Source organism: Hevea brasiliensis, chromosome 17, assembly GCF_030052815.1.
Source record: "Hevea brasiliensis isolate MT/VB/25A 57/8 chromosome 17, ASM3005281v1, whole genome shotgun sequence".
Taxonomy (NCBI): domain Eukaryota; kingdom Viridiplantae; phylum Streptophyta; class Magnoliopsida; order Malpighiales; family Euphorbiaceae; genus Hevea; species Hevea brasiliensis.
This window is the reverse complement of record NC_079509.1, coordinates 961,691-1,103,349: the sequence shown is the minus strand read 5'-3', so window position 1 is coordinate 1,103,349 and position 141,659 is coordinate 961,691. Positions and strand designations below refer to the sequence as shown.

The window sequence follows — 141,659 nt, the reverse complement described above, 5'->3', positions numbered from 1 at the left end:
TAATTAAATAAACAGCTGTTAAAATATAATAATTCCATTCAGTTTCCCATAAGGCCATTTTTTTGATATTCAATAATCATTTAAATACAAATTTAAAGTGATTACTCATTTATTTTAGTCATTTTATTGTTTCCCAGTACATTTGATTATTAATATATAGAAGAAAAATATAATAGTAAGAAAATTAAGATTATTAATTTGTTTTTAATAAATTTATAAAAATATAGAACACAATTTTCATTTAAATTATAAATTTATATTAATAGAGAAAATATTTTATCATTAATAAAAAAAAATTGAAAATTGTTTGGTATTTTCTCTCATGGATAGGACATTTCACGTGCAGTGCAACACGTACGGATTTTTATTTTTATTTTAAAGGAAACTTATAAAGGAAAGAGTAAAAGAAAAGGAGAAGTTAAAGTAATACTGCCTGACAAGTGATAAGATATGATTTATGCTTACTTTCCAAAAGAGAAGTTTGCTTTTTGTCGTGTCCCGATCTTATATCTTTTAGCTTCATATGTTTCTCCAAAATAACTATATATCAAAATTATTTTTATAATTTTTTTTATTATTTAATTATAATACTATATTAATTATATATGTGAGTATTTTTATATTTTAATGTAATTATTAAAATTTAAAAATTGAGTTTCACTTTTAAAAAATAAAATTATTTTTCTAAAAAAATATTTATTTTTTTATTTGAAGTAAAAATATTTTTATTAATTCATTTATTGAATGTCTGAAATTTTAAAAAATATAGAAAATATATTTTTTCAAAATAAATCTTATTTATAATTTATTTTATTATTAAATTAAATTTTGTTAATTTAATTAATTAATATAAACTCCCAATCACGCGAATTATTTGATTAGATGGTGAAAGTGACCAAAAAAAAAAAAGGATTTAAAAAAAAAAATAATAATGCCACTTAATTTTATAATCAGCAAATAAAGCATGTAGTAATCTAAATGAATTAACAATTTAAAACGTCTCTTCATTTTCACCACCGACCTTTAATAAAGTTTATTATGCCGGCTTCTTTAATGTTGGCTCCTTTTAAATTTTCTGACTCATGGGATAGGAATGGGAGGAAACAAGTATTTTAAAAAATAATTTGATAATTTAATTTATTCATGCCTACAAAAGCACTTCTCCAAACTTCATATAAAAATAATTATTTTATTTTTATATTCACAACTTGCAAAATCTTAACAAGAAGGATTTTATTGAATAGTTTTCATTTATTTTGTAAAAAATAATTTATTTATGAAAATTATGACAATATTAAATTGATTGTATATATTTATATTATGTATATATTTTTATATTTTAATAAAATTATTAAAATTTATAAAATAATATAATTTTTCTTTTGATCAGTAAAATATTTTTTATTAATTATTTTTTAATATCCTAAACACAGTGGAAAATATTTTTAAATCTTTTTTTATGAGGAAAAAAAAGTCACAATTATATTCTCCCTTTGTCCTCTCATCTCAAGTTTCCTTTCAATGATTACATATTTTTTTAGTTCATTTTATTTTTTACTGTGAGTTTCATAAATAGCAGAAAAAGGGTAAATATTGGAAACAATATAATCAAGCAAAATTTTTGTTATTTCGCATATCAAAAGTAATTTTAATATTATTAAATTAAAGTTTATTAATATGAATTAAAAATTATTTATAATTAAAGGAAAATAATTTTAAAATATATGAAATAAATATATACAGTAAAATGAAAATTTAGTGAAATTATTTTTTTCCCCTCACGTATCCATGATTTATATTAAAAAATAAAAAATAAAAGCTTGTATAATCTAAAATAGTAGTAAAAAAATCACACATATCTAAAAGATTGAAAAATCAAGTTGCCGCACAAAGGATAAAAGTTGTCTCAACTTGCCTTCATCAGATTCCCTTCAACCGATTTAGCCCAAAAGGAACAAACACGAGTATCGTTTCTCACATATTTCCCCAGACCCTGAGACGCCGAGTGCAATGCAGATGCAGAGGAGAATTTGAGTTTGATTGGGTAGTGAGATATACGAGCATCAGGAGAGCGTGAAAACTGAGAATTCGGGTTTAGAAAAGGCACCCAGAAAAAACGAAGACGAGGGCGTTTAAAAAAGGAATGGAATCAGTGTCACGGAACTGTACTGCAAATCAGCAATGAAAACTACGACTACTCATCCGGTATTTGCGCCGTATTTTTCTTGTATCCCTCTGCTCTGCAATCGGCAAAAATTAAAAGAATAATAAAATAACTGATAACTAAAGATAATCAAATTAATAATTAAAATTTATTATTATTATTATTAATAAAAAAATTGAATAAATCAAATATATTCATATTAAAATAATTAAAATTTAATGGCACGATTTTATTATTTGAGTATAATCAAATAATGCACATTAATTAAATATAATTAATGAAACTTATTTTTAACTTATCAAATTTATCTACAAGATTAAAAAATTTGAAATCTAAATTAGTCATTATTATTGAAAAAATTTTATTTTAAATATCACTTCTAATTATAGCATAGGAAAACAGGTATTTAAAATCAAAAAATAAAAACTATTTAAAAAGAAAAAAAAATTATAATATTGTATAATCAAGACAAGAAATTATACTACATGTTCTTTATCACAATATATAAAATTTATTTTTCGTAATTTAAAAATTATATTTTTATGAGAAGCACTATCTATAAATACTTTTCTAAGTAGTAATTTATAAATTTTCTAATCAAGACAAATGTACAGAGTAGAAAAATGGGAAAGCATGCCCTCTTTCCTCATCTAATTCGTCCTCTCTTTAACTTTTGGATTACATTACATCGTCACAAATGTTATTTTTAAATAAATATAGCCATTTAATAATAATTAATTTTCTATACATGAGATTAAAACATTCTAATATTTTATAAAAAAGATAAGATTTTTCTAAAAATTGATTTAGATAATACATTATCATTAAATGTCAATAAAATTAAATAATTCTAAAACATTGCAAAATTGATTATCCGTCAAAATAAAATAAAATAAAATAAAAAAAGAGAAAGAATTCACACAGAAGCATCTTCTTCCAGCCTCAAAACTAACTTTTAAAAATCTGTATGCATTCTACCAAAAGAAAGCATAAATAGAAAAAAAAATAAAATAATAAGAAAATATTTATTCACTTCTATTGTACCTGTCAAGTACTCTACCTGTACCTCTCTCTCTCTCTCTCCTCTACCATCACCTTTCCATGTGTACCTCTTGCTCTTTCCTCCTTTATATATTCCCCCCTCCTTTCCGCACCCTCTCTCCGTATTCTATCCCACGCACTCTCTTTTCCACTCTCTGTGAAAACCCACTTATTTTTGCGCTTTTTTTCTTGGAGAGGCCTTCATACGCCAAATTCACGCTTTCTCTTTCTATCCCAAGTTGGGTCCTTACTATAACCTCCTCTCTTTCTAGCAATCCATGAAGCAGTTGATCCGCCGCCTCTCACGAGTCGCCGACTCCTCTCAGTACAGCCTTCTGCGTTCTGACTCGCAATCCCGCAGATGTTCAGCGGCCTCGAGATCGACGCACCGAGCGGAGTCTTTTCGTTGCTTAGTTAAGCCAGCCAGGAGAGCTGGTGGAGGCAAGTCATCGGTGCCTGAAGGTCATGTGCCTGTGTACGTCGGAGACGAGATGGAGCGGTTTGTGGTGAGCGCGGAGCTACTTAACCACCCGATCTTCATCGGACTTCTTAACAAGTCTGCTCAGGAATATGGCTACGACCAAAAAGGAGTGTTGAGAATTCCCTGTCACGTACTGGTTTTTGAAAGAATCATGGAAGCGCTTCGTCTCGGCCTTGAATCACGTGACCTGGAAGATCTTCAGGGTTCATTGTTCACTGATGACTACTTCTAGATTAGACCTTTTTTTCCGAAAGATCCTTGAGATATATTGAGGGAGAAAAATCTAGAGATCTTTTAGTTTTGTTTTTTCGGGTGTAAATATGCTTTTTGTCACCTGAAGCTTAAAGGAGTTTTTCTTATTTTTCAGGGCTTTTGTTTTTCTTCTGTAAAAATCAGGGCCTGAAGTTTCCATGAAAATATACATACTAATGCCTGTGTTTTTTGCCCTAATTTCCATTTTCCTGCCTTGTTCTTGATAATTTTTTTTTTCTGAAAATGGACAAGGATGTATTTTCTAGAATATAAGAGCTTTTTGGGTACTTGAAATCCTTCTTTTTGACCCTAATTCTCCAGGAGAGGAGGAGAGGAGGAGATTCGTCGATCTGCCGTCTGCGGTGGGATGGTGATGAGGGTATTTTGGGGAGGCATGAAAGGTGGGGTAGAAGCGTAATATGGAACATTGTGAAGGGTAGTTCCATCATTTCAATAGTATGGGGAATATTCGTGGGATATGCTTGTTTTTCCTCAGGGCAGCTTCTCCTAACCAACCCAACTATTACCAATATGATATCAGCGTTATAATATTTTCTTTATTTGTTTGTTTTTGTATCATTAAGTCGTCACCAACTCTGTTTCATACTCTCTAAAGATGGAATTGAGCTTCAAATATGGTAAAAATAATTTAGGAATTAGTCCATTTAAAAAATAATAAAATAATTACACCATTTGAAAAAAAAAATTAATAATGAGATTTGTTTGAATAATAATTAAAATTAAATATTTTTTAATAATTTTTAAAGTAAAGAAAATGTATAAATGGGGTTTAAATTAATTATATAAATATTAATTAAATAATGAAATTTAAGTAAATTTAACATCTTGGAGACAAAGAAGAGGAAAATAAGCGCATATTCCGGCAGTTAATGTGGCAAAATTAATGATTAAAGAAACAGAGAAAATGGCTTAATTCAATTTTTTTTTTTTTAAATAAAAAAAATTTCTACAACGGACCATACATATGCATGTTGTATGCAAATATAATCACACTTAATTAGTATATAATTATATTTAGGATTATATAATCATTTGCTTAATCTTTAGCAGTTGAAAGAAGTTGTCAAAGATTTAATGTATAATGATTTATTAAACTTGCAAAGATGGCAATTGGTTGTTGTATGGTTTTGATTAGCTAAAACAGAATGTACAATCATTAATGTTAATTAGTAATGTATATCTGCTGCTTAAATTCTTATAAATAACGTTAGAATATTTCACATATTAAAATTAAATATTATTTTCAAATTGATAATACATTAAATGTAATTAATCTTAAAACGATTATTAACGAAATCAAATCATACATAATAATTAAAGAAAAAGATAGCTATTTTTTTTCAATTGCACTGAGCTTGTTGGATAATTAGCAGATTGCAGCGGCAGGAGGTAGGTGAAAGGGTCACAAAACTCACGAACAAAAAAATTCTGGACAGTACATGGTGGGAGAATCGTCGTTTTCCATTGCGTTGCATGTTGATCAATAAGCAAAACGACAATTAATTAACTAATTATCAAATTAAATTGCAATTAACTCATAATTAATTACATGACTCGATCGAGAAAACTATGGATTGGACTCACGTTCACGATACGCTGCCTGAACCCGACAAACAGAATTAATGAGAAGTTATAGTTTGAATCGAGCCTGAAGATCAGCCACCGAATTTCTGACTCCAAAAAAGAAGAAATTAATTAATTAAATTTTAAAGCAGCAAAGTAAGCATATTTATCCTCTAATTACCTGCGTAATTGAATATTAATTGATCATGAGAATTATTTTATCAAAAGAATTCAACACCCACCGAAATGTGTGACTAAGTGCTCTCATTTATTTGACTTATCAACTTTAAGAATATATATTATACAGTACTTGTTTTCTTGGAATTAAAGACAATACTTAAAATTAGGCAGCCTGAAGCACAACTATCATAAGATTCTTGATTAATATAAGAATTATACACATGAGAAAATATATTATTTTGATTGGTCGTTAATGTGTTACGTGTATGAATAGGAAAAGGCAACAGCCATTTTCAATGTTTGTGCATGTAAATATGTATGAAGATCTGATATTTGTATAAAGAGTCGTCATGGTCTTTGGTCAAGCCTGTTTGCTTCGATAAGTGTTTTTTCATAAATGTAATATGTTGAATATACGCAAAGACTTAGGCTAAAAATAGAGTAAAATTTTCATTAAAAACTTTGATTTAGTTTTGATAGCTTGTTTAAACAGAGGATTAAGTTGTAGATCTTGTACTTTAATTAATCGTAATTTATCAAGGTCTTCAAGAATTGAGTAGTTTTGGGAATGCACATGGCCAACTATTATAATAATAATAATATTATTATTATTATTATTAAGATTTATAAGTCATTGAATCAATAATTTAGTAATTAAATACCTATCTTATAGTACAAGAGATTAAAATGTCCAATCCTGAGGGTTTTCTTCTTATTCTTGTACAAGTGATGGAATTTATGCATAAGCTGTACACAGTTTGTGACAGATTCGCCAAATAATCAAGTAATTGAAAGTATATTATTAATATATAACACTCAAAGTACCTAATTATTATATACATACATACACCGTATAATTTGCCTAAGCATAAAATACGCACACAAATAGACCTATACCTATGGCTATGCCGATAGAATATTAATTCATAATCACAAGTGAGGAGGCTCATGCAATGCACGCGCTGCTACACTAGCATGAAAACGTACGCCCTTAATTTGCGGATAAAGCCACATGGGTTAACATGTTGTTTTTAATTTTTCATAATTATACAGTAGAGACTATTTTCGAGAAACCAAGGAATTTTTGCACTGGTTTTCTTTAAATGCCAGTTTTAATGAAGGAAATTAATAAATATTATCCAAGATCCAAGAAAGAGGGTTAGAAATTAAGTCTAATTCACAGGCATCATGTGGAAGTGTGATATTTGGGTCACATGGGATAAGGTTTTAATGATTGTGAGATCTCGATAGGCCTTCATGCAAAGGCTCATACTCAGTTTGGAAGATTTTCTACAGCAAAATATGACTATGGTTTTTGTCAGTTAATATTATTCTAATAATATGGTTGTTAATTTTTTATGCTACTAACTGTATCTGGGCCGCATTCCCTTCGTTTCAAACACATGCTACCAACTATGGACTTTTGCAGATTGGAGTACCCCAACGTCAAAATTCAAAATTCATTTTTTAAGTGATTTGGGTTCACATGTACTAATTTTCTCTTTCTTGTTACATAGGAAGCAATACAGTGAAGCAAACTTCGTCCATCATTTGAATGAACAGTTTCCCAATATCACAGGCCTAATTTCGTATCCAAAGACTTTCAGTTATACTCATGGGGGCCTTAATTTAAGGCTCTGGACAAGGCACGGTTAACGCTAACTAACTGGCAAAACCTATTAAAATTTAGGAAATATTTAAAAATGAAAAAAAAAAACTAGTATTTTATGAAAAATAATAATGTTTAAGCTAAAATTGGGTTTAAGCTCGCATTAAGAACAAACTAATCAAACATCAGATTCATGATGCCCACTGCACAGCTTGACTATGGCCTCACCAATTAAACAAGAATGTTGCAGAAAACAACTGTACAATTTGAAAAAAAATTCCAATACCTAAAATATTGAATGCTCATTTCCTGTCGTTCTTGGTATTAAGCCTTCCTGTTTTTCTTCTTTTGCTTCTTGTATTCGTCATATAATTGTAGGGCTAACGTAGTACGCTCTAATTCGCTCCTTAGTCTCCCATTCTCTTTGAAATCACGGAGGAGCACAAAATGATCAGAAAGTTTCTTTTTCAACTCGTCTTCATCAGCTGAACTTGTATCTAGAGAACTACCAAAGCCACCAGTCATTTTAGAAGACCCTTTTTTCCTCTTGCTATTTGATTTTCTAATGTCGTATTTTGGGTTGAGCAACTCCCTTTCGAGGGACAAGTCTGTAAAAGCTTGCTGAGGAGATATTGAGGAAAGATAAACTTGGTTATGAGAAGTGCTCATGCTTGAAATGCTTGAAGCCATCGTTGAAACAGCTGGATGGTAATGCTTGCAGAGAAGATTGAGTTCCCAGAGGACTGAGGCAAGTGCCCCACTTAAATTAGGATCTGAGGCATACGGCTGATATTTCTGCACAGTGAATCAAAAACACAGAGAATGTCGAGTTTACTATTTGCAATCAAACAAGGAACATTAATTGATGGAAGATACTTCAGGGAAGGAGGAATATCACAAAATCAGAAGTTTTTCAATAAAAGAATATGTGCTAGCATCACTGCATATCATAAATGAAGTCCACAAAAAATGCATTTTCTAAATCTATTTACAATAAGAATGCTTAGCTTACCGCAACAAAACCAGAAACTGAGCCACCCCCTGCATCATTTTCCAATAGATTCCGGCATTTGACATTCTTCTGGAGGAGATACTTCAAAGTTACCAAAGCTGCAAAACATTCCAAGCAATAAAGGTAAACAAACAGAGAACAAAGGATTTTAGAAAAAAGTTAGATGGCAAAGGGAAATATGGCACACCAGCCATGGATTCAGCTGATCCAAAGCACAGTGAGAATGTGGCCAAACGTTTTACAAATGCAGCAGCCTTTTGCATATCATGCTGTCTGTCTTCACATAACATAATCTTCAAAGCTTCTGCTAATACTTCACCCTGATCTCTGCCAAAACATTTTACAACTCAAATGGGGAAATTCAAAAATCAAGTAACATTTGCAGTTCCATAGGTGGCATGAGTAGCACAAACCTTCCAGGCCTGTACTCAAGAATAAGATTATACAGCAGCACAAAGAAGCCCTGTAAATCAACATTTAGGGCATCTAGATTGCTCTTCATCACTTTAAAGGCAACAATGCAGCATTGAAGGCGTTCAGAAACAGTCAAGTACTTCGAACTTCTTTCTGAGGAACTGTTAGAGTTGGTATCACCACCAGCAAGCTTTTTCAGATAATTCATAAGATCTCCAATGTAATCCAGATCTATTAGATGAGAAAACTTTCCCAATCCATTCAGACAAGGAGCAAGCAGAGGGTGGGCCCCAGTTGCATTGGCAACTAAATTATCATTCGCTTCAGGACTGGAACAATAAAAAAAATTTGCAAGAAAAATTGACGAGTAAATAAACAAATAATTTGTAAATGAATTTCTAACCAAGAGAATGGCAAATAAAGCACTTCTCAATTAGATACGTATTCTATTGCTAGATTTCTTCTGGACTATCCACTCTTGAAGTTTCTGTTATACATTAAACAGCCATGCTAAATTAAATTCAAGAAATTGTAGTTTCTCTAAACAAGTTGCATGTATTGATGCCATAAAATGAGATCAGCAATAGAAGGCTGCATAAAGTAGCAAGATCCCCTTTCTTTTTTATCACAAAAAACCAAGCTACGCATCTAACCTCACTCTTAACAGCCAATATATAATCTAAGAACAAACCTGTCTGTGGTTGACAGCATGGTATGCTTCAAGATGCGAAAATATGTCTCAAAGACAGCAGAAAGTGTCTCTGATTGCATCCTTTTCTGTTCCTTAACATCTGTGGTAAAAGCAGCAGCCTTATAATCAGCAGCAACCTGTTTAAAGCCAATATCATGACCATTATAACCGGAAAACAAACAACATCAAGATATCAAATTATAAATAACAGCACATACCTCCTCCCTCATTTTTGTCAACAGTTCTTTCCTACTTTTTTTTCTATCATTTTCTTGTAATTGACTTGGCTCCTCATTATTCTTTCTCTTCTTGCTTTTCTTGTTTCTAAATTTATTTTCCTTGTCCTCTTCTTCAGCCTTTCCAAGATCTTCATCAAAGGACAATGACAACAATACCTGATAGTGTATTAACCAATGCAATAAGCGGGTAAACAAAATACCAAAAAGAAAACAAGAAGGAAAAAGAGTACAAATGTTCTAACTATTTTTAGTAGAGCTGGAAAAATTTCAACCTAAATACTGAATTATCTAGTGCAACAAATACATACACACACTTTTATCCTCTCTAGTGAATGAAGAGGTGGTTAATACGCCATCATCTTTTCAACCACATTAATAGTAGTGTAGTACAATTTGTGGAATGGTGCCTGGTAAATGGCATTCTTGCCATGTAAGTTCAGCACGATGAACACATCAAATTTGTGTCCACCATATTCATCCATGCAAAGAATATGATATGAACTTAGGAGAACGACACCCCAAAAGCTAGCTATTGAGGTGGGGGAGCCCAAGTCCATATATACCCCACACAGAAATCCCATACTTTTGATGTGGGACATAAGTTTTTCTTGCAATGGATTATAACAATACCCCACGCTTGGAGAACCAATATCTTCATTAGTCACGGTCACGTTGATCACGGCTAGAACTATACACATTGCACCACCGACCCTTACAAATTGGGTATAGGCCACCACTACATGAGCCACCACTCTATGGGCCACCACTCTGAGTGTTAGGTCTCGCAAGATGGAGCCAGCTCTAATACCATTGATACGAACTTAGGAGAACGACACCCCAAAAGCTAGCTATTGAGGCGGGAGAGCCTAAATCCATATATACCCCACATTAAAATCCCATATTTTCGATGTGGGACACAAAATTTTCTTGCAGGGGATCGTAACATAATGGAATGAAATATTCCATAAGATGCATAAACCTGCATAAATGGTGTGTGACAATTTGTCAAAGACATTATACATGTGTCAAGCGATAATGATAAATCCATTGAACTTGAGTCAAATAAGTACCTAAGCCTAGGATAGCAAATTCTCTGGGAAGCTGCGATGCATAGTTGATGCATTTCCACTAATACTTTTATCTTCAGCAGAGGGCATGAAATATTTAAGCAATACACTAAAACGTTTTGAAAATTGGACTTCTATTAAAAAGCAGAGTCAAGAGAGCCTAAGCTAAACACATCAATTGTATTACTTCTCCAAGATTAGGTTAAAGTAAATAATTTCAGGTTCTCACGGGAATTACATAACATTTTAAAACAGCTAGGAAAAATTTATTGTACCTCAACAGAATCCGGATGCAATTGACAATCATGAGCTTTAACATGATCAGCTATTAACCGAACAGCCTCTACAGTAGCTTGACCACCGTGCTTTCCCTCGCTGGTAAAAAGTGACTTAATAGTAGCACAACAAAGTTTCCTGTTAAAAAATAGTGTGAACATAATTGAACCAAAGCCATAGACAAAGCCAAAAGTATTAAGAAGAAGCATTAATGACCTAGGTGGTTGAAGAAGCATAATTACAGTACAATTATCACATGGGAAATGAACATACCAATGAAAGATTGACCTTTTATAAAGGCAAGTAAACGTAACTTCAATATTAGCTGCACAATTACTTTTTGGACTAATACAAGATAAGGGTAGATAATGTGTGGATTTTTGTAACAACAGCCTAACCTTACTAGAATATAGTAATTTGCTAAAGGAATTGACAGACACAATCAGTTAAAATAACTATAATAACAGTAATTATGGTTTTCCTTTAATATTTCAACAGAAATCTTCATATTGCTTCTTTAGGGGCCTCCACCTTGAAACCCCCTCCACCAAATATTTTAGAACAGCAAGTTCTGAAAATGCACAGGAAAAGGAAGATAACTATAGCAAAACCTTATAACGTCATCTGAAGAACCTATGTTTTCAACCACAGCACCTAACAAATTTTCACAGAAGTTGAAGTGGGGAGCTGCTTCAAGCAAAGTACAAATGCAGCGAACAGCCACATGCTGGTACTTGGACCGTTTCTCTAATACCATCAGCTTCTGCAAGTAAACCTGTCAATATGATTTCAAAGGAAAAAAAAAGTAAATCAAAATCCTTACAGAGTAAATATTGCAGGGGGGAAGGCAAAGGTAAACATTAGGGTATTTGAAACTAAATGCAGAGACATGGAGATAATCCAACTTATCAATAGAAGAGCTCCATTATTTTGGATACTTGTAAAGGATGCAAATTAAAGGAATAGAGAGCCCAGGTGCATTAAGAGAAATCAATAAATGAAATTAACAGTTCTTCATAGAAAAAGAGCACAAAGTTAAACCTTGTATGCAGACAGAAGTGTTGATTCATGGTACCGCAACTTCTTAACATCCTTGGAAACTTTCATTTCTAGCTCCTTCTCAGTAGGAAGCCTAATCCGGTAGCTGTCATGTGCATTTGAAAGAAATATGAGATATTACATTCGCACGCGCACGTGAGAGAGAGAGAGAGAGAGAGAGAGAGAGAGAGAGTTAAGAAGCATAATTAAAAAAATGCAGGCATCTTACCCTGGAATAATGTCTTTAAAAACAGCTAACAACGATAACAATGCAAGTTTGACAATAGCATGATCATCATCTTTACAGAATTGCAACATCTCTTTCAGAGTTTTTATATTCGACTCTGGATCTGCCAGCAATGCGATGCCCAGCTCTGCTAATTTAAGCTTCTTGTTTTCAAACACTTCTTCAGCAGTGAGATCTTCTTTCACCTTGGCCTAAATAAAAGAGTGCATTGTGTTTTATGAGATGCACAAAATAAATGGATAAGAGATTTCTGTTGCCCGCTCAAAAAAAAAAAAAACAAGAACAACACTGATGGAACAAAATAGATAAGATAAATGGAATGCTATAAGTAACAAAAAAATCAACAGACACCTATTTATAAATCCCATGTCCTTTTGGCACGTGCAAGAAAAAAGGAGGAGAAAATCATGCACAATGTTGCATAGGTTTCTGCATGAGAAAGAAATGCACAGGTTTTGCTGAAGCAATAACTCCATTGCTTTAAGGTTTAGGGATAACTGTATAGAATAATAAGTTAAGGAAACATTACAATATAATAGAGCTCTAAGTGTTTAAGTGTAAGTAACGTGAGAACACGTAAACACAGATGTTGTGCTTGTTATGACTATATAAAATCCTAGAAAAGGATCAAGTGAACTTGCAAGTGAAGCAAGATTACTCATCCTTCTATATAAGACCAGTAAATTATAAAGGCCTCTCACATTTAGAGCCTTTTGATTTTATTTACAAAAAAATAATTTTCTATCAGGATTCAGAACACTGAAATTATTTTCATATTAAGGTTAAAAAACAAGACCGCAATCACTGCATAGCAACTCCAATCAGACAATACCAGCACAGCGGCTTGTGGGGTTTCTTGCACTTCTTCTGTCTTCCCCAACTCCTTCCCTTGTTTCTTTGCCTCTTTCTTGCTTTTTTTCAGCTTTGCCCTCCTTTCTGCTTTCGTCAGTCTCACTATACCCTTATCAGCGCCGGAATCACCCTTCTCATCATCTGCGTCCCGACCATTTTCAGATTTTTCTGATGTATTGGACACTGGTTCACATAACAACATTATCCCCTTATAATCAAACGCAACAATTAAGCGACGAAAAGAAATTAAAGAATAGTAACTAAAAACAGATGAGAGAAAAAAAAAATTACAAGTCCGATAGTAAAGTTTTCCATCTAAAGTCTTTACAGGAAGAGCATCAACAGGATCAACTTGAAGCCGCACTTCCTCCTCCTGTTTCTGCTGTGACTTCCTCCCCAGCCGCTTCTCATACGCTGCTTCTAAATCATCTCCTTCTAAATCAGCAACGCGAGAAACATGCCTTGGGACACAAAACAATGTCAAATCGAAGAGAGAGAGAGAGAGAGAGAGGGAGAGAGGGCAGTGAAGAGGAGGTAGTACCTGGTGATGGTATCGGTGTCCAAGCGAGAAACAAAGCCAGCATAATCTCTGTTCTCATTGACGAATTGCAAGTCCTCATCAGAGACCTCAATTTCATCCTCAGATATCTCCGGCGGCAACGCCGGTGGCAACACTATCTTTTGCTTCTGCTTCTTCTTCACCATTTTCTCTTTTACCAACCAAAGAAAAGGAGACGTCCAATGCAGATACCAGGAGAAGCAACACAATGACCAGAGCTGGGGCTTAGGGTTTTAGACTGCCACATAAGTTAGTTTTAAGAGATAATGCGCTTCGGTTTTCCAATATGGGCCTATTGGGCCTCACTCGGCAAGAGCCCAATTCCTTTATTTAGTAGCTTTCATGGAGGCCCAGTTTTACAAATTCTTGCAAAAAAAAAGTGCATGTTTCTATATGAAGTTGAAATTGGTCGCTCCTTTTTTTTTTCAATTGCATAGTTGCATTTTATGGCCCATAGAGCAAAACATTACATCTTGTACACAAAGAGTCATCTCTAAGGCCCAGGAACTCAGCCCAAACAGAAAACATTCCAACCCAAGGAAACCCTACCCTATATCTCATTAACCATGGGAAAACACAAGAGCAACATCAAAAAGCATGACTACTGCTCCTCCTAGAAGCTGGAGTTGGATTCGGTGGATGGAAAAGCACCAACCAAAGGATTCAGTAGCTGGAGCCTGCCTCTTTCTTTGTAGTCCCAATTGGAGCTTCATCTCCGCCATACACTGGACCTCGAAAACTAGAAAGCATAGCCATCGCCGACGACCGTTCACAGGGGATGAGGCAGAGCTCTTGGCGTCTCAATCGCGTGTAGCCAGATGGGGGTCGGCAGCTACTAGATCCGGTTGGCACAAGGACCTAAAGTTACTTCCATCAAACATGCAAGAGACCCTCTATATTCAGTGGCACCCAAACAGACAGCAAAACACATATCCATTTTAGCAGGTCTTCACTGGAAACTCTCCCATTTTCATCCACACCTGCAAGAACACGAACTAACTAAGGACTATACACTTCTAGCCCAGTTGAGAGGGGGATAGACCTCAGTTAGACTAGAACAAGCATCTTCCCTTGCCTTAAAGGACAAGGGAGCCTTTGAAAACTGAAAAACTCAACGGTCTTGAGAGACGAATAGCAAGATGAACTTTGAGAGAAATATTCGCTCTCAAAAGCCTACAGGGAAATAATAATAGCTCTGGCTACCAATCCTTGCATGCTCCTTTAGAAAGCCTTAATTGGTCGCTCTTAAATTAAATATCTATTCATGTATCATCAATTAACTGTGTATATGACAAAGATAATGAATTTACTAATTCTAAATCTTGCTGAGAGTTAGTTCGAAACCAGAACTGATCAAATTTAGATTGACCGAAAATAGCATTGAATCAAACAGAAATCAATTACTTTGATTTTGAGAAAACTTTAATTTTTTTTTTTAAAAATAACTATTGAATTTAATTAAAATAAAAATCAGATGACACCCTAGAGTGCCAATTTGATTCTCCAAAATCTTGAATCCTATTGATCAATGCAGACCTTAAAATTTATTATTGATGACCATTAATTGGTTGTATATGAAATTTGTAATAAATATTAAATTTAAAAATTCATTTAATAACTGTATCCGCAAAAAGTAAACTTGAATTCATGATGCACACAATAATGCTGAACAGATTAGAAAAAGAATATAGTAATGATGGGGCTCAATTTACAGGTGGGACCGTTTGGTTCAGATGGTAATGAGAATAAAATGTAACAGAAAAATTGCAAATCCTAAAGCTTGATGCAGACGTGGTTGTTCCATAAATTCAACTGTGTATTGGTGCAGTGCAATTAGTAAAATGCAATTTGGACCAATTTCACCACTAGCTTTTTCTAGCTTCTTGAATTTCAAGTGAATCATAAATGTTTGGTACTTTGGTTCAACTAACCTTAATTAATAATCAAGATGCTTACTCACCTTGCATATGAATTTGCACCAGCTATCTTATTCAATGTAGTCTAATCAAAAAAATTGAAAGTCAAAATTGATGAGTTTTCAATTTTATCAATAGATTTACTAACAAACCCATCATACTAAATTTAATCAATTAATGAGAAAAAAAAAATTATAAATTTATCAACCTTATAAATTAGGTTTTAATACTAACATGATATGCACATATGACACCAGTGACTGCTCCATCTTATATTTATATTTATCACATTTGAATTTTACACAATTATCAATAAAATAATTATATAATCTCATTTTAATAAAAACATATTAATAATTGATTAAATTATCTTTTGTCTCACTTAATTATTTTAGCTTATTAATTTTAAAAAATTATATAAATATTTATTGTATTTAATAAAATAAAAAATAAAATTGAAAAGAAAATAATTTAATTCAACTCAACTCAATTAAGCCTTTATCCCAAAAATTTAGGGTCAACTATATGGATTCGCTTTCTCCACTCTAAACGATTTTGGGTTAAATCCTTAGAAATTTGTAATGCTTATAGTTCATGTTGTACTACTCTCCTTCAAATCAATTTAGGTCTACCCATTTTTTTCTTTCTATCCTCTAACCTAATGTGCTCTACTTATCTAACTGGAGTCTCCATAGGTCTACGCTTCACATGACCAAACTACCTCAATCTCCATTCTCTCAACTTATCCTCAATTGGCACCACTCCTACCTTTTCTCTAATACTCTTATTACGGAATTTATCCAGTCTAGTATGGTCATTTATCCACCTTAACATTCTCATCTCTATAACTTTTATCTTAGACGCATACGACTCTTTCAATGCCCAACACTCACTATCATATAACATAGTCGGTCGTATGGCTGTACGGTAAAATTTCCCTTTCAACTTATTGGGAATCTTGTGATCACATAAAACTCTCGTGGCACGTCTCCACTTCAACCATCCAGCTTTAATCCTATGACTAACATCCTCCTCACATCCCCCATCTAATTGAAGGACTGAGCCGAGATATTTAAAGTGATTACTTTGGGACAGTACCACTCCATCCAAACTAACTCATTCCCTATCACCAGTTTGGCTTTTACTGAACTTGCAATGCATGTATTATGTCTTCGTTCTACTTAACTTAAAGCCCTTTGACTTAAGAGTATTTCTCCAAAACTTTAGCTTTGTACTAACTCCTTCTCGCGTCTAATCTATTAGAACAATATCATCCACAACCATCATGCACTAAGGAATACTCTCTTATATATGTTTCGTCAATTCATCTAAAACTAATGTAAAAAGGTAAGGGTTTATAGCTGATCCTTGGTGTAATCCAATTGAGATAGGAAAATTTCTTGTGTCCCCTCCCACTGTGCGCACAATAGTAGTTGCTCCTTCATACATATCTTTCAATACTTGTATGTACCTAATAGATACCCTCTTTTGTTCTAACACACTCCATAGGACATCTCTTAGAACACTATCATTAGCCTTTTCTAAATCAATAAAAACCCTGTGTAGATCTTTCTTCACATCTCTATATTTCTCCATCAAGCTTTTAATGAGAAAGATCGCTTCCATAGTTGAACAACCGGGCATGAAGCCAAATTGATTGAGAGAGATAGAAGTATCACGACGTAGTCGATGCTCTACAACTTCAAAGTATGGCTCATGAGTTTAATTCCCCTATAGTTCGAGCAACTCTGTATGTCTTCTTTATTTTTAAAAATAGGTACTAAAATACTCCTCCTCCATTTATCAGGCATTTTCTTTGAGTTTAGAATCTTATTAAATAATTTAGTTAACCATATCACTCCTATATCTCCCAAACACTTTCACACTTCAATTGATATTCTATCGGGTCTATAGGCTTTACCCACTTTCATTCTCTTAAGTGCTTTATTTACTTATAAATATCTAATCCTTCTAGTATAATTCACATTCTTTTTTATCGTTCTATAGTCTATATCCACGCTATTACCAATTTGACTATTATTAAATAGATCATTAAAATAATTTCTCCATCTTTCTTTAATGTCCTCATCTTTCACCAACACTTTTCCTTCTTTGTCTTTAATGCACCTAACTTGATTGTGATCTTGACATTTCCTTTCTCTCCTCCTTGCTAATCTATAAATATATTTCTCCCCTTCTTTAGTTCCAAATTTCTCATATAACTTTTCAAAGGCCTGTGCTCTTGCTTGACTAGCTGCCTTTTTTGCCTCTTTCTTTGCTATATTGTACTGTTCATATGCCTCATTATTATCACATTTAGGTAATTTCTTATACCATTCTTTTTTTCTCTTCAATGCCTTTTGTACTTCCTCATTCCACCACCATCTCTCTTTTAAGGGTGGTCCATGTCCTTTAGACTCTCCAAGTACTTTTTTAGCTACTTCTTTAATTTTTGATGCCATCTGTATCCACATATCATTGGCCTCCATATTCAGCTTCCATGCTTCGGACTCGAGAAGCTCATTTTTGAACTTCACTTGCTTTACTCCTTTGAACTCCCACCACTTTGTTGGAGCTACACTATTTCTTCTGACCTTACTTGAATTGTTCCTAAACTTGACATCCAAGACCACTAACCGATATTGACTTGTTAAAGCCTCTCCTGGAATGACCTTGCAATCCTTGCATAGAGCTCTATTTGTCTTCCTGGTTAAGAGGAAATCGATTTGGCTTCTATGTTGCCCACTTTTGAAAGTCACTAAATGTAACTCTCTTTTTATAAAGTAGATATTTGCTAGTATTAGGTCGTATGCCATAGCAAAATCCATGATGCTTTTTCCCTTCTCATTTCGACTGCCAAAATCAAAACCTCCATGAACATTCTCATAGCCTTGCCTATCACTTCCTACATGTTCGTTCAAATCTCCACCAATAAAAATATTCTCTTCATTTGGTATGCTTTGCATTAAATCATCCATATCTTCCCAAAACCTTTATTTACTCTTACTATTTAGTCTTATTTGTGGGGCATAAGTACTAACTACGTTTATTGTTTATTCTTCTAGTACTAGCTTTACTAGTATAATTCTATCTCCTACTATTTTCACTTAACTATTCCTAACCAAATCATAAAGCTCATAACCAATTTTAAGAAAATAAATGGGTAGAATCTGATTATAAATTAGACTATCCAATAGGGAGATCTCAATTCACCCGACCTGTAATCACAAATTATTTCAATTTGGGGAGCTCAGCTCACCCTCACAATCCTCAAGCAGACAAAATAATTAAATGGGAGCTTATCTCCCTCATCCAGAGTATATATATATATATCCATTTCACACATCTCACATGTCCATATAATAAGTTTACAACTTCAAAGGAAATGAATTATTACAGTCCAAACAAGATTAAAACATTTATAGCACAGCGGAGATTCTAGATTAAAAACAAGAAAAAGGAAAACAAAATTAAAAGGCTACTAGTAAACCTGCGAGAAAGGAAGTAAGTTAATCCCAAATAACCCTTCTGTCACCTGAGAAAAAATAGTTAAATGGAAGTGAGCGTTCAACTTATAGAGTGAGATATTAATTTTAAATATAATTTCTATAATTATTTAAGGCTAATGTATCTCTAAGTATAAAACACAATGTAATATCCCTAATTTTCAAATAATTATTTTATATGTAAATATTTTAGTCTAACACTGTTATTGTGGACTTCACGTAGGTACTTTCGTTTCGTGGAAATACGATCGTCGCCCAGATTTACAATTTTGGGTCGAGCAGATAAGCTGCTAGAACTATTTTGAAATCGGATCAAAGTTATAGGCTACCCCACCATTTGCAGATACCTCAGACGCATTTCAAGCGTTACAATTGGTATAGGTAAACCTGAACCCAAAGTTTATTCAGTTATTTAGTGTCGGGTTTAGAATAAAAATTCATAACATATTTAGGGGTTATTAGAAAATTATAATTCTTTTTACAATTGCTTTATAATATTGTTGAGTACTGCGGGGCAAAATTTTAGAATTTTTAGAATTCATTTGAGTGATTTTTGCAGAATATCTGTTTTAGGAGCTAAAACGTACTTTTTCAAATTTGTGACTATTGCATAGTTTGGAGGGCCTAGGAGGGGTCATATGATATTGATGAGATATATGTTGAGATGTATGATTTTATAAGTATTATTTAAACTATTGTGTAGGTTGGGTAGGTCCTAGGTATAGGAAAAACTCTATTGGATTTTTTGCACGACTTAGGGTTTCTTTGCTTATTTTTAAGCATGTATTGAGTCAATTATATTAAATAATTGTAATGAAATTGTCAGGTGAGCCGGGACAGCCTTCCTCCTCTGCCTAGCCGACACAGTGATCTCGATCCACGTCTGTGAATAAAATAGATTTTAATTATAATTTCAACATTATTATATGTTCAGGCATATCCATGCATCACTTATAAATATATATCTATGTAGTTAAACACTAGGCATATTTTATATCATATTCTTAATTGATGAAGTGCCATGGATGTTGTTTTATGATAATTTAGAGCAGTGTGGGTGTTGGCATGCGTGTGGTGTGTGGTGTTGGATATGGACAGGATGGGTAGACGGGGCTGTAGCTTGACTCACTAGGACCCGATCCTTTTATAAATAAGTCAGGGTAGGCACGGCTCGAGATGATCTCGCTGGCCCCTGCATTTGGTCTATTAAGCAAAAGTCCGACTTAAGATATACTCGCTGGCAGAAGTTGAATTAAGAGAGCTGTATAGGAAATCAGCTCCCATATATGTACTGTTTGAATATTACCTGGGTGCATGAGTGCTCAAAATTACTTTTTTGCTATTATGATGTGATTTGTATGAAAATTATGAAGGTGTTATATTCCACTATTTATGATGCATTAACTTTAGATAGCTATAGAAATTGTGCTTAAAATCGATATTTTACTCTCTGAGTCGAATGCTCACTCCTATTTACCTTATTTTTTCAGGATACAGGAGAGTTGTCGTTGAGTTTTAACCTACCTCTCTCCTTCACAGGTCATTTAGTAATGCCTATTATGTTTTGTATAATTTTACTAAATTATAGAACTCCGCATGTGTTAAAAGTATTTTATTTGATTTGGGTCTATATCATAATACTATGTTGGATTTGTAAATCTATTAAATGCGTGTATGATTGGATTGGATGAGGGAGCTGAGCTCCCATTTGATTTTATGATATTATGAGTATGTGGAGGGCGAGCTGAGCTCCTCAAATTATTATATATATTATGCTTAAAAGTCAGGTGAGTCGAAAACTCCCCGTTGTATGGTCCATGTTATGGCTGGACTTTATCCGGTTGAATTATCGAAATTAGGCTTAAAATGGGCCTTAAGATTGTGTTAAAAAATAGCTAGGCTTACTACGGGCCTCGAGGCTTTAGGCTGGCCCAGGTCATAGTGCCGGTCCGACCCATGGGATTGGGTCATGACAAACAACATATACAAACATATTCAACCTAATTCAAACAATACTCACATAAAAGATAATTTTGAGCACTCACATACTCGTGTGTCACATTACTATGTATAAATATGGGAGCTGATCCCTTTTACAACTCTCTTAATCCAATACCTGTCAGTGAGATCAACTTAAGACGGATTTTCTTTTAATAATCTAAATGCAGGGGTCAGCGAGATCAACTCAAAACCATACTCACCCTAACTTATCCACAAAAAGAATCAAGTCATAATGAGACAAGCTCCAGCCACTCCGATTATTGAAAATACATAAAATTCCAATTCAATTTTCATAATATTTAATATAATAAATTATTATAATTTACATATAAAAGAATTATTTAAAAAATTGGGGTGTTACAAATATTATCAATTTTATTTTAATTAGTGATTCTAATAATAATAATAATAATTTATATTAGTTTTAAAATTAATTTTTTATTTTAATATTATTAAGTCATTAATTAATATAATCAGATTACTTTATATAAAATTAGGATTAAAAAAAAAGGTTATAATAAAAAATGTAGCCATTGGTTTACGAAAAAAGATTGTGAGAAACGGAAACAAGATGCTCAAGATATTAATTCAACACTTTGTATTCATTGAATTAATTCAATATTTTTGTTTTTAAATGATGTTTATGCAGTAAATATGAATAGAAGAAGAGTTTTGTAATATATTAATTCAAAACTAATACCCATTGAATTTAATAAAATTATTGCATTAGAAATAATTTCTATAATTAAATATTGCTTTATAATGAAAATAAAATTTGAATTTCAAATTTCAGCTCCAAAATATTGTCTCTTTCCAAACTAAATGTATTCATTTCATTATCAATCGCATTTGTTTAATCAACTCTTAATTAATATAATTAAAACATTAAAGGTACATTTTTGTCCCTCTTATTCGCATCAAGTTGATTCGCAAACAATTATTGTATAAATAATACAATTGTTGACTATTTGTTTTTTTAATCAAAAACAAAATTTAAATTAAAATTTTTTTAGTAATGAAATTAGAAAACTATAATCTTGAACATAGGTCCAACAGTAGAGAAATGTGCCATTAAAATCAAATTTGAAATCAAATGAAACTCATAATTTAATATTGATCCCTTGACTTTATATATTAAAGTTGATAAATTTGAGATATTATTAACTGCATTATGCACCATTTATATGAATATAAGGATTTCATCTTTCTAAAATTAAGGAAAAATTAATTTTTTATTTCTAAAAAAGTGATACGTTTTAATGTTCCTGATTCATACAATAATTATCCTTTAAATTCAATCCGAAAGTAAATCAAATTGGACGTTGGCCAAATCTAGATGAATGTATATGGTAACCTAATGGCCTCATCATTTAATTTTTTGGTCAAGTGTTCTATTTAATTTTTGACCATTCGTTTGATATAGATCACAATATTTAACATTATCATAAATGCTATAGGTTTGCACGGTTGACCTAATAATTTTAATTGGTGATTGTGACAAATCCATCGTGTGATTAGTGCCAATTGATGAATTAATTTTCAATTTTAATTAAAATTTTGTTGAAATGGAATTTTTTTTAAAATTAATTCAAAATTAAAATATTTAAATAAAATCATAAATTGACGCAAATGTTTAGATTTCTTTTATCAAAATAACCCTTAATTTAAATATATTAATTAAAGTATCATTAATTAATAGCAAAAACTCCACATTAAAAACAGGATTATATTTTATTATGGAGATATTTAATCCGGAATTAATTAATACAGTCCATATTAAATATGCAGGAGATATGTGAACAGCATCTTATGTTTATTTATATAGGAGTATTAATTTAACATCTTCCAAAATGTATGGCTATAAATTTGGAGTTAATTCAATCCATTAGATTTTTACTTATCTTGGGAAAATGAAATTATAGATAGGTTAGGCGAGAGTAGTAATTAATTAACCTTAATCCTCCTTTTAATTAATTTTGCGTGTAGTATAGAGATGGTGTCGCTTTCAAATAAATATAGGGTGGTTGAACAAGACTGTTTATCTTAATTTCATTACTTATCAATCTTGTTAAATCAAAGTTTAAATGAAAGCGTAAGGGTGGGAATTTAGTTAGAACGTTAATGAATCCATTTAATTTTGAAGATTATGCTATTGATGCTGGTTGTAATGTCACACCAATGGCTTCCTTCATCTGGGAATACATACATATATATTAGCAGAAAATAATAAAATTAAGAAAAAGAAAAGAGAATGCAATTAAGTTTCAATTTCACGTTAAATATTGAAGGTAGGTAAACAACTTTAAAGACAATATAATTCGCATTTAATATAGGTTAGGTGCACAAATGAATAGCTCTTTAATTGCACTTTATAGCTGCACTAAATAAAATCATGAATATGCATGTTTCACAAATTTTAGGTAAATGCTGTTTTCATTTCATTTAAGACGGCAGTTTTATTATCCTTTTTAATAGTATAGTATCCCTTCACACCCCCAATTAAAATCGCCTTTGTTAAATTTTAATTATAAAATTAAGTATCTATCGGAGTGAATAAATTTAAATGTAAATATTTCATATTAAAAAATAATGATCATAGTATTTTTTTTAATTTATTTAATTATGATTAAAGTTTGAGAACTCGTCATTTTAAAAATAAATTTTTAAAATAATTATTATGTTGTACTTGTTAAAATTTATTAAATATGATTTTTATTAATAATTTTGTATCGAAAATTATTCAACATTATACATAAGCTAGGGAATTGTTTGTTTAATTTTAATTTATAAAAACAATGTAATGTTTTAAATTTTTTATTAATTATTTTAAATTATTATTTTTATTTCTCAAATTTTTTAATAAAGATTTTATAATAGAAATAATTAATATATGTTAATATATTATAAGTTACCTTACAATTGATAGGGTGTTTATTAAATAATTTATAATAATTTACATTTAATAGAAATTACTAAGTGACAATACTATAAAAGATGATGATACGCATCAAACTATTGGGATATTTTCCTTTATCTATATCCTCTCTCCATCCACAAATAATAATCATATTTAATTTTTTATTTTATTCAAAATTATCTACCACATTTATAAGACCAAAGAGAATTAACTTTTTTTTTTTTTTAACTTTACCCTTTATCTCTATAGAATGTAATAACTATTTATATAATTTTATAGAACTAATATTATCACATTTTTCTTAATTAAATCAGCTGTTTGTCATATTGATGTTTATTTTTTTATATTTCTAAGAAATAATAATTAAGTAAATTATTAGTATTTTTTTTATGAAAATGATATTATTCAATTATTTTCTTAATTACCGTAAAAATTCTAAATATGTCTATTATTTATGAATGGATGGAGTATAATATATATATATATATATATATATATATATATATATATATATATATATATATATATATGCAATTAATATATATTAATATATTGTAAGTCACATTATATAAAAATAGGTAATGTTACATTGAAATAGATGTAATATCACGCAGAAAATGTCAATTCTTATATTATCGGTGCAAAATTAATAATATGTAATTATATTTAATAAATTTTAACAACTAAAATGAATTGCTACACTCATTAGAAAAATTAATTTAAAAATAATTATAATATTATTAAATTAAAATTCATTGATAGCATCATAAATAATTAGCTTAATGAATCTACAATATTATGCAAAACATTAAGAATTGAATTAGATTAACAATTAAATGATGTAAAGGCACAAATTTTGTTTCCCACATGAAGAAGATGTAGAGGAATGTCATGTAATCAATTGTGTTTGTGTATGCCAACTTAGGGTTGAAAATCTTGAAGAGAATAGATTTCAATGCAAGAAGTTGATTGGGATATTTGGAGAAATAGTGTACATAATTTGGTTGAGGAAATAAGCATTAAACAAATAAGGTTAAGTAGGTGGGCAACTTTAAGATCATGAAATAATTAATTCTTATTTATTGTAGTTAGATATTATTAATGAATTGGCACAGTACATGGCCTTTAATTAGCTCTCATGGAGCAAGCACAAAGCTCATCATCAGAGGAACTGATGGTGACCGCATTTATAAAACATTTATAGGGGACAACCATATTTTTTCACATCACCATCCTTTTTATGACGTACAAGATAGTCAGTGGAGAGATGAGATGCACGCTAAACTTGTACATGCCTGCCCATGTAGAGATTGCTAAAATTTTCAGCACTTTAAAGTTCATGGATACAAGTCACAATCTATTATTAATGCCTTTCTTTTCAAAGCCTTCACTCATATTCAAACTCTTTCTTCATTTTTTTTTTTTTAAATTCTTCAGCTCTTCTTAAAAGGGCTCAGATTCTGCCAATCATGAAGGGCGCTAACACTTAATTAATACTCTTAACACTAGTAAAAATCCTCTTTATATTAACAGAGTACATAAAATACGGAGACATGGCAGCAAATTGAGGTCTAAGATGCATAAATTTCCTAACTGTTATGGGATAAAAAGCCATAAAAAAAAAAAAATTGATATATCTCTTTTTTGCCTACAATTCTATTCTCTGAAACCCTTAATTCCATATATCATGTACAAAATCACAAAAACATCAAATCTCTCTGATTTATCATATTGGAATGTTGAGATCTATCCTAGGCTTCTTTACTATTGGAACTGGAACAACCGAATTGCACCTGGGACATTTTGGATTATTTTTCAATATCAAAACATAAGATAAGCAGCCTGGGCAACCTGCTGCCACTGGTGCAGATACTGGGTTCTGTTCGTTTTCTTCTTCTGGAATATCCCTAATGGAAGACGATGATGAAGAATATGAAGGTGACAATGGTGATTTCCACAGCGATGATCGCTTTCTAATAGGTTCTTTCTCCGCTCTTTCAAGTGCAGACTTCACTTTATCTAGAGTGCACACACTTTGATATTTGGCTGATGATGATGATGAAGTAGTAGTTGTTCCTGACGGTGACGAGACTAACTTCAGGTCTAAGTTTGTTTCATCAAAAAGATTTAGTGTAATCTTGGAAGGTGATGGAGGCAAGTTTAAATCTTGAAGCTTTGCCACTGTTTGATTGGTTTGTTGCCTGAGATCTGATGATGTTGAAGGAGAAGGTGAAGCTGAACTTGAGGAATTGCATCGTTGTAAATAAACCTTCCCTGACTACAACAATTACATTACAAATAAAATAAATTTAGGTATTATTTAAGTTATCAGGAACAGCAGGGATGAAGGAATTTAGAAACAATTATTAGTGAAAGTAAGTAATGAAAAAGCAGGTGGCATTTCTAGCTTCAGTGCATTGAAGAACACTATTAAATGGAAGGGGGAAATACCAAATTACCAATCCTCCTGCCATTAATTGCTATTAATTCAGTATATGTATATATTTTAAACAATTTTCTTTTTTTCTCAAATAACAAACTCCAGATAAACTAGAAACTGTTTGGCTGCTGGAAAAGCAAGGCAATTAATTACGAATTGAAAAGAAATGTGAAGAAATTCTTTTCAGTTCAAGCTCCGTATATCTGGGTTTGGCTTTCTTTCCCTGAAAACCAAAAGGTGTCACTAACCCCAATAGGATGACAATCAATTGATTTGACTCTTTCATTTACTTTCTTCCAGTTTCTCAGCAACCAAACGATGGATTAAACGAAGCAAAGAATGAAATTCTTGACAAAATTAAATAAACACAATTAAAAGAAAGAAGTCACTAAAGAAAAAGGCAAGAAATTTCACCGTCTTTAAATATCAGGAAAAACAAAAGATTTCAAAATTCAAAAATAATACACATGCATAAACAAAACATCTAGGGGGTAAAACCTCATTTCTTCTTATTTTCTGGGGAAACAAGCATCTACCCGTGAAAGAAAAAGAAAATACCTTCAAGTCTAGGCGCTTTTCCCAGCCAGTGGGCACTTGCGAGTCGAGGTCCAATTCTTGAGACTCGTCCTCAGCATCACCACCACCACCACCAAGCAAATCCCTGGTCATAAGAGCCGTTGATTTTCCAGCAACAGGCTCGTTAGCAACCGTCCGTTGATCCTTGTATCCAGTCAAAACCCTAAATAGAGAGCTCACATCAGCTGCCATATGGTATACAGCAGAGGAGAGAGCCTAGACAAAAAGAGAGAGATGAAGTTTTATATTAAAAGGAGACGCGTGTGCGTGTATATATATACATACAATAGGAGGGAGATGGTACGTTATGGAATTATAATTAGTGGTTAAGATGAAATTTGAAATTGCTTGTGGGTATTGACTATTGATTTCCTTTCATTAAATGTTGGGATTAATTAAAAATATTTATGGTATGTGGACGAAGTTGGGGAAGAGAATTCAAGGAAGGAGTGCACCCAAGTAAATGTAGCATTTAATGCTTTCATATCCCAGTCGACATTGCTCTCTTTTTTTATTTATTTATTTTTTTTAAAATTTTTACTTCGTTTTCCTTTTCCAAATTAAATATGTGCTCTTTTTTATTCAATTTTAATGTTTTTTAATTTTATCTTTCCCTTTATTAAACATAATAATTATTTATATAATTTTAAAAAATTAATCTTAATATCTCTCACTTTATCCCTTAATTAAGTTATAAAAAGAATAATTTAATTAAATTAAAGAATATCTTATTTTAATTTTCATAATTTAATTATTTTATTAATTACCATACAAAATATTAAATAGCATATAAAATTAGATAAATAAATTATTAAATATTTATATTTATATTCGTGTATTTATTATATACTCTCTTATTAATTCTTTGCAAACTTTGATATTCCCTTTGTTCCATTTCAAATACCTTTTAAGGTATTTCACGATGATTGAATAATTTCATTGTTATAAAATAAGATTAACAATTAATTAAAATACCTTTATAATACCTTTTAAATATATAAAGATAATAATAAGAGATAAATGTGGATAAATATATTACAAATAATAATAATAAATGAAGGTAAAATTTGCAAAAAAAATAATTAATTTTTTCTTAATTTTTTTAAAATGATAAATAAAGTGGGAAGAAAAAATTTAAAACAACATTTGAAATGGAACAATTTAAACATTAAATCTAATAATTAATAAAATATATTCTTGTAAAAATTAAATTTACATTAAATGCAGTCGATTAATTACTGTTAGACATTTGAATGATTGTTAATGTATTAATTTTTTTTTAAATAAAAATAAGTGAGTGTAATTAATATAGGCATGATCTTATATAATAACAAGTTTAACCGTTTTGAAATTAAATTATATTAAAATTTATATATAACTAATTGAAATTAAAATAATAAATATAAAAACTGACTTAATTTAAAAATTATTAAACTCATTTACTATAAATCTTTAAAGAGAATTAATGCCATATATAGAGAGATTCACTCATGGATTAATTGGAATTCGTCAAATATATATTTGACTTAAACCATGAATGAGCCGAAAGATAATGAAATAAAAATCATTTGGTTTAATTTCAGGTCAAACTAATATATTTTTTAAAAGAAAAAAATTTGGAGCATTGAATTTTGGAGAGAGGTTCTTGACCGGTTCAGGTTTACCTTTTTTTATGACCCATGAATTAGCGGTTATTGATCGATTTGAACCGAAACTGGTCATATGACCAGGTCTATGAAGGCCATTGACTTATAAGTTCAATCATTTAATATATGTATAAAACTCACGCAAAAAATTAATATAGATATATTAATTTGTATCACTTGTGATTTACACTAGCATTTTTGAAAATCTATCTATTTATATATATACTTTTTATTTTTCTTCTAAGTATTATTATTATTATTATTATATAATTTTAATTTTTTTATGATTTAAATGATTATTTTTTTTAATAATTGATTATCTAAATTTAAAATTTTTATAATTAAATTTGTTATTTACAACTTATTATATTATTTTTTAAATAAAAGATAAAAATATTTCTGATACTGCCATATGAAACTATGGAACTGTTAACTGACAATTTATTTATAAAATATAATTTTCATGATAAAGAAAATAAAGCAGTTGGGCTTATAGAGAACAGAAAAAAAGAATTGCATTATGAGGAGAAGGATTCATTGTTATTATTAATGCCATTTGTTTAATATTCAAGATTTCAACCATCGAAAAATGCAAATTAATTGAGAAAGAAAAATACTCACATATATTAATACTAATTATAATGTTTTTTTTACGTAAAGGAAGGTGTAGGCATTTAAGAGACGCCACAATGTTCTTATTTCAACGTTAATGGTGAAACCATTCAGATTAAAATTAATGCTCTCAATAAAAAAAAAAAAAAAGAAAAGTGATGGGTTTATGACGAACCCATGAGCTTATCAGTTTTATTTTTTTTAATATATTTATACTTTAATCCTAAAAGCAAAGAGGAAATTTCATTTCAAATATATTTACAATATTTTATTCACTTTAATGTTTTCCTTAATTATTATTACACGGTATAAGGTTCATTGTTATAAACTTGAATTTTTATAACAACAAATTTAATAATTTTTAAAATTAAATAATTATATTAAAATTTATATATTTATTAATTTAATTATATAATATATTTTAATTAATTATATACAAATCTGATTAATATTAAACCTTTATTTGTTATGAAAAAAAAAATACATTCTCACATTTGAGGTTTATGAAAAATAGGTTAATGAAAAATGTTTTTTTAATTAAAAAAATATATATTTTTAAGAAGAGTTATTTTAACGAATTGATAATTTTATTAAAATATAAAAATATTTATATATATATAATATAAATATATATCATTAATTTAACACTATAATTAAGTAATAGTATTTTTTATAGATAAATTATTTTTTATATAATAAGTAAATAAATAATATATATATATATATATATATATATATATATATATATATAATTAAATTTGGTAGATATATAACAAAAACTTGCCATGCGATATCTTGGGCGGAGGGAGGTGTTAAGTATTTATTAATGACTAAAGTATTAGACGCAACATTTAATGTCATTTAAAATCCTAAGCGACAAAGTCAATGGGTCTAAAACATCATCCTCATCAATCCTTTTAATGCATCAATTTATTGAAAATAAAAATAGTAGAATACTTACGTAACAAAAACAAAATTATTATTATTATTATTTTTTTAATTTTATATCCAATTTTTTCATACTGTTATCGAACCAAACAAATGCCCATGCCAAAGTCCCCACAATTCCACTGCGAGGCTCCTATTGGAAAATGGGTTTGTCCAAGGTCCATACTGTTTGTTGCTTTACAAAATGCTCAGAAGATTTTTCCTGGGCCTATCTTTTTCAGTAACAAGACCCATTGGACTTGATTTCTTTCCCATTTGCCAAAATGGGCCTGCCAAGTAATTTAAAATAAAAAGGTCTTTTTCCATGGGATTTTTTTTTATATATATATATAATTTGATTTACCTACAATAATAATATTTTACCTTTAAATCAAATTTAAAACAATTTAATTAATATATTAAAAAATTATCAGTAATAATGTTAAAAATGCCTGCCACTCTTAAGAATAATTAATGTACTTTAAAAAATCTCTCTCTTCACAACAAATTCTGCTATTAGATTTTTTAGTTATGAGTGGCTGAGCAGAGCTGTTGCAGCTCTTTCTACCCATTTGTATTTTGTCTTTCTGCGTTTTCGAACAAAAAGGATATTTGTGTGTCCAAGAAAGATGCAGATTTTTGTCAAGACTCTCGCTGGAAAGACCATCACTCTCGAGGTCGAGAGCAGTGACACCATCGACAACTTAAAGCTGAGATTCAGGTACTTTTATTTTCCTTTTTTCTTGTATATATGGCCTTTTGGGTGTGTTTGTTTTTGATGGAGAACTGTCTTTTCAAGATTGTTTCTGGGGATACCTTTTATTAGCTTTTGTGGGTTTGTGTATATAATTTTTTTTTTAAAGGAGTTTGTGTATATAATTTTTGTTGCCAGAAGAAAAATATAGGGTACGGGGGTGGTTTGATCATCGATTAATTGTGTTGTTATTGCAATTATCATAGTAGAAATTGCGTGTGGCGGAGAACTTGTCAACCTAACAAAATTGAATGTTAGCACTCACTAGCGTCAAAATTCCATACTCTATTCTCTCGAACTTTGGCTGCCTAGTTGAAATTTTGGCCGATTTAAGCAGGCTGGGAGCAGTTTAATGATAGTTTCTTTTCGGATGTTGTTTTGAGAATTGATTTACCTTTTCTTTTTTGGGGAGGGTGGCCTGTGTATTGTGCTTTTAAGTATTGAGTATGGTTGTGTCCTTTCAGGATAAGGAAGGCGGACCAGCAGAGATTTATTTTTGCTAGTAAGCAATTGGAAGATGGCCGAACCCTTGCTGATTATAACATCCAAAGGAGTTAACCCCTCACCTGGTTTGGAGGGTTAGGGGAGGAACCATGATCAAGGTGAAGACTCTTACTGGAAAAGAGATTGAAATTGATATTGAACCCACTGATACCATCGATCAGATCAATGAATGAGTTGAGGAGAAAGAAGGTATTTGATCTTATTATATTTCTATTGTGAACAACAATAATTGCTTCTTAAATAGATAATTACATTGCAAAACTAATAAAACTTTGTTTGTTCTTCTAATAAGGATTAAGGAAGCGAAATTGTAAAGATATAGCCTCAATAAATTCAACTTTTGTATCGCCTCGTACTTGCATAATGAGTAAGGCAAAGCTTTGTTAAACTTGTCACAGTAGATAGTTTCAATCTATTCACAATGCTGCATTTTTATTTTTTTGTTTAGATAATAAGTGATGTTCTATTAATGAAATCATTCTTGCCACTGAGATTTATTACTGGTTGCAGTCTTATTTGTGCTGGGAAGCAGCTTGGTGATGACAAGACAGCTCCGGACTACAACATTGAAGGTGGCTTGTGCAAATTTATCGATGCCTGGATGGTGTTTGTATTTTTCGGAAAAGCTAGAGTTACCAAGTAATTGTCTTCGACGTGTTGGTGAAGGTTGGGGATAATTAAGAAAAATCTTTAAAAGAAATACTTGTATTGTAAAGCAAATTATTTACTTTCACGCATATGTTTTATGAATAAGGTGAATGACATTATTTACTTACTTAGTTCATGTATTTTGATAATTACATTAGTATATTTCTGAAGTTCTATTTCATCAACAAAATGATTTTATCATCCATTTTTGAATTATTTAACCGTTAGTCATTCCCGTAAAAGGTGATTTAATTTAATAAGTGATTTTTTTTTCTATTACACCCTTGTTTATTTTTATTTTTTTTTTTAAAGATATATAATTTCATTTCCATAAAAGGTTTAAGCTATTATATAAGAAGGATCAAGTAAATGGCTAATTATTAGATATACTAGGAATATTAAAAATAAACTCTTCTTCTAAAATAAAGAGTAAATTTCATATAATTACGAGATATAATATATGTATATCGATTTTATCTAATAATTTATCCAATTAAAGATCCAAGAAATACAAACAAGAGTCCAACCCAAAGACCTGCTAGCTAAAACCAATAAACCATATTATAAGCTTAACTAGCGCAACCAAGTCTGCATAAAAAGAAGGGCCCTAGTAGATTGCCCCAGATTCCGCCATACAATCGGCCGGATGCCGAAATCAATATCCTGGGTTTCGAACAGCTTGACCCAAACGATGAGATACCAAATCTTCAACACAAATGAGCCAACCAGAAAAGCAAGGAAACTAACGAAACCGCACAGAGACTTGATCAAAAGGCCAAACACCTGCACACTGCTAAAACCCCGAAACAATGTCCTTGGTTGAAGGCAAAGCTAGCAGAGCCCATAAAAATAACAAAGGCAAGATCATAAGCAGTACTTGGAAAGGAAAATAATCAACAGAGGAGAGGAGAAAATGATTGGCCATTGCATGGTTTGAAATCGGAATTGGACCGATCCAATCTGGATTCAAAAAATTGATCAAATCACTTTTACCAAAATAGGTCTTGGACTGGAAAAGTTGAGAGTAGTATGGTTTGATCTTGCACCATTGCAAAGAGGAAGAATTTGTTTGTTAATTGAGTTAATGTTTATATATGAGAAGAGAGATTATAGAGGCGTGGGTGGGTCGTGGTAGAAGGGGGGACAAGGGCTTGGCTAGTGGGCATGATTCTGGCTCACCACAGCATGCATATTGATGTGGTGTATCAAACTAATAAGACATATTAGCCCTAACTTATTAATTTTATTATTCAAAAATTTAATGGATAACTCTAAATGGTTACGTTGATGTGTCTTGATTTCACAAGTGTGGAGTGCCATATTATGTATATGACGTTATACATCGACGGGTAAAGTTTCCGAGTTTATGAGGGAGAGCGATATACAGAAGGATATGCGTGAGCTTATTGGCAATGAGCGTATGTTAGTGTATTTTTTTTTTTAAAAAGATTAATAGCTAAATGTGAAAAATGGATAAATGGACTTGTTAGAAGAAATAATATAAGTAATGAAGGAAATGATTGTGTATTTATTTGTGTCTTATTTATAGAGATATTACATCTATTTATACATGAGAATATAAGCTAATTTAGACAATAATAATAATTATTGTAATTATGCGAGACAAATCTCCTATAATCATGCTAATTGCTGTAATTATGCTATACAAATCTGCTATAATCATGCTAATTGCAATAATTATGCTAACACCCTCCCCCCTCAAACTCAATGTGGTAGCACAGGTGCCAACTTGAGTTTGCTTAAGAGATCCTGAAAGCGAGTGGGAGGATGCGTTTGGGTGAATATATCAGCGGTTTGGCTGACAGAGGAGACATGAATCAAACATATGGTGCCACGAGCAACATGATGACATACAAAATGACAATCAATTTCGATGTGTTTAGTACGCTCATGAAATACATAATTATGAGAAATCTGTATGGCACTTCTATTATCGCAATGAAGCATTGTGGCAGAAGAATGAGTGACACCCAAACCAGTTAATAACCACCGTAACCAAAGTAATTCAAATGTAGTATCAGCAAGAGCACGATATTCAGATTCTGTGCTACAACGTGCAACAACAGTTTGCTTTTTGCTATGCCAAGAGATACGAGAATTACCCAAGAAGAAATAATAACTAGTTGTAGAGCAACGATCTGTCAGATCACCAGCCCAATCAGCATCAGAGTAGCCAGATAATACTAGGGAGGAGGTAGCGGAAAAGTACAAACCATGAAAAAGAGTGCCTTTGATATAATGAAGGATTTGAAGTACTACAGAGAAATGAGTTAAGTGAGGAGCAGACATAAACTGGCTGACCAATTGAACAGCATATGAAATATCAGGTAGAGTAACTGTGAGATAAACAAGACTCCCGACAAGTTATCGATATAAAGTAGGATCATCAAGAGGAGTGCCAGTTTGCAATCAAGCTCTAATGTGGTTGATACTGTTTTGCTATCAGTGATGACTGCTCAAGAAAGTAAGTCGGATGCATACTTGGCTTGAGATAAATAATAACCATCAGAATTTTGAGAAACTTCAAGACCCAAAAAATAGCTGAGATAACTCAGGTCTTTCATTTCAAAATGCTGATTGAGATGATGTTATAACTCTGAAATACTAGATGAATCATCTCCTGTTATTATCATATCATCAACATAAAGCAACAGAAGAACAATACCACTGTCAGTTCGGCGAGTGAATAATGCATAATCATGTGGACTAGAGAGAAAACCAAGTTGAGTAAAAATGGAACTAAATTTGGCAAATCAAGCCCTGGGAGCTTATTTTAATCTATATATGGCTCGCCGAAGTTTGCAAACCTTATGAGGAGAATGATAACCAGGAGGAGGATGCATATAAACCTCTTCTGTTAAATCACCATGAAGAAAAACATTTTTGACATTCATCTGGAAAAGTTTCCATTTACGAACTGCAGCATTAGCTAAGAGATTGCGAATAGATTTTAATCGGGCCACTGGAGCAAAAGTTTCTTCATAGTCGATACCATACTCTTGAGTATACCCTTTGGCTACTAAGTGAGCTTTGTAGCATTCAATAATTCTATCAGAATGGGTCTTGATTTTGTAAATCCATTGGCAACCAATAGGGGTCTTGTTTTGTGAAAGATCAACTAAATCCCAAGTATGAGTTTTCTCTAAAGCCTAAAGTTCGTCAGTCATAGCTTGCTACCAAAGAGGTTTAGTACTTGCCATACGATAAGAACGAGGCTCATGAAGGGTTGCAATAGTAGAGTAACAGTGAAAATCAGAAAGATAATGAGGAGTTTCTCTTACACGGGTAGAACAATGAAGAGTAGTGCTAGGAGGAGATGCAAATGCAGGTACTAGATGAACAACTGGTGCAGATTCAACAGGTGCAGGTGTAGTTGGGCTAATATTGAGCACATCACAATCACCTGGATCAGGACTTGAAAACAGCTCTTTGGAGGAGTCAGTGAAAAATAGAGAGTCAGTATTGACAGAGTGATAAAATTTGGAAAGAGAAGAGAACATAGTATTGTCCCAAAAGGTAACATGACGAGAGATGCGTAACTTATTAGAAACAGGATCCCAACAATGATACCCTTTGTGTTTAATGCCATAACCAAGAAAAAAACATAGACGAGCACAGGGTTCTAATTTAATATGTTCATGAGGTTGTAAAAGAACAAGAGAAACACATCCAAAAGGTTTAAGGTTGAAATAGTCAGGGGGTTGTCCAAACAACTTTTCAAAAGGAGATAAATTATGAAGAACCAAGGTAGGAAGATGGTTAATAATATAAAAAGCATGAAGAACTGCTTCTCCCCAAAATTTTTCTGGACATGAGGCAGAAAGAAGAAGAGTACGTACAGAATAAAGAATATGGCGATGCTTGCGTTTGGCTCACCCATTCTGTTGAGAGGTGTGAGGACAAAAACATTGAACAACGGTGCCTTATTGACTAAGAAACTGAAGTAAAGAAGAATCCCGATATTCCATGGCATTGTCTGTTCGGAGAATTTTAATGTCACAAGAGAACTGAGTTTTAATCATTTTTGCAAATGTGATGTAAATTTGTGATAACTCAGATCGATGTTCCAAAAAATATATCTATATAAACCGAGAATAATCATCAATAAATATCAGAAAATAATGAAAACCATTTATTGAAGAAATAGGAGAAGGACCCCAAATGTCAGAATGAATTACACCAAAAGGAGTGTCTGAAGTAGTATTATTATGAGAAAAAGATAATGCAGGTTGTTTTGCAAGCTGACAATTTAAACAATTAAATGACTCAAACTTAGTAGATTCTAATAATCCACGACAAATTAAAGTTGAATTTTACTGGCAGAAGCATGACCAAGACGAAGATGCCATTGGTGAATGGAGGAATTAGGGGTTGTAGCTGCAGACACAAATCTCTAAGGAAGATGTAAAGATGCAAGCTCAAATAATCAACCCACTCTGCGACCCTCCCCAAGAATCTGTCCCGTTTGTGGATCCTGTACCTAGACACTATAGGGAGAAAAAATAATATTTAGTCCTTTTTCACATAATTGACCAACAGAAATGAGATTGAGTGCCAAATTAGGGATATAATAGGTGTCAGAGAGATGAAGATTTGAGGTAGATACATGACCAGTATGTGTAATGTTCATTTTAGTACCATTTGCAGTATGGATTGGTGGTAAAGACGATACAGGTTTTGCAGAAGACAAGAATTTAAGATTAGTGGTTATATGATTACAACATGCAAAGTCAAAAAGCCAATAAGAATTACTCGGAGTGGCAGAGATAACAGTAGGAGAATTAGAAGAGATAACCTGTTTGAATAGTACCTCAAGATCACTCATGGTGATGGCAGTAGAACCCTCAGTAGCAGCAACAACAGTGACAGAGGAAGATCCAGGCTTTGAGACATTCTTGAATTTAGAATGCCCTCCTTTTGGTCTTGGAAGGCGTGTGGGACAATGTTCAAGAATATGACCGTAACCATGACAATATCTATATTCTATAGTAGGACAATATGCAAAAGCATGACCAATTTGATTATAATTCTTACATAGTTGATTGCTAGATTTCTAATGTGAGGATCGAGTAGTTGCAAGAACAGTTTCAAATTGAGGAGTTTTATCCAAACTGAGATGAGTCTCTTCAAAAATAATCTCTTGAATAGCAGTATCCAATGATGGGAGTGGATTTCGATATAGCAGGAACGCTCGAACGGCCTTATATTCTGATCGAAGAGCCATTAGAACTTAAATGAGATAAAGATGATCTTCACTGATTTTGGCCTGAGATATTTGATTCCAAATGGGTTGGACCTGGGTAAGAAAATTATTCACAGATTGACCTGTTTCTTGTTTCAGATTATGAAGAGTAGTCCACAACTGATAATAGTGGGCAAGTCCAGTAGTCTGATATCGATTAGCAAAAAAAACTCAGATTTCTTTTGCAGAGTCATAATTAGCAAATTGGATGTGGATGACGAGACAAAGGTATTGCGAAACCAGGTGATGATTTGATGATTTTTACTATCCCAATCCTCAAGACGGTCAGCAAATTTTGCATCAGTTTCATCGTTCTCTCTTGTTGGCGTAGTGATATCTCCAATAACAATACGCCAAAGCTTGCAACCTATCAAAAAACTTTTCATTCTTTGAACCCAAAGATTATTGTTGGAATCAGTCAGAACTGTTACAATAGGTTTTGAAATATCAGATTTCTCCATTGATAACAAGATGAGGAGAAAAAAAAAATGGTATAATAACAGGAATGAAAGAATGAACCATAATAGATTGTAGAGAGAGAATAGAGACCCCAGAAACTAAAAATAAAAACTTTACGGCTCTGATACCATGTTAGAAGAAAGAATACAAGTAATGAAAGAAATGATTGTATATTTATCTGTGTCTTATTTACAGAGATATTACATCTATTTATACATGAGAATATGAGCTAATTTAGACAATAATAATAATTGCTGTAATTATGCTACACAAATCTCTTATAATTATGTTAATTACTGTAATTATGTTAACAGGACTAAATTTTGTTGGTGAAATAAAATTTCATGGATATACTGATATAATTGTCAAAACATAAAGACAAATTAATAAAAAAATAATAGCAATACTTAGAATTAACAGTAATTCACTCGAACCAAAGGGCTAAAGGCCTAAAATTGGCCCTTTAACTTAGATTCAATGCTAAAAGTAGGCCATAGTATTTTTTTTTTCAGCTAATTAGGCATTTATAATTTAACTTCAACTAAATAAATATAAAATTAACAATATTAGCTAACGGTGGTACAAATGTTAAAATATGTTTTTAATGAATAAAATATTATTTTATTTTAAATAAATTAAAATATTTAAAAAAAAAAAAAAAAAAAAAATCCCATCCAAATCTAACCTTCAATTTCACAGCAGCAAATCCATATATTCTCCCTCAAATCGAATCCCAAATTCACAACTTTTCCTTCAAGAATTCGAAATGTTCCTCCAAGAAAACGTTTCTTGCGTAGCAGTCTGGGCGTCAGAAGCGCAGCGGGCCAGGAGTTCCTTTCCAGCAATGACTTCCCTTTATCGCTCCAACAAAAATGCTTCCCTCCAAACACTTAACTCCTTCTATTCTCTACATATAGGTTTTTAAATATAGTTCATCCAAATAAACAAAACTTATATCTAATTCTAATCTTTTGTCTCTTTAAATTGTGGTGAATCTTTTCTCTATTTTTTTTTTAAATTCCAACATAGATTTTTGATGTTTTATTTTTCAATGTGTCACATCATGATCATTAAATTTCATCAAATTCATAGCCATTAGGCATATCAATCACAAGTAAAGTAAGAGTATAAGTTCCCTTTTAATAAATTGCTATTTTTTTTTCACTTTTATTTAAATATGATGAACTTTTTAACTTTAATAAAATTTAATTTGCCCCCTGTATTTATTAAAGATGTCTAATTTAACCTATTTAAAAATTTTAATCTATTTAAAAATTTTAATTTAATTTAATTCAAAATTTTCAATTTATATTCAATTTAGCTTAAAATTAAGAAATATGTAACTCACTCATCAAAGTGGTGCGTGAGTTACATTTTTTTTTTAAGTTAATTATGTTGTTAATTTTTAATGTTAATTATTTAGTTAATTATTTTTAATGTTAATTAAATAATTATAATTGTTTAATTTTTTATATTTTATTTTTTTAATATTAATTAATAGTATGGAAATAAACAAATAATATTTTTATATTGATATTTTATTTTATTATAATTTTTTAATTTTAAAATAAAAAATGAAAATATAAAAAAATATTTTTCTAATTTAAATAATTAAAATTAATTTTATAGTAATAATTTTAATTTTAATTAATTATATGAAAAATAAAAAAAATATATTTTTATTATTTTTCAATTTACTTAAGTATAAATATTATAATTTTTATTTTCAATTAATTATATGAAATATAAAAATAGTGTTTTTTTTATATTTTCAGTTTAATTAATAATATTGAAAAGTAAAAATATTTTTTTTTGATATTTTCAATTAATTAATTATATAATATAAAAATAACAATTTAATATTAAAAAAATAATTAAATATTAAAAAATAGTGTGTGTAATCAAATGAGAATATTGGGCTGATTTGAGCTTAAATAAAAAATTATGAATTAAATTGGATCAAAAGTTTAAATATAAGGTGCAAATTGAGCATTCTTATGATTTTTTAATTGTATTTTAAGCATATCATTTTCTGAATTGTCCTGTGTTATTTATGTATTTTGCATGCTTTTTTTAAATAAAATAATCTAATTGATTACCTAATTAAATTTTTAAAGTTATAATTGATTATAAAATAATATCACGAACCCATTTAACCATTGAATCTAAATCAAGAGATCAATTTGAGATTTTTTTTTTAATGCAAAAGTACATATATATATATATATATATATATATATTGTAAAGCAAGTTATTTACTTTTTCACACTACTTTATGAAAAGTAATATAAATGTACATCCATTAGTTTACCAACCACCATACGTTATCAACAATTGATAACAGTCCCCTGCGATGAGTGATACTCCTCACAATTTATCATTATTTATACCATATTCAAGAATGAAATATTAAAAAATATATATATATATAATTTAAACATTTTTGTATTACTTTATATTAAAAGAAAATTAATATTTTTCAATATACTACAAATTGTAAAAAATAATTTAGTTTCATTTTCTAGCATCATAACTAAATTAATAATGGAACATAAGTTATTTTTCATAAAATATTTTATTTAATTACTATTATTATAAATAAATTATAATCGTATATTTAATTTATAATAGGCTCAATATACTTTTGTGCACATCGAATGGCTTAAATCATGCAACATTTCGTGAATAGACACAAAATTGTTTTGCTTAAAACTTAAAAAAAAAAAATAAAAAAAATCATTAAATTTTAAAGCAATAATATTAGAATCATCTTTAATATTATAAAATTTCAAATTCAAATATCAAAATCAAAGAAAAAAAAAATCCAGACAGAAACAAGTTCCTTAATTGTTCATCCTTAAATAAAGGTTAGTTGTTGTGTCTGAAAATGCAATATATGCTTGGACTTGAAGAAAATAGATACACATTACCAGTATACCAAATTAATTAATTAGCAGCTGCTTTACTATACCATTAATATTTTCTTAATTAGTGTTAATTTATTTATTTTTTTAATTTCTGATCCTAATAATAGTAGAATTAGTTATTAGTCACAGTGCCTTTAGCAAAAGGTTTGGCAAGGTGTTTTGAAATTTCTTCCATCTAGAAATCCTATCAATTTTCATTTCCTAACTTTTCATTGCCATTTATTAAGCATTTTTTTTTTCTGTATTACATTATATATTACAAAAGAAAAATCCCACAAAAGAAATGTACGCATGCATGTACATATTGCGCTATAATATAACGATAAAAATCTCAGTCATAGTTATTTCGACGTGCGATTGATAGTTAATTCATTTCGTTTCGCTTATTAAAAACTCTCTATTTATTATTAGTATCATAAAATTTTAAATTTAAATTATAATTATAATTAAATAAATAATAGTTATGAATGTCATGGGCAGAATGATTCACGTCATTTCGTTTGAAAATAAAATGGCATATATAGGTAGGTAAGTATTAGTCATGGAAAGGACTAGTAAAAGGAGAATGCAACAAGCACAGATACGAGTGATGAGTAAAATTTTCTCCTACTCTCACTTGGCAATAAAGAAAAATCCATTTAGTGCATGAATTCTTGTCAAACTAAAACTCTTAATTATATATAAACACACACAGCAAAATCCAAGCACTCGTGTACTCTGTTGAAATGGCTGGCTTTAGCTTTGCTTCATGCCCTGGTTCAGACATAAGCTAGTCGTCATGCAGATGCTATATTAATAAATAATTTGTTCTCTCTCTCTCTCTCTCTCTCTAGATGTGCCTTTCCCATTTCTTTGATTCTCACCTTAGACATGAGGAGTTTGGTAGTCATGAAAAGTCTTCCATGGTTAGCGAGAGCTACTAACCATGATAAAGATGTCAATATTAGGTACAAATGGTAAAACCTATTATAATGTTAGTTTCCCTAACCTGAGACTAAAATTAATTTTATTATTAAAAATAATTTAATGAAATCTCAATAAATTTCAAATAAATATAAATATTATAATCATCATTTGCATGTGTGACGTGTCCTTCTCAAATGGTTAGACCACTTATCAGACTAAGTTCTAAAAGATTGCATGAGGCATCCATGGGTTTGCCCTTAATTATTTTATTATTCTCTTTTAAAAAGGCACCAATTTGGGCTGGTGACCTAAATCCTATGACTTGCATGTCATTTGTTGCCCTTGTTCTTTTTTTGGGTGTGCACGTCAAACATTCCACCTTTTTTTTTTTTTAATATTAAAATTAGAAAATAGGGGACTTTAAATTTAATTTTAAACTAATTTCTAGTACTTAAAATTTTATTTTAAAATAATTTATAGTAATTTAAAATTTTTTATATTAATCTAATATATTTAAAAATTTAAATAATTTTATAGTACTTAAAATTTGATGGATAAAAAATAAGCTATCATCATTACTAATGAGATTAATTTTATTAAAATTAAAAAAAAATAATTTGTATACCCATTTAATTTTATTGATTAATACAAATTAGGTTGTTCTTTTGAATATTTTGAATATTAAGATGATGTTTTGTTTTATAATTCAATGAAATAGAGATTGTCAAAATATGGGGCCTTTTAATTAAGGGGCTATAGGAAAAATAAACAAATTTAGGTAAAAGGCCATTTTCAGCCTAGAATATTATAACCTTGTCTATTAATGAACATGTTGTTCCTTAGTGGATCTGAATGATTTTCCAGTTAACCTCCAATTAGATTTTGAAGTTTAGTTTACACACACACACACACACACACACACACATACAGCTAGCTGGGAATATTCTTCTTTTACTCTTTTTTTTTTTATATTATCTTTTTTGAAATTTCCTCACTTCAAGAATTCTCTGACAAGTGCTTTTTTTTTTTCCTGAAATATCTTGTACAGTAATTAATTTTTTTTAGGTATTGTTAGATAATGAAAGGTTTTTCTTTTTTTTTTTTTTAAAGATGAATAATTTTAAAATAAATTAATGAAAATTTTGAAATTAATAAAATTAATTAGATTACCCTTATCAATAATACTTAATTAATTATATTTTATTATTTATATATTTATATATTTTATTATTTGTCTACTCACTTATAATTAGAGAAAAATAAATTTAAACTTAAATATCTTTTATAAAAATGAGGATTAAAAAAAAGTGAAAACAAATTTAAAAATTAAGTTTCTAATTTTATAAACTAATTTTTATAGAATTAGTAGGATATTTATAAATAAATCATAGAAAGAATATAATTTTTTTAAAAAATGATTTGTTAATTTAAAATGAATATCATATATATTAAAATGCAAGATATTAATAAATATGATAATTTATTTATAAATAAAAGTTGTATAATTAAATAAATTCTTTATTTATTTAGTTCAAAACAGAAAATATAGATAAAAAAGGAATTAAAATTTTCCTTAGCAATAAAAATAAAAAATAGATAAAGAAAAGCCAAAGCAATTCAACAACTTCCGCCCCTTTAGATTCTCCAATCATTATTTAACTTGTCAAATCCCTAAGCTTTGCTATCTTCATTCGGTGATTAAAGACAATCGTATGACCACTTCCCATAAATATTTTATTTTTTTTTGGGAGTATTATATAATTATTTATTTTAAATTTATTAAATTCATATAAAAAAATATTGTGATAAACTTAAAAATATAAGTAATATAATTAATGATAATTTTAATGATATGATGGCAACGGCAGGGTGAAAAAGGTAATAATAGCTATACTAATAAATAAAAAAATTATAATAAATAATTATAATTTATTTAAAATAATTATTATATATTTTTAAATATAATTAATTATATTATATAATTATAAATTATTACATCAAATATTTTTATGCTATTAAATAAAATAATTAAAAAAGTAATATATTATATTATAATTTTAATTAGGTCGTATTAAGCTAAAACTACTAGTAATTCATTCTAACTTTTTTCGTTTATTAACTCTCTCTCCTTAATAGTTTCGGAAAAGCTTTTGTGCCATATTTTTATATTGGATTAAAAACGTGTTATGTTAAACACATTTTTATTTGCATAATTAGCAAAGGATAAAATCATCCATGACATCATTAATCAACCAAATTAATCATTAAATATCATAATAATATGCACAAAATGCTAAAAATATTTCCATCCCTTGGCCTCTGATGAAAGAGACTTCCTATCCGATTTTACCATATTCAAGAGACTCATAGTGTTGTCATATATTAATATTATTATTATTTTTTTTATCACACAGGCATCAATGGATTTTTTTTTTCAATATAATAGTAATAATCTTCACAATTGGATTGTATGATTAATATCTATTAATCATAAGAGTGTGCAGTTTCGATTCAATCTATGGTTTATTTAAATATCAGAACTGAATCGAAATTTCGATACGATTTTGATTTAGTTTTGGTTTTAGTTCAATACGGTTCTCAATTATGCGATTTCAATTTTATTCAGTATGATTCTGATTCAATTCTTGATTATTGAAATAATTTTATATAATTATTTTCTTAAAAAATCATATTTGAATCAATATGTAAAATTTGAATTGAGTTATTAATATATAATATATCATATAACATATCTTTTAACTATTTATAAATTATATGATCCTTAGACTATAAAATGTATATATAATTTAAAATTAAATATATTATATAATATAGTAATATAAGTATATCATATAATATATATTTTAATTATTTATTAATTATATAATATTTAACTATAAGATATAAATATAATTATGAATTAATATATATATATATATATATATATATATATATATATAGTACATTTATAATTAAGAATTATTAGGTAATTTAATGTATTTATAACTAAATTATTAAGAAAATATAGAAAAATGAAATATAATATTAGGTTGTATTTAGTTCATAATTATATATACATATATAAATATATTTAATTATATTAAAAGTATATAATACATATAAAAAATTATAAAAAAACTTATATATAAATTTAGTTTTTGATTTGATTCTTAGTGAAAAACTAGAATCGAATTAAAATATCAAAATAATTTTGGTTCGGTACAATTCCTTTTGGTTTGGTATGATTTTTTTATTCAATTCAAACCCTCTAAAAACCGTGCATAGCCCTAATTAATTATAGTAAAATTTTATTTTTCAAAAAATAAATAACACAAAATTCTTAATTAGGATTTTTTTTCCTATCCCATCTTTTATTGCACCTTCTTTTTAATGAGATTAATGAAGAGTTTTAAGGAGAAATTCAAGGACTATGATCATGTTGCCGTGGTACAGAAATTAATTAAAATGGAAAAATATATACAAAGAGAAAAAAAATAAAATAAGAGAAAATGTTATATATAAAATATAATAGCTAGAATTGTCCTAATTGGACAAATATACACACTCTACACAATACAGATCAGCCTAGTTTGGCAAGAAATCTTTGTTATTAAACTTACCAAAGCTGCCATATAATATATAGCAATTATATTGAGAATGGGAAAATCATAGGGTCTAATATGGCAAGAATACACTAGAATGACACACACACACACACACACACACACATATATATATATATATATATATATATATATATATATTGTCCATAATATGGTTGAAAATTATTACTTATCTTTGAATAATATTTATTTATTTTTTTGCTAATTATCTTTGAATAATATGTATACCATTCTTTTTCTTTGGTGAGACTGAATTTTCAAGAAAGCGGCTATTAAAAATGAAAAATTACGTCATCAGGAAGACATATGATGTTATTTATGCCCAGGTGGATGGCCAAGATTATGGTTTCATAATGACAAGCATGTTAACCTTCACATTTAATCATAATTAATTTATAATTTTAATATGAGACATTTAAGTAATTTTGCCTTTACTAATAATGTATTTGTAAAAGAATATAAACGTTTGTCAATTTTAGTAGAATATTAAATTCAAAAGCGAAAATGGATATAATTGCAGGAGAATGAGGTTATTGAACTAAGGGGGTTTGTACTGAATACTGATACAGGACAATAATAATAAATTAATATTTGAAATTACAGATATTTGGTAATATTTGCTGGATCTCCTTCTATTTATTGCAGCATTTAGCATCCTATTTATGTCCATGAGCCTTGTGGCTTTAGCATCTCTCTCTCTCTCCCCGCTTACCAAGATTTCTATATAAAAGAAAGAGAAGGGGATGATAAAAGAGTCTATATATAAAATTGAATCCTGATATATATCACACTCATAGATAGATATCAGTGTTGAGAGAGATGGGCAAAGGAAGAGCACCCTGCTGTGATAAGAGTAAAGTAAAGAAGGGTCCATGGAGTCCTGCAGAGGACTTGAGGCTCGTCACTTTCATTCAGAAGCATGGACATGAAAACTGGAGAGCTCTTCCTAAACAAGCAGGTCTCTCTCTCTCTCTCCTCCTTCTTGATCATGGACAATTCTGATCCTGCATTCTTTAATTCTCCCTATTTATCAATCTTCAAGTAATCATTTTCATTTTCTTTTTCTTCTTAAACAAACCAAGGTGCTGGAATCTACAGGCGTATAGATTTTTCCAACATTTGCATTCTTTTTTTTTTTTTTAATTATTTTTTCCCTTCAATCCAACAGTAAAAATAAATACGGTTTGTCTTGTTCTTGAAATCATATCACTAACCTTTTCTTAAAATTCAATTAAAAAAGAAAAGAAAAGAAAATCTTTCTGTACATGTTAATACCATATGGTTCAAACTTGAAACGTGGCTATAGTTGTTTTTTTGTGTGTTGACCTAAAATACTTGTAGGAAGATAAGTTTGAAACGTTTGTAGCCATCTAATCACCGATGAAGAGAAGTCATTTAGCGCGCGCGCACAAGCACGTGTGGGTGTATATATATATATATATATATATATATATATATATATATATATATATGCATGTAACGCCATGCTCACTCTGCAATATATAGATTTTTCATTTTTCTGAAGTGTGCATACTGCCACTAGTCTTTTGTCCGTTTCGTCTCCATTCTATAAAATTATATGGAAAACACCATCATTACAGTACCATTCATTATCTCATCTTTAATATCATTCTATTTTATTGGCAAACAAATTTATAATTTAATTAATATAGCTCTTCTACAACTAATCCCAAATAATATACATGTGAAGTAGCAATCTTTTTCACTTATATTCATATATTCTTTTTGGGCTATATGTATATATAGACCATTTCCATTCTTTGAAACAGTCAAAACATTGAACAGCTAAACGATATGTATAATCTAAATGACCAATCTAACACGCAGCTTGGACTCTTGATGCATATTTCCCTCTGTTATTTCATGTAAACACGTAGAAAATCTAAGAAAAAGAAAAATGTCAACCTCAAGGTGGTTGGATGATGGTTAAACAATTATTAAAGTCATGGGAGCTTAGATTATTATTATTATATATAATTAATTAAATTGATCCTCAATCTTAATATGCAGTACTGTATCATATATTATATTATAAAATTTTAAAGTTAATGTTGGGTTTTGTGTTTTGCAGGGTTGTTAAGATGCGGGAAAAGTTGTCGTTTGAGATGGATTAATTACCTAAGACCTGACGTAAAGAGAGGGAACTTCACCAAAGAAGAAGAGGACACCATAATAAAAATGCACCAAACTTTGGGGAACAAGTAAAATTCCTAAACATAAATTAGAAAATAAAAACTTTCTTAATTTAGTATCGTGTTTCATATGAAATCGCATATCTTGTATTTCAGGTGGTCTAAAATTGCATCCCATTTGCCGGGTAGAACCGATAATGAGATCAAGAATGTCTGGAACACTCATTTGAAGAAAAGGTTGCCATTCAATAAAGAACCTGCAGATTCTAACGGGGACGAATCAAAGGAATCATCTTCTACCTCCTCGTCCTCTTCATATTCTTCTTCCAGCACAATCATTTCAAGTGGGAAAAGAAATATGGCAATTATAGAACTTGATCATCAATGGAAGCATAGCTCTATGACCAAGAGGCCTCGTGTCTTGGACGATTTACAGGAACTTAGACCGATTAATAAGGAAGCCAAAGAATTGTCAAGTTCCTCTTCTTCTTCCCATAATTCCAATGTCACAATCAATAGTAGTCAAGTTGATGTTTCTAAGCCAGATGATGATCAAATGGGTTCGCTTTTCAACTTTTCAGGACCTAATTATGATGTTCCATTAAAGGAGGTGAACAAACCAGAGATCCAAGATATTGCAGCAGTTGAGATACCTTTCGAGTCAGATCTGGATTTTTGGAACATGTTAGATGGCTTAAATTCCCTGCAAACTAATGAAGAAGTCCAATTACGTAATGTTGAGACTGGCCACAGCTCAAGTCTTGGAGTTGAATACGTTAATGGACAAGCTGAAAATAGGAAGTGGCTACAATACTTGGAAAATGAACTTGGCCTGGAGACAACCAGGGATGGAAACCATCAAAATTTATCAGATGATGCAGCTGAACCATTGTTAGAACCTGAAAATGAGATACCCATAGAGCCTGAAGTGAATTCATGGATGGGATTTCATCATTTGTGGCCTTCTTTGTGAAGCAATTTCCGTATGAAAAGTTAAAAACCACTAGTCTGTAGAAAACGCATAGCAAGTAATTAGTTGACTTAATTTGTCAGGTACACTTAATCCTAACCTTACAATTAAACATATCAATGTAACTTTTTCCTTGGAGATTGAGAGAGTAGAGACTGAATTTGGTTCTATTAAGTGATTAATATATCTTTAACTATTGAATCAAGTCAGTTTATATCAATTTTTATGTATATACATTTTTCCATTTAAAATGTATCATCTTTATAATAATAATAAAAATATAATTACCCTTTGTTATATAGTTTACAAATTATCATTTTTTATGGCATATAAAGTATATGATAAATAAAAATTATTATTTTATTTATTAATTAAATAAAAATATATAATATTTGATACATATTCACAAACTATTTTAATGTATTAATTTAATTTTACCAAAGATAAAGATGATGAGTTTAATATTAAATGTTGAAAGTTGAAAAGTTGAGACGATAATTTATCCAACTCCCATTTTTTTTTATTAAATGGAAAAAAAAAAACAATTATGCAGATCTAGAGGTATGAATTGTTCAAAGTTATTCTTCAAATTCAAGCATTGTGAGTGGGTAGGCAATGTCCTCTCTACTTGCCACCATTAAACTTTGTAAGGTTAGCTTTCAAGTCCCCACATGTTGAAATCTCTGAGGGTACGGTATATATTATTGAAAGTAAAGCCAATTTTGAGTTTTTAACAGGAAAACTAATCATAAATTAAATCACAATCAAGCCAATCAATGAATCCCAATTGATTTGACCGTGGAACTAGTTTACACCGCAAGGAAAATCTGCCCTTGATGGGTACATATATATTTATGTGCATGTCTTTTTTCTGGTAATTGGCCACCATAGTTCTTAAGGCCTGTAGTTAATTTCCCTGGTTGCATTGTCTATACATAACCTGATGGGTCTGTTTCACTTCAAACTGACTCATTACATTAGGATTTCTGTTCACTTCACCAATAAACAAGGCCTTAATTCTCCTCCACCACCCACCTATTTGATGCCACTGAGACTAACACACTGAGCCCTCACCTATTTGATGTGAGGGAATATACTTTGTTAGAAATGATACATTATACCAAATCAATGAAAAATTAATTTTATAATCAATTTTTTTTTTAAATATGAGACCGTTTCCACTAAAATGATTACTAATTGATACTATAAGTCATGTTTTATTTTATTTATTATTTTATGATTTTTTTTAAATTATATACATATATATATTTATTCAACTTTATTGAATGGATTGAGTTGTTTCAACTTTGAGTTGATATAAAATTAATCATATGGTGCACAAAAAACAACAAATAATTGCTAATAGTCCAATTGATGGCTATCAAATCTTCCTTAGTGGGTTGGTAAAGTTATTGTCATATATACCACCATTAACATATTACGTGACATGGATTTTCTATTATGTCCCCACAGCTAGAAAAAATCAGCTTTATGTATTATATCTATTTGGACATTTGAACCTCTAATTTATACTTATATATGTTGATGCCTCACAAAAATGCAGCCAACCAGAGACTCGGATTCGAACTCTTTGAATATGTTCACAAAGTGTCTGATGAAATGAAAAAGACAACATATCCAACCTAAAAAAAAAAAAAAAACCCAACAACCTGAATGAATCTTAACAAGAAAACAAAGAGGGGTAAGTGTATTGGTAGAACAAGTTAACCAAACTAATACACATATATGGTTATAATTTGCTCCCAAGCTTGGGAGATTTATTTTCAGTCTATTTTCCTGGTGAAAGAGATGTTTTAATTTAGAGTTTCAGATGATCTATCAATTCAAAGGTGAAAACTCTGATTTTTGTATTGTACGTACTAACTCTTAACTCTGACAAAATCAATTTGATTGTGAACACAACAACAATTTGGACCATTGCATTTCTACTTTGTCTATATGGCATTAATAGGTTGGGTTCATTTTTCAGCCACCTTATTTGAGAATCAGACCAAAACCCTTTGAATTTGAATGTAGGAGATATATAATGTCATCACACATCAGATGACCACATCAAAGACGGAAATTGGCTTCACTGAGCAGATCACGTAATCCTTTATTAATTTCTTTCAACTAACCTGCTTATGTTCCCACTTAATTAATTTTATTAAAAAATAAGGCTTAATTAATTTTATTAAAAAAATAAGTATTTCTACCAACCAACCAACTGGCTATGAGATTATGAATTTGAACTCTAGTTAGATTGAATCAATCAAAATAAAAAAATGAAAAAAAAAATGCTTGAAATATTATCCCTGTCAATTTTAAATCTATACCTTCAATTCACATTAATATTAAAACCAAATCCAAAGTTTCAATTAACATAGGTTAGCAGACCTTTCTAGTATACTCAACCTAAGACCTGAAATGTTAAGTAAAAAAAAATAAGGTTATATTCATTAATATATATATATATATATATATATATATATATTACCTAAGAAATTTGGATGTTCATTTCACCCTAAATCAATAATTAGTAAATAGAAAAAGTAAAAACCAAGTCAAAATATTGATGCCAAAATTAACATGCTGTTTATCATTATAATTGATCATTAGGGTCCTGAAAAAGTCAACCTTAATGTTCAAAGGAGGGTCTCAATGCCATGGATGACCTGCAGGTAGATAATTCAATCACACTCACACTAAGCCAAATTAAAAATGTATCTTTCAAAGCCTCAAAACCAGACAAATAGCAATATCTCATTTCCCATTCATGGACTTTTTGTTTCTTCCTATTCACTATCTTTTTCACATCATCATTAAGTTTGAAACGCACCATGATCAAAGTTGTGTGGATAAAATGTCTGCCATTCAGCATATTTCAGAGAAATTTTAAACTAAATAGTTGTATATATAATAATTTTATTATAATCATTGAACATACAAGAGTTTAGATTAATTCATCCTACTTAATAACCAAAATCTAATTATTATTTTACGATTACATGAATTAATTTCTCAACATAAAGGTTTCTTCAGAAAAGAGTACTAGTGTACCCAATAAATTTTACTTAAAAAATATTGAAGCTAAATCTATAAAATTTTAGTTTCAAATTTAATTTAAATCAAATAATAAAAGAAAAAAGAGCAACAATGTAGAAAATTATTAATTTTGTTATATATATATATATATATATATATATATATATATCGCCAAAGCACACAACATTTTTCATGACATAATATACATTTTAATTTTTATTTCTTAAATTTTTTTTTTTTAAAAAATAGCTAATAAATTTTGTATTTTGAAACCTATATATAGTTAGGTTGCATCATGGCTTTGCTATGGATGACAATTTGATATATAAAATATTTTTACAACAATTTTCACATATCAAGCTGGTAAAAATAATCAGCACCAAATTTTTATTAAAAAAAATTATTATTCATTATCTCTATTTAATGGAATTAATTATTTGATCTTATTTTGAAAAATATATTAATTAGTATTTATATTTATATTCAATTTACCTTTTAATTGCTTTAGTTATTTTAAATTTTAATTTAAATTTTATTTAGTATCTATAATTTGAAAAACACAACTATGTAATCCTTTTATTTTTCAAGTTTTAAACTATTTAGCTCTATAACGTTAAGTTTTTTCTCTTTTTAAGACATTAATTAATAGAAAATTTGATTTAAATTAAAAAAAATTAAATAGTAAATTAAAAAAATATAAATACTAATTAATTTTTTTTAAAATAAAATATTACAGAATTAATTTTATTAAAATAAAAATATTAAATAATAATTTTCCCTTTTATTAATTACTTATTTCATCTTCTGATTTCAAGGGTCCATATTACATCTTCAACATCATCTTTGCCCACAAAAAAGACCGGCATCTTCCTTATTTGCTCTCTGCAATTTCATACATATCTTTTCTCTTTCGTCTCCATAGATAGGTTTGGTTTGGTTTGGTTTGGGTGGGGAGTCTCATTAGTGGAGTTATCCTCCTTCTCCATAAATAATGCAGAATTAGAATGAATATTGCTACTACAAAATATCTAAATTATAATTTTTTTAATAATTAATTTAACTAATTAACATCTAATTATATCACAAATAAAATAAAATTATAATAGATGCTGCTACATATGAATTTGATTTTATATTAGATACACCAATTATAAAATATTTTAATAAATTTTGTTATTTTAAATATGAATTTTTTTAAAAACACTTAATATTAAATAAAAGGAAAAATTCTAAAATATTTAGGCACTTAATAAGCGGTTGATTGAAGGTTGGGCTTCACGACACTAAATAAATGAATATGCATGATGAAAGAGACCAAATTCGATTCTTGCGTTGGACTGACTCGTTTATATGGGCCATGAGTTGGGCCCAACTCAGCCATAAAAGGTTGAACTCATCGGGTTGAATTGAATCCACCCCCGTCCCCGGGTCGAGTGTCGAGAACTCGTAAAGATTACAAATCGATGCATACACAATTCAATTGTCATTAACAAATATCAATCGGAGAATGGGAAGCGACAGCAAATCCAAGGACCAGGAGAAGAAGAAAACCAGGAAGAGAAGCCCCTCTTCTTCTGCCTCCGAAGGTTCTTAATTTTTTTTTGTCCTTTATCGCTCTTTTTCTCTTCGTTTGTTTCCAGAGATAACACAGGAAAATTGGAAACCCACCTTCGTCAAGTCATCTAGTCGTATTTATTTTTACAGTTTTTTTAGCTCGTAAATAAAGCAATTTATGAGCGACCAGTTAGAGCTACGGGCATGAGATTAGTAACCTATCAATCTTAAATGTGCAGATGAAGGAAAACACAGAAAACGGCATAGAAGGGAAGAAGAACGGGAAAGGAGAAGCAGCAAGAGTGATAAGAAAGAGAAGCGAAGGTACAAGAAGTCTCACAAGCACCGCTCTGATAAAGGTATAGGTTTGATTTATTAGGTCTGCTTCTATTCACTACTGACTACTATTTTACTCTTATTAACATTTAAGATTAAGATGACGCTTGAATTGTATGTGTTCTGTCAATTCAACCGGATTCCAAATTCATCTCTTATGTGTTTTTCCTATATGGTATTTTTCACTCTAACATCCTCATTCTTCAATTTGTAAATTTATCTTTGCTTTCTTGTTACCGTTGCTTCCTACTTCCTAGAATTGTTCTCAATTCGGATTCCCTTTTCAATTCCAGAAAGTTAATTTTTCACCTTTTCTTTTTTCTGGTTATTGGGTTTCTATCATGTCCCACTATGAAGTTTTTTGCACTTATGATCTGGCTATAGAAGGAAAAGGAATTGCCATCGGTATGATTGTTGTTTGAAGTGCATTATATTTATCTGTTTACAAACTGTATTATTGATCTTCTCTAATCGCTGATCATTACTTACCCAATTAGGGACGTGGATTTTCATGAAATAATTCTATCATATTGACTCGCTATTATCGCCTCAGATAAGAAATCAAAGGATAAGCATAGTGGCAAACATCGCAAAGGTGATCATGGCAAGGTATGTTGTCTTATACTGTAATCTTGAAGTGTAATGTTGTGAATGTAGACGAAGTCTCATTTTTCTTCTGATGCATGTTATTGGCTCCATCTTTGAGGCAGGCTTTCAATTAATTGTTCTATTGCATAAAATTTGCTTAGCATCAAAAGTTCTTGATTTTGGAAATCTGCAAAAATCATGAAATTTGCATGCACTCACACATCTAATTTAATAATATTGCAGTTAGAATACAAATGGCTAAAGTTTGATGTGTTTAATACTTTCAAAGTTTCACACCTTGTTTGGTTCAATTCCAAAACACCAAATTTTGTGGAATTCAATTGAATTCCTTGTTTTGTGTGTTTGGTTTAAAAAAAAAAATTGAATTCAATTCTAGGAATTAGTTATAACTAAAACCAATTTCTATCAATTTGAAATGAATTATACAAAACGTATATAACAACATTTTATGGCCTAAAATGCTTTTATCAAAAAATTTTCTCCCCTTCCATCTTTTGTTTAGCCATATATCAATTTTACTTAATATTAATTAATGTGCCCATGTATGCTACATTATTATTAATATAGGATAAACTTAAGTTGAATCAAGGAAAAAAAATTGAAGGAGATGGAAACCATAAATTAACTTTCTATCTATTTACTATTAACATTTGCAGACAACTATATAAGATATTTTAAATTTGTTCTAACTTTTTAAAGTTTAAGCTTATTATGCACTTGGCAGTGACACTATTTATGTTATATAAATCTCTTATATTACGGGACATGTGAATTTATTTTATATTTATTATTATATTGTTAGTTGGTTTATATGTTTGTTAATTGTTAGAAATTTATTAGGTATAAGATTTTTTTAAATTTTATAGAAAATTATAATTTTTTAATTTTGCTCTTGAGGTAGTTTAGAAAATAAGTACAAATGAATTTCAATTTTGGAATTATAGCGAACAAGGATTATATGGAGTTCAATTGAATTCTACTTTTTAAGTTATGTCATACTAAATAATGGAATTCATTTGAAATGAATTATAGAATTCCTAGAATTGAACCAAACACTGTGTCAGTGAAGCGGCAATACTTCATCAAGTTCATATAATTTTTACTGGTGAGCATATGACTTCATCTATTGGATTTAAAAGTTTAATTTATTGATTTTTGTTGGTACTGTTTTTCCTTCAGAAATTCCAAGAGCTTTCCAATGATGATTACTTCTCTAAGAACAACGAATTTGCAACCTGGCTGAGGGAAGAGAAGAAGATGTTTTTCTCTGAACTTTCATCAGAGACTGCACGCGATTTGTTTACAGACTTTGTCAAGGACTGGAACAATCAAAAGCTTGACTCTCGATACTATGAAGGCATTTCAAGTGGGCCACGGAGTGCCCATAACTGGACATTCAAAAATTAGGAAGAGATGCACTATATCTGGTGGTCTGGTTATGTTTTATTTGGTTTTTTTTATGTTAGTATGTCGTCTGTTTGGTGACCTTGTATTTTCTCCAGTTTTTCCTTGAATTTCTTAGAGGTTATACTTGCACGAGTCTTGGACAAATTTTATTGACGGCCCTCGTTTTCCCCCAGTTTTTACTGGCAACTTTATATTGTTATTATTATTCTTATTCTTCGATGTTTTAGCACCGATTGGCTATGAAGACATTTCAATGGATCAGTGTAGCGTCTGCCATTCATCCTTGCAAGCTGGCCTGACTTTTTGGCTGCCAATTGTTGCAAAAATTCCCCATCACTAAAACTGAAAGTTCTTGTTGAACTTTACAAGAGCAGAGTGCAACATTGTTCGAAAACAAAACAAACTTAAAGAGGAAAAACAAACACCTGACAACATAGAGGCTTTGATGGTTGAAAAACAGGGATTAAAGTGGCCCTCACACAAGCACTGCTAAGCATCTGCTCATCCCTCTTCCATTGTACTTTTCCCCTGCCTCCATATTGAGCTATAATTAATGAGATTAGCAGCTGGGCTGTCATAAAACCCTCTCAGTCAATCAACAAACTCAAATTTGAAGCTTTTATCAAATAAGAGAAGTGGATATGAAATAGAACAACTGACAAACGAAACTACAGCCCGAGTGGCACAGGCAAATGCTGACTTCCTAAACTGTTTCTCAACAAACAGTTCGAGCTGGCTTGCTGCTGTAGGAAACTCTCTATTTTCAGTTCCAAATATCCACTGACCACCATTCTTTTCCATCAAAATCTTTTAAACACAAAACCTTTCTCAACAATCTCATTACCATGCATGGAAATAGAAGAACTCACAAACACAAATATCGTCGCATGCAGAAATCATGGGGCTTCTATTCCCCTTTCAAGCCACCCGAACCCGGAAATATCCTGCTTCTATCAAAAGGGTTTCTCGCAAATCACCAACGAAGTCGCTGGCAAAGCCTTACACGCTCTTTGCATTAAAGGCTTAGCTAATCTTGGTGTGTTTTGCAATAATACTTTAATAAATATGTATTCCAAGTTTGGCGACGTAGGTATTGCTCGTTATGTGTTCGATAATATGTGTGAAAGAAATGAGTCTTCTTGGAACCACATGATGAGCGCATTTGTACGCGCAGGTCTATATAGGGAATCGATTGCGTTTCTTAATGAAATGCGTGATTCTGGCATTAATCCTAGTGGCTTTGCACTTGCTAGTTTGATAACCGCATGTGATAGGTCGGGGTGTATGTTAAGTGAAGGGATTCAAGTCCATGATTTGGTTGTGAAGTTTGGCCTTCTGGGTGATGTTTATGTGGGTACGTCGCTTTTGCATTTTTATGGGACTTATGGGTTGGCTTTTAATGCAAGGAAGCTCTTCGAAGAGATGCCGGATAAGAATGTAGTTTCTTGGACTGCGATGATGGTTGCTTATTCAGATTTTGGAGATCCAACGGAAGTTATGAATATATATTCACGAATGAGGCTTGAAGGACTGAGTTGCAATGCCAACACATTAGCTACTGTAGCTAGTTCTTGTGCGTCACTTGTGGATGGATTCTTGGGTCATCAAATTCTTGGGCATGTTATAAAGTTTGGGTTAGAAACTAATATTTCTGTAGCGAACTCTCTCATATCGATGTTTGGTAGTTTAGGTAGAGTGCAAGAAGCTTGCCATATTTTTGGTGGTATGAATGAACGTGACACAATCTCATGGAACTCTATGATTTCCGTAAATGTGCATAATGATCTTTGTGAAGAATCTCTAAGATGTTTTCATTGGATGCGGCATGTTCATAACCATATAAATTCCACCACACTTTCAACTCTTTTATCAGGCTGTGGCTCGTTAGATAATTTGAAATGGGGCAGAGGAATTCACTCCCTAGTAGTAAAATTTGGATTGGACACAAATATTTGCACATGCAATACTCTCATAGGAATATATTCAGGTGCTGGGGAATCTGAACAGGCAGAGTTGGTATTCCAAAGAATGGCTGAAAGGGATTTGATTTCATGGAATTCCATGATGGCCTGCTATGCTCAGTATGGGAAGTGCCTAGATGCCTTGAAAATATTTGGTAGAATTTTTAACAAGTCAAAAGTAGCAAATTTTGTGTCTTTTACAAGTGCATTAGCTGCCTGTTCAGACCCGGAATTTATCACCGAAGGCAAGATTCTTCATGCCCTTGTAATCCTGACAGGTTTACATGAAAATCTGATTGTTGGCAATGCATTGGTTAGTCTCTATACAAAGTCTGGAATGATGGTTGCAGCCAAAAAGGTATTTCAAACGATGCCCAGGAGGGATGAAGTGACTTGGAATGCGCTTATTGGTGGTCATGTGGATAATGAAGAACCAGATGAAGCAGTAAAAGCCTTCAAATTGATGAGAGAAGAAAGTATACCTGCAAACTATATTACTATTGCAAATGTTCTTGGTGCTTGCTTGTCTCCAAATGATCTGCTGAAACATGGGATGCCCATCCATGCTATTATAGTTCTTACAGGATTGGAATCAGATCATTATGTGCAGAATTCACTCATCACGATGTATGCCAAGTGTGGTGATCTGAATTCCAGTAACCAAATCTTTAATCGGTTAACTAATAAGAATGCCGTAGCATGGAATGCCATTATGGCTGCAAATGCTCATCATGGCCAAGTAGAAGAGGCTTTGAAATTTCTTGTGGAAATGAGACGTGCAGGAGTAGATTTGGATCAGTTTGGCTTCTCTGAATGCCTTGCCGCTACTGCTACATTGGCAATATTGGAGGAAGGCCAACAGCTTCAAAGTTTGGCAATCAAACTTGGTTTGGACTCAGATCCTTTTGTCGCAAATGCCACAATGGATATGTATGCAAAATGTGGAGAAATAGATGACGTGTTAAGAATAATTCCTCAACCACTTGAACGGTCTCGATTATCATGGAATATAATGATATCATCTTTTGCCAGACATGGGTTTTTTGAGAAGGCCAAGGAAACTTTTAATGAAATGATGAAGTTGGGAGTTAAACCTGACCATGTTACCTTCGTTTCTCTTCTTTCTGCGTGCAGTCATGGGGGCTTAGTGGAGGAGGGTCTGGCATACTATCATTCAATGATAAAGGAGTTTGGTATTCCAGCAGGAATAAAGCATTGTGTATGCGTTGTTGATCTTCTTGGACGATCAGGAAGGCTTTCTGAGGCTGAAACTTTCATCAAGGAAATGCCAGTTCCACCAACTGACCTTGTTTGGCGAAGCTTGTTGGCTGCATGTAAAATCCATGGCAATCTGGAAATTGGGAGGAAAGCTGCAGAAAATCTCTTTAAACTGGATCCATCAGATGATTCAGCATATGTTCTTTATTCAAATGTCTGTGCAAGCACTGGGAGATGGGAGGATGTAGAGACTCTTAGGAGCCAAATGGGATCAAATAACATAAAGAAGAAACCTGCATGCAGTTGGGTCAAGTTGAAGAATAAAGTTAGTTCTTTTGGAATGGGGGAGCAGTCTCATCCACAGACTAGTCATATATACACAAAGTTGGAAGAGCTTAAGAAAATGATTAAGGAAGCAGGTTACGTACCTGATACAAGCTATGCCTTGCAAGATACAGATGAAGAACAGAAGGAACACAATCTCTGGAACCATAGTGAAAGACTTGCCCTTGCATTTGGCTTGATCAATACTCCTGAATATTCAACTGTTAAAATTTTCAAGAACCTTCGTGTTTGTGGTGATTGTCATTCTGTTTACAAGTTTGTTAGTGGACTTCTTGGGCGGAAAATCATACTACGAGACCCTTATCGCTTTCATCATTTTAGCGGAGGTAAGTGTTCTTGTTCTGACTATTGGTGATAGAAGTATTATAGCTCAAGAATGTAGCTTTGAGACACATTTACAGTAGTTATATTGAGTATTAGAGATCAAATGATGTAATACAGGGTGTGAAACAAATTCACAACTCATCCCTCTTCATTACATGTGGAAAAATTATCTTTGGCATTGATTTTCGTATTCATGCATTTTAGACTTTTTCTTCTATGACCGTTTTTGGATGTTTCAATTGTTTTAAAATAGGGTTTTTGTTGATTTGTGTTTTTCAGTTGGGTATTTGAGGTATCAACAATCAAACATACAATTTGAGCATTTGGGTGGGAGTGAAATATTTCCATTTAAACATTTATTTAAATTTTCCTTAAATTTTAATTTTTATTATGACGTAATTATTAAATTTCAATTTATATCATGAAATTATTTTAATTTTAATTCTAATTTGTATTTAAAAATAATCATCAATTCATTTTAGCTTAGTGATATTAGATATCTAAATAACTAATAAAATAAATAAATAAAGCATGTTGCCAAAGGAATTTTGTTCGTAGTTTGAAACGAGAAACTCAATACACTCATGTCCAATGGGTTTGGATTGAAGGAAAAAAGGAACAATAACTACAAACTGCTGACCATTAAAGTTCAGAACTAATGTCCCTTAATTTCTATCTTTAGGCAAATGAAATAGAGAATCCTTTCAAGTTGCAGCAGAACAAAAACAGGCTACTCTACTTCAGCCAAGTAATCATCAATTTCAGCTGGCGTTAGCACCCTGCAATGAAATAAACACACATCAGATGCCTTTTTTTTTTCTTTTGAAATACTAAATAAGCTATAAAGTGGGGAGGTAGCTTCCCCTTTCAAAAAACTCTACTACAAACCCAACGAAATTTGAACCAAGGACCTCATGAATCATGATGGCGATCCTATATCTTAACCATTTGGGAACATTAGCTACCAAATGTTGTTCATTTGTATTAATATCACTTCATATCCTCCAATCCTCCCATTTGTATATCGTGTTCATTTCAAGTATTAAATACATGAGGATCAGACGTTGGTTTTTTGATGTTTGTCATCATACCATACCAAAAAGGATCAACCGACTCATCAACCATCATTGGAGGATTTCATGGACATTATGCACAAGAAATATGAAAAAAAAAAAATTCTAATTAGAACCCAAAAGTTCAGACACAGTAAGATGAAGGCAATTCACAGAGGCCCGAGCATGACTTTCGGCTCAGCCCAACATTCAACTTCAGACGAACTTACAATCTACCAAGCCCTTCTATCTCTACCAATCATCTCGCTTTCCATCACTCTCAAATTCCGCCCATTTATAATTTTTAAAAATAAACTTGAATAAAGAACAATTACGATGAAAAAAAGTAACATAAGAAAAAAGCAACTACAGCGATAACTTCTTTTACATGTATTAAATAGAAAAAAAGGGGCTACTTACCGAAATTTTTTGTCTGCACCGATTATGCCAATCTCAATGTTTTTGCCGGAGATTTGTCCTTCAAACCTACAAAAGATGCATGGAGCAACGTTACACAATGTTATTTAAACGATTAAAAAGCTTTATTCTCCCTTCTCAAGACACAAATAATGCAACGACACAGTCATTATGCAATCACATTAAATGCATGCTACAAGCCAGAAGTTGTTGATCAAGCTCTAATATGCTCAAGAAACATGAGTAGAAACACTGCACTATTCAGCTTCTGACTATTAAGACTTCTGCCCACCCACTTTAACAATTTTAGAAGCTTTATACCCAGCTCAACCATGCATAATGCCCAAATGATATGGAGTGGGCAGCAAGATCCTTTTTCTCAATTCTATTCAATTTAGGAACAAACTTTCTGCATGTTGTGACAATACATTTTTTTCCATTTTCCATTTCAAACCACAATTTATGTCTGAAAGATTACAAACTCATGTCCAGGTAAGATAAAACATTACAAATATATGTAGCAAAGAACTAACAAGAGGGAAAGGAAGAAAACCACCATTCTTAACACTAAAACAGTTTCAACTCTACTGGAATATCAGAAGCGTTAAGGCCTACCCTTCTTTTAATGTTAATATTGCTGTATGAACTGCATCATCAAGCTCCATATCATCTGTATACCTAAAAGAACAACAAAGTGATTGCCAGTATTTTAATAGAAACTCAAGCCACAATACAATCGTATTCTTGAAAATTGAATGAAAATGACTATTAGCTCCATAGACTTTTTTTTTTTTTGCCCCTCCCCCTGCACAATGTATAATGCTAAAAGAACACATGGGTTTCACAGAGACTTGCTGCTCCATTGATCCTAAAAATCCAATCAAGTATGGTCTGGAAGCTAGAACACTACTACTACAATGTAGCAAAAAAAAAATCTTATTGAAAGGCAGCCAGCAATCCAATTAAGATTACCTCTTCTCAAGAAAAGTCTTTGCATTAGAAACATTTTTCCCCATAGCTGAAGCTTTCCAAGAGAAATATGAACCTGATGGATCCACCTACAGCAAAATGAGACATAATCAAGCAAATCATAATTTCAACTGTTTAAGGTAGATCTTCATAGTAGTAAGTTCAATTAGAGAGAACAAAATGCTGCAGGCTGTATTTACCAAATAGTGTTAGCTTGACCTTAGTCAGGATTTTCTGGTTTTAGCAGTGCAATTATTTTTCTTCTCCAGATAAACACATACTAAAGGGTGATTCAGTCCAAACAAGAGAGCTACTGAAGACCTAGTACTTGTGATTAGGTTTTTTATCCATACTCTGTACATTACATTTAAACAGAGCATTACCCGCAACAAATCTAAGTTCAAGAAAGAGGTTCAAACTGATTCTCAAGAGACCACATTAGGAAGGTAATTTCCATCATGGTCAGAGAATGTCTCTTGTCTCAACCGGCTTGAAGTTTAACAAAGTGAACATAAAAAGTTGCAAATCCACACAGGATAAATGGAAATACCTGATATAATTGTGGACCTTTGTCATCATACCCTGCAACCAACAGTGATACACCAAAAGGCCTGACACCACTGCAAAGCAGTGAAAAATAAGGCTTTATCTAGTATAATGTACAAAAGATGCAATCTATCTAGTACTTTGAATAAATCTTTTTGCTTTCTCCAAAGTCCAAACATAATAGAAGAGGGTGCACATTCATGCAAAAAAAAAAAAAAAAAGGAGCAGACTAGATAAAAGTTAACAGAAGTTAGTCGCCTCTATTCTTATTAAAAACAGTTGGGATAAAAGTATGTAACAAAAAGGTGGTAATTACCCAGACTGAGTGAACTCCTGCATGACAGCAGCAGTTTCCCTCACAAGTTGTGTAACGGGAATTGGTTCCTGAGGAAAAATATCATCAATTCATCACATCAAATTGCAAGCAGAGTAATTAGAAAACTATACAAGCAGTAGCAAGGTACAAAAAATGCAAGCCAGAAACAAACATAACCCCGGTTGGAAATTTATAGGTCTCAATAGTCAATACTTATGAATCTTAAGGTTTTATTAATATAGTATTTGAAAGTTTATTTTTCTTTGTTGTTTAAGAATTTCAAAGCCCATTTCTCAAATTTGAAAAAAAAACTTTTTTTATATTTGGAATTACATAAAACTTATATAACAAGTTGAGATTATTGATTTTCATAATTTCCCAGACAACAAAATTTACACAAACTTATTTTTTGTATAACTAAAAGAAAAAGAGAGTAGCATCCTAGATGAAAATTAATGATTAGGCTAAAGAATGAATAAGCTTTTTAAGACAAATAATCAAGAATAACTATTCTCAGTACATAAATGGAGTTGATAGAGTACTTTGTATAATCGGTGATATTGCTCTGCCTGCTTCCTGCTTTTTCGAACCAGAACTCGGAAATCAGGACCCATGCCACTGCAAAGACAAGTGAAGATTGAATTAAGACTCTGCATCGACAACGAAGAAAAGTGGGGAAAAGAATAATCACTAATGGGCAGATCAAAAGAAATCAAGCCAACTTTGCAAATTCATATAATGAGATGTCAAGAAGAGGTGTGACCCAATGTCTCCAATCAGACACTGGAAAAGAAATCCTGCACAAAATTCCATAAATTCCAATTCCATCAACCAAACAGCACCAAAAATTGATTGTTGGAACCTAATTTAGATTCTCCCAAGAAAAAACTAGATATATAAATTTTGCAAATCCTGACCAGGCTTGCTACCCTATGCTGAAACAATTATACACCCTAATGTAAAACAAATTAGTTCGAATCTATTCAAACATGCATCAGAAAACGAACCTATAAACAACTCCAATGTTAGGTGTTAATATCTGAATCTTTTGAACCTGCCATAAAGAATATAATAAAAAAATGATAAGAAAATGGCAGTGAAAGAATAATCAGAAAAATGGTAGTGAAAGAAGAAATGCTTCTAACAGATGTTTCATCAACTAAAATAGATGGTAGCTTCTTCTCTGTTGCGATGACAACTCCATTAGCAGCTGCAACCACAAGATAATTATATGTCACTAACAATAGAAGAAAAGCACCAATAATAACCAATTTGGAATTAAATTTTTAAATCAGTTGGAAGAGTGAAGTACCAATAACTATGCCATTAATTAATCACACCATGTTTAGTTGTCTTAGCAAATCAAACTAAAACTCCCAAATCACTCATACCAATCAACTGTTAATCCCAACAGCACTGGGGTTGGAGCTGGCTACCACCAGCCTACAAATTTTACATCAGTTACAAGAAATGCTTCAACATAAAAACAAGATCCAAATTCGATGGACAGTAACTCAAACAGCTTGTTTTATCATATATAGCAAATGGAGCTTGAAACCCTATTTATATCAACACACAACTATATAGAGTACAGTGAAAAGTTAAGATTACAAAACCCATTGAGGAGATGGAAATGAGTCAAATTACCTTTGATTCCTAAAGATGTTTGGCCCGATCCAACTGCTGTTAGGGCATGTTCAATCTGAACAAGCTTCCCAGAAGGACTGCAATTTGTGTTAAAGAGGAGGAAAAACTCATAAAAATCAGATTACAGAAATCAAAAAGATGAATCAAAATAACAACCAAAATTAGCCGGAAATCTGTAATGCCGTACCTGAAAGTGGTAAGAGAAAATGAGTACTGGCTGTCGCCCATTTTGCACTGGAGGGAAAAGAAAAAGAGAAAATTGTTATTAGATTGGAGTAGATGAATTCTGGTTAGGGTTTCTGAAGGCTTACCTCGAAGATCAAATCTGGAGTTTCAGATGGAAGAAAGCTATAGCTTAGAATTATATGAGGTTTGAGGTTTGAGGTTTCTTGCAGAGGGAGACAGCGCAAAGAGGAAAAGCCCCGACGGCGACGAGGAAGTCTCAAACGCTGTCGTGTTGAACAATTGTGAAAGGAAAATAATATCGTGACATGGCTTTAAATGTTTATCCCTTATAAATAAATTTATTACTTATAACATATAGAAAATATAAAGTTAATTTTTCATATAACTTATTTTTTAAAAATAATATATAAATAATAAAAACTAAAGTATTATCATTTTCAAATAAAAATAATAATTTAATATATTAATTTATATTTTTCGAGATAAATAACTTGTTTACAATGCTATATATTTAACTAAAAATATTATAAACATATGAAGTTATTAATATATTAGTAATTTATTCTACTTTTTTCAAAATAATTACTTAGTTATTGATTAATATATATAATTTTATTTTTTAGAATTATTATTTTAGTATTTTAATAAAATTTTAATATTAAATGATTAATAAGTTTAAAAATATTATATTAATATTGTAATATATTAAATAAATTATATCTATATGTGCTAAATTAATCTGTTATTATATAATTAATATTAAAATTATTTATAAAATTATAAAATTTTATATTTAAATCACAATCGAAACGAGAAGGTAGCCTATACGGAAGTCGAAACATTAGCTTGGGCCAATTTTGGAACATATGTGAAAATTAGCATAAGATGCAAATTATCTCTGCGACGTCGCTTCATAGAAAACGCACCACTTTGCTCAATTACTGGGACCCAGATCTGATTTTGACGTGGCAGCACTTGGTGGCGGTCCAGTCGGATTATGAATACCAGATTCTCTCATCATCCACCACGCGCACAAAAACCCTACTAAAGCCGGGACGTTCTCCTTCTTCTTCGCCGCCGTTAAGTATTATTCACGCACAACCGTGGCCTGCATCACGCAGCTGAGCTTCCTTGACTTCAGGTAGGCGCAAGTGTTGAAAATTCTCTTTATCAATTGATGTGGAAGCACATTTAATGGGAAATTTTTTTTTTGTTTCCTGAAGCATATTAGAAGCTGAAAAATGGCAGAAGAGAAAGAAGAAGTGAAGACATTTAAGGATTTGGGGATATGCGAACAATTGTTGGAAGCGTGTGACAGTTTGGGATGGAAAAACCCTACCAAGATACAGGTCGAAGCAATTCCTCATGCTCTCGAAGGTTTAATTCTCTTTCCCTATTATGAATTTATTTCACTCGTATACTTTTATTTATTTTGGTCGGCGATCTGTTGCTGATGACGACTATATATTCTTAAATTTGTAGGCAAAGACTTGATCGGTCTTGCGCAAACGGGGTCAGGTAAAACAGGAGCTTTTGCTCTTCCCATATTACAATCGCTTCTTGAAGCTTCAGAAAAATCCGTGCAAGCTTTCTTCGCTTGCGTGCTGTCTCCTACAAGGTTTTCTGCCTACCTCATTTTGTTTGATTGTGAAACAGTAGCTGTTTCATTTAATTAAGAATTCTATATACCTATAGATAGGGTTATTTATATTATCTTTTCCTATTATTGAAGGGAGTTGGCAATTCAGATAGCAGAGCAGTTTGAAGCTTTAGGATCTGGCATTGGTGTGAAATGTGCTGTCGTAGGCATTTACTCTGAACTGATACGATGTTCATAGAATAAGTTTTATGATTTAACTATTTCTCACATTTACAAAACTATTATATTCTTTTGTTTTTACTTTGCCATTAAATTTTGTCACTAATAGAATTTCATTTCGCTCCTTTTTTAATAGCTTGTTGGTGGGGTAGATATGGTGCAACAGGCTATATCACTTGGAAAGCGGCCACACATCATTGTAAGTGTTTTGAACATTTTGCAAAACTGTAATAGGGTATGTTCAACACTGTTTGGTCAGTGTTTTTTTTTTTTGGGTCTGCCTTTGATGTTAAACAAATATGATAATATATGGTGTGCTAAGAAGAAGGGGAAAAAAGGTTTCTTCATTTTCTTATCAGTTTCTTGCTTCATTGTAGGTTGGGACCCCTGGGCGCCTGGTGGATCATTTGTCAAACACAAAAGGTTTTTCTCTCCGCACATTGAAATACTTGGTATGATCTTTTTACTGTTCTGATTTAACTTGCTATCTTCTTAAGGATTTTTTTATTAGGCGTGTACTTTGATAGTCTACAACTGCTGTGGATCTAAGTTTTGCATTTGATTTGTAATTGTTTCTTGTTTGTTTGCACATTGTGCAGGTTTTAGATGAGGCAGACAGGTTATTGAATGAGGATTTTGAGAAATCACTTGATGAAATTCTAAAGGTTATACCACGGGATCGAAAAACATATTTATTTTCTGCAACAATGACAAAAAAGGTATGTATTACATGTGGTACTTTTGTCAAAACATAACGAAGCTTTGAGGGGTTTGCAATATTTCTTGCTCATGATAGGAAATATTTTTTAGCAGACACCAAATTGTTGTCAAAAGTCCTTGCAAAGTTTTTCCCTTCTTTTTTTTTTTTTAAAAAAAAAAATTGTATTTTTATTGTGGCCTACTTTTATTGTCTAATGATGCGTAAGTGGCTCCTAGATGGCTCTAGATGATAGTTTACAAACTCTGAAATCTATATTGGTAAATGCATATAAATTGTGGTGTATAACTGTATCTTGTAATACTATTTCAATAGTTGAAAGATTAGCTGTGAAGAGGTTAAAACAATATAAAGAGGCTGCAAGGCTGAAAGTTTGACAAAGTTGCGGTCCTGTTTTTGCAGGTGAAAAAGCTTCAGAGGGCATGTCTAAGGAATCCAGTGAAGGTATGGTAATATCATTTCCATCCATCTTATTGTTTCGACATGCTTGTTTTCCTTACTGGTAATTCATGTGAGTCCTTCAATTCTTTCAGATAGAAGCAGCATCCAAATATTCCACAGTTGACACATTGAAGCAGCAATATCGCTTTATTCCTGCCAAGTACAAGGTTTGTCCTTTTTCAATTGATGGATTACTTCCGTAGATGATGTTGATTAGAAAAAGAGGTATTGGTAATTGGTGGTCATTCATTAATAGTTATGGAGAAGTTATTCTTAGTGAAAAGTTTAATAAATGATGAATTCCTAAAATTATATGCATTTTTATCTGAAGCTGTTGAAGAAAATAAAGTTTTGTAAAAGCATGCATCATGCGTTCTATCATGTGAGTCTGTGAAGATCCTAGTGGAAGGATGAGGTAAAAAATTTATATTCCTCATGTCAAATTATACTTTATGGAGGAAAGAAAATAGATTTTTAATACATCTCAACTCATGCATATAATGTTCGGCAAGATTTACATGTGAAGTTTTTTATTTCCTATGGGCAAGGTAAAAGTTTAAGGTGAAATAAACTCTGATTTTTTGTTTGCATTTATCTGTAGTTGATCATGATGATCTACTAGTTCCAACTGTAACATGCATATTGAATTTTAGATGATTTGTTGGCCTACATTATGTACATAATAGTCGACACTCAATACCATGGATCATTTTTGGTCATTCAAGATTATTTCTTGTCTCACAATTTAAGCTCAATGAACCAAGGGCTGCTTCATTTTCTGGCTGCTGATTTAACAACTTGTCGGGTTCTTTTTTATTTGTCATGATTACAGGATTGCTACCTTGTGTACATTCTGACTGAGATGTCTGGTAGTACTTCCATGGTTTTTACTCGAACATGTGATGCAACTACTTTTTTGGCCCTGGTCCTCCGAAATCTTGGTTTAAGGGCCATCCCAATTAATGGTCATATGACTCAGGTAAGACTAATTTAATCAAAGTATTTGTGCTTGATTTCTTATATAAGTATAGGGTATCTTTTTCCTTGTTATCAAATTGGACCTCACTTTTAGTGGAATATTGCAACAGTCAAAGAGACTGGGAGCCTTAAATAAGTTCAAAGCTGGAGAGTGCAATATTCTTATATGCACTGATGTGGCAAGTAGAGGACTTGATATTCCGTCTGTGGATATGGTTATTAATTATGATATCCCTACAAACTCGAAGGTTCGGCTTGCTATTTTTTCTGGCTTGCTTTCACAGTTTGTAATGAGCGGAGCTAGTATGTGTTCTAGAACTGTTTTTTTCCTCTAACTTGTCTTAGTATTCTTTCCCTATGAGTTCAAAAAGAAAAATATTCTTTCCCTATTGCAGTTGAGAAGTTCTATCTGATCTATTGATGTTACTGCTGATTAATATTATGCAGCAGGTTACTTATGTATCTCATGTAATAGGTTGGGACTTGGGAGACATGTAAATAACAAACTACATGATTTATTTCAGTATTTTAGGAATGGGAATATTATGATCATTGTTGCACTCAAGATTTCTAATTATACAAAAAGGAGAATATTTCAATAATGCTTTAATGAGCAGTGTGCACACAAATTTTAAATCCTTTATCTGTTACAACTTTCGACCAGAATCCTTTGTAAACCATATTCTGCTAGCCCAATGGAAGGAAGCTTTTCTGTGTTGCCCAATACACTAGTTTTTTCTCACTTGGTTATATCTATGAGTAAAATTAATTACTTATCGGAAGAATTATAAATATTTCGAGGTTCTCTTCTCTCTCTCTATCTATCTGTCACAGGCTTGTGTTGTTGTACTGAATTTCGATGCCTTATAATTTGCTCTGCGTTTAATAGTGCTGTGCTTTTATCACTGGCTTTCCGCTTTTCGCAGCTTTTTTACAATTTTTATCTGCACTTCCTAACAATAAAAGTAGCAGCGTTGGGAATTTCTGATCATTTTACTTCTTCCTTTTCTGAATTTGACTGGGTGCAGGATTACATTCATCGTGTTGGAAGAACTGCTCGTGCAGGACGTTCTGGGGTTGCAATCTCGCTTGTGAATCAATATGAACTGGAGTGGTATCTACTGATAGAGAAGCTTATTGGTAGGCTAGACATGCTATACTGTTGCTGATAGGCTAATCTGTTGGTTCTTTTATTTTTTATTTTATTTTATTTTTTTCTTGGCTCATAGACTAAACAGCATACCATGTTCCAGGTAAGAAGTTACCTGAATTTCCCGCTGAAGAAGAGGAAGTCTTGCTTCTGCTGGAGCGTGTCACTGAAGCGAAAAGAATTTCCCAGATGGTATTAACTTAAAACTAAGAGGACTTTTGAAACTGCAACTGTTGATATGAGTTATCCTATCCATGGTTCTTGAACAGTTAACACTTAGCATCCAGTTTTATATTATCAGCTGTTTTTTTTTTTTTTGGGCTGGTTTTCCCCTTTTCATCTGTGATGACCGTCTCCTAGGTTATCTACTACCGTTGCTTTCATTGCCATATTATTTGTTTTTTTTAATTAGCCTGATCCATAATTTCACTTGTGTTTGTAGAAAATTAAAGAATCCGGTGGCAAGAAGAGGAGGGGTGGAGGAGATGGTGAGGAAGAGATTGAAAAATATTTAGGCATAAAGGATAAGAAGTCCAAGAAGTTCAAGAAAAGATGACATCAGCAAATCGTTCGGGGAAATTTCTTTTCACAAATTTTGAATTGTTTTATGTACAAGTAACTTTCGTTATGTGGCATAAGATCCCTTCATGATAACATGAACGTTTCAATCTGCGTTTTAGACGATATTTTAGAGGCAGTTCTGGTCTCTGGAAGGGCCTAATTGAAATCATTTGGATATGTATGGCCCATCCAGTTAAGAGTCTTCCCAAACGGCCAGATTTTCAGTTTTAAATTGCCTCAAACAAAGAATGCAAATTTATAAAATTACACTTGTTACTAATTTCTGTGGTCGTAAAAGTGCTATCAGAACTTTTCTTAGGGTAAAGATCTATACTCAAGTGGTGGTTTCGCTCATTTATTTCTTTTTGAATGAATTAAATTAAAATAGAAAAAAGATATGTTTAATGATATTGGAATTATTTTGAAGACTATGATCTCAGCTAAAGGTTTTTTTTTTTTTTTTTAAAGAGATAAACAGTAATTTTCGTTTCTAAAGCAACAGTAATAAGTTGGCAATTTTCTACCCATTTACAGAGATATTAGAATTAGGGGTGCAAAGATTATAATCAATGTTCTTGCAAAGGCTACCAATCGAGGCTATTCACGCTCTCTTAACTAATCAAGAGGTCTTAAAACTAACAATAAACGCTTAAACTACCTAAATCAAGCCTAAAAGACAAACCTAATGTTCTTGCAATAGCCGTCAATTGGCGTTGGCCATGGATTGGGTATTACCAAGAGGCACTGTCAGTGCTTTTAGAAATGGGACGAGAGCGGGAGTTAGTGCCAATCAGTTCACTTATGGGAGCGTTGTTCAATATGGATCCAGAAAATTCAGCAAATTATTTTGTTTTAGCAGGCATATACGCTGCAGCTAGTCCATGAGACAGCTTGGAAGATGAAAAAATTAATAAAATTTTCATTTAAATACTTAATTAATAAACTTAAAACCTTAAATTGAGTATTTATAATTAAAACTATTTTCCTTAAAGCACGTGACTTTGAGTAGAGGTGAGCGTTTTGTGGGCTCACTAAAATTAAATTTAAATCTATTAAATTGAATTAAATTAAATTAAATTTAAAATTAAAATATTTTAATTAATTCGATTTAATTGATCGATTTTTTTCATATATATTTTTTGATATAACGCTGAACCCCCTAATTATTGGGTAGGTAGCCTAATGCTCTATTTTGATGGAGGTGAGGAAAGGATAAATAATAACAATGAGCGGTAAATAATTATTATACACTTGTTTGAAAAGGGCTAAGTTAGTGAAAAGTAAGGGTAAGGCTTAACCTCTCTTACCCCTCAAATCTCAATTTTTTTTACACCCCAAATTGGAGTATAAGCAGGGAGAGGTAAGAGATAAAAATTATTTTATTTTTTATTTTTTTATTGTGTCCTTAATTTTTTATTAAAAATTTAATTATATCCATTAAAAATAAACATAATTTACTAATACAAATAAATGTCTTCTCTCTCAAGTGGCCGTATTTAATCTCTTCGCTCTCTATCTCGTTGATTTTGAATTATTGCAGAAAAAATATTAATTTTATTTTTTTATTTAATTTTAATTATTAAATCATTTATTCTTTTAATAGTTTACTGTATTTATTATGCTCTAATTATTAATTTTTTTTCTAAATAATTCATTTTTTATTCAATCATTATTTATATTACTTTATAGATATCTAAGATGAATATTAAAATAGTATATAACATGATCTGACATAAAAAGATAATAAAAAATATAAATTATATATCACTAAATTAAAGATAAAAAATCTTAATTTACATATTAAAAAAATAAAAAATAAATTTTATCTAATAAAAAAAATATTTTTATAATTTTAATAATTATTTACCATCTTTCCACTTCTTTTTAAATATAAATATTTAAAAAATATACATTATACCCATTTACCTTTTTAATAATTAACTTCTTTTCAAACATTAAAGTTTTTTTTATCATAACTCTCCTAGCCGTTCTCCCTTCTTACCATCCCATTAATTGTCCTTTTCTCCATCTTCACTGCTTTGTATTAGTTCAGCATCTCCCACCTCAACGCATATCGTCTATGGACTCCCTTCCTTTCCAGGTCCTTCTCTTCCTCTTCTCTTGCACAAGATGATCAAACTGCTTCTCAGTTATCTATGATATGTATCTCCTTTCAAGTGTTGTTATCTCTCTTAATGATTCTTTTGTTTGTTCTTTTTGGTTTGAAATTGCACATTGAAGATTGAGCTCAGAAGCATTCTATTAAGATTTCTTTCATATCACCTGGTAGCGTTGTTGATTAATTTTCTCTTAGTTAAAATCTAATTAGGGTCCAATTCTCTAGAAATAAATTTCATATTGCTTTGGATTCTTTAGAGCATTGTCATAATCCTTTGGACCCATAATTCCTTTAGCTCACAATTGGAAGATTGACATGGAAACTAAACCCAACTCCTTAGTCAAGTTCAAGTTCTGTTCCTTATTCATTACCTCTCAAAAATTTATCTTTTGGCACAGAAATCCTAGTAATAAATTTCCAGTATTCTTTATTTCCACCATGATCGCCACATATTCGACAATAAGCCAAACCCAAGTTGAAAATGTTTTGGACGAAGGTGTAGAGCAGCCAAAGGACTCTGTAGAGGTTCTTAGGAGATGGGGTTGTAGTGACAATGACATATTAAAAATTTTGTCACGCCGCCCTTCTCTACGCAATGCTGATCTTAACAACCTTCAGTCCAAACTATGTTTACTTCAGGGCTTAGGTATCACTTCAACTGACCTTGTTAAGGTCATCAATTGTCGCCCTCGATTCCTTAGTAGTCGCATCAATCGTTGCTTTGATGAACGACTGGAGTATTTTATGGCATTGTTTGGATCAAGGGAAATTCTACTTAGGGCCATTATCAGGAACCCTTCGCTACTGACATATGACTTCCACAATAGTATTAAACCTGCCATTGCACTATATGAAAGTATGGGTGTTAGTAAAAAGGATTTGATTCCTATGCTCTTGTCACGGCCAACTTTGATTCCTCGTTCTTCATTTGATGATGAGAAGATGGAGTACATACGCAAAACTGGGATTTCCAAGAATTCCAAGATGTATAAATATGTAGTTACTCTGCTGGGTATCTCAAGGATTGACACAATCCGCGAAAAGGTGACAAACTTTGAGAAGTTTGGGTTTACAGACGAAGAGGTTTGGAGTCTTATTGGGCGTTCCCCCCTTTTGTTGACAATGTCAGTTGATAAGGTTCAAAGGAATATGACTTTCATTGTGGGCACGATGAAGCTCCCAGCAAATGTGGTGCTTCAGTACCCATATTTGCTTTTAAATAATCTGGAGGCTGTATTGAAGCCTCGGGTGCTGCTTGCAGGTAAAATAAGGGACATGGGTCTCTCCATACAAATTAAAGGACCTCTGATGTTTAGAGCACTGAGGATGAAAGAAAACCGATTCTTGAAGGCTTTTGTTTGGTGTCATCCAAAGGAAGTTGCTGAACAGCTGATGGAGTTCTATGTAGAGGCAAAGGGTTTAAAGCGATTGGCTGAGACCTCAAAGAAAAGTTTGCGTAGAGGGTTTCCGTTCTGAACATTGTTGGCTGCTTGCTAGATGCATAATTTTTTTGGCAACCTTTTTTTTCTGATTGATTTTTCGACTATCTTGACTATTGAACTTTGATTTGCAGCATTTTCAGCAGTCACAAATATAAGTATGTGCTTTTATATTTTGCAATCTGATGCATGTGCATGTTTAAATATTAATCTTAACCAAATCATTTGGTGTTTACTAATCACTTGTCCAAAATAGCTTGTCTAGAATAGTTCATTGTAGCTTGTATATAATGGTAGCTATTATTGTTATATAATATGTATCGTATTATTTATTTTATTATTATAATAGACATATAATTATTAATTTATAACATATATAAAATTAATAATATAATTATTTAAAATATTATTTTTTTATATATGTACATTTTTTTATTATATAAGAACTAATATTATAATTAGTTTAATTATTATTTATAATATTTTTATATTTATTTATTATTTTTTGTAATTTTAAATAATTATTAATATAAAAATGACATAAAAATTTTATAATTAATAAATTTTAAATCACCAACTAAATCAGCTATTTAGCAATTAATTTATAAATGTTACCACATATGTACAAAACGGCAATTAGTTACCTAAAATGTTAAAATGAACACCACCTAAATTTTGCTATATGATGAGCATATACAGTTTAGTTGAGGTTCAATAATATAGATTATCTTAAAAAAATATATATATATATACATATAAAATAAAAATATTTATAAATAGATAAACTTATCCTTGCTGAGGGTGACAAATTATCACAACTACATTGCAGTAGTCCTTTTTATTTTTTATTGTCTGAAAATATTGTATAATAATTTCATTGTCAATACTTATAAATATGTCTCATCAATATAAATATAATCTCAAAGTTAATAACATATTTCAATTGAGATTATAATATAAAAATTGACATAATTTTAATAAATGTATTTATAGCTAAAATTTTTTAAGCAATATCAATTACTTTTTAAATTATTCAAACTTTGACGATAAATAAAAAACAAAAATTAGATATAATTTTCAGCAAAATTATATATATTATCACAATCTCTAAATTTTATACAAATTCATTATCTTATATGATTAAAAAATAACCATTACTCATTGAAATATCACACCATATAAATTAAAGAGAGAGTACTTTTGTTCAGAATTAGGACATATTAAAATTAATAATTTATTGTTGATTTAAAAAAAAGATAGAATAAAAAACTTTTCCTCAAAATTAAAGGAGTTAAAGTAAAATAATATTGTTTTTAATTTTTTTCTAAATTATTACCAATATGCCCCTGATTTTTTAAAAGATTTAAGGAGCCAGTGCCTCCTTAACTTTTATATGTGTCTGTCCTTATACGCATATCATGTTGTCAATCAAATCTAAACAATGGCTGAAATGTCACTTTGATGTTAACAATTAAGTTGATCTACATATTTTAATAATCTTAACCCAAAAAGGCTAAGTTATTTTGCATATCTATTATCCTATATATGGGTAAAGATAAAGATGACCCCATGTATAGGATAATAGATATGTGGTCATCTTTATCTTACCCATGTATAGGATACTAAGCAAATGACCTTCATTGTATTCCACATCTTGAATCTTAATTCGTATCATAACATGCTATTTCTTATATTTCCAGTACTTTCCATCTTCTTCCTACTCCATTCTATGGAGCATGTGGAAGAAATTAAAAACCAGCAGTGGCAACCCGCTAAACCTGCCACCTGGACCCAAAAAGCTACCTATCACAGGAAATATGCACCAGTTGATTGGCTATCTACCCCATCGCAGGCTGAGAGACTTGGCAAAGAAATATGGGCCAATTATGCACCTTCAATTTGGACAAGTATCGACAATTGTCATTTCTTCTTCAGGAACAGCTAAGGAAATAATGAAAACTCATAATGTCATCTTTGCTCAGAGGCCCTTCGTCCTGGTTGCAGAAAGTTGTATTTTACAACCGAGGAGATATTATTATTTTTGCATCTTATGGAGACTACCGGTGGCAGCTTCGAAAAATTGTACACTGGAGCTTCTTAGTTCAAAACGTGTGCAATTGTTCCAATCGATCAGAGAAGAAGAGGTATCAAATCTCAATAAATCTATATCTTCCAGTGCAGGATCTCCCGTCAACCTTAGCAAAATGTTGTTTTCTTCATCGTGTTGTGCTCTGCAAGAAATGCAAAGACCAGGAAACATTCATGCCACTTGCTAAGGAAACTGTTAACAAGATGCAAGGCTTTAGCGTTGCAGAGTTTTCCCTCTATTAAATTGCTTCGTGTGATTACTGGAATTCAGTACAGACTCGAGAAATTGCATAAAAGGCTAGATATGTTGCTTGAGAACATAATCAATGAACATAGAATTTACTGGGCAACAGCAAAAGGTGATCAGGGTGAAGCTGAATTGGAAGATATTGTTCATACTCTGTTGAATCTTCAAGAACATGGCGACCTTGAATTTCCATTAACAACAAACAATATCAAAGCAATTATCCTGGTTAGTATCACCTTTAACGATTCAATAACTTGTTTATTTTAAGAAAGCCCTATTAGTTTTGTAGATTTTTCATTCAGTTTCTATAATTATATTTTATTTGTTCAATTTCTGTATTTGAACACTTAATAATTCATTCATCTTCTATATTTATTAGAGCATTGTTCACCGCAATTACTCTCCACACACAGGATTTTCGTTACTTTAAAAACAGAGATAAAACAGAGATTGCTTTAATCAAGTTATAACCATTATCCTGTTGTAGGAGATGTTTATTGCTGGGACTGATACATCAGCGACAGTGGTAGAATGGGCAATATCAGAACTGATAAAAAATCCAAGAGTGATGAGTAAAGCACAAGCAGAAGTGAGGCAAGTTCTTAACAGAAAAAGAAATGTTGAGGAAGCAGGGCTTGAAGAATTGAAGTACTTAAAGACAGTGATCAAAGAAACTCTGAGGATACACATTCCAGGTCCATTGCTATCTCCCAGGGAAAATAAAGAGCAATGCCAAATCAATGGATACAACATTCACATCAAGACTAGAGTCATTGTGAATGCATGGGCAATTGGAAGGGATCCAGATTATTGGATTGGTGCTGAAAAGTTTTATCCAGAGAGATTTTTGGAATGCAAAATTGAATTCAGGGGAAGTAATTTTGAATTTTTGCCGTTTGGGGCTGGAAGGAGGATGTGTCCAGGTCTGTCATTTGGTATAGCTAATTTGGAGCTTCCACTTGCACAGTTATCGTATCATTGTAATTGGGAACTACCTCATAATTCCAAGAAAGAAGAACTGGACATGAGGGATGCCTTTGGGACTATAGTTAGAAGAAAATTTGATCTGTGTGTAATTCCTATTCCATGCCATCCCTGAAGTATGAAACTTTATCATCTCTCTATAAAAAATAAATAAATAATTATTTATATACTTGTAAGTGTATCAACATGTTATCATAAATAATAAAATTTTATTATATATGAGTGAGATCAAAATTTTAAAAATTTTATCAAAATTAAAGATTAATTAAACATGAGGCAAGGAAGGACTTTTGTTTTCTTAAAAAGAAAAAAACTTCTATTTAGGGTGAGTTTTCTCTTGCAATAAAAGCAATAAATAAATAAATAAAGTGAGACTGGTCAATCTCGAGAGGGAAGAAATCCACACCCAAAGGTCTTTTTTTTATTGAAGATAAAAAAAAAATAAAAAAAAAAAAAAAAAGAGAAATTAATTCAAAATCAGACTTTCAAGTCAAATCCAAATAGAACAAGTTAGAAAGAGGCCTAAAGAAGAACAAGCTCTACATTACAAAGGGCTCAAAGCCCACAATCATAAGCCCTAGAGCCAACAAAGGAAGACGATACAGCCAAATCACAGTGCCGCCAGCCGTCCATTGCTGGCCGGAAGAGGACCTTCGAGTTCTTTATCAGAATTAACAAACCAACAAAACTGCTACCTTTAAGGAAAAAAAGAGAAAGACATCTAGAAACAAAATCAACCAGATCCGATGATCTGTAAGGAAAGTCAACAGGCAAAGCTCATACTGCTTTTGTGCAATAAAGGGTTAAGCAACCAACAAACAAGCAAGCTATGGGACCCCTGAGCTTCTCGTCCTCATGGGACCAGAGCAGTCTCCCACTGGTTAAGTCAGAAGCAAACACCAAGACGATGCATGTTTCCTATGGACAAACGACGACCTCATGCATGGGTCAATAAGATCCCTTTCCATTCAGCATTCCTCCTGCAAGAAACACAAACGAAATGCTACAAAAACAATATACAAGCCCGGCCCAAAAGTGCAGAGTAAGAAAATCACGTCGAGCAAGGGAAGATGAGCCATCCCGTTCGAAGGGACAAATAGAGCCACTGAATCAATAAAAAATAAAAAATAAAGTCTCTCGAACTGAAAGAAAATAGAGACAGTTTCTATTTCCACAACTAGAGAGAGAAAAGTCACTCAAACACAATACACAATTAAAGGTGAATTAAGCTCTTTATTAGTTCGTGTATTCTAAATTGGCTGATATATATCCACTGTAAATTATAGTAGATGACGATTAATTAATTAATTTTTTTTTTTTTGAGAATACTATTAATTTAATTTTAAAATGATAGAGAAAAAAACATTTTGAAAGAAAATAAAAAAAAGTTCCTTTCTCTACGACTAAAGAGAAGTCTCAGACACACTACACCATTTTAAAAATTGATTCATATCTAAATGTTGTAAATTATAATAGATAATAATTAATTTTTAACTTTTTTTTAAATTATTAAAAAAATATTTTTCTGAAATTATTTAAAAAATAAAATAAAAAATTACATTTTATTAAATTTTTATATAAATAAAAATTTTAAAAATAAATTTTCTAAAGTAATGCCAAATTAGCCTTATGCGACAGTAAATAATAACGGTATATGGCATTGGAATTTGGGCCGGGCATCTGCACCCACCTTCAAACTTGCCATTTTTTTTTTCAAATAAGATTACAATTTTTTTTTTTTGAAAAAAAATAAGATTACAATTTTAATCTTTAAAAGTGCGCGGTTCTGATTTTGATAAAATTATAGCTAAGAATTGATATCAAAATCAAACTTTTGATTTTTTTTTTATTTTTAAGAATTAGATTTGTAACTAAATTTTAGTTTCAATTCTGATTTAATTTTAGACAATTTTATTATAATTTCAATTATATTTTAACTTTAAATTCTATACTAATTTTATTTTAAATCTTAATTTTTATATTTAAAATTATAATAATTTTAAATTTATTTTTAAATAAAATATATAATATTAAAATTTTAATATGGGAATAATAATAAAAATAATATTATTAATATTAAAATAATAATATTAATATCAAAAATATATTCTTAATAAAAATATTATGTTTTCATTTACATGTTTCTTAATTATGTAGTATTTAATTAAAAGATATATATTTGATTAAAAATTAAAAAATGTACTATGTGACTAACATACAATTGTCACATAATTAAAGATTATATGATGAATTAATATATTTAAGATAAATTATTTTGAAAAGTTATAAAAATAAAAAATAATATTAAATTATATATATATAATTTTAATTTAATTTTAGTACGATTTTAATTCTATTTTTTATGAAGAATTCCTATTTCAATAGGGTTCAGAATAATTCATCGGCTCGGTTCGCAACCTAGTAACCGTGCCCAGCCGCACTTATAAACACAGAACTCGGATTTCATAAATGGCAGCCAAACAGCCAGGAAACGAAAAACAAAAAAACGGTAAAAAAAAAGGGGCCTGAAACGTTTCGAAGGTATAGCATTTCATCACTTTGCACTAAGCTGCACTCGCTATCATCAAGTTTATTGCCCTTTGGCCTCATTCTCTTGGAGAACCTGGCACACCAAATAGCCTCACATCTATTTTCTATGATCTTTGAGTAAATGGCATCATCAGCTTTCACCAGGACTCTATTGGGTTCCCGCTTGATTCACTCGGCGCTCTCATCCTCACGCAAAACCCAAATCTTTACCTCTCTCTTTAATGTGAGTGCCACGCTGCTCCATTTTTAGTCATATTTATCTCTGTTTTTCTCGACTAGTTGATTCGATATCTGGGTTTTCTCCCCTTTCTCTGTTTTCCTCTTGAACATGTTACTTTGGATTTTGCACTTTTTTTGAATGGTTGCGTTTTGTGGGTATTGATTCTGATTATTCGGTTCTCAAGTATCTTTTGTGCTGGTTGATGAAGTTTAACATCGAGCGATTGCGTTGGTAAATTTCGTGACTTTCTGTTGTTATCAACTTTGAATTACTTGTGTTGAATTTATAGGTACTGCAAGTAAAATTGCTTCGGACTGTGTGGGCTTTCAATTTTCTTCTTTTAATTAAATTTGATCAATGATCTTTTATGGACTTAATTGATGCATGTGTGACTGTTATTGGTCAATTCTTTGTTGTTTCCAAAATACTATAGAGTGTCGGCATAGCTGGATATGATCCGCCCTCTTTGATTCCAAAGGATTCTGCATTAACAACCATTTTTGTTTGTTTGAATTTTAAAAGACCATTTTCACACTTTTTATGCATTTTGAATCAATATAATATCTGTTATTTTGAAAATAGTTCAACTTTTTTTAGCAGCTTCGTTTTCTATTTTGTACTCTATAGCATGCTAGGTAAAGCTAATGAGCTTGATACTTATAGCACTTATTGTTGTAGCAATATTAGTTTTTTTAAGCTTCCTTTTGATCTTTAGTATATAATTTATATGTCTTTCAGAAGAGACCATTTCACATACGAGCTGATCCTGTCGATGCATCATATAAGACATCTGGTCGTGCTCCTCGAGTCATGGCTTCCTCTGTGATTGGTTCAAAAGCTCTTTTTTCTGCACAATCTTTATCTACCAATGAACCCGTTGTATCTGTTGATTGGCTTCATGCAAATCTCACGGAGCCTGATATGAAGGTACCTGCTATTGCTAGTCTTTGCTATGTTCCTTTTGCTATTCATTTTCTTTTCTCAGTTGGCTGTTTAGGAATGAGTGAATTCTTTTATGAAACACTTGTTATGTAAGGTATTTTTCTTAGGATTAGGGAATTTATTAGGCTTATTTAGTTAAATATTATCTTTGAAATGGCAAACTACATTCAATGGGAAGAAAATTCGCGAGCTTGTGTTAACATAGCCATTTTTTTGATGTGTGTGGCTATCAGCAAAAAGCACATGTATTGCTATGTCCATTGTCCACTTTATCTGTCGCCCATGTTTCTTACTCCTTTTTGGTTTTCTATCACTTTCCCTCTCTTGTTTGCTAAGAAAAGAGAAAAAAAGACAATTTTAAAGGACTCCAAAGGTGTGCTATCCTACGCGGAAAAGGGAGTCACATTCAGTAAGTGTCTGTATTCCAGGCCCTATAAGGATGTGGAACACATAGTAAGTGTGTTTACTTAGGGTTTGTTTGGCATTACTGCTATGGCTATTGTTGGGGAAAACACTTTTTTTAAATATATTAGTTAGAAAGTATTAAATATTGATGAAAAATTAAATTTGATGTGTTCTAGCCATAATAATACTAAAATAACAAAATAGTTTTTTTCAAATTATTTTTTTAACAGCATCTAAAATGTTTCTGAAAAATGCTTTTTTAGCCTGATACTCAATTCCATATGGTGACTTAGTAATTGTAGGAGTCAATGCATGGATGAATTTTGTTTTTCTTTTTCTCTTCATCACATTCAGCTCTAAATTCCTGCAAGTGTTTGCTGAATGAAGCCAAAACACTGCCAGCTATATTCCCTCTTTCAGTTCACAAGTCTAAGTCCTAAATTCAAAATGCACAATTGAACTCTGTGATTATAGTGCTGAAATTTAAAGACTTTGCGTAGGTTTGACTGGGACTTTGTCTCTGCCTATCATTGAATTCACTTTTTTGGATCTGTTGGCCAAATGGTGCTATCATATCTACTTTTAGAAAAGTGCAATTTCTGAATTCACGCTTAGTTTATTGTTCTATAGTATGTTCCATCTAATTGAACATTTTATGAAAATTCTAATTTAGTTAAATGCACTTTAGTTGCACCTTTTTATATCTGGTGCAAATTTGTCACAGTCTGCCCAATTACCATATTCAGGTGTTGGATGCTTCATGGTATATGCCAGATGAAAAGAGGAATCCAATTCAAGAGTATCAGGTATTGACTATGGTTTTATTTTGATATGGCTTTGTTTTGTTTGGTTTGAAGACAATCTAAACAGGCTTGGCTAATTATTTTTTTTATTGAAATATGAGCAATTTTTCATGAATGAACTTAAAATCTGTTCCTTAAATGTTTTAAATTTGTAGAATCTTCAGATTTTACTGTCAAATCCACCTCAAACTTTATCCCTGATTTGTTCTGTTCATCTATTGTCTTCTTTACCCAACAGGTTGCTCACATTCCTGGTGCCCTTTTCTTTGATGTAGATGGGATATCAGATCGATCAACAAATGTAAGATCTTTCACTGTGTAATTTGTAATAAACATATGATGTTGTGAATTTGCTTCAAAGAAACACTTTATTTCTATGTTTTATAGAGCAGCAGTGAAAATTTATAGCTAGGTGCACTTATGTTTTCATGCTATGTACATTATTGGTTCTTTGCATTTTATTTCTCTGATTAGTCAGAATTGTGAATTTTGTATCAGTTGCCACATATGTTGCCCTCCGAGGAAGCTTTTGCAGCTGCTGTTTCTGCTCTTGGAATTGAGAATAAGGATGGATTGGTTGTTTATGATGGCAAGGGGATTTTCAGTGCAGCTCGTGTCTGGTGGTGAGTTTTGGAATTGAAAATATATCAAAAGTTTTATTGAATCCATGCATATTGTGAATGTTTGCAAGTAGTCTAATTTTTTCCCTTTTTTTAATCAAATGAGAAGGATGTTCCGAGTCTTTGGGCATGACAAAGTTTGGGTGTTGGATGGAGGCCTGCCAAGATGGCGTGCATCAGGTTATGATGTTGAATCTAGTGCTTCTGGTGATGCCATCTTGAAAGCTAGTGCTGCCAGTGAGGCAATAGAAAAAGTATATCAAGGCCAGGCAGTAAGTTCTCAAATTATATTTGAAAAATTTCATATCATTCTTTCACATATTAATTTTTACATGTCACATCTTATTGGCCTGTGGAATGGTACAAGATTCTGTTACTCAATAGGGCAAACTTCAAAGCTTAATTTTTACTGCCACTTCTGCTTTTAATCAAATGAGACTCTGCCATTTTTTTGACCAAAAATTATTTTCTTTTCAGATTTGATTCTCATGTATATCTCTACTGCAGGTTGGACCAATAACATTTCAGACAAAGTTTCAGCCACATCTTGTTTGGACTCTTGAGCAGGTTTAGTTCCATAATTGCTGTTCAATAGCATGCTTCTAATTTCAGTCTGATTATATTTGCACTTCATGTTGACTCTGGACATTTTCTAGGTTAAGAGAAACATTGAGGACAAGTCTCACCAACAGATAGATGCTCGTTCAAAGGCCAGGTATTATTTACAATAACATTGTTGGTTGTTCTAATATTTGCCATCCATAGCAAAAGTGGTTGCATCATTTAATATTACAAGTTTTCAGCCCTTTTAAAACCAAAGGCCCGCGTGTCTTGTGCTATGGACATGGTACTTGTTTGAAATTATAGAGAAAGAGAAAACTTATGGTTATTACAAATTTAGAAACTCTAGGACGGACTTCCAAGGGAAGTTTTGTTGTAAGTGTTAAAAGGTAAGAAAAACCCATGAAATAAGCTAGTGGGACTTGAGGACATTTATGAAGGAGCAATGTAGGCTAGGATTATTGGGGATTAGAGACTTTCTGATTATAATTAGTTTTCCTGTGAGTCAGCTTTGAGTCATTAACATTTTACTATGCTCATGGATAGACCTACCATGCATACTGAAGATGATGTTCTTTGGCAGTTGGGATGTACTATTTGATATATAAATTATCTACTATTTGACATATAAATTATCGAGAGAGAATAGGAAGCATTTTGATGGAAATTTACTCTTCTTGCAGATTTGACGGAGCAGCACCAGAGCCTCGAAAGGGAATAAGAAGCGGTCATGTACCTGGCAGCAAGTGCATTCCTTTTCCTCATGTAAAACATCAGCCTTTATGCTCAGTAGATTATGAATTTTTGGGGATGAGTATTGCATTTTTATGAGATTATGATGTACTAAAAAGTTTCATATTTTCACTTTCCCTTAATCACTAAGATTGTTGTTTCCTTGCAGATGTTAGATGCTTCACAGACACTCTTACCAGCAGATGAACTTAAGAAACGGTTTGATCAAGAAGGTGAAGACCTTTTTCTTCCCTTCCATTTCCTTCAACTTTTTTCTTTCTTTTTTTTGCATTAATTCTTTTCCATTTGTCAAAATTTTATTTTTGCACGAGTTCTGGTACAACTTAAGTAAGTTCCTTTAAATTCTCTAATCCATTTAGAGCTTTTAGATGGACTGCAATCTCATAATGGCAAGTGGATTTATTAAGATTTCGAGGCAAGATCTAATCGCGTAATTTTAATATGTTGCACACACAAAAGCTTTCTTAAAACCATTGCTGTACATGAAGTAAATTATGTGGGAGAACATTAGCAGTAAACATTTTTAGTTTTAATCTTTGGTTTCTCTATTTTCCTCTCTGATTTCTAACCTGGACTGGGTTAATTACTGTTTGGATTAGCTTGGAAATGCATCTTTGTTCAGATAAGTATATAACTAGTTTGGAAATCCTGTTTTCAACCGTGATTGAATCCATTTTCAAATTCCTAGAAAATCCCAAAATATGATTGGGATTTGATTCATTTGAATGCATAACCTCACGTTAAACATGTGGCCAACAACACCACTTAACAACTCTTTAATTTTGTTGCGTTGCATCTGCTTTTCTTTGTATAACAACAGTACAAATTTTAACAAAATTTGATAATTTTTACAATCTATCCAAATATTTAATAAAAATTCATTTGTTGCGATCCAGAGTTCAATCCCAGTTTCTTATTGGCTGAAACTCTGATTCTTAATTCCTGTTGCTTTTGGTTTGATGACTGAGCTGGTTCTGTAAACATTGAATTTTATTAACTGATTTCTGAAAATTTGTATAGTAGTGGATTAATGCTGGCCTTTCGTTATTTGCTACTAGTTTAGTGACCTGCAAATTTGTTTTCCTACAGGCATCTCTCTGGAAAGCCCTGTTGTTACTTCTTGTGGGACTGGTGTAACTGCTTGCATTCTCGCTTTGGTATTTATCGTGTTCTCACTCTGTGCTACTGATGCATCTCAGCTTTAGGATTTAATATGACTCTGAATCTAGCGCCACAATTGTGTGCATGCATACCTACTCACACACATTTCAACAAAAAACACATGGAAGATTGGCAATGAGCAGTATCTTTTACTCATTATGCTGAATGTATGCAAATGCACACATGCTCATACACAACTTTAACAAAAAATACATGGAAGATTGGCAATGGATGACAATATCTTTTACTAATTTTGTTGGATGTACACGTACAATTCTACTAAATGAGAAAGGATGGAATTGTCACTTGTTGGTTGTTTCCTAATTCCACAGTGTTCCACCAGTTGGGTGGAGGAATGTGTATGTTAGAATACTGGAATCCTGTTCTGTTCTAGTATGAAAATTCAGTTTGGAGATTGACATTCATGCTAGTGTATTCAGGGTCTGCATCGACTTGGGAACCGAGATGTTGCAGTCTATGATGGATCATGGACTGAATGGGGAGCTCATACTGATACACCTATTACCTCTTCATAAATCTGGAAGCTTGGCAGCAATACGATGGATCATGGACTTAATGGCATGAGGCTACGATTCTCTGATTGTGACAAAAGAGTTTGTATCTAAAACACTTGGATGACAAGATTGCCAAATTTTCAAATCATTTTTTAGTTGCACTTACTGTCATGTGAAAATTTCATCATCATAACCCCATGTATCAGAAAACATTGGCATCAAATTATGAAACATTTTATAAATGGGTGTCCGAGGGAGGAAGATGAAATAAAAACTGTTGATGAAAATGAAAATAAGTAGCATGGATTCGTTAGTCATACTGGTGCTGCGCTAAGGGGCATATGAATCACAAAATAGTGTAGGCATTTGGCTTATATTTATGCTGTTGATGAAAATGAAAATAAGTAGCATAAATTTCTTCTATTAATCTGAACCTTTTTGAAAATCAATTTGTAGAATTCACAGGCTACAGTTGTGGGTTGGTAACATCCATTTCACATAACAGATGGGTAGATGTACTTTTCAATTATTTATTTTTGTCAATTTTCATAATTAGAATAAAAGATTTTATTTTTTTTTTAAATTAAAAAAATTTTTTCTGAAAAATAAAAATCTAAGCATGATTTCAACCGACTCCTAGCCTAAATGAATGAGGAAACTGTCCATTGGAATTATTTAGAGTTTAGATTATTTACCGGCAATGATGATCTCAAGAAATCAACAATCCCAACTTAGGCCTGCGAGGACTCGACAGTTAACATGTTAAAGACAGCTTGAGGCTTGAAGCATCTCAGCTGTGTGCTTCTTATTCCCACCAGGAATCAGCGTCCCCAAAGACCGAAAGTTTTCGATTTGTAGCAGTTTCGATTCGTGGCGGTTCTAATTTTAAGCAGTTTTAGCTTCAGTTTGGAATTGGTTAGTTTCATAATAATAATAATAATAATAAATTCCCTTATTTTTAGTTTTGTAAATTTACTTATGTATTCCAATTATGTTAATTTCCTTCGATTATAGCAATTTAAAAAAAACTTTTATTACACATTTATTTGTTTTTATTCATTTAATTTGAATTTTATATAAGAAAAATATGAAAACAAGAAACATTTTATGTTGGACCTAACGTCCGTCTTTTTTACATTAAAAAAAAAAAAAACCTTGTGAGTAAAAATAAGTAAGAGTCTTATTCTCAGTGTGGTTGTAGGTTGAGGTCCGTAAGTTAGTGGATGTGCCCCGTGAGCTGATCCTCCATGATCCCATATCGGTTGTGAATTGAGTATGTACGTAAACTCTGTTAAAATTACTATGGTTTTAACAACGGTCATTTTTCATCTCTAAGCTATTGTCTGTCTTTCTAAGTAAGAAAAAAATGATATTTTATTTTTTGTATTTAACTGTAATTAAGACTGTTTCTTATTAGAAAATATAGCCCTGAAGAGAAGCTTTACTATTTTAGCGGGTTTGAAAGTTCTATGGTTAAATTGGATTTTGAAGGCTTCTGTTTACCACCCAAATATAGGGGAGAAAACAGGGGAGCAAAAAGGGGAGATGTGAGGCCTGCAATCTTTCTCTCTATTGTTCTAGTCAAGCTCTATGCATATTTTGCCGGTTTTCTCTCGCACTTTCCCTTGACATTTAGCACAGAAACCTCAGCATTTTACACCAAATTTTTTTTTTTATTATTATGGCCACTCAAGAGGCACAGATGGAAGAAAACACTGCCCAAATTCCACAAGAGAAAGAACCATCTAAGTGTGTCAGTAAGAAAGCTATGGAAACAGAGAATGCCAAAGATGAAGAGAAAATGAGTGAATCAAAGCACGAAGATGAGCAAAAAACAAAGGAGATTGCGGTGGTTGAGGAGAGAAAGGTAGCAGATAAAGAAGAGAATGATACATCACCAAGTGGAATTCAGAAGAGTTCTTCATTCAGGGAAGAGAGCAACCTCCTCTCTGATTTGAAAGAGCATGAAAAGAAGGCATTGTCTGAGCTGAGATCCAAGATTGAAGAAGCGATCCTTAAAAATGAACTTTTTCAAGAGAAGAAACAGCAAGAAAAGGAAATATCATCGACAAAAGATGGAGAAGAAAAGGTTCAGAAGGAAAAATCAACCGGAACAGACAAGAAAGAAGATGATTCTGAAAAGAAGGAACAACCAAAGCAGGTAGAAGGGGAAAGAGAAGGGGCGACTCCATCAAATGAAGGGAAAGAAGAAGAAACTCCTGCGAAAACGAACACCGAAGAAAAAGAAATAGCTGCAAAAGAAAGCAAGGAAGACATTACTGATAAACAAGTGGAAAAGGAGGAGCAGACTTCTGAAAAGGAAGAAGAAGAAGAAGCAAAAGAAAACGCCCAGCAAGAAGGTGTCGCAGATCAAACTGTAGACAAAGATATTTCACTTTGGGGAGTACCATTATTGCCCAGCAAAGGAGATGACAGAACCGATACAGTACTATTGAAGTTGTTAAGGGCTAGAGAGTTCAAGACCACTGATGCTTTTGAGATGTTGAGGAACATTCTCAAATGGAGAAAAGAAAACAAGATCGATTCAATCTTGGAAGCGGATATTGAGGCTAATCTTGGCTCCATGGCTTACATGCAAGGCAATGATCGCGATGGCCACCCAATATGTTTCAATATTTTTGCCGTGTTTGGCAATGATGAGCTATATGGGAAAGCATTTGAAGAGAAACGCGTGAAATTTATGAGGGGGAGGATTCAACTGATGGAGAAGGGTATTCAAAAGCTGGATTTTAAGCCCGGTGGTGCGTCTGCAATTCTGCAAATTAATGATCTCAAGAACACTCCTTTACCCACTAAGAAAGAGCTCCGGAATGCAACAAAGAAAGGAGTTGAACTTCTTCAGGACAATTATCCTGAATTTGTTGCAAAAAATGTAAGCGATTCTCCTCATCACATTTCTTACTTTCTTTCTCCATTTTTTGTCTCTCTAAAAACCTTTCATTTTTCATCTGTTTGTTTCTTGTAGATCTTTATCAATGTTCCCTTTTGGTATTACGCGTATAGTGCTCTCTTCTCGCCTTCCTTATCTCAAAGAACCAAGAACAAATTCGTCTACGCTCGCTCAGCCAAGGTCACAGACACCCTGCTCAAGTACGAAGAATTCTCTCTCTAATTTATTCTCTCTGCCTAGTGTTGAAACTATTATGACCACTTAGGAGTCTTGCTTCAGGTACATTGCTGCGTCCCAAATTCCAGTCCAGTATGGTGGGCTTAAACGAGAGAATGATTCTGAATTCTCAGTTGAAGATGATGCAAAAGAGGCTATTGTGAAGGCAGGATCACAAGAAACTATCGAGATCCCTGCACCAGAGGTACCTCTCAATTTTCTTTCACAATAAACAATCTATCATTTATTGAACACTGTTGTGTATAAAAATTGGATGTTTAACAGGCAGGAAACACTTTAATATGGGACCTGACAGTGTCTGGTTGGGAAGTGAACTACAAGGAGGAATTTGTCCCCACTGATGAGGGTTCATATACCATAATCGTTCAAAAGGGAAGGAGGATAACTTGGCAGGATGGTACCGTTCGCAATTCTTTCACTAATAAAGAACCTGGAAAGGTAGTGATTACCATTGAAAATGGAGCATTTAAGAAGAAGCGGATTCTGTATCGATACAAGACCAGGACTTCATCATCCTCTTGAGGCACCTAGTAAATTAAGAGCTCATTTTTCTAATATTCTTTTGGAGTTTGATGAGATGCATGGAATTTTTTTTTTTTTTTTCCTTTTCTTGAGGCACCTAGCATATTTTTCAGTTTAAATTTAGGCAAATAATAGAAACAAGGATGGGGAATAAAGATGTAGCTTAGTCATTTTAAGGAAATTTATTTCACTATTTCTTCTTCCAAGAGCTATTTTGTTTTGCTTCGTGGCATATTTTATAGTGGAATGAAAGTGAAAATTGGATGTCTAAGTCTTACAAAATTTATTTTAATTTTGTTTTTAAAATAAGTAAATAAAGATAATATTAAGAATTATATTTAAAATTAAAAATTATTTTTATCTAAATTTATATATTAAATACAAAAATCAAGACATGTGTTCTTATGATTCAATGGATCATATCAAACACAAATTCTCTCTCTCATTAATATAGGCATATTCTAAATATCCTGACATACTCATAACTTTACTACGATTTAATATAAATTACTTAAGTTAATTCAATCATTACTGATATATATGCTTTATAATATTATTCTACTAAAATTATCACTTATATATTACACGATTCATGTAATGTCTTAATATTTAATTTTAAGTCTAATGAATTTATCTTTCGCTTAACTTTTTCTCCTTAATTGGAATGTAAAATTTTACAAGAATTTAATTGATTTCTTTTTTACTAATTCTCATATTTAGAATGAAAAAATTTGATTTATTTTAATTTTAAAAATTTTTCATTTTAAAAGATATAAAATTCATGCATAATTATATAAGAATTTTTTAAAATTCTTTTCTTTCTAATAATTTTTTCAAAATCAAACCTTTAATTATCGAATTCATTACAAAAGTAAACACAAGTTAAGCGTTACATTTTAAGTTTTATTTATCTTTACAGGTAACTCTCGTCTATGCCACATCAAGAATAAATCATTTTTTCATCAATAACTATGTTATATTTCATTTTTATAACAAATCAAACATGTGTTTAGATGTGGAGCATATGGCTTTATTTAATTCTATTTTTATTGTTTAGTTACTTGGAAACTTGTCTGGCCCAATTAAATTATCCCACCAAAGAAATTCGACCCATTTAAAAAATCATACATTTTTTGAATATATTTTTATTTATTTTGCCTATAATACACTCGATTAATTGCATTAGATAGGGAAATACCGTTTTGCAGAGTGGGCAGAACTTCTTTCGGTATTTTCTTTCTGAAGGAATATAATAACCAAATGATCGCGTGGCCTAATGGATAAGGCGCTCGCCTCCGGAGCGGGAGATTGTGGGTTCGAGTCCCATCGCGATCGTCCTATGTCTTTTGACACAGATGCTAAAACATCCTAACTTCTTAGTCATGTCAATGAATTTTTGTACATCAAATCTCCCCTTTTCGTCACATTGGTCATCCCCCCCTCTCAATATTGCGTTGTCTACGCTCCATATACCACAACATAAACCTTAAAATCTGTGTACCAAGTATATTTCTTGTTGGAACACTTGTCAAGAATAAGGGGCAGAAGAGAAAATACAAAGCAAAGGAGAAAAACGATTGCTCAGTGTCACAAAGGTCCTAAGTTACAAAAAATTTTTACTACCAGTAACATCACTATCACGGTGAGTGTTGCTTTACCTCTTGAATAAGAATACTAATACTGGTGCTAAAGGTCGGTTTAACATCTGGAGCTTGCAACAAATCCAGTCGTCAACTGACAATCCAGATGCAAAACTTTCAACTGTCTCCAATTCTTCCCTGGATGGTACAAGCAAAAGATACATACTCTTCACACCAGTTAACAAAAGATATAATCTCCAAAATGAAATTGGCAATAATAACAGAACAAGGCAAAAGAAATGATGTACGTAGAAACAGAACAATAACATTTTCCAGATAAATGGTGTAGGCTATATCAAACTCCATCAGAATGCATTATGAATTGCAACCACAGTGATAAGTAGGTTATTTTCTAAATTTATGTAACTTCATTTTGAATGACTATAATCAATTCTCAAAACACACTAATAATATCATGTAAAATAGCAAACATACAAATCCATTATCAAATGATTACCAATCCATGATCAAACGATTCCCATGTCATGGACTTGAAGAGCTGAATTCTCCTTAAGATTCATACTAGGTACGCATCATACAGAAATAAAAACTTGATGGAAAAGCAACAAAATCTGAAGTCAACTAATCAAGCTTATTTTTTGTTTCAAGCACCAGAGCGAAGTAACAGATGTATAGTATGAGTAAATAGTTGAGACAGCAACGAGAATCAAGCAGACAAAATATTTACCTTCCACCAGGATGTCCCACATATACAACCACACTGATGAGCCCTCCAGGTACCAAGATCCTCTTTGCAGCCTCTAATGCCAACATGGTTGTTTCTGGAACTGTAGTTAGAGCTTTGTCACCTCCTGGAAGGTAGCCCAGGTTAAATGCAACAAGCCTAATAAAACCCACAGCATTAGATTTCTTCAATCAAAACCAGCAGTAACGCTGAAGGAAAAGATCTTCCTTCTTCCTAGTAAAGGAAACTTCGGACTGTTGAGTTTACAACAAGAAGAAGAGACTCATAAAAGAGGTTCAAAGGAAAGAAGACGGCAAGAAAAGAAAATTTAAAGAGGTTCAATTTTATCAAATTATTTTGGGATCAACAGTCTCCATAACGCACATGATATCTTCATTTGTAAAGACAACAAAATAGCAAAGAGCCAAAGACAAATACAAACTTGAGTACAATGAGTACCTTACAGGACTATTTTCAGGAACAATTTCTTCCATTCTACCGTGACAGATGGAAAAGAGCTTGACAAGTTCTTTCTGCATAAAGTTGAGTTTCATTAAGGACTACGTGATTATAGCTAATCAAAGAAAGTCTTAACATAAAATAGGATTGATTAGTTCTCTGCTGTTTCAAAAGACCAAAACAAGAACCCAAAAAAAATATTAATAAATGCTAATGACAACTAATTTGGGTCATATAACTACAAATGCGATTAATAATAACACAACGCGTAAAAATTAAATTAAATTAAATTAAATTAAAGAAGAGAATAAAATTACCTCCTTTGGAGTGACATTTTCATCTAACAAAGAAGAAGTATTCTCTAAAGCATCTCTCTGGATGTCCACTCCATAAACACGAGCAGTGCCTGATTCATCAGCCACCATTTTAAGCAGGGCTAATGTGTCATAGCCATTGCCACAAGTGGCATCTATTACCGTGTCCCCTTTCTCCACCACATGCTTCCATACCCTGGATTACAAAAACATAATAACAATAAAATGAAGAGAAGTTATGACTTGATATTGCTAAATTAGAAGGGGAAAAAAGAAAAGGTACCTACGAATGGGCTACTTCCGTTGCCTTCTTCTTGCCCAAAACATAACCCACCAAATTATCCTCTAAACCTGTAATTAAACCATCATTAACATAAGCCTAAAAGACTAAAACTTTGAATAAACTAATCGAACCCAGCTCTAGTTATACAGTAAAATGCGCATAGAGCGACGGAAAAAGGCACCTGAAAGGGGAAATTCAATTGAGGATGTTGTAATATTGGAAGTAGGTGTAGGAGTAGCATAGAATTTTCGATTTTGGTGAATATTAGAAATAGGCTGGGAGAGAAAGGAGAGATTAGATGAGAAGCAACGGGTAGGATTTGGGGTTGGGAGAGGTATAGTGCTGTTGCTCAGACAGTTAGTGACGTTTTTGCAGATTCTTTTCAAGTAATTTGATTGCGGGAAACATCTGAGTCCTAACATTTTCCTTTCTGTGGATTAGCGTTTCGTTTTCCTTCCATATTTCCGAGACTCTCTCAAATATTTTTGGCGGCCATATCTTTAACATAGATGAATGGAAGCGATGCATGTGGGTTTTCTCTGTCCTTATTTGCCATTTCCTTAAAATTTTTGTTTTTATTTTTATAAGTTACGACGGAAAAACATGTAAAAGCAAGTTAAAACTTGCAAATAATCTTCAACTTAATATTATAATGATATAGAATTAAAAAAAATCGCTATAATTCTCCAAGTAAAATCATTATGAAATTATGATTTATAATTTTGGCTTAAATATAAAATCAAACTGAAATTAAAATGAAATCAAAACTATTTCTGAATTAAAATTAAGATTAAACCGAAACCATCACAATCAAATTAAAATCTATTACTGTGGTATAGTTCAAAACTCTCCGCTCCATGAAATGAATTTGCTAATTCTGATTTAGAATTGGATTAAGCCCATCTGCGACCCTCTCCGCTTCTTCCAATCCATACTTCTGATTTTACCCGATATATGATTAGGTATGATAACGAATTAAATATTATAATATAACAATATTTTTAAATAAATGTAATACAAATATTTTATATAATTATTAAATTTTAATATATAAATTATTAATAAAATGTATTTTATATATTAATTAAAATATATAAAATTAAATGAATTTAAATATTATTCAAATTATAATAATAAATTTAAAATGAGCATGAATAATTTAATATAATTTGAGATAATTTTTTTTAATAGTAAATTTGAGAGGAATTTAAGTATTAAATTCTAATTATATATAATAATTTTTATGAATATTCTAAGCATTATCATTTCTGTGGTCACGTCTTGCATCCATTAAAATGTGGTTGAACAAAATCTATCAATTTTCATTGTGCTGCTTTGAATTGCCTTTTTAATTCATATTTTTCAGTTTGATCAATCGTGTTTGCGTGATGTAAAAAATTAATTAATCAATGTTTTATTATTTTTTTTTTTAAGAATCTTTATTCGTAATTTTATATATTAATAATATATGATAGACTAATTATTTAATTAATTTTTTTTTTATGATTTAGAGTTATACATTAATCGGAGGCCCCAAAAATTCACAAGGAAAAATGGCAAATTTGAAATGGACATAATTGCATAAATGATGAAAAGTCCTTGAAGAAAATGGACTAAACTCCAAAAGAGGTGGCTCAAAATCCATGATTTGGGCAGCATAGTAAGAAAATAGAAAATTATAGAGAAATAGAAAAAGCCAAATAAAAAGTGGACTTAGCAAGAAAACAAAATAAAAATTTTAAAAAGGTCTTTGAGCCGCAATTTTTATTTTCTTTTTTTTTTTTTTAATAAGGACATAGAGTTGTATATTAATTTAGAAACCCTTTGGATTTGACATATTTTTCATATATATATATATATATATATATATATATATATATATATTTGAATATATTATTTTTCAACACCTTTTTTTAGATCCACATGCCCCATATGGTATGATCAAAGATATAGAAACTTACTTTTTAAAAAATATTTACTTTTTAAAATTATTAAAAAAACAGTTTAAATAAATTATTTAAATGTTTTATCGTTTTTATAATTAAAATATATCAAATTTAATATAAAATTAATTTTAATAATCTATTGCTAAAATAATTAAAAAAAAATTTCAATAATAATTCAAATAATAATGCTAGAAAGACTTTCAATCACAAAACAATAAATAATTTTAGATAAATGCTAAAATTTATTTATGTTAATAATAAAAATAATACCACTATATGATAACTATTTCAAATCACAGCACTAGTTAGAATATTATAATAAGATTGATATTAATATAAAAATTAAGGGCTTTCTTGGAATATAAATTTTTTCACGCATTTTATCAAGAGTTTAATGAAAATTAATTAATTAATTGATTAATTTTAATTTATTAATAACATTTAATTTAAATCAAATAAACTCATCTCATATTTCACCAACTCTTATATTTACAATTGAAATCAGTTCCGTAATACATCTAAAATCACAAAATAATTATAAAAGCACACAATACATGGAGCAAATGCTACTGACTACGAAGTAAAATATAGATAGTCGCAGTCCAATTGACACACCAAGAGAGTGATGGGAACCGACCTTATTAATTAAAGCCTTTGGCATATTGTAAATTGCTATAGATTCAAAAGACGATGGACAAAACAAGTATCCTTAATCATCCACCACTATATATTACTTCTCAATTTTTTATTAGACTTTATTAAAAAAAAAAAAAATTTAAGAACAATTTTTTTGCTTTACCAACAAACTCCATCGATCACATCCAAATTTACAAGCAAGAACTTGATAAAGTGGTTATTAGTTTTGGAGTTCAATGATTTATTTGCATTTATATATTTAATTATTTGAGATATTCAATTTTCGTATATACGAAATGAATTTTTAATTTCAATTTCATTAGAATAAATTAAATTTCATGAAAGAATGACAATCCATGTAATTTTATAATATATTAAAAAAATGTAATAAAAGATAAGATTGAGCACATCATATATATATATATATATATATATATATATATATATATATATATATATATATATATATATATATATTCCGTGGGGATAAGCTTAAAAGCAGCTTTGATTAAATTACACGTCTGAAATTTTTTAAATAAGAAGGTCAAAATACTCATGAGAAGTGTATGTATTCCTTCCCTTTGAAGGATTAAAGGATCATTAATTTGTACCAGAGATGTGATATTGGGGCATGTAAAATGTGATCCCCCCAATAAGGACAATTGTGAGATTATTGATACTTTGCCAAGATGTGGTGATTCGACGTGATATATTTATATAAATTAAATATTTAAAAAAAATTATTTAGTCCCCAATTATAGATGAAAAAAAAGGAAATTATGAATTATTTAACTGAAGGATGTTAAAATTATTTTCAAAATTTTAAAATTAATTTAAATTAAAAATAAATTGATTGAAACAGAGTTATGAAAATATAAATGAAAAAATTACTCGTGAACATGATGAGACATTACCTTATTTTTGTTGCATTGATGTGAGTTCGTGGCTAACTAGCTACGATCCTTTTTGTATTTAGTATTTTTTTTTTAATTAATTTATATTGCATTATTGAATTAAAACAATTACTTTAATAATTATAAAAAATGAAACAATATTAGTTTTATTGAAATAAAGCCTAATTTATTAATATAAAATGAAATTTAATTATAAATTTAGTAAAATTAAACTGGGCCGGACAGTTGAGAAACACTAGATCCAGCCACCATAATAATAATAATAATAATAATAATAATAATAATAATAATAGTCAAACAGAGAACCATCAATGGCATTCAAGTAAATAAAATAAAAACAGTTGGGGCAATCTAGTAACTTAAACAGTTTCCTTTCGACTAGCCTATTAGCAGAAGAATTTATCGGCAGAGAAGAGCGTGTTAGAAAAGAGAGAAATGCTGTCCTAAAAACTTTGAAATTCGCATCAATAGAAGTTTAAAAAGAAGAAAAAAGGAGAAGAATCAATTATGAAAGAGGTAGAAATTGAGGGAAAATGAGAGAAAATATGAGGGTGAATGAAGAGGTATATTTATCTTACTTTGATTTCAGCTTAAACAGCGACTCTTGTTTATATACAATAATTGCTTTCGGTGGTTCACGGAATCCTTCTTGAACCAAAAATTCATACTAGCTTCAATACTTAGCGTTTCTCTTCATTTCAGGTATATGTTACTTTTTCTTTCTTATTTCTACAAGTTCTTATTGTGGATTTTTTGTTGATTAGCCATTGATCTGTGAGATGTACTGTATTTTTTTTATTATTAGCTTCGTTTTAGGAGCCATATGTTTTTTTTTTTATTTTTTTATTTTTTTTAGGTTCTGGTAAGTCAACGAAGTATGTGTATAGGTGTATGCAACTCTTTTGCTTACTTTTTGATCGATTTTTGAATTATAGGTGATTCTGTTGCTAGGAAACAAATGGTGGGAAATTGTTTGTTCTTAATATTTGTGATTGTGATCATAGAGGTTAAAATTTCAGTATTTATCATTATCAGACTTCAGCTTTTATGCCAGTGTAGAATAAGTAGGTGTAATTGTTCATCTCTTTGATTGTGTATAGGAGTCAAGGAACATGCTGTCCAATACTGCATTGGTCAGTCAGTACCTGTGGTTTCATGTTGCTTTTGGCTTGTGGATGCACTTTATTTTCTGTCGGTGTGTCTTTTGTGCTGACTGCTCAATTTGGTAAAATGTCATGACATGCACTAAAATGTGTGAGTTTTAAGATTTAGCGGTAATTGATAGGCAGAATGATCTACTTGGCTCAATAGCAGAAGATAAGTTTTATAAAGCAAAGTTGCTCAGATTTCCAATAGTTAATCATGCTTCCACCATCTGGATATCTGGTCAAAGTAAATGGTGATATGTCATATCATTGCTTAACTTGCTGGCATCCAGCTTGATTAGGTAGTATTTGTGGTTGGAACGCCTTGATTTTGGGTCTTGATGGCTTGTTTGCTACCTCTTATTATTGCTTAAATGGATTTTGTAGCTCATATTTGGGGTATTTTTTTTAGACTTGTGCGTTTAAGTTGAATCATCTGAATTTTTTCAATATTTGATGATGCAAGCAACCGTAATGTGTCTTTGATTTACTTCTTGGTTTTCTTACTATTAGTAGTTCTGTGTTCTTATGAAGCTTTCTTCATGAGTTTTGTCATCCCTGCAAGATATTATGGTTTATAGATTATTGACTTCTTTGAGTTATGATTGCAGTCACACCTTACGATATTTAGAGTTGCTGTTGAAGCTATTGAAGATCTCTTAAAGGGTATCTGGACCTGGAAAGTGACAGAAGCTTCTTACCTGTTTCAGTATTTTTGGGCAAACTCATCTTTTCTGCATCTCATTGTGGTTACTGACCTTGCATGCGGGCAAAGTTTGTAATTTGGTATGTATTTGATGGGCTGTTCAAATGCATGTTTCATTTAATCTTCATTGCATTGGGGTTAATCCCAATCACGTCAATTTAAATGGAGAGAAACCTGAACAATATTAAAATGGAACAATCAGACATATGTAAACAATTTCAATACAGTTCCAGGGAATCTGGACATGAGGGATTCCCACCTGCATCTCAAGCATTTATGCTAGATGCTACAAGCAGCAGAAATAATAATATGAGACTTCCTGACCGAAATGTATCAGAGGTTAAACCTGTACTCAACTATTCCATACAAACAGGCGAGGAGTTTGCTTTTGAATTTATGCGTGACCGAGTTAATCATAAGAAGCCTATTATCCCAAATGCTGCGGGTGATCCCAATAATGCAACAGGGTATATGGAACTAAAAGGCATTTTAGGCTTTAGTCATACAGGGTCTGAAAGTGGATCAGATATATCAATGCTCACCATAGTGGAGAAAGGTCCAAAAGAATTTGAAAGAACAAGCTCATCTTTGCATGAGGAGAGAAGCAACTATGGGTCAGTTCAGTCAGTACCACGAACTTCATTGGGTCATGGAAGTCAAGGACCTATACAAGGTTATACCTCCTCAGGAGCGTCTGACAGCTTGACTGGAAAGATGAAAGTTCTCTGCAGCTTTGGTGGAAAAATCCTACCTCGTCCTAGTGATGGAAAGCTCAGGTATGTTGGAGGTGACACACGCATTATACGTATAACTAGGGACATCTCATGGCAGGAGCTTAAGCAGAAAATTATATCGATATATGACCAAGCACATGTGATAAAATATCAACTTCCTGGAGAGGATCTTGATGCCTTGGTTTCTGTTTCATCTGATGAGGATCTGCTGAATATGATGGAGGAATGGAATGAAGTTGAAGGTAGAGAAGGATCACAAAAGCTTAGAATGTTTTTATTCTCCATGAGTGATTTAGATGATGCTCAGTTTGGCCTGGGTAGTGTGGAGGGTGATTCTGAGATTCAGTATGTAGTTGCTGTTAATGGCATGGACGTGGGATCCAGAAAAAACTCGACCCTGCATGGTTTGGAAAGCTCTTCAGGAAATAATTTAGATGAGTTAGATAGACTAAATATTGACAGGGAGATGAGTAGAGTTGCAACTGTCTCAGTTGGAATCAGTGCTTCACCATTGACTGCTCAGCCCTTTCTTCAAAGTTCCTCCAATGCCTACGAAACCCACCCACAGTTTTATCATGGCCAGTTGATGGATCACAGAGAAAATGAGCAGTTCCTGCTGCACAACCATCACAATTCTTCCAATTATGCTCCTTTTGAAGAAACTGCTCATTCAGTGCCGCTCCATGGGCTTATAAATCAACAAGTAGGCTTGAATGAAGGACGTCCAGGTACCAGCTTTCAGGTGCATAATTCACAGACATTAGTGAAGGAGGAGAAGCCAAAGCTTGATGGTTCAGTTCAGCAAGAGAGTGAACCTGAAAAAATTCATCCTGTAGAAAAAGTTTATGCTGTTCCAGTTGATGGAGCACCAGTTGGAGTTGTACCGCAAGGGCATCTTCATTCTCTGCCCTCAAAAAATGAGGGAAGGTATCTAGAACCTGAAAAGGTTTCTTCTTCTGTTGATGCTGTGAATTCACTCCAGGTTCCTAAATCTAGTGAAGATGATCAATGTTCCACATCTGATGGTACATTTGGTCCAGTCCATGCTGATTCTGCTTCCAATCTGATTGATTTGAATTACTTTGAACCACCAGTGCCTCCTCAGAGAGTTTATCGTTCGGAACGAATACCACGAGAGCAAGCGGAGTTGCTGAATAGGTTATCAAAGTCTGATGACTCTCTTGGTTCTCAGTTGCTTACTTCAATTGCAGAATCTGTCGAAAAGTTGCATCAAAGTAATTTTGCTTCCCATTCGGAGCACTCCACATCAACTTCAAAAACATCATATGCAGACACTCAAACCATCAATAATGGACTTGCTCAACTTCAGAAGTACAAGGAGTTCGCTGATGCAGTGTCTCAGATGAACAAAAATTTTTCTGATTCTGAAGATGTGTTGGACAGGGATGGTGTTCTTAAGGCCAACTATGATAAAGATTACACTACAGGTATAAATAAGAAACACTTGATTGAGGAAATGGGAGAAGCTGGATCTGGACATCTTGCTGTGCGGCAAGTAACTGGTGTCATGCCTCGGAAGGATCCTGCATCTAATCTTTCAGAGCCTAAAAAGGTTGAGACAACTGGCAAGGATTTCACTGGTAAAAACAATCTTGGACCTTCTCAGCCATTTTCTGGGACAGAGAGCTCAACTAAAGATGTCTCAAAAGGTATAACCCTTACTGGTGTTCCAGCAGCAAAGCAGGCAGACATCAGTATAGATATTAATGACAGATTCCCCCGTGATTTCCTTTCTGAAATATTCTCCAGAGGGATACCTGCTGAGGATACATCTGGCGTTAACCCAATTCACAAAGATGGAGCTGGCGTGAGTGTGAACATGGAAAATCATGAGCCCAAGCGCTGGTCATATTTTCAGAAGTTGGCACAGGAAGGGTTTGTTCAAAAAAATGCTTCTTCTACTGACCAGGATCGTCTTGGTACTCCATCTGCAATTTCAAAAGCTGAAGAAGGAGATCAGAAATCTTATCATCGAACACCTTTGACAACTGATGGAATGTCAATAGACCATGAGTATTCCCAAATCAATTTTGGTGAAGACATTAAGAAAAATTTACCAGAAATGGTAGGAGCTGAATCTACTATGCTTTCAGATTTTGTTCATTCTCCAGTGAAAAACAGTGAAAGTATGCAATTTGATGTTATGATGGAGAACCTAAAGTCACCAGATTCATGCTATGAGGTATACTCTCGATGGTAATTTGACCTGAGAAATCATTTCCTGGCCTGATAATTGAATTTCACTTTACATTGATGCTTGTAGGGTGCTGAGTTGGAAAGTAGGAATGCTGGCCTACGCCTACCTCCTCTTGATCCATCTCTGGTAGATTTTGACATCAATACTTTTCAGGTATGATTCCCGTATATATGAAGTGTCCTTACCTCCATAGAAACCCTTCTCTTTCCTCTTTCTTTCTCTCACTGTCATATTTGTATGAAACCATCTTTAGTTGTGGTTAAAATGTTAATTCATAGAAGTTTCAAATTTTACTGAGCTATTGAAGGAAAATGACAATTGATTCAATTCAGAAAGTGAAGTGCTCTTCCTGAGTCTTCCTTCAATTATTTTCTTCCTGAGTCATGTTATCTGCAAACTCTGTTGCAAATGCTGATAGATTGAAACTAGCCCTTGATTTTATCAGCATTATGGGTCTTCCAAATGGACTGTTATCTCATTTTTAGAAAAATCATGGGATCAAAATGAGTATATTCAGCTGTGGGTTTCATTTTATTTCACATTATCTATCCTTTTCTTTCTTTTTCTAAAATCAGTTTCAAGTGAATAGTTTAAATATGCATGTAGGAAGAAAACAGCTGAAGTAGTTGTTCTTCATGTCAGGCTAACTATTTGTATCATGCTGATACAAAACCCTGTTCAATTCCAACTCAAATACTGGTGTACTATATATATATGTGTCTCTGTGTGTGTTGCATTAATTAGGTATCAAATATGAGTTTCCAAGTTATTAGCTACTGAATAAAGTACAATGGTCTCTTCAACAATGATTTTGAACATTTGGGAAAACGTCAAAGTTAATTTTGGAAAGATTGTTGGGAATGTCCAGATTCAGCAGATGAAAAACTGCAATGAAAATTTATACCCTGTGATAGAAAGGTAAATTTCTTCTGTAGAAAAACCTGGCCAAGTTCCCTCCTAAGCTCGCAACAGCTGAGTTAGTTTTGCCCTTCCCTAATAAGTTGCTGCAGCTCATATCATTCTCTGAGTATGGTGGTGTTTTAGAAGGTGAGTGGAGTGCAAATTTGAAAGGAAAGGTGAGGCGAGGAATCATAGGTTTATCTAGCTGTGAACCACTCATTGATTGGAAAGAAAGAAAGGAAGCAATTATGATTCATGATATTTTCTTGTGTAGCTTGATTGGAAAGCTTTGTTGGTTTATCAACATTATTAACGTTTTCTGAGTCATTTCCTTCTGTTTATCCCAGGACAATCTGGGTGCTTTACTAGTATAGAAGAGGGCATAGAATTAGAAATGGGCTTTCTCTTTATGTGCTGCTTTGGTTTTTGATTGTCCTGTAACATTACTGAATTTATTTCTCTTGATTCAGTTTTCCTCTCATGATGCTGCAGCAATTTGTCTTCTTGATTTCATTTGTAAACCAGTTGCTATGAATTGTGTGTGTATGTTTGCGTAAGGAGATTTATCTACTTGTTCAACTGAAGGATTTATATGTGAATGAGGCAATGAGTCTTGGGAGACAAAAATCTTACTTGCCCTTGTGTTTTTAACAGCATTTACTTATTTCGTGTTACATCACATAAACTCCTCCTTTTGGATTCAAAAAATTGTGCATTGCCATTGAAGAAATTTTTAATCTTCTTACGATTTAGTATCTTCCATTCAACGCTATTTCTTTCCAAATCAGTGGTTGCATAATTTGACACACATAATTTGACACACAACCACATGCGCACAAAAAGAAAGCATTGGGTTTCTGTGATACACATGCAGAACCTGCATATAGATAAGTTTGCATTGATCTTACTACTTGCTTTTGGTCTTTGAATCTGGCAGTTTCAACATAATTTTACTTGTTTTTAACCAAAGCAATATGTCTGCTCAGTTCTTTTATTTGGATATGTAAAGCAGGTCATAAAAAATGAAGATCTTGAAGAGCTGAGAGAACTGGGTTCTGGTACTTTTGGGACTGTATACTATGGAAAATGGAGGGGATCAGATGTTGCCATTAAGAGGCTAAAGAAGATCTGTTTCACTGGTCGCTCATCAGAGGAAGAGAGATTGGTACCTGTTGCTCAAATCTAGAGATGCATTCACATTTTATTCCTAAAAATAACTATTTGCTACTTAGCTAAATGTGAACCATTTTATCATACACAATCCATCATTGATAAAAAGCCTAGCAAGGAGAAAATATTGAATAAAGAATTTTAATTAATAAATAATTGTTTCTTGCTTTTGATTCATCGACTCTTGTATCTTTTTAAATAAGTCAGTCAATAATAAAAAAAAGGAAAAAAATGTAAAACTTGTCTTATTTTGTTTCAGTTGAAGTATATTGTTTAATATTAATATCCATTTTACCTCTCCCCCTTTCTCGTCTTAATGTGATGTCTAGTAATCTATATTCATTTTTAATACTCAGACATTAGAGTTTTGGAAGGAAGCTGAAATCCTTTCTAAGCTTCAACATCCAAATGTGGTAGCATTTTATGGCGTGGTGCAAGATGGACCTGGAGGGGCTTTGGCTACTGTGACAGAGTACATGGTTGATGGTTCTCTTAGGCATGTTTTACTTAAGAAGGACAGGTAAATGCTGAATTTATAATTTTATATAGTTCTTGAATTTCACTTTGGCATCTTCTGGCTCAAGTTAAATATATATTTTTTTTAAATTTTGACCAAAACTTTTAATTTTGGCAATTCTAGCCTGATTTGAGAAATTAGTTTCAGTTTTAGCCAATTGATCAAAATTGAAATAAGGAAAAATATTTTGTTACGAATTGGAAATTAAAAAAAAAATTTCCCTTTTGTCACCCTCTCTTCCCCTGCCTTTCGCGTCTCTCTCCCTGTAGCCCTTTCCTCCTTTCTATGCCCCTCCAACCCTGGGGAACCTGCAGCTGGTTTTGGCATTCATATCTCCTCTCTTTTCTGATGGACAATGCTCAAGCGCGGCAGATTCATCTGAACCAGTGGTCCTCCTTCCAATCTGTTCAACATTTTCCCACACAAATCTTTGTGCCCTGGCCTTGAATTGGTTCTAGAGCCCGAGCATGCAATTGAGGATGGATGCCAATCAAGGTTTTTTAGAGAATGGATACCAATCTATTCGTCCTCATTTCAGTGATCCTCTTGCAACCCTGGACCTCAAAACTTAGGCAAGTCTTGGGCAGCCTATTACTCCAGAATCAGTCAAGTAAAAGCGCAATCCCATCTGGCTGAGCATATATTCCCCTACAAATTCCATGAAACTCTACTAACTTCGAAGGTTTAAGCCTTGGGCACTTGGAGTGAAGTATTTCCACTTCTGGCCATGCATCCCTAACATTGAGTCAAACACATAGTTACCAGATTTGTGGTACACTTATGTCCCAAATCGCTGGGGGTTGCGATCCGGGTCGTCAAAATAGGAGTTTTGGTCAAAAAGAACCAGAAGAAAGGAAGGAGTATAAGGAAAGGAAAAAAGATATATGCAGGAGAAAAGAGCGACGGAGAGAAGAACCAAGAAGCAGCAGCAGACTCTTTTCGTTGGGGTACTTGATTTTTCTTTTTTCTTTTTTCTATGTTAGTGGGATTAGGTGGAGCCTTTTATCTTAGTAATATACAATAAATACTGTTGAGTAATTTATTGGCAGATAGGTGAGAGTTATAGAAAATATAAATATTCTTAATTATATTTTTAAATTATTTAAAATTATATTATTTTAATAACAATAATGAAAAATCACTTAATTTTATTTCATATTAATTAATTAATTATATTAAGTAACTTATTTTAATTCTTTAGAAATATAATATGTTAAATAAAATTAAAAAAAATGAATATGCTACATAAATATAATTCACATAGTGTTCCAATTAAGCCTACCTCCACATATCCTATATTTTTTTAGGTGGCATATTGCATACCATGTACCACGATCTGATAGTATTGCGTTCTAGGTAACTGTGGTCGAAGTCGAACATCAAGAATTAATTATTCAAAGCAATTGCAATCTAGCAAACGAGTCTATATATGTAGCATGGCTGATTTCCTTGGGGGAGAAGAAAGACAGAGAAAAGAGGAGATTTTTTTTTCTTTGTTAGGGTGGTGGTAGAGGAAAGGAAAAATTATTATTTTACTTTTTTTTTAAAATTCCAATCAGTAATTATATATTAATTTTTATCTGTTGGCTAAAACTGAAAGCAATTCTCTAATTGGGCTAAAATTGTTAAAATTAAAAAGGTTTGGTCAAATTGAAAAAAATGTGCTAAAGTTTGGACTTTTTTTTGGGCATTAGACCTAAAATTTATAAATTCTGTAAAGATAATTGTGGCAGCATTAGAAGTTTTGTTGCAAAAAATCAACGAAGAATCTGAAGTGCAACACTGAAAGAATTGTGGATTTTCATTTTTTTTTTCAGAGTGCTTGGTAGTTTGTAATTTCATGTGGAGGTAGTTGATGCACTGATTTTCTGTTGCTTGTCTCTTCCAATCTTAACTTGCAGGTATCTAGATCGTCGGAAGCGGCTACTAATAGCTATGGATGCTGCATTTGGAATGGAATATTTGCACTCAAAGAATATTGTGCATTTTGATTTGAAATGCGACAACTTGCTTGTGAACTTGAAAGATCCCCAACGACCAATTTGCAAGGTAATTTCTGATAGGATCAAGAGAAAATCTCATCAAATATTTGGCAGTTTTGTAAACTATTTAATGGATGCCCCAGGTTGGTGATTTTGGCCTGTCAAAAATTAAGCGAAATACCTTGGTTTCTGGAGGTGTGCGAGGAACTCTACCATGGATGGCACCAGAACTGCTAAATGGTAACAGCAATAAGGTCTCAGAAAAGGTAAAGGTGTCTGTCTGATATATATTTTCACAGTTGTACATAAGGAAACTTTTTCTTCTTATATGGTTTTTTATAAGAAGATGCTCTACTATGGAAGTGTGGTAGGTTAGTAGGGAAAGGAGGGAGAAGGGGAAGGGGAAGGCTAAGAACGTGGAGAGAGGTAGTATCAAATGATTTACAAGTCTTGGATATTGATATGGGTTTGGTGTCTGATAGAGTTGAATAGCGAAAAAAGATCCATATAGCTGACTCCAACTAATTTGGGATCAAAGCTTAGTTGTTGTTGTTGTTGTTGTATGGTTTTTTAATAGTTTGTCAAGAGGCTCTAGTAAAGAAAAATTGCTAACTAGTGTAAGTTTTAGAAATTTTGTGTAAGTTTTAGAAAATTTGTCCTGCATATATAATCTTAATGAAGAAATGAAATTTGACTTTGGTTGATATAGGGTCATTATTTCTCCTTTATTCCATGACTTCTATCCCTTAAGTTTTAGGTACTGATATATCTATTGATCCTCAGGTTGACGTTTTCTCCTTTGGAATTGTCTTGTGGGAGATCCTCACCGGTGAGGAGCCGTATGCCAACATGCACTATGGTGCTATCATAGGTGCGATACTCTTCATCTTCTCTCTGCCTGTATCCCATGATTATGACATGATTCTGGAATTGTTTGCATACTGAAACAAATCGAACCAACTCACAAGGATTGTGGGTATTCAATTTTTATTATTATTATTTTTTTTAATTTAATAGAGATCTAATAGGTTGAGTAACAACTGGTGGGCTGCATAGTAGGAGATAGCTCTTTGTCTAACCATAAAGGCTATAAATCTCAAAATGACTAAACAGAGAGATTTGAATTAGAGACCTTGCTCTATTTACATTTAAAAGGAGGAGGAAACCAAAAGTACTCTTTGATTGATCAGTTACTTGTTAGTTGGCCTAATATAAGTTTTTGTATAGCTAGTCACGCAACATGTGTTTGTTAACAAATTTACCAAATGGAACATGTGAAAAGCCAAGGTTTTCCAAGGAAACCGGATGTGCATAAGTATCTGCTTTTTATGTAAAAACTGTCTAGTTGCATATAAGTTGGTAAAACGCTTTCCTGATTATGCAGGAGGAATTGTAAATAACACATTGAGGCCAACCATTCCAAGCTTCTGTGATCCTGAATGGAAAAGGCTGATGGAGCAGTGTTGGGCCCCTAATCCTGCAGCCAGGCCATCCTTTACTGAAATTGCCGGCCGATTGCGAGTAATGTCGACAGCTGCTGCCCAAACTAAAGGACACAGTAACAAAACCTCAAAGTGAATGTGACGCAACACTGGCAGTCCATTATTTGAGGATTGCATATATTTAAAAAGAAATTAAAAACTTAATTATTTTGTCTCATTATATTAGGTCTATAGATTTTAATTGTAATGGTTTTTGTTATTTGAAAAAGAAATTCAAAACTTAATCATTTTGGGTGTTTTGTTTTCTCGTTATGCAAGGTGTATAAGGTTGTTTTCTTTTTTTTTTTTTTAAATATATTTTGTTAGGGGTTTTTGATGCCTGTATAAAAGCATTTTATTGATTAGTCAAATTAAATTAATGATTTCTTTTTTTGCTATTGAAATTTTTTTAAGAGAATAGAACGGTTAAAGATTTAAATACCGACATCTTATATTATAAAACAATCACTCAATTAACTTATGATTTGATGAATGAGATTAATCTATTATATGTCAATGATAATGTATTTCTATATTTATAATATTTTTATATATATTTTTTATTTATTTACCTCTTATTAAGATTATTTTAGTAATCTATCTTATTTTATAATAGTATCTTAGTTTTTTTTTTTGAAAAAATAATAGTATCTTAGTTATTCGGATAAAATCGTCAAAATAATTTTTAGTTATAAAAATAAAAACAAAAACAAAAACAAATACTTGTGGCACTTTAGCAAATAAATATAAAAAAGCGAGACGATCTGGTAACTTCAATCAATCCTTCTCCGTTGAGGATCTGTTTAATATTATTCATCGGATTATTATTAAGAAAATTTATTTTTTAAATATATTATTTAAAAAGTATTAAAAAATAATTTAAAATTAAATTTAATAAATTTTAATTATAAAAATATCAAAATAATAAAATATTTTTTTAAAATTATTTTTTCAATAATATTTAAAACGATATTTATTCCGAAAGAGAACTCTAAAAGCAATGCGAAACAGGCACTTGGTAACAGGCGAGTTTTGTTAGCGCCAAGCGTCCGACATGGTAAAGCAATTTTATTTCATGAGTACTGTGACAAAAGCATAAAGAATCAAATCATCAACGAGATAGAAAGTGAGGGAGAATGGGGGAAAGTAAGCTAGAAAACAGAGAAATGATTTCATCTCTTTGATGCTGCACACAGTCTCTCCTTTATACAGTAGTTGCTGCTGGTGCCTCACGCAATCCTTCTTCCATCAAAACTTCTAATTGCTCCAACACACAGTTTTTCTTTTGCTTCAGGTATATGTTTTCTACTAATTTATCCCATTTTCGTTCTAATTTTTTATCTTATTGGTTACAATTTGACTGTTTTTCCATAGATGATCTTGTCTTTAGCTACAGCTTTCATGCTCAGTCTAGAGTTGGCAGGTGTGGTTGTTCATGTCTTGATTACTCGGTGTTACGGCCGCAAAGTTAAGAACTTCTCGTTTTGTTTGCCTTGTTATGTGTGGTACAGAATTACCAAATTTTGGTAAAAATATGGCGTGACGTGAACTAAAACCTGTCAACTGCAAGATTTAGTAACTGATAAGTCAAGTGATCTATTTGCTTGGCACAATAACACGAGAAGTAACACAACTAAATGTATTTAAATAATGTTTCCCTGCTTTTTAATGTTTTTCTATCCTTCCTCAGTTTTGACTACTTGCAGCATATTATGCTTTTAAGATTCTAGACTTCCGTGTTCTGATTGCTGTCGCTCCTTACCAAATTTAGTATTGCTGAAGGGCTTGGATATTTTTTAAGGGCAACTTGAACTGGGAACCAACTGAAGCTTGTTTCCTGTTTTCATATTTTTGTGGGCAAATTCATCTTTTGAGTCTCACTGTTATTACTGACTTTTTCTGTGGGTGGAGTTTGTAATTTGTTATATATTTTAGCGCTATTTTTATGTCCGTTTCATGTAATCTTCACTGTGTTGGGGTAAATCCCAATCAAGTTGGTTTAAATGGAGAGGAATCCAAACAATATCACAACAGAACGATCAGATACACATAAGCAATATCAATACAATGCCAGGGAACCTGGACGTGAAGGATTCCATCCTGCATCTCAAGCATTTCTGATAGACCCTACGAGCAGCAGAAATACTAATGTGAGACTTTGTGACCTAAATGTTTCAGAAGTTAAACCTGTACTTAATTTCTCCATACAGACGGGTGAGGATTTTGCTCTTGAATTTATGTGCGATCGAGTTCATCATCAGAGGCCTCCTATCCCAAATGCTTGTAGTGATCCTAATCATGCACCAGGTTATATGGAACTAAAAGGTATTTTAGGCGCTAGTCATAAAGGGTCTGAAAGTGGGTCAGATTTTTCAATGCTTCCTTTAGCAGAGAAAGGTCAAAACAAAATTGAGGGAACAAACTTCTCTTTGTATAATGAGAGAAGCAACTATGGTTCAGTCCATTCAGTGCCACAAACTTCATCAGAATATGAAAGTAGAGAATTTGTACATGGTTTTACCTTCTAAATGGCCTCTGATAGCTTGTCTACCAAGGTTCTCTGCAGCTCTGGTGGTACAATACTGCCCTGTCCTAGTGATGGAAAGCTTAGGTATTTTGGGGGTGAAACACGCATTATAAGTATATCAGGGGATATTTCATGGGAGGAGCTTAAGCAGAAAACTTTAGCAATATATGACCTTGTGTTATAAAATATCAGCTTCCTAGAGAGGATCTTGATGCCTTGGTTTCTGTTTCATGTGATGAGAATCTGCAGAATATGATGGAGGAATGGAATGAAGTTGAAGATAGAGAAGGATCACAAAAACTTATAATGTTTCTGTTCTCCAGGAGTGATTTGGAGGATGCTTAGTTTGGCTTGGGCAGTTTGGAAGGCGATTCTGAGATTCAGTATGTAGTTGCAGTTAATGGCATGGACCCGGGATCCAGAAAAAACTCGATTGTGCATGGTTTGGCAAGCTCTTTGGGAAATAATTTAAGTGAGTTAGATGGATTAATTATTGACACAGAGACAAGTGGGGTGGCAACTGTCTCTCTTGGTGTCAGTACTTCACCATTGACTAGCAATTTCCATTCTGCCCAACCAATTCTTCAGAATTCCTCTAGTGCATATGAAACGCATCCACAGCTTTATCATGGCCAGATGATGGATCATAGAGAAGCTCAGCAATTCCTGGCACAGTATCCGAACAATTCTTCTAATCACTCCCCTTCTGAAGAAATTCCCTATTCAACCTCTGTTCATGGGTTTATGAATCAACAAGGAGGTTTAAATGGAGGAAAGTCATGTAGTAGCTTTCTGGGGCAAAATTCAGAGAATAAAGGAAGCAAAGCAGAAACCTGAAGGTTCAGTTCGGCATGAGGTTGGAATTGAAAAAACTCATCCCCAAGAAAAGGCTGTTCCAGTTAATGAAATATCAGTTGCAATTGCTGCACAAGAAGATATCCATTCTCTGCCCTCAAAAAATGAGGGAAAGCTCCCGGAATCTGAAAATGTCTCTTCTTCTATAGATGCCCTTTATCAGGTGCAGATTTCTAAATCATGTGAAGATGATCAATGTTCCACATCTAGTAGTACGTTTGGTCTGGGTGGTGCTGATTCTGTTTCTAATTTGATAGATTTGAGCTACCTCAACCATCTGTAACTCCTCAGAGAGTTTATTATTCAGAGAGGATACCCCGAGATCAAGCAGAGCTGATGAATAGTTTATCAATGTCTGACAATTCGCTTGGTTCTCAGTTTCTTATTTCTCATTCTCATTCTGATATATCTGAACAGAAGACAATTACAGAATCTGCTGAAAAATTTATTCAAAGTAATCTGGATCTCCATACTGAGCACCCTGTGCCAACTGCAAAACCATTGCATTTGCATATAGATCCTCAACAAATCAATAATGGACTTGCCCAACTCCAGAAGTATAAGGAGTTTGCAAATGCGGTTTCTCGGATGAATAAGACACTGTCTGATTCTCAAGATATTCTGCAGAATGGATTCAAGCTAGCAGCTCCAAATCATGTGGATGATAAAGATTCTGGAAACAGAGATGCTATGCTTAAGGCTGACCATGATCACACTGTAGGTAACCAGAAAAAATTCCTGGTTGATGAAACTGGAGAATCTGGATCTTGGAATCCTGCTGCATCTCAAGCAACTTCTATTGTGCACCTCAAGGATCCTGTGACTGATCTCCCAGGGCCTAAATTGGGTGAGATAGCAGGCAAGGATTTTGCTAGTAACAATCTTGGACATTCTCAGCCATTTTCTCTGACAGAGAGCTCAACTAATGATATTTCCCGAGGAATACACCCTGTTGGTGTTTCAGCAACAAAACAGGCAGACATCAGTATAGATATTAATGACAGATTCACTCGTGATTTTCTTTCTGAAATATTCTTTGGAGGGATACTTACTGAGGATAAGGCAGGTGTTAGTCCAATGCACAAAGATGGAGCTGGCATGAGTGTAATCATGGAAAATCATGAGCCTAAGCACTGGTCATATTTTCAGAAATTAGCACATGAAGAGTTTGTTCAAAAAGTTGTTTCTCTTATTGACCAGGATCTTCTCGGTACCCCCTCTATACTAGCAAAAGATAAAGATGGAAATCAGAAGTCTTATCATTTTGTACCTTTGAGAGCAGATGGAGTTACAATGGGCCATAAGTATTCCCAGCTCCATTTTGGTGAAGACATCAATAAAAAAAAATTGGGAGGAGCTGATTCCACAGTTCATTCAGATTTTGATCATTCCCAGGTGAAGGGCAGCGAAAATCTGCGGTTTGGCCCTATGATGGAGAATTTAAAATCTCCTGCGTCACAGTATGAGGTATCTTTTCTGCATGATAATATGGTTTGAGAACTTCCTATCTTGCTGACTAAAGTTCATGTTATTGATGCTTTTAGGGTGGGAAGTTAGAAAACAGGAACATTGGCCTGCCTCCTATAGAATGAATTTACTAGTAGAAAGAACCTTTGATCATTACAGTGATGTGCGTTAGAGAAATTGTGTTTCTTATAATGTTTGTAAGAATTTTTATCGTTCATGAAGTCTAGAAGGGAAATTTATTTTTTGGTCCCTGAGTTATGCAATAAATAATACAGAAATAGTTGATTTAGTACCCAACTTTTGATTCCATTGAATGGCTTAGTCCTATTAATTTTTTTAAGTATATTCAGGTATATTCCATTAGTCAAACAAGTCAAATGAGAAATAAATCTTTTGTTCCTATAATACCCCCCATCTCTATCTCCTTTTTTCCCCTTCTCCCCCTCTTTCCCTCCTGTTTTTATCCCTCCCTACCCCTCAGTTGCTGTCTCTCTGTTGAGTTCCAAATGAGGATTCTTCTGGGCTCGGAGAAGAGATTTGCCTCATGCAATTCATTATATCCCTCCAAAACCGACTCTGGAGGCAGCAAGAGAAGAAGCTAAGCTTGTTATCTTCTCTGCCATGATTCTCTTTTCAAGAAAACAAGGCTCAAATCCTTAAACCTAAAGACATTGATATTCTCATCGTAAGTCTCTTCTCTCCAACACTATCTCTGTCTGTCATGATCATTAATAAATACAAGCTCAGAAAGCAACATAAAGAGCTTTAATCTTTCCGGCTTGGGGGCAGTGCAGGGGTAATCTCCATCGACCTAGCTCACAATCTTCTTCAAGTGCATCCAAAATTCAAATGCAGTTATGTTTAGCACAGAGATCATAACACCAAATTGCTACCAAGGAAACGAGTGAGCTATGCTTCTTCCAAATTGCCTCTTTCGCGTGGGCAGTGCAGCAATTCTCGCATTGAACCACAGGTCTTAGCGCTGGAGAGCCGAGTACTAGCTAGTCCATGTGGTTTGAACTCAGAAATGAGCAGATGAAAAAGCTTACCGCTGTGTGTATGAAGAGGAAGATAAAGAAGGGATCAATCTATGAAAATATTTGATGGCCGCAGCTGGTGAAGCCTTAAAATCAAACATCATGACTATTGGGCATCTAGTCCTTTCAGCATCTGAATAGATCTTGTTTTTGTTCCCTCTCATTGGCAGGAAAATCTTTAACCCAAAAGGGAAGCCATATATTCCCAATTTCAAGCAGGTTTTTGAGCATTTCTGCATCCACACAGGTGGGTTTGCATTTATAGATGAACTGCAAAAGAACTTTCAGCTATCTGCAGAGCAAGTTGAGGCTTCAAGGATGACACCACGCTGTTTTGGGAATACCTCATCTTCATGGCAGATGAGGCATCTCAAGAATTGAAAGGGGTATTTTGGTCTTCTCTTGTTGAATTAATGGCAAATTTACTTTAAAATGGATGAACTTATTTGTTGACAAAACCAATAATCAGGGGTTAAATAAACTATTTCTGAAAAACTAGAGATGCAAGTGTTAGCTATGGCATAACTCAAGGACCGAAGAATAAATTTTCCTTATTAGAAAAGCTCCATTGTTCTTTTTGAGATAATTAATGCTGTTATGAATCATTTCATTCCGTTTAACCCCCAGAGAATTTGGGATTCTATTTGAATGGCATAAAACTTGTAGAAAACAGAGAATTTGGAAAATTTTCTTTTATATTTCTTCGTACTAAAATGATTTACAAGCATTCTAATTTATATACAAAGGTTAGGACTAACTAGTAAACTAATAATAACCAATAAATACAATGATTCTTAATTATATTCTAATTTACAGCTAATTTACAATGATTAAGGGATTTACACTGATTAAGGGATTTACACTAATTGAGGGATTCTAACACTCCCCCTCAAGTTGGTTCATGTATGTTGCACATGTCTAATTTGCAAACTAGGGTATGAAACCCCTTACAACTTAATCCCTTAGTGAACACATCAGCTAACTGGTCTTTCGACCCTACGTAAGAGATACTTAAGGAACCATTGACAACTTTTTCTTTTATGAAGTGTCTTTCAATCTCTATATGCTTGGTCCGATCATGCTGAACTGGATTGTGAACTATACTGATGGCAGCTTTGTTATCATAGAACAGGGACAAACCACTAGTTTCCAGCAATTTTAATTCCTCCATCAACTTTCGTAACCACAATAGTTCACAAATACCTAGAGCCATTGCTCTAAACTCAGCCTTTGCACTAGATCTAGCTGTCACATTTTGCTTCTTGCTACTCCAAGTGACTAGATTACCACCAACAAAAGTACAGTAACTAGATGTTGATCTTCTATCATCAAGAGATCCACCCCAATCTGCATCTGTAAAGGCCTTAATCTGAAGATGGCCATGCTTTGAGAAAAGAAGTCCTTTCCCAGGTGCAGATTTTAAGTATCGCAAGATGCGGAAAATAGCCTCCAAATGAGGTTCATGAGGATCATGCATATACTGACTCATTAGACCCACTGCATATGCTATATCTGGCGAAAGGTAAATCAGTCTGCCAATCAACCTCTGATATCTCCCAATATTCACAGATTCCCCAACTCAAGCTTGCAATTTGTGATTTGCCTCAATGGGAGACTCTGCTGGTTTACAAACTAGCATTCTTGTTTCCTCCAACAGATCTAGTATGTGCTTCTTTTGAGAAATAAAGATTTCTTTATTTGATCTGGCAACCTCTATTCTAAGAAAGTACTTTAGCCTTCCCAAATCTTTGATTTCAAACTCCTTTGCTAGTTGTTCCTTTAGATGAATCATTTCTTCCCTATCATCACCAGTTACCACAATATCATCCACATTGCAGAGTGATCTTACCCCTATAGTGTTTTACAAACAAGGTGTGATTAGCATTGCTTTGGCAGTATACAAAAGAAACCATAGCCTTACTAAACCTGTCAAACCATGCCCTAGGTGACTGTTTTAAACCATACAGTGTTTTCTTCAATCTGCAAACTTTTCCTTTGGTCTTCCCATTCTCAAACCCTGGAGAGATTTTCATATATACTTCTTCTTCCAAATCACCATGTAGAAAATCATTTTTTACATCAAACTGCTGCAAATCCCACTCAAGATTTACTGCACATGATAGTAAAATTTTGATGGTAGTCATTTTAGCAACAGGAGCAAACTTTTCCTGGTAATCTATCCCATACGTCTGTGTGAAGCCTTTTGCTACCAGCCTAGCCTTTTGCCTTTCAATTGAACCATCTGCTCTATGTTTCACAGTGAACACCCACTTGCATCCAATTGGTTTTTTCCCTAGTGAAAGAGTAACAAGTTCTCATATCTTATTCTTTGCTAGAGCTTTCATCTCCTCCACCATGACTGCCTTCCATTTTAGATCAAGACATGCTTTCTTCCAATCCTATGGAATAGAAACAGAGGAAACAGACAATAAAAAGGCTCTATAGGATGAAGACAAAGAATCATAGGAAATAAAGTTAGAGATGGGATGTTTAGTACAGGTTCTAACACCTTTTCTGAGAGCAATAGGAATATCAAGATCATTATTAGAAGAAGGAAGAGTAGACTGAGAATTAAAATTAGACTCTTCAGGAACCAAAGGAGACTCATCACATACCTCAGGATGTTCAGGAATTGAATTCAGAGATTCTGGTTGATCAGCAGTCTCCTGCTCGATGGCTATATCTGTCTTGTTCTGCCGAGTATAGATTCTCAAATCTGGTCCATTCAGTCTCCCTCGAGATTTAGGTGACTCCCCCTAAGTATCATTATTAGGTATAGGCTTTAGACCCAGATTTTCCTTTTGAAGTTGAAAGTTGGGAGAGCACAAAGAAGAAGGGAAAGGGAAAGACACCTTTTCTTTCTTCCTATGCTTCCCCTGAAGAGGTGGATGGAAATAAGATTCAGATTCCCTAAAGGTAACATCCATGCTCACAAAATATTTCCTTGTAGGAGGGTGGTAACACTTATACCCCTTCTGAGTACTAGAATAACCAACAAAGACACACTTGAAGGCTCGAGATTCTAACTTACCCCCATTAAGCTGATGAACAAAGCAAACACATCCAAAGTCCTTTGCAGGAACAATATATGAATTTTTACCTTACAAAACCTCTAAAGGACTCTTAAACTCCAAAGTTCGGAATGACATTCTGTTAATAAGATATGCAGCAAAAAGAATTGCATCCCCCCAGTAAGGTTTGGGAATATTCATTGTAAACGTAAGAGACCTAGCAACCTCAAGTAAATGTCTATTTTTTCTCTCAGACACTCCATTTTGAGCACTAATGTTAGCACAACTAGTCTGATGCAAAATTCCGTGTGACTTCAAATATTCCTGAAAAACTCCATTCATATACTTAGTGCCATTATCAGTTCTCAGTATTTTAACATGAGCATCAAACTGGGTGCTAATCATTTTGTGAAACTGCTGAAAACATGAAAATATTTCATTTTTCCTTTTCATCAGATATGCCCAAGTTAACCTACTGCAACAATCAATAAAGGTAACAAACCATCTATAACCTGATAAAGACACAGTTTGAGCAGGCCCTTATACATCAGAATGGATAGTCATAAAAGAAACTGAAGCCTTATTATTTATTGCAGGATAAGATTGTCTAGTATGTTTGGCAAACTCACAAGTATCACATACTAACAATTCAGTTTTGTATTGCTTAAACAAAAGAGGATAAAATTTCTCTAAAACAGTAAATGAAGGATGTCCAAGTCTCCTATGCCACTGAATAATTTCTTCCTTAGCACCCATAGACTGTCCCAACATGGCCTGATCAACACAATCATTCAATAGATATAGCCCATCTTACAGTCTACCACTGCCAATCGTTCTCCCTGTTATCAACTCCTGAAATACACAGTGAGTGGGGAAAATTTTAATTTTGCAGTTGAGAGCTTTTGTGATAGAACTGACAGACAAAAGGTTAATAGGAAAGCTAGGCACATGTAAGATAGCGCTAAGACTTATAGTAGGAGTGCATTTAACAGAACCTGTTCCAGAAACATTAGATAAGGATCCATCCGCAATGCGGACTTTTTCTTTGCCTGAACATGGAGAATAGGATATGAATTTATTCGAAAAGCCTATCATATGTTTGTTTGCTTTAGAATCTATAACCCAAAATGAATTATTATGATTGGCAAGAAAAACATTACCTGAGTTGACGAAGTTAGAAGAGGCAACTGTAGTGGATTGTGATTCAAGCTGTGATAGGAATCGCCTGCAGTCTGCACTCTTCATTGGAAAACATCCTAGTGATAGCAGTATCTTCAGAAACACTCACAGCGTCAGATACATTTGCTTGTGATCTAGCAGAGCCCACCCTTTTTCCTCCACGCCCTTTAGTTGGGCGGTCGTACAGCTTTCAACATTGTTCTTTGGTGTGCCGAGATTTCCCACAGTAGTCACAATGCAAGTGATCCTTATCTGATGGACCAAATGACTATTCTCGTAAGGAGTTAGCAGCCAGCCCGGCCTTATCAACAGCTGTAGAATTGATCATGACACTCCTTCTGCTCTCCTCCTGCTGAACATAAGAGTATGTTTGCCTTAAGGTGGGCAAAGGATCCTCACGAAGCACTTGGACCCGAATCATACTCCACATTTAACCCAGTAAGAAAATCATATGTGCACTCTTTCTCAACCAATTTCTGGAACTTAACTGCATCAGCTGGACATGAAGCCTGAAAGTCCTGATAGAAATCCAACTCTTGCCATAGACCATTCAGTTCCGCATAATTCTGAGCAACAGTCAACTCACTTTGTTTCATTCCATGAACCTTGTTCCTAAGCTCATAAACTTGTGCATCATTCCCAACTTGAGAATAAGTCTGAGAAACAGCACTCCAAATGGTAGCTGCACTGTCCAACAGTAAATACCTACGAGCTATATGAGATTGCATAGAATTGATGAGCCATGACATAACAAGAGAGTTCTCCGACTCCCACTGGCTGTAGGTAGAACTAGTACTTTCTGGCTTTTTTCTATCTCCAGTGATATACCCCTGCAGTCCTCTAGCCTGAATGAATAGTAGACAAGATTTAGATCATGCCAAATAATTAGTTTCATCCAACTTTACAGGACTAATTTGTAAAGAGGGATTATCACCAACAAATTCAGCCTTTGTTTCAGAGGCTTTCTTTTTTTTATCAGTTATTTTTCAATTAAAGAAATAGGTACTGAGACAGAAAGCAAGAAACTGGAACGGAAGGTACAAAAAAAAAAAATAAATGTGCAAACCAAGTGTGAAAACACGTTGGTCAGAGGCGCGTCGGACAGGGAAGGTTGTCGGCAAGAGGCGCGGTGGGAGAAATCACCGAAAAAAAAGGGTGCACGTGTCGGCGCGTGAAGAATGACGCGAGACTTTTGGAGGCGTGTGAGCTCACGCGCTTCACCGGACAGGGGCGGGACTCTGGGCGTAGGCCGATCTGCTGGTGTCCTTCCTCCTCAAGTGGGTGGTAACAGTTACCTCCCTTCCTAGAATGACGTAGAAGCTTGGCCCAAAAAAAATTACCCAGAACTATACTGTTCACGCCAATAAATTTTGACACTACTCTGATATCATGTAGAAAACAGAGAATTTTGAAAAATTTTCTTTTATATTTTTTCATACTAAAATTATTTACAAGCATTCTAATTTATATACAAAGGCTAGGACTAACTAGGAAACTCATAATAGTCAATAAATACAATGATTCCTAATTGTATTCTAATTTACAGCTAATTTACACTGATTAAGGGATTTACACTAATTGAGGGATTCTAACAAAACTATTGTCCTTATGTGCTCCTTTTTTCTTTGAGTGATTTGTTCCATTGGTGAACTGATTCTCTTGATTCAGCTTCTCTCTCATGATGGCGTGTGATGCATCTTTCTGAAACATCTGTGGGCTGCTTTCTGAAACATTTGTGGGCTGGTCTATATGCATTTCTTTGTATCCTTGCTTAAATAAATAAATGTATGCATATACTCAACTATTTAAAATGTGAATGCAAATTTATATTTGAATTGGATAATGCCTCTTGGGAAAAAAAGCTTGGCCAGCATTTGTAATAACATTTACTCATCTGTATGCCATTTAAACTTCCTTCTTTGGCACTGGAAAGATTGAGGAGCATATTCATTGTTCTTTTTGCATGTTTGTCTTATTTGTTTTTTTAATCTAATAGTTTAAGGTTAACTAAATTTACTCTCAACCGAAGTAAAACATTTGGATGGTCTGTGTTAGAGTCTAAGTCTAATTGGAATTAGGAAGTATAATTAGTTTAGTAAGTATAATTAGTATTATGAAGTTTATTAATTACAGTTTTAAAAGGACTAGGTTTTAGTGACTTATATATATGTGTAGTTGGTTAGCCATTATATGGAATGCATTGTAGAGAGCTCACAAAGTGTAGAGGACTGTTGAATTTCGTGAGTTTTGTTTAAGTGATTTTGATGGTGAGAAAAATAATTAGTGGTTGTAATTACTTTTTTTTGATAGTGAATTTGTTGATAGAGTACGCTTACGCCGAACCACATTAAATTTTGTGTTCTTTATTTTGTGTGGGCATGATTTTCTCAACCAGTGGTATCAGAGCTGTGATTCAAGATAGTGAACACAAAATTTGAGGTGGAGCCGTTTGATGGGAAAAATAATTTCAGTTTATGGCAAAACACTGTGAAGAATATCCTTGTACAACAAGGATTAATTAAAGCATTGAATGAGAAGCAACCGGCATCCATGAAAGATGATGATTGGGAGGAGTTTCAACAAAGGGCTGTGAGTACGATTAGATTGACGTTAGCTCCAGATGTGAAATATCATGTTTTGGAGGAGACCTCGCCAGTTGTTTTGTGGAAGAAATTGGAGAGCCTGTACATAACAAAGTCACTCACAAATTATTTGTACTTGAAGAAGAAGTTATACCAACTCAGAATGGATGAAGGTATTGATGTGAGGGATCACCTTAATATTTTTAATAAATTAATTACCCAATTGGCTAGTGTTGATGTGAAAGTTGATAAAGAAGATAAAACCCTCTTGCTTTTAATCTCTCCCCCACAATCCTATAAAAGCTTGGTAACAGTCCTAACAGTTGGAAAGGAGACTTTGAAGGGGGAGGAGGTTACCGCAGTTATCTTAAATGATGAGAAGTTCAAAAAGACAGGTAGTAGCAGTGAAAGTGGAGCTCGAGACCACAGGTAGGCCTTGAAGATAGAGAATGCTACTACTGTCATGAGAAGGGTCATATTCAATACCATTGTATGAAGATGAAGGAAGATCTTGCGGAGTTTAAACAATTTAAGAAGAGTCACGAAAAAGAAAAAGAAGGAATTGCTGCAATTGCAATGGATGATGATATTGATAGTGAATGTTTGAATGTGGATGATAATAAGGAAAAGACAAAAGATCCATTACAAGATGAGTGGTTAATGAATTCTGCTTACCCATTCTATATTTGCTCAAAAATGAGTAGTTAGATGTGATTGAAGAAAAGAAAGGAGACAAAGTTAAGCTAGCTAATGGAAACAAGATAGAAGTTGAAGGTGTTGGAAGAGTGAAGATCAAGCTGCATGGTGATCGAGTAAAAGTGTTCAATGAAGTCAAGTATGTTCCAAAATTTGAAAGGAATTTAATTTCCTTGAGTAAGTTGGATTCTTTGGGTTATGAGTATTCAATTCATGATAGAGTCATGAGAGTTAGCCCAGGTGCTCTTGTGATCATGAAGGGTGAGAAGATTGGTACAAAGAACCTCTATAAATTGAAAGGAAGCACATTGATTGGAAGAATGCAAGTGGAAGCAAGAGGCAACATCAACTATCAAGAGTGCAAGGAAATACCCAAGAGAAAATTGACTTTTGCAGGAATTAGTGAATTGTGAAGACTAATTCCATTTGACTTGGAGGTAGAGATTGTTAGAGTCCAAGTCCAATTGGAATTAGGAAGTATAATTAGTTTAGTAAGTATAATTAGTTTATAAAGTTTAATAGAATTAAAATTATGAAGTTTATTAATTAGATTCTTAAAAGGACTAGGTTTTAGTGACCTATATATATGTGTAGTTGGTTGGCCATTATATGGAATGCATTGTAGAGAGCTCACAAAGTGGAGAGGACTGTTGAATTTCGTGAGTTTTGTTTGAGTGATTTTGAGGGTGATAAAAATAATTAGTGGTTGTAATTATTTTTCCTTGATGGTGAATTTATTGGTGGAGTAGGCTTACGCCGAACCACGTTAAATTTTGTGTTCTTTATTTTGTATAGGTGTGATTTTCTCAAGAATCTGCTTAATTATTTATTTATTTATTTTAATGGCTACATGTAGCATATCATAAAAAATGAAGATCTTGAAGAGCTGAGAGAACTAGGTTCTGGTACTTTTTTGGAACAGATATCATGGCAAATGGAGGGGATCAGATGTTGCCATTGAGAGGCTAAAGAAGATTTGTTTCACTGGTTGATCATCAGAGCAAGAGAGATTGGTAACTGTTTCTCTATGCTCATTTTTTTTTTATAAATAATTATTTGCTAATTAGCTAATTATTCAACTTTTTATCATAAAATAAATCATTGATTTCCATTTTCCCTTTTTCCTTTTTAATGTAATATTAAATAATCAATATTCATTGTCATTCTCCGGCTGTAGAATTTTGGCTGGAAGCTGAAATTCTTTCAAAGCTACACCATCCAAATGTAGTAGCTTTTTATGGTGTGGTGCAAGATGGACCTGGGGGGACATTAGCTACTGTGACAGAGTACATGGTTGATGGTTCTCTTAGGCATGTTTTACTTAAAAAGGATAGGTAAATCATGCATTTATGAAATCTTTAACCTCAGTTTGGCATATTTTTCATTTCTCAATGATAAGTATTTTGGCATTTCACATATGCTCAAATGGCTTGTTAATTTGCAATTTTATGTGGAGCAGACCGAGCGGTTGATTTTCTCATTTTCCCATGCTTCGAATCATAACTTGCAGGTATCTGGATCGTCGCAAGAGGCTTAAAATAGCCATGGATGCTGCATTTGGAATGGAGTATCTGCACTCAAAAGGATATTGTGCATTTTGATTTGAAGTGCGACAACTTGCTTGTGAACTTAAAAGATCCCCAGCGACCAATCCGCAAGGTAAGTTCTGATAGCGTAATTATTAAAGGTACTAGTAATTTTTGTCAGCTATTCTGACAGAATGGATGTCCAGGTTGGTGATTTCGGCCTGTCAAAAATTAAACGAAATACCTTGGTTTCTGGAGGTGTGCGGGGAACTCTTCCATGGATGGCACTAGAACTGCTAAATGGTAGCAGCAACGAGGTCTCAGAGAAGGTAAAGGTGTCACTCTTAGATTAATCTTCTACAATAGCACGTGATAAAATAGTTTTCTAGTTGGTATAGATTGTTGTTTCATATAACCATCAGGAAGTTTGGCACTTCCTTGATGGAAGCATCTACTGTATTCCTTAGCACTAAGCTGGTGAAAATTTTAACATTTCAAATATTCATTTCTTCTAGTTTATCAAGAGGCTTTGGTAAAAGCAAGTTAGTTGGTGTAGGGTTTAGAAAGTTATTCCCACATACATCCTCTATTATCCAAAAAACAAGGGGATGATCCTAATTTACAATGTTGTCATTTCAATTTATTTAATCGTTCTAGCTTTAGAACACTTGTATTCAGTTATTATTACATTGATTCTCAGGTTGACGTTTTCTCCTTTGGAATTGTTTTGTGGGAGAATCTCACTGGTAAGAGCCGTATGCCAACATGCATTATGGCGCAATCATAGGTGCAATTCTACTACTTTTTTGCTTCTTCCTGTCAAGATGATCCAGTTTGCGTGAAGAGTCAATTATCAAGTCATATGGGGTCTCAAATTGAATATTATATTATTTTGGAAATGGGCTTGGGATTTTGAGTATTTTGATTTACTAACTAGGGAATGTTGAATGAAATTTAGTTTGACAACAATGGCTATACCTAATCTATGTAAGGACCTGGAATAATTGTACTTCAGTAATAGTACATGATCTAGAATAATTGTACTTTAGGTTCTAGCTGTATATTTGTGCATGCAGCGTCTTTGTTAAATCTATCCTTCCATGTGTGCAGGTGGAATTGTAAATAACACATTGAGACCAGCCATTCCGAATTTCTGTAATCCTGAATGGAAAAGGTTGATGGAGCAGTGTTGGGCCCCTGATCCTGTAGCTAGGCCTTCTTTCATAGAAATTGCCAGACGTCTGCAAATAATGTCAACAGCAGCTAGCCAAACCAAAGGACATGCACACAGGACACCAAAGCAATGATTTGAGGGTTCCTCCTTCCCCCTTTTCCATGATAAGTAGATTCACTAAACCATACAGCCCTTGTATCATATTAGTAGTACTTAACTATGCCTCAGATTCCAAACTTGTTGGGGTTGATTACAGTGATCTTTCTTCTCCATCCAGTTCTCTCTAGGACTAGTTCTCTGCCATCTGTTGTGATGTTAAAGTCATTTCAATCTACTTGTATCATATTAGCAGTAGGGAAGATTGACTTCCATTAATGTTTTTAAAATGGAAGTTCTTTTTGATATTTATGATATATGTATTATGTATACTGTTTTTCTTCTTGAATATTAAGTTGTTGGTGGATATGAAAGTTGAAAATGACATTGTTCGCCTGCACTTTTGTTTTATTATGGTTGATTTTGCATTTGCTTCCAGGTGATCTAGCTTATTACTATCTGTAGAATGTGCTGTGCTAATCCTAAACATTTTTTTACATATTAAACCTCTCATATGAGGGGGTTTGTAGTTTAAGTATTTGCGTGGGGGCTTTTGGATTAGTGCCTTGAAATTTCTTATAATTCTGTAGCTAAGTAAAAGGGAAAACAAAATGGAGTAGAAAAGAGGCCATTGTGATTAATGATTGAAGACTACAGTTGGTCATATATTGTCTGTCCTAGCGGCTGTTGAATCTTTCTAAAAGAGGAAGAAATTTTTTTCCCCATTGGGAGGTTTGATGGATTTGCGTATACCCAAGCTGGCAGGCACACAAAAATTATAATGATATTGCAATTTGCAATAGCAAAGTAGAATGAAAAAAATTGGAACCCTAGGAAGAGAATTTCTTAAAAAGATTCCTAGAGAACAAGATTTATGTTGTATCTACCGCTGAGGACATCGGGATCATCATTGGTCACGAGATAATCCACTTTATTATATTCTAATACTAGACGAAGTAATGATCATTTCAAAGACTAAACCATATTAATGACGATACCATCCAAGCATCAGGAAGAAGGAACATTGTGAACTTGCCATGAAGATGCCAGCATGATAGGTCTTCCTTTCCAGCCAAGAAGGAGACAACCCTTTTCGCTGGCTAGAGTGTATCCATCACAGCCATAAACAGAAAGCATCATTCTAGCTTGGCTCATGCACTTCAACCCCACTACTTGAAACCCTGCTCTGCCTAATTGCCTTCTCCATTGGTCTGCCCTTTCATGCCTCTCAACCCTATCAGAACCTTCATAAGCTACAATGTTGCGAATCTCCTCGGCAAAGTGAAGCTTCTCTATCTTCATCCTTTGCTGGCTATTTCGTGGAAGACTAGCCTCAAGGGAATCAAAAATTGCTGAATAGTAGTGGAGAGATTCAAGAAATCTCCCAAGAAAAAAAGGACCATTATGGTTTGCATCTTGCTCCACAACAGTAAGTAAGGTTGGATTTAATTTCTTGATTGCTTGGAGAATCGCCTTGAGGGAGCCTCTACTCTCTTTGACAAACTTGTGCAAGTTCATAATGCTATTGACAAATAATGCCTCCCCTTCCCTCAAATTGAGATTTTCTCGAGTTAAAATTGATGGAGTTATCTGCTCTGATATCATATTAAACTCTAAAGAGATGCCTAATGAACTAGCATCCTCCGCCAGCACTTTCATGCTAGCTTCAAGCTCTAATAAATTTTGCTCATTATTGACTAATCCTGTGATTCGGACTTTAGGTGGCCCCTCAGGCCTTGATGCTAGAGTTCTGACAAAAGAAGGCCACTGAAGGGTGTGATCCATTCCTAGATCAATCAAATGTAATGAGTCCTTCCCTCTTGCTGCTTGACATATAGCTTCGTTTGCAGCCATGAATCCAAAAGCAATGTAAGGAGTTGTTTGACAAAGGAGTCGAAAGGCTTCCATTTTCTCTTCCCCAGTGATCAGTGACACATCCATGGCACCATTTGTGAAAGTACCATTGGCATTGACATTGTGAAGAAGTGACAATCTTGATTTCAAGCCTATTGCAAAGCAATATGAAACTCTTTGCAAAGAATCACCCCAAGGATTAACTGAAGCCCAAATTCGGCAAAGAATTGAGTTTGCCAATTGGGTGTCTCTACAACCGACAGCCTCAGCACATGCCAGGAGCAAGTGCACCAAGTGAAGGCCTTGGTCTACACCATGACTCGCCACTTCCACACTTGGAACTGCAACCGAATCTTCAGATGATGAGCCAGTGCTCATCTCAAATTCATCATCTCCTTCTAAGAGCATTGGAACATCTCCAAAAACATCGTCCGCCGTGGAAAATGTCTCCATCTGATCATCTTGGAATTTCTCGGGAGATGGATGATCATCATCATCTTTGTCTTCTTGATCCACATTAATGAAGCTATCGACCAATTCCTCAACCTCAGAAGCAGCTAAATGAGGAGTGCTGGTGGTACCATCAGAAGGAGAGAGAAATTCAAATTCATGATTCATCATTGTTTCCTCCCACTCTCCTCCTTGATCCTGCTCCATTCGAGCAGGGCAGAACCTTCGAATGGCAAGATCATGGTTAAGACTCTCGTACATGGGGGAGGAGAGCCAACCATTCAAAGCTTCCATTGAGTAATTGTTGGAGGAGAAGTGGGGGAAGAAGTAAGTGGCTAATCAGATGGTTTAGAGACTTTGGAGATGACTCACATAATGTAAAATTATATGGTGTTCTCCTCCTCTTAGCTATGTAACTATGTTGAAAAAGAATATTCTGTGTAATTGAATCTTCCATAAAGAATATGTTAAAAAATGTGAAGGATAATAATTAGCATGCAAAGTGACCTAATTCAACCCTAACCAACACCGCCTCAACCGATACCCCCCACCGCCCCCAAATCCAAAAAAAAATTTGTTTTTAACTAACCATTTCTTGAATACCAACTTTAAGAGCATCATTTGAAAACTGATCATATATTTTATTATAGGGAAATAATTTAAATATAAAAATTAAATAAAATATATGAAAATTTTATAATTTATTAGAGTTATAAAGCTAAATAATTAAATAAATAAAATAAATGCCTTAAAACTCAATTACATTTATGTATTTATTGAAAAAGTTTAATTTAGCTCATTTTTAACATTTTATTCTATTTAGTTTATAAATTTTAATTTAAATTTAATTTAACTCAAAAAATAAAAAATTAAGATTTTTAATTTTTTTGCTTAAATAAAAAAACTTAGTTCAAAAATTAAGAAATCAAAAAATTTAATCCATTAATTTTAATTTTACAAGAGTAAAAACTGATTCTAACACTTTATTTAAAAAGAGACAAAATAAAAATTAGAAAAAAAAAGTTAAAAATAGAGAGAAAAAGAAGATTATGATGAAAAAATAAAGAGGAGAGTAGATGAAAAGGCAAGGTTGGAAGAAAATGAAGGGAAATGGTAACGGTGGGGTTGGAGACAGCAAGCATTAAATTGAAGAACAAATAGTTGGTTTTGGCAATTAAAAAGATTAAATGCATTAGAAAGTTGGAGGACTTGTCCAACATTAGCCGGTTTTAAAGACAAATACCAGTTTTGGAGCTGCCGGTCGGATGGGACCCATTCATCATCCATGTCATCGTGCGCTTGTCACAGTTCACACGCCCTTCTCCTTGGGCGGCCAACAAACAATCAGAGATTTCAAGGCGGCTACCCTCATTGCTTTTGTCTTTATTTTCCTCCTTATTCTCATTGCTTAATTGTGACTCTTGTGATTATTCTAGTTAACAACTGATTGCAACTACTAAACCAACCAAATAGACTCCACAGCGATCCTTCCATTCCATAGTCTTAATTCAAAGAAAATTAATATTAAAAAAAAATTGCATGCTTGCAATTATCACATTGATGTTGTTAGAAACAGTTGAATGCATAATAAATCAGGGGTGTGATCTATATTTCATTGGCATTTATTGATCAAAAGTTCTAATTTGTTGAAACCAACATCACTTACTTCTAACATTTTTTTAGTAAAATAATTTAGAAACTAAAGTTATAATTTTTTAAAAATAGAGTGATTAGTAATTTTATTAGTCGTATAATTTTAGTTGCTTTAGACCTTAAAAAATAAGGTATGAAGAACAAAAACTCGAGCTGTATTATTCAATTCAACCCTAAATTAGTTCAATTTAACTTGAGATTAAAAATACGGATTTAAGTTGGATTCAAATTATTTACATCTTTTTTAATTGGATTGAAATTAATTAAAATTAAGTCACTTCAATTAATTTATTTAAGAAAAAAATTTAAAAGAATCAATTAATTCATACACTTACAAGAGCGTTGTTCTCTATATTTCCCCCCTTTAATTCTTGCATGATAGATTTCGATTTGATTCAAGTACTATATGGTCATAGTTGTTTATTTAAAAAAATTGAAAAAAAAATTCAGCCATAGATTAACTCAACCTAAAATTGAATTAAAATCAAAATTAAGAGGTTTATGTGGTTTAATCTTTAATTTTTTGCTTTAAGATTAGAATTGACAATTACTTCTTAAAACTCAATCGAATTGACTCATCAATCAAGTTTAGCCCAAGCTGATAGATAATTTATTAATGCATTTAAAAAAATAATGCATTAAATATTTATAAAAAATAATTAAACTTTAAATTAAAAAAAAAAAAAAAGACTTATTCTCTTCCTATAAAAATTCTCTGAACTCGCAATCAGATCTAAAGGAGAGATTACTTCTTATTCATGACAGCCCCTTTCTCTCCCTTTAAATATGTTTTTTTCTTTCTTTTCTCATTCCCTTACTCTCCCTTTAAATATGTTTTTTTTTTTCTTTCTTTTCTTATTTTTATATCGTTGCTTCTCTGCATTTTTTAATTTTGATTGGTAGAAGTAGATTTTCTATTAATAAAATTTGATAGTACAACTCTTTTTTTTTATTAATAAATAAAATATACACATACATAAATTAATAATAAAAATAAATCACTGTTAAAATTATATCAATTTTTATTTAAAATATAAAATAAAATAATTAAAAATTTTAAAATAAAAATTAAATGTTACAATAAAATACGTTTAATTTTTACTTTAAATTTTTAATTATTTTATTTTATTTAAATATTATTTATAATAATATCTAAATTTTTAAAATATTATTATAACCAACGTCCCACCATCAAAATTTTCAATTCAACACCATTCATGTCTTTTTGATAATTAAATTTAAATCTATTCTTTTTTAGTATAATTTTTTTTTTATTACACCCTTTTGGTAAAAAAAACTCCTTGGCTTCTACCCCCGACACCGCACGCGCCATCAACGTGCCCAACTAGACCAAACGTAAATCCAATCTATTTCCCAAAAACACCCTCACACTTTTCCTCCTTTTTACGAAAACTACCACTTTACTTGCGGCTGTGTTTTTCCTCCAACGTCACAGCGGTTTACGTGAGCACCTTTCAGTATTCATCTTCCAGTAACTTTCTTCCACGTGTAAACATAAAACTCCATTGACAGTCAGAACTTTTACTGCTCGACACGTGGCACGAGACAGATACCCCCTGAACTCTCTCTTTCTCTCTCTCTCTCTCTCTCTCTCTCTCTAATTGCAAAGACTGCACATTCAAAAGCTTCTCTCTCTCTCTCTCTCTCTCTCTAATTGCAAAGACTGCACATTCAAAAGCTTCTCTCTCTCTCTCTCTCTCTCTCTCTCTAATTGCAGAGACTACACATTCAAAAGCTTCTGTGTCCCTCCCTCTTAATCTTCACTTTATCCCCCTGAAAATTTTCTTTTCTCTCTCTTAGGGTTTCTGCTGCTGGGAGACCTCTCTGCTTAGATACAGTTGGAAATTAATGGGTAAGTTTTTTTTTTTTTTATCTACTACGTCATCTCTCTCTCTCTCTCTCTCTTTTTAGCTACTTTCATGCTTTGTGTGTGCTATATAACCCTCTATTTTGTTGGTGAGAAAAGTTGAAAAGAAAGTGAAATTATCTGTGATTCTTAATATATAAGATGCGTGGTTTCTCCCAGCAGCTGTTTAAGCTAATATAAAGCTTTCTTTTTCTTGTTCTTGCTCTTTCTAGATACCAAGCAAGGGATAGAGTTTTGTTTTTCATAAGATAAGTCCAGTTGTTGATTTTGGGCACATGCATGCTTTTTTGTGCTTTGTTTCGAGTAAGTAGTGATGATTCTTGATTCTTAACGATTTAGTGGCAAAAAATTGTAGGGAAGTTCTGATTAGCAGAGTACATCTTAGTTATTTTGCTGTTTAGGATTCCATGGTGGAAGACCCTTGGTGTGGCGTTCAATTTATGCAGTCTCTTTACTTGGACATGGTTGGGTATGTTTTGTGCCTTGCTATATTCATGTTTGTGTTGTGTGCATGTGTCAATTTCTTGTGTACGGATGAGTGTGGCTTATTTGATGAATCCTATAGTGTTATGAAGAACGCAGTAAGGAAATCAAAACTGGAAGCCTTTTGGTACGGTGTTATATTTCTGCAATAATAATGCTTATCTAGTTCGCTAGATTCCAATTTCTTTGCTTCCTCTTCAAACATTATAATCCTTAAGGTATAAGTGATCTAATACAAGTAAATTATTCCAGATAACTAGAATGTGAAAGAAAAAGGGGTAATCCTTGAGAGTTTGGTTTTTGTTGTCTTTGCTGTTAAGTTCATGTATCCGAAGTTAATATTCCTTGGTCTATTTTTCATGGGCTGTAACTTGCAATTTTATGGCTTCTTTTTTTCCTTTTTTCTATTAGTTTTTCACAATATACAAAATTTCAGTTTCTTTGTATTGTGATGCTTGTGTACAAAATGGATGTCTTTTTAGATGGCATCCTTTTTTTTTTTAAAGTTAGCATAAATATTCTTGTGTTCATTTCTATTGTTTTTCCATCCATGAGTAAAACTATTTAGTTGATTTACATTCCTCGCAATGGTTGTGCTGTTAGCCCTGGAGGCATGCCATCAAGACAGCTGCTCTCCTAATTTGAAGAGGGTCAAATCCCAGTCTTTCATAAATATCATTACCTAAGATACACGTTGATTACTTAGCCCTGCTAAGTATCGCATGAAGAAGGTAATTAGGTTGAATGGAGGAGCTGGCTTCCTAATGTTAAGGTTCATTTTTTATGCATTCATTAGCATAAGTGAATAACTAAATTCATCAATGTATCAACAATTTCAGCAAACAACATAAGAAATTATGGTTTAATATCATATAACTCTATAATCTTTTGGTTACCTTGCCAAAGGATATCCGCTTTGTGCCATCAAGAGGAGACTGATCATGAAATGACTCTTTAAGTCCTGATCCCAGTCTAGTATTTTCATTCTTTTTTCCACATTTTCATAGGAGTTGGTGCATGAGTTTGTTAAAGTTAGATGTCAAGGTATTTATGGTGTCATATTGGGTTGTTCTCGGTACTTTAGCTGTTTTTTGGCCTACTTTTTTGTTTCTTTTTGGGATATTTTAAACTCATGTTAATATTAATTCTGAGAATTTATTGTTTTATCTTTATCCTGTACAGTCTGATGATAGTATAGTTCAAACACAGGCACAAGATAAGAAGTAGAATAAATTATGGATCAATCAGAGCAAACACAACAACGGCAACAGTCACATCAGCCACAGCAGCAGCCTGTAATGGGAGTGGTAGCTGGTGCAGGTCAGATGTCCTATACTACTACCCCCTACCAAACTGCTGCAATGATGGCTTCTGGAACACCTGCCATAGCTGTGCCTTCCCCAACTCAGCCGTCATCCCCTTTCTCTAATTCTCCTCATCAGCTTACCTACCAACAGGCCCAGCACTTTCACCATCAACGGCAGCAGCAGCAGCTTCAAATGTTCTGGGCCAACCAAATGCAAGAAATTGAGCAAACAACTGACTTCAAGAATCACAGCCTCCCACTTGCTCGAATTAAAAAAATAATGAAAGCTGATGAAGATGTCCGAATGATTTCCTCTGAGGCTCCTGTTATATTTGCAAAGGCATGTGAAATGTTCATCTTGGAGCTGACTCTGCGCTCTTGGATTCACACAGAAGAGAACAAGAGGAGGACATTACAAAAGAATGACATTGCAGCTGCCATTTCAAGGACTGATGTTTTTGATTTCTTGGTTGATATTATTCCCAGAGACGAGTTAAAAGAGGAGGGATTAGGGGTCACCAAGGCGACTATTCCTATGGTTGGTTCCCCTGCTGATATGCCATATTATTATGTCCCACCGCAGCATCCTCTGGGACCTCCAGGGATGATCATGGGAAAGCCAGTTGATCAAGCAGTAGTCTGTGGAGCCCAGCAGCCTCGTCCACCTGTGGCATTCATGCCCTGGCCACAGACTCAACCACAACAACAACAAGCTCACCAGCAACCAAGTGATACTTGATGAAGAGCCAGGTAAATGGTGATGTGGCAGGTTGATTATTGGCGTAGAGCTGGTCATCGACATCGAATTTTAGTAATGTCTTGTATCTTAAGTGAAAGGGTTTAGTAATGTCTTGTATCTTAAGTGAAAGGGTTAGCGACTTAGCTTTAGTCTTTTGTAATAGCCAAAACTGAGTTGTTTATGGTAGTCAAATGTGAGGGAGCTGGATCATTTATGATGTTGTGTTTGCTCTTATTTTGCAAAATCTCTATGATATGCGTCCTTAAAATTTTTTTTTTTTTGGTGGTGTGGACAGAAGGGAAGGATGATGGCTGTAAATTTCAAATTTCATTTGCCTAGGCAGGTGACAGAAAGAGCTTCAAAGGAATCTGACTGTTATTGCAGCTATTATTTGCGGATATGTTAACAGGCTTTCTTCTAGGAATCTTCCGAATTTTCAACTCCTTTTTGTAATCCATTATTCCCAGCCCGTCTTTGTGGATGGAAGCAGACTCGGGGGTTGGCCGTTGGGCTTTGCCCAGTAATCTTCAACCCCAAGTGCATTTCTTTTGGATTTTGTATCTTCCCCTTCAACAGAAATGTAGTTTCAGGCGGGGTTGATTGATATAAAAATGTATTTTAGCACTTGGTAGAATATTACTTGGAGCCAGCTAGCTGCATCAACCTAACATTTGGCCCTTCAAAATGAAACCTGGTTTTAAACATGATAGATAGAAGTGTGTGCCGTTGTTATGATGCTTCTCACATTGGTCCCTTCCTCTGCTTGCTTAAAGAGTGTGCGTCTCAGGGGAAGACGCTCATTGCCGGTTAACTATAAATTTGTATCTGATCTTTAATTGTAACTGCCAAACTACTTAAAGGCTACTTCTCAAGCTGTCTTCCATCGAGGACACCGCGCCTTATGAATATTGAAAAATGCAGGTTAACAGGCTGATTCTAAAGAGAATGGTATTATCAATGAACACAGTAGTTGGAGGAACAAGGCCCTGGTGGAAAGGCATGTCGCCCGAGCCTCCACCAATCACATTAATAATCTCTCTCATGGGTAAAGGCGCCACCACCGCCAGACTCAAACCTATTCATCAATCTAACAAAATCTGGTGTTTGGAAAATATGGAACTGGACAATTTAAAAAATAGACCTTACAACAATACAAGATAACTATTTTGTGTTGTCTTGTATTCAGTAAATCAGGACTGAACACTGTATGTTACAAAAAATGACCCCTAATTCTGTCAAATCAAACTTAGTTCAACCATCAAATTCATGTCAAATCACATTTTATAAAATTTTTTGACAAACTCTGATACAAATAATATTAAATCACAAATCAAGTTATTAATTTATTTCAAAATTTTACATCAATAAATAAAATAAAATATTGATTTTTCAAAAAATTAACACATTCAATCCACCCTAGTATTCAATACAATTCTTATTTCTAGTAAACACTCCATTAGCATTGAAGCACACGCAGCAGGATTAACAAACATGCCTGGAACTCGTTTTTAGAATTGTGGAAATTGTTTTATAAGTTTCTGAAATACCTACTGTAATTAGGTCAGTAGGTTTCGGCAATCAGGGCTTCATATATCCAGAACAGTAAGGAAGAAAGGGCAGGGACTCACGACGCTGGGCTCTGGCTCTGATACCATGTAAGAAGAGTTGAGAAAGGAGAAAATAGTGATGGAGAAAATTTCTATATAACATTCAAATTATAGATGGGAACTTATAGACGTTACGGGTTAAAGGAATTAGGAAGTATACTAATCGTACAACAATTCAAGCATTGCATTCCTATTATGCTACCTAATTACAGCAGCTAATTAAGCGGATAAGGGATAATCTCAATAGAAATAAGATCACAGTACTCTTTCACAAAAGAACTGAATGGAAACTGACGAGCATGAAAAATTTTGCAGGATCTATGTATAACCATCAAGTAACATCCAAAACGAGAATGCCAAATGAAAAGGAAAAAACGAAAGGGGAATTACCAACAATAAGTTTAAAGAAGAAATTAAGAAATGCTTCAGCTCAATAGATTCACCATTCATGATACCAGTCATATTCCCAAAAAGATAATCACAGAAAAAAAATCTCTGGATAATAATTTTACTGCTCTAGCTCTGTTCTTTTCAACTGGAGAAAATGTAAAACTGTTACTGTAAATCTCATCTAAGGAATTATTTTCCCATAAAACAGATTCCTGGCTCCGAAAGAATTGGTGCATTCTACTAATAAACTAAATTTGCTTACAACTGCAAAGGACATTGCAATTTGCAAGTTAACAATTTCATGAACTTTTCGTAGGCATGTCTTAAGCATTAAACTTTAGGAACTAAAGCTCATCTTCATTAAGAAAGTGATCATCAAGGATCAAACTATAGTGAAGGTGGAAAGGGTCAATAAACTATACCCTAATCCAATTCCACTGATTTGCTGTCAAAAAGGCCCCAAATCTTCCCTTACATTTGCAGTATGTTTGCTTGGAGTATGTTTGGATGGAGTGTAAGGAGAATTTTAAACTCCCAAACCACCACATAGGTTTTGGAGGTTTTGTAACCTTCAAAAAAACTTCCAAGCATAGTGTTGCTTTCATTGATCACGAGAAAGCTTCATGGTATATCACCATTACTAGTGGCATTGATATAATTAGGGCATACAAATCTTGATAAGAAAAGAAGATTAGTTAAATTCTTTCCATTGATATCCCAAAAAGATACGATTATTTTCCATATCCATCCCATTCTTTTACCGAAACCTAATTACTCTTAAACAAAACTAATTACAGAAAACAGACAAATATCCCATTAACAAAGCAAACAATCTAATTGAGGAAGAAGAAGAGGAAACTGATTCAGTCTTCATCAACACCCTCAAAAGCCCAAGCATTCTCCTCGCGAAGCCTGGCCTCCTCTTCCGGCGTGAAATCATTCTCGATCCCAAAAAACTGTCTCACGTACTCAACGCTCTTGTTCTTGATCCGATCAGCCACAGCCTGATTAAGCACATCCAACAGATTCTTGATGTCTAGATAATTAACCGCCAATATCAACTCTCTCAGTTGCTCATTGCTCAGCTCCTTCACGAAGTCAGCATCGTATGCCTTCCTGGCTTCCTCAGGGGCCGATTCAGCGCGGAACTTCAAGTTCCTTTTGCAATATTGGATTATGAGGGAAAGAGGTTCGGCCAATACATTTGGCAGAGGAATTACCGTGCCGAACGTTGTCTCAGTGTTGTCATCGAAGAAGGTTTTCACAGTCGCGAATTCCATAGCCACTGGCTCCTCCACTTCAAAGTAGTTGGCGTCTGCAGTCTTGAGAGTGATAGTCTTGGCCGGGGCGGGGGTAGCGGTGTCAGTAGGCAGGTTGGGTTCGTGGTCGCCGGAGGTGGACGACATTCTGGCAGACGGAATTGGGTGTAAAATAAGAGAGAGGAAGGGTTTACAGGGCTTTTGATGAGAATAAATACAAGGCGTTTAATATTTATAGGCGATGCCTTGCGGCTTTTCCTGTGCTCCATGCCACTTTGTACTTGGGTTGGATTGGGACTCGGAGACGGGTTACGGCCTGTTTGGAATTGTTTATTGGAACTGCCGTAAAAAAACCTTATTTTTTAAATATGTTAATTAAAAAATATTAAAAAATAATTTAAAATTAAATTTAAAAAATTTTAATTATAAAATATTAAAATAATAATTTTTTAAAATTATTTTTTTAATAATATTTAAAATAATATTTTTATTAAAAAATAATTTTAATCATCTAAACGTAATACCAAACATTCATTACATATTTAACATCTCTCAAATACCAATCCCTCGTATCAAAAATCAATTTTATTAGGTAATAATTGGTATTACCTAATTAAAGTTACAATCTAATTGTGATATTACATATTTATTATGTTATTTAATAGATATCTTTTATAATTACTTAATTTCATATAAAATATAATTATGTTATTATGAAAAATAAGATAATTTTATATAAATTTACAAATTATCTAATAAGATATTTATAAAATGACGATGTTTTCAATAAAGTAATTAATTATGAAAATTTTATTAACTTAAAAAAAGTTTATTTATATGAAAAAACACATATTATATTTTTAAAAATTTAATAAATAATATTTAATAAATAGAAACTTGTTCCTATAATTTTTTAATAAAATTTATCATACATAATTTATTTTTTAGATTTTTTTAAAAAATATTATATGTGTTTTTTATTTGAGAAAACTTTATTTTTTTATTAAGTTAATATAATTTTCACAATTAATTAATTTACAGAAAAAGAATTATTTTACGGAAATCTAATAAGATGAGTGATAAATTTATGTAAAATTATCTTATTTTCTATAGTAAAATAATTATATTTTATATGAAACTAAGTAACCATAGAATTTCTTTATTTAACAATATAAAAAAAATTTGATGTGATAAAATAATAATTACAAAACATAATAAATTATATTAAAAATAATATAACATATAAAAATGGTATAATTATGATTTTTTTATTTATTATCATCACTATAACTATTGTCACTCAACTATCATTAATATTACCGCCTTGCTCCCATCATCCCTATCATCATTATCATTACTTATTATCACAATCACCACTTGACTATCATTATCACCGCTTAATCACTATCATCACTAATAACCGTTGTGATCAACACCATTACAACCACCATTTAATCATTATTATTACTTAATTATCAATCATTATAATTATTACCACTTATCATTAACATAATAAATAATTTAATAGTTAAAATTAAAATTATTATTAAATTATATTACTTATATTTTTATTTTACAATAAAATATAAAAATATAATGAGAATTACTTTACAGTTTTGATTAAATTACATAATTGATTATTATACATCACATACATTACGCTATATAAGATTACGTTCCTTTAGTTTTTATAATTTTTAAACTTATTTAAATTTTATTATTTAAAATAATTAATAAAAAAATAAATATACTTATTTTATTATTTTGTTCTTATAAAATTATATCGTTTTTTATGTGACCAAATAGTGCGTTGAGAATCCAAACTTTGGGCACTTTTAATTATTGTAATTGAACATGAAAATATTTTAATAAGCTACATTTACATCAAAATTACATGAACAAATATTCTAAAAAAAACGAAAAGGCAAAACGTTTGGCATCGCTTTTTAAGCAGAGGGACAAACCAAAGTTCCTCATTCGACTTCAAACAACATAGAGCTTCTGGATCACTTGTTATCCCTTGTTCACTATTTTGCAAACTTTTCTCTCTCTTCTTATTCTTCTTCTTCAACAATCCCTTCTCTGCTAGTGTTTTCAGATTTTGCTTTTTTCCGTTCTTTTGCTTTCTCCTCAAGGCCATCGTCCATCATCTTCATTGGTTATGATAAGATCACAACGTTCTTTTGCAAAACGTTTGGCATATCTGCTAATTATAATTTATGATAAGATCTTTATTCATTGGTTATGCCTAATAATGAAAAGCTACATCCACCTCATCATCACTACCCTTGGACTCCCTAGAATTAACCTATACATATGCAGCAAGGGTTCCTTAAGGACGCCTTTACACTCAATGACTCAAATTCCTCTAGTTGTTTCCCAAGAACAGCTTCTATCTCGTATTGTTCTGCAAATTTAACATCACAAAGTTAAGCAATGTGCAATCCAAAAACAAGCACACAACAAGGTCTTCACTAGTTCAGAATTGGATAAAGCTCTATGTACACCAATTTGCATCATGCGCTCAGTGTAACACAATTCTGACACATACAAAGCAGGCAAATATGCATACACAGGGATAATAAATTTCAATCCTGTCAATTAAATACAGACATACTGGAGCTTTCAGATTAAGTGCCCTCATAAGTGAGGGTGTAAAATTGTGGTAGTTAACTTACAATCGGCTTCAATTACGTGCATGTAGCTTGTAACTGGAAAGAACCATGCCAATGATAAAACTGCAAAAGGAGGAGGTATCAAACAGATGTGAAATCATTCTCAATCCCTTAAAGTTGAGATACAATCTACTGTCTACTTCACGTCACAAATTATGCGAAATTTAAGACTAATTGATTACCCCAACAAATGCAGTCACAAGGAAAAAAAAACATCCTAATGGATTGGCTTCTAAATATTTTAATATCTACGCCAAACAGTATAAGTATGTTCAAAGGATTACTAATACAACGATGCATGCAAAATCAGACACCTGAAGAAAGAGAAGCAAATCATTGGGGGATTATTCATATTCACATTCATCCATTTACTATTCTTTTGTCATTATTGCTAGTGCAAAGTCAAACAAACAAATAAATGTTAAGACACAGTGAACACATATGCCTAGACCAGTAGACCCTAGTAATATAGAATATAATTTCAAAGATACTTTTATATTTGACGTTGCCACCTCAGCTACAGGCCCAAAATAGCAGTCCAAAAAAAAATTTACAATCTACGAATATTATCTTGCAAGCCTCCGCTGTTTACCTCAGTAACAAAACTCACAACCATTCGTCCTCTGCCTGCTCTAGCAGAATGCCCTACATGATGAACATAATCTCTGGGATAGATGCAAAAAACTAGCAGTTAAAATCCATTTCACAGAAATTTTCAAAGTAAGAATAAAGATATTTTGATAGGTATAACTTTGGAATATCATAATTGATAACAAGATCAACAGTAGGAGCGTACAACTGGCAACATCAGTTGCAATCAATACAGAAGCTTGTCCAGATTTGAAACGGTGTACAGCAGAAAGTCTCAAAGACTGAGATTTGAATGAATGCAATGCTGCTGCTTCCTGATCAGGCTCTTCCAGTGATAAACTCAAAAGGTGATAACTTCTGCTTCCACATTACAGAGATGAAATGGCGAAGAGTAAATATCAAAATCTTGAAGTAATATGTTTGCATAAACTAATTTTTCTTCCAAATGCAAGCCAATCTACTACCACAAATCAGCCAGCGTGAAAATTCTATGCTACTGCATGCCTAGTAGTGGAAAAGGAGTTCGTTAGTGGGGTGGTGGTGGTGGCAGAGAGTATAAACAAAACACACATAAGTAAGGAGTTCGTTGAGCCAAAGTTCCACCTTAGTTTCTTTCTTGTGTAGTGAGTAATTGCAGAATCTCCTAGTTTTTATTAAAGAATTAATTTTTTCCTATGTTACTCAAATGGATGATTTACAATTGTGCATGAGATACATTCATATTCATAACTCCTCCACAGCTTAAAAAAATCCATAACTCCCCCACAGCTTAAAAAAAAAAAAAAAATTCATAACTCTTGTATGCTAGCAAAATTATCCCATTCTAACGTTCAAGAGAATTGCCAAAAATAATAACTTGCGATTAGATTTCACAATGATCACATTTAAAAATTCCAATAAAAATCACACTAAGATACTCTGCGTCACAAAATAAACCAAAGGATAAAGTAATTACACTGGTTCTAGAGAAGACAGCAGGGATATCCGGATTCTCCTCCAATAAGACCTTAACCCTTCCAGGCGAGGCGATAACAACTTGTGGTCTGCCCATTAAGGTCTTGGCTTGGGTCAGCATATGCATACCCCCAACCACCACCGCACATTGTAAATGCAAGCAAGACCCCGGGGCACGGAACTGCTCAGCCAACTGATAGGCCATTCCCTAGTAGGAGCCACCACCAACGCCAAAATACCATATGGATCCTGAGCCAAGCGGTGCAGGATCGGAAGCGCAAACGCTGCCGTCTTGCCCAGTCTGGGCCAGCCCCAGAACGCCATGACCCGCCAAAATCTTCTGGATGCAGTGGGCTTGGACTGGCGTGGGCCTTTTCATCCCCAGTTCCTTGCAGGTTTGGACCACCCATTCGGCTAGACCAGGTCGGAAAATAAAGTTGTGGTGGTGGTGGGCAGTTGGAATTAGGGTTCGTGGATTTTTCCTTCTCGGCTTGGGGGTTCATTGTTTAGGTCAGGGTTTAGCGTTTTTGAAGTTTCGACGGGTTTAAAGTGGTGATATTAAATCCGATTCAGAGATTGACTCCGTGAAGGGATTGATCGAATAGATTAGTAATTCAATCAATGAGTTAAGTAGGTTAATAATTTAATTAGTGAGTTATTAAAAATTAATTAAATATATAAATTTATTAATATAAATAAATAATATAATTAATTAAATTTTAATTATTTAAAATAAAATTTTAATATTTATTAAATTGTATTTAATAAATTTTTATAATATTTTTAAATTTTATATAAAAGTATTAAATGATATAATGTATAAATATATAATTTTTTTTAAATATTTATAGAATATTAAGTATATAATAAAAAATATATATTAAAATGAAAACACCCTATTAATAATTTAGTTCAATTAATTTTAATTTTAAAAATTTTTTTATGAGATTTTGAGTTTAATTTTTTATATTAAAAAATAAAAAAAATATAAAAAAATAGATTTTATTGAATAATTGTGGTAATTGAGTTAATTGATAAATAATATAATTAATTAAATTTTAATTATTTAAAATAAAACTTTAATATTTATTAAATTGTATTTAATAAATTTTAATAATATTTTTAAATTTTATATAAAAGTATTAAATAATTTAATGTATAAATATATAGTTTTTTTTAAATATTTATAGAATATTAAGTATATAATAAAAAATATATATTAAAATAAAAATATCCTGTTAATAAGTTAGCTGAATTAATTTTAATTTTAAATATTTTTTTATGAGATTTTGAGTTTAATTTTTTATATTAAAAATTAAGAAAAAAATAAAAAAAAGAGATTTTATTGAATAATTGTCTTGGTTGAGTTAATTGATAAATAATATAATTAATTAAATTTTAATTATTTAAAATAAAACTTTAATATTTATTAAATTGTATTTAATAAATTTTAATAATATTTTTAAATTTTATATAAAAGTATTAAATAATATAATGTATAAATATATAGTTTTTTTAAATATTTATAGAATATTAAGTATATAATAAAAAATATATATTAAAATAAAAACATAGTGTTAATAAGTTAGCTCAATTAATTTTGATTTTAAATATATTTTTTATAAGATTTTGAGTTTAATTTTTTATACTAAAAATTAAAAAAAAAAGAAGATATTTTATTGAATAATTGAGTTGGTTGAGTTAATTAGATCACACAGGTTCACCAATTTAATCGTTAAGTAGATGAATCACGCCAAGTCACTTTCTTATATGGTTCAATTATAAATCCAAATCGATTTGAGGACTGTTTCAATAATTTACTAGTTTGACTGGTTGATGCGATTCGAATTTTTTTATTTAAATTAAAAATTTAATTTTAAAATTAAGAAATTAAAATTTTTTATTTTTTATTTTAATTTAAAATTTTAATTTATAAATATTAATTTTTAAATTAAATTAAATAAAATATTAGAAATAAACTAAATTAAACTTGGGAAAAGTTTTTGTCAACCAAATTTCTTCTTGCTCCATTTTTAGCTTGTTTGACATTAAATTTAAAAGGTAAAAACTGTTTTTCTAAATAAAATCATCATTTTAAATATAATTAAAAAAATAATTTGTCAAAAGCTATTTAATTATTTTAATATTTTTATGATTAAAATTTATTAAATTTAATTTTTAATTATTTTTAATACTATCTAATTAATATATTTAAAAAAATAATTTTCTTAATAATAATTTTAATAACATGCCAAATAGGCTTTTTAGTTTCTGCTCGCTGGTTGGAAAATGAAGAATTTTTGTTACCTCAACAAAGGAAAAAAAAAAAAAACTAAAAATTTTCTCCCATTTTTCCCAGAAAATTTTACTGGGACGTTATTTCACGAAAAATATAAAGGTTAAAACTTTCCTTACCCTGATTTTACATAATTTCAATTAAATATATAAATAATTTCAGAAAAAATAAAAATTGATTAATATTTATAATTAATTATAATTTCATAGGTTTCTTTTATGTATGATTAATTTTTATTTATTTATTATTTTATATAAGATATAAAATTAATTATATTATATATAATTATTCTCAATTTAGAGCGTGATCCATGGGAGGATAGAGTTTACGTGTCACTTGAGCCATTTGTTTGTATATCAAGTATTCAAACAGGAAATTATCCAAAATTAATTAAATATATATTAATTTTTTTAAAATTAAAATTTAATATTTATTAATTTATAATTACATATATCATAATAATGCTTTAAAATTTATATGAAAATATACGAATATTTTCCTTCA

The 141,659-nt window shown here is 32.3% G+C and overlaps 17 protein-coding genes, 1 long non-coding RNA gene, 1 other non-coding gene and 2 pseudogenes across 26 annotated transcripts; 14 read left to right on the top strand and 7 right to left on the bottom strand.

Moving 5' to 3' along the window:
• The first annotated feature begins 3,313 nt into the window (after positions 1-3,313).
• LOC110646371 (auxin-responsive protein SAUR72) lies at positions 3,314-4,136 on the top strand. The gene has a single exon (XM_021799794.2). The coding sequence runs from the start codon at positions 3,484-3,486 to the stop codon at positions 3,916-3,918; it is 435 nt and encodes a 144-aa protein (XP_021655486.1). The 5' UTR covers positions 3,314-3,483; the 3' UTR covers positions 3,919-4,136.
• Positions 4,137-7,445: 3,309 nt separating this feature from the next.
• On the bottom strand, positions 7,446-14,948 carry LOC110646377 (nucleolar complex-associated protein 3). The gene is made up of 13 exons (XM_021799799.2): positions 13,689-14,948; positions 13,439-13,608; positions 13,128-13,330; positions 12,278-12,486; positions 12,052-12,154; positions 11,622-11,785; positions 11,010-11,148; positions 9,647-9,823; positions 9,429-9,565; positions 8,737-9,066; positions 8,511-8,650; positions 8,324-8,421; positions 7,446-8,106 (listed from the first exon to the last, which is right to left on the bottom strand). Exons 1-13 carry the CDS (start codon positions 13,850-13,852, stop codon positions 7,636-7,638), a joined length of 2,505 nt encoding a protein of 834 aa, XP_021655491.2. The 5' UTR covers positions 13,853-14,948; the 3' UTR covers positions 7,446-7,635.
• A 10,604-nt stretch (positions 14,949-25,552) lies between these two features.
• Positions 25,553-27,316, bottom strand: LOC110646383 (uncharacterized). The gene is made up of 2 exons (XM_021799804.2): positions 27,045-27,316; positions 25,553-26,324 (listed from the first exon to the last, which is right to left on the bottom strand). The coding sequence occupies exons 1-2, from the start codon at positions 27,252-27,254 to the stop codon at positions 25,773-25,775; spliced, it is 762 nt and encodes a 253-aa protein (XP_021655496.2). The 5' UTR covers positions 27,255-27,316; the 3' UTR covers positions 25,553-25,772.
• A 3,393-nt stretch (positions 27,317-30,709) lies between these two features.
• LOC131175401 (ubiquitin-NEDD8-like protein RUB2) lies at positions 30,710-32,354 on the top strand (annotated as a pseudogene).
• Positions 32,355-45,861: 13,507 nt separating this feature from the next.
• LOC110646373 (transcription factor MYB63) lies at positions 45,862-48,753 on the top strand. Its single transcript, XM_021799796.2, has 3 exons — positions 45,862-46,289; positions 47,424-47,553; positions 47,641-48,753. The coding sequence occupies exons 1-3, from the start codon at positions 46,151-46,153 to the stop codon at positions 48,455-48,457; spliced, it is 1,086 nt and encodes a 361-aa protein (XP_021655488.2). The 5' UTR covers positions 45,862-46,150; the 3' UTR covers positions 48,458-48,753.
• A 4,149-nt stretch (positions 48,754-52,902) lies between these two features.
• LOC110650524 (pentatricopeptide repeat-containing protein At1g11290, chloroplastic) lies at positions 52,903-59,468 on the top strand. Its single transcript, XM_021805526.2, has 5 exons — positions 52,903-53,085; positions 53,293-53,412; positions 53,943-53,998; positions 55,178-55,399; positions 56,123-59,468. The coding sequence occupies exons 1-5, from the start codon at positions 53,007-53,009 to the stop codon at positions 59,282-59,284; spliced, it is 3,639 nt and encodes a 1,212-aa protein (XP_021661218.2). The 5' UTR covers positions 52,903-53,006; the 3' UTR covers positions 59,285-59,468.
• A 319-nt stretch (positions 59,469-59,787) lies between these two features.
• Positions 59,788-64,681, bottom strand: LOC110646384 (proteasome subunit alpha type-2-A). Its single transcript, XM_021799805.2, has 12 exons — positions 64,512-64,681; positions 64,388-64,434; positions 64,201-64,277; positions 63,699-63,763; positions 63,561-63,607; positions 63,096-63,171; positions 62,554-62,621; positions 62,242-62,311; positions 61,695-61,780; positions 61,338-61,400; positions 60,726-60,791; positions 59,788-60,032 (listed from the first exon to the last, which is right to left on the bottom strand). The coding sequence occupies exons 2-12, from the start codon at positions 64,426-64,428 to the stop codon at positions 59,984-59,986; spliced, it is 708 nt and encodes a 235-aa protein (XP_021655497.1). The 5' UTR covers positions 64,429-64,434; positions 64,512-64,681; the 3' UTR covers positions 59,788-59,983.
• A 689-nt stretch (positions 64,682-65,370) lies between these two features.
• On the top strand, positions 65,371-70,333 carry LOC110646381 (DEAD-box ATP-dependent RNA helicase 10). The gene is made up of 14 exons (XM_021799801.2): positions 65,371-65,527; positions 65,610-65,763; positions 65,869-66,004; positions 66,119-66,188; positions 66,342-66,404; positions 66,583-66,657; positions 66,805-66,924; positions 67,326-67,367; positions 67,457-67,531; positions 68,197-68,343; positions 68,453-68,590; positions 69,371-69,482; positions 69,596-69,684; positions 69,935-70,333. Exons 2-14 carry the CDS (start codon positions 65,628-65,630, stop codon positions 70,046-70,048), a joined length of 1,317 nt encoding a protein of 438 aa, XP_021655493.2. The 5' UTR covers positions 65,371-65,527; positions 65,610-65,627; the 3' UTR covers positions 70,049-70,333.
• A 1,709-nt stretch (positions 70,334-72,042) lies between these two features.
• Positions 72,043-73,784, top strand: LOC110646372 (transcription termination factor MTERF9, chloroplastic). The gene has a single exon (XM_021799795.2). It carries the CDS (start codon positions 72,488-72,490, stop codon positions 73,646-73,648), a length of 1,161 nt encoding a protein of 386 aa, XP_021655487.2. The 5' UTR covers positions 72,043-72,487; the 3' UTR covers positions 73,649-73,784.
• Positions 73,785-74,915: 1,131 nt separating this feature from the next.
• Positions 74,916-77,099, top strand: LOC110646374 (tabersonine 16-hydroxylase 2-like). Its single transcript, XM_058139268.1, has 2 exons — positions 74,916-76,171; positions 76,434-77,099. The coding sequence occupies exons 1-2, from the start codon at positions 76,004-76,006 to the stop codon at positions 77,043-77,045; spliced, it is 780 nt and encodes a 259-aa protein (XP_057995251.1). The 5' UTR covers positions 74,916-76,003; the 3' UTR covers positions 77,046-77,099.
• Positions 77,100-79,399: 2,300 nt separating this feature from the next.
• On the top strand, positions 79,400-85,702 carry LOC110646382 (thiosulfate/3-mercaptopyruvate sulfurtransferase 1, mitochondrial). 2 transcript variants are annotated; one of them, XM_021799803.2, is made up of 12 exons: positions 79,400-79,703; positions 80,439-80,627; positions 81,794-81,853; positions 82,089-82,151; positions 82,349-82,473; positions 82,580-82,742; positions 82,978-83,037; positions 83,127-83,185; positions 83,715-83,796; positions 83,933-83,996; positions 84,874-84,941; positions 85,377-85,702. In XM_021799803.2, exons 1-12 carry the CDS (start codon positions 79,602-79,604, stop codon positions 85,479-85,481), a joined length of 1,140 nt encoding a protein of 379 aa, XP_021655495.2. In that variant the 5' UTR covers positions 79,400-79,601; the 3' UTR covers positions 85,482-85,702. The 2 variants fall into 2 exon arrangements, with proteins under 2 accessions (XP_021655495.2, XP_021655494.2); XM_021799802.2 differs by having other exon boundaries at positions 79,401-79,703; positions 85,386-85,702.
• Positions 85,703-86,733: 1,031 nt separating this feature from the next.
• LOC110646376 (patellin-4-like) lies at positions 86,734-89,351 on the top strand. The gene is made up of 4 exons (XM_058140160.1): positions 86,734-88,353; positions 88,447-88,571; positions 88,651-88,792; positions 88,873-89,351. The coding sequence occupies exons 1-4, from the start codon at positions 87,142-87,144 to the stop codon at positions 89,128-89,130; spliced, it is 1,737 nt and encodes a 578-aa protein (XP_057996143.1). The 5' UTR covers positions 86,734-87,141; the 3' UTR covers positions 89,131-89,351.
• A 1,041-nt stretch (positions 89,352-90,392) lies between these two features.
• On the top strand, positions 90,393-90,465 carry TRNAR-CCG (transfer RNA arginine (anticodon CCG)). Its single transcript has one exon. It is a non-coding gene; the product is annotated as a tRNA-Arg (tRNA).
• Positions 90,466-90,610: 145 nt separating this feature from the next.
• Positions 90,611-93,014, bottom strand: LOC110646375 (uncharacterized). Its single transcript, XM_021799798.2, has 6 exons — positions 92,693-93,014; positions 92,516-92,579; positions 92,232-92,424; positions 91,915-91,988; positions 91,459-91,614; positions 90,611-90,908 (listed from the first exon to the last, which is right to left on the bottom strand). The coding sequence occupies exons 1-6, from the start codon at positions 92,931-92,933 to the stop codon at positions 90,785-90,787; spliced, it is 852 nt and encodes a 283-aa protein (XP_021655490.2). The 5' UTR covers positions 92,934-93,014; the 3' UTR covers positions 90,611-90,784.
• Positions 93,015-96,401: 3,387 nt separating this feature from the next.
• LOC110634958 (uncharacterized) lies at positions 96,402-107,133 on the top strand. The gene is made up of 9 exons (XM_021784113.2): positions 96,402-96,709; positions 97,764-100,795; positions 100,877-100,963; positions 102,723-102,875; positions 103,237-103,400; positions 105,299-105,446; positions 105,523-105,645; positions 106,163-106,250; positions 106,764-107,133. Exons 2-9 carry the CDS (start codon positions 98,021-98,023, stop codon positions 106,955-106,957), a joined length of 3,732 nt encoding a protein of 1,243 aa, XP_021639805.2. The 5' UTR covers positions 96,402-96,709; positions 97,764-98,020; the 3' UTR covers positions 106,958-107,133.
• Positions 107,134-110,153: 3,020 nt separating this feature from the next.
• On the top strand, positions 110,154-113,127 carry LOC131175468 (uncharacterized). Its single transcript, XM_058139866.1, has 4 exons — positions 110,154-110,458; positions 110,500-111,709; positions 111,787-111,794; positions 112,917-113,127. The coding sequence occupies exons 1-4, from the start codon at positions 110,154-110,156 to the stop codon at positions 113,125-113,127; spliced, it is 1,734 nt and encodes a 577-aa protein (XP_057995849.1).
• A 6,889-nt stretch (positions 113,128-120,016) lies between these two features.
• LOC110634933 (serine/threonine-protein kinase STY13-like) lies at positions 120,017-123,410 on the top strand (annotated as a pseudogene).
• A 214-nt stretch (positions 123,411-123,624) lies between these two features.
• Positions 123,625-125,752, bottom strand: LOC110634959 (GRAS family protein RAD1-like). Its single transcript, XM_021784114.2, has one exon. It carries the CDS (start codon positions 125,606-125,608, stop codon positions 124,019-124,021), a length of 1,590 nt encoding a protein of 529 aa, XP_021639806.2. The 5' UTR covers positions 125,609-125,752; the 3' UTR covers positions 123,625-124,018.
• Positions 125,753-128,649: 2,897 nt separating this feature from the next.
• LOC110634960 (nuclear transcription factor Y subunit C-2) lies at positions 128,650-132,092 on the top strand. 7 transcript variants are annotated; one of them, XM_058139556.1, is made up of 3 exons: positions 128,650-128,840; positions 130,548-131,394; positions 131,679-132,092. In XM_058139556.1, the coding sequence occupies exon 2, from the start codon at positions 130,574-130,576 to the stop codon at positions 131,381-131,383; it is 810 nt and encodes a 269-aa protein (XP_057995539.1). In that variant the 5' UTR covers positions 128,650-128,840; positions 130,548-130,573; the 3' UTR covers positions 131,384-131,394; positions 131,679-132,092. The 7 variants fall into 7 exon arrangements, 6 of the variants coding, with proteins under 6 accessions (XP_057995539.1, XP_057995537.1, XP_057995536.1 ...); XR_009145564.1 differs by lacking the exon at positions 131,679-132,092 and adding an exon at positions 131,520-131,661 and having other exon boundaries at positions 128,652-128,840; positions 130,548-131,487; XM_058139554.1 differs by lacking the exon at positions 131,679-132,092 and having other exon boundaries at positions 130,521-131,661.
• Positions 132,093-134,071: 1,979 nt separating this feature from the next.
• Positions 134,072-134,861, bottom strand: LOC110634926 (SKP1-like protein 14). The gene has a single exon (XM_021784088.2). It carries the CDS (start codon positions 134,784-134,786, stop codon positions 134,244-134,246), a length of 543 nt encoding a protein of 180 aa, XP_021639780.2. The 5' UTR covers positions 134,787-134,861; the 3' UTR covers positions 134,072-134,243.
• Positions 134,862-136,453: 1,592 nt separating this feature from the next.
• On the bottom strand, positions 136,454-138,175 carry LOC110634946 (uncharacterized). Its single transcript, XR_009145719.1, has 4 exons — positions 138,111-138,175; positions 137,907-137,979; positions 137,318-137,377; positions 136,454-137,046 (listed from the first exon to the last, which is right to left on the bottom strand). It is a non-coding gene; the product is annotated as an uncharacterized LOC110634946 (long non-coding RNA).
• Between the last annotated feature and the right edge of the window lie 3,484 nt (positions 138,176-141,659).

Coding starts and splice junctions, on each gene's coding strand:
- LOC110646382 (XM_021799803.2), top strand. CDS start 79,602: ATGGCATCATCAGCTTTCACCAGGACTCTATTGGGTTCCCGCTTGATT. Junction 83,186..83,714: donor GATGCTCGTTCAAAGGCCAG/GTATTATTTACA, acceptor CTCTTCTTGCAG/ATTTGACGGAGCAGCACCAG. Junction 83,997..84,873: donor GAAACGGTTTGATCAAGAAG/GTGAAGACCTTT, acceptor GTTTTCCTACAG/GCATCTCTCTGGAAAGCCCT.
- LOC110646374 (XM_058139268.1), top strand. CDS start 76,004: ATGTTGCTTGAGAACATAATCAATGAACATAGAATTTACTGGGCAACA. Junction 76,172..76,433: donor ATATCAAAGCAATTATCCTG/GTTAGTATCACC, acceptor ATCCTGTTGTAG/GAGATGTTTATTGCTGGGAC.
- LOC110646373 (XM_021799796.2), top strand. CDS start 46,151: ATGGGCAAAGGAAGAGCACCCTGCTGTGATAAGAGTAAAGTAAAGAAG. Junction 46,290..47,423: donor AGCTCTTCCTAAACAAGCAG/GTCTCTCTCTCT, acceptor TGTGTTTTGCAG/GGTTGTTAAGATGCGGGAAA. Junction 47,554..47,640: donor CACCAAACTTTGGGGAACAA/GTAAAATTCCTA, acceptor CTTGTATTTCAG/GTGGTCTAAAATTGCATCCC.
- LOC110650524 (XM_021805526.2), top strand. CDS start 53,007: ATGGGAAGCGACAGCAAATCCAAGGACCAGGAGAAGAAGAAAACCAGG. Junction 53,086..53,292: donor CTCTTCTTCTGCCTCCGAAG/GTTCTTAATTTT, acceptor TTAAATGTGCAG/ATGAAGGAAAACACAGAAAA. Junction 53,999..55,177: donor GCAAAGGTGATCATGGCAAG/GTATGTTGTCTT, acceptor TTTTTCCTTCAG/AAATTCCAAGAGCTTTCCAA.
- LOC110646371 (XM_021799794.2), top strand. CDS start 3,484: ATGAAGCAGTTGATCCGCCGCCTCTCACGAGTCGCCGACTCCTCTCAG.
- LOC110646375 (XM_021799798.2), bottom strand. CDS start 92,933: ATGTTAGGACTCAGATGTTTCCCGCAATCAAATTACTTGAAAAGAATC. Junction 91,989..92,231: donor AAAATGTCACTCCAAAGGAG/GTAATTTTATTC, acceptor AACTTTATGCAG/AAAGAACTTGTCAAGCTCTT. Junction 91,615..91,914: donor CCTGAAAATAGTCCTGTAAG/GTACTCATTGTA, acceptor GGGTTTTATTAG/GCTTGTTGCATTTAACCTGG.
- LOC110646384 (XM_021799805.2), bottom strand. CDS start 64,428: ATGGGCGACAGCCAGTACTCATTTTCTCTTACCACTTTCAG. Junction 63,764..64,200: donor AACATCTTTAGGAATCAAAG/GTAATTTGACTC, acceptor TTGTGGTTGCAG/CTGCTAATGGAGTTGTCATC. Junction 61,401..61,694: donor AAGACTTTTCTTGAGAAGAG/GTAATCTTAATT, acceptor TTGTTCTTTTAG/GTATACAGATGATATGGAGC.
- LOC110646377 (XM_021799799.2), bottom strand. CDS start 13,852: ATGGTGAAGAAGAAGCAGAAGCAAAAGATAGTGTTGCCACCGGCGTTG. Junction 11,786..12,051: donor CACTTCTGTCTGCATACAAG/GTTTAACTTTGT, acceptor TCATATTGACAG/GTTTACTTGCAGAAGCTGAT. Junction 9,067..9,428: donor ATGCTGTCAACCACAGACAG/GTTTGTTCTTAG, acceptor TTATTGTTCCAG/TCCTGAAGCGAATGATAATT.
- LOC110646381 (XM_021799801.2), top strand. CDS start 65,628: ATGGCAGAAGAGAAAGAAGAAGTGAAGACATTTAAGGATTTGGGGATA. Junction 67,532..68,196: donor TTATTCCTGCCAAGTACAAG/GTTTGTCCTTTT, acceptor TCATGATTACAG/GATTGCTACCTTGTGTACAT. Junction 69,483..69,595: donor ACTGATAGAGAAGCTTATTG/GTAGGCTAGACA, acceptor ACCATGTTCCAG/GTAAGAAGTTACCTGAATTT.
- LOC110634959 (XM_021784114.2), bottom strand. CDS start 125,608: ATGGAAGCTTTGAATGGTTGGCTCTCCTCCCCCATGTACGAGAGTCTT.
- LOC110646383 (XM_021799804.2), bottom strand. CDS start 27,254: ATGGCAGCTGATGTGAGCTCTCTATTTAGGGTTTTGACTGGATACAAG. Junction 26,325..27,044: donor AAAAGCGCCTAGACTTGAAG/GTATTTTCTTTT, acceptor TAATTGTTGTAG/TCAGGGAAGGTTTATTTACA.
- LOC110634926 (XM_021784088.2), bottom strand. CDS start 134,786: ATGTCGTCCACCTCCGGCGACCACGAACCCAACCTGCCTACTGACACC.
- LOC110634960 (XM_058139556.1), top strand. CDS start 130,574: ATGGATCAATCAGAGCAAACACAACAACGGCAACAGTCACATCAGCCA.
- LOC110634958 (XM_021784113.2), top strand. CDS start 98,021: ATGGAGAGAAACCTGAACAATATTAAAATGGAACAATCAGACATATGT. Junction 100,964..102,722: donor TTGACATCAATACTTTTCAG/GTATGATTCCCG, acceptor TATGTAAAGCAG/GTCATAAAAAATGAAGATCT. Junction 105,646..106,162: donor GCAATAAGGTCTCAGAAAAG/GTAAAGGTGTCT, acceptor ATTGATCCTCAG/GTTGACGTTTTCTCCTTTGG.
- LOC110646376 (XM_058140160.1), top strand. CDS start 87,142: ATGGCCACTCAAGAGGCACAGATGGAAGAAAACACTGCCCAAATTCCA. Junction 88,572..88,650: donor GTCACAGACACCCTGCTCAA/GTACGAAGAATT, acceptor GTCTTGCTTCAG/GTACATTGCTGCGTCCCAAA. Junction 88,793..88,872: donor TCGAGATCCCTGCACCAGAG/GTACCTCTCAAT, acceptor GATGTTTAACAG/GCAGGAAACACTTTAATATG.
- LOC110646372 (XM_021799795.2), top strand. CDS start 72,488: ATGGAAACTAAACCCAACTCCTTAGTCAAGTTCAAGTTCTGTTCCTTA.
- LOC131175468 (XM_058139866.1), top strand. CDS start 110,154: ATGGAGGAAAGTCATGTAGTAGCTTTCTGGGGCAAAATTCAGAGAATA. Junction 110,459..110,499: donor TGTTCCACATCTAGTAGTAC/GTTTGGTCTGGG, acceptor CTAATTTGATAG/ATTTGAGCTACCTCAACCAT.